General features: G+C 40.4%; 8 protein-coding genes across 34 annotated transcripts in view; all 8 read left to right on the forward strand.

The window, feature by feature from the left end:
* ncor1 (nuclear receptor corepressor 1) overlaps window positions 1-11,948 on the forward strand; it is a 69,573-nt gene extending 57,625 nt beyond the window's left edge. For 7 of the 20 annotated variants that reach the window (XM_058383228.1, XM_058383226.1, XM_058383235.1 and 4 more), the window contains 17 exons: window positions 117-340; window positions 503-812; window positions 941-1,132; window positions 1,671-1,871; window positions 2,513-2,659; window positions 4,858-5,052; window positions 5,192-5,327; window positions 5,520-5,947; window positions 6,117-6,248; window positions 6,401-6,522; window positions 6,612-6,844; window positions 7,349-7,495; window positions 7,849-7,967; window positions 8,190-8,243; window positions 8,460-8,663; window positions 9,301-9,474; window positions 9,581-11,948. In XM_058383228.1, the coding sequence (XP_058239211.1) occupies window positions 117-340; window positions 503-812; window positions 941-1,132; window positions 1,671-1,871; window positions 2,513-2,659; window positions 4,858-5,052; window positions 5,192-5,327; window positions 5,520-5,947; window positions 6,117-6,248; window positions 6,401-6,522; window positions 6,612-6,844; window positions 7,349-7,495; window positions 7,849-7,967; window positions 8,190-8,243; window positions 8,460-8,663; window positions 9,301-9,474; window positions 9,581-9,780 (3,218 nt within the window). In that variant the 3' untranslated portion in view covers window positions 9,781-11,948. The remainder of the gene's footprint in view (window positions 1-116; window positions 341-502; window positions 813-940; window positions 1,133-1,670; window positions 1,872-2,512; window positions 2,660-4,857; window positions 5,053-5,191; window positions 5,328-5,519; window positions 5,948-6,116; window positions 6,249-6,400; window positions 6,523-6,611; window positions 6,845-7,348; window positions 7,496-7,848; window positions 7,968-8,189; window positions 8,244-8,459; window positions 8,664-9,300; window positions 9,475-9,580) is intronic. The other 13 variants (XM_058383236.1, XM_058383237.1, XM_058383241.1 and 10 more) reach the window with 9 other exon arrangements.
* Window positions 11,949-21,647: 9,699 nt separating this feature from the next.
* On the forward strand, window positions 21,648-23,159 carry LOC131348083 (uncharacterized). The gene is made up of 4 exons (XM_058382666.1): window positions 21,648-21,814; window positions 21,941-22,300; window positions 22,410-22,517; window positions 22,624-23,159. The coding sequence occupies exons 1-4, from the start codon at window positions 21,688-21,690 to the stop codon at window positions 22,677-22,679; spliced, it is 651 nt and encodes a 216-aa protein (XP_058238649.1). The 5' UTR covers window positions 21,648-21,687; the 3' UTR covers window positions 22,680-23,159.
* A 2,846-nt stretch (window positions 23,160-26,005) lies between these two features.
* On the forward strand, window positions 26,006-29,949 carry LOC131348082 (uncharacterized). 4 transcript variants are annotated; one of them, XM_058382663.1, is made up of 7 exons: window positions 26,006-27,176; window positions 27,338-27,448; window positions 27,671-28,033; window positions 28,147-28,242; window positions 29,263-29,295; window positions 29,458-29,510; window positions 29,649-29,949. In XM_058382663.1, exons 2-7 carry the CDS (start codon window positions 27,349-27,351, stop codon window positions 29,769-29,771), a joined length of 768 nt encoding a protein of 255 aa, XP_058238646.1. In that variant the 5' UTR covers window positions 26,006-27,176; window positions 27,338-27,348; the 3' UTR covers window positions 29,772-29,949. The 4 variants fall into 4 exon arrangements, with proteins under 4 accessions (XP_058238646.1, XP_058238645.1, XP_058238648.1 ...); XM_058382662.1 differs by having other exon boundaries at window positions 26,007-27,448; XM_058382665.1 differs by having other exon boundaries at window positions 26,012-27,448; window positions 29,458-29,529.
* Window positions 29,950-48,112: 18,163 nt separating this feature from the next.
* LOC131348766 (smoothelin-like) lies at window positions 48,113-58,147 on the forward strand. Of its 3 annotated transcripts, none has more exons than XM_058383954.1 (22): window positions 48,113-48,707; window positions 50,616-50,727; window positions 50,805-50,918; window positions 50,996-51,169; window positions 51,269-51,511; window positions 51,620-51,748; window positions 51,838-52,104; window positions 52,205-52,498; window positions 52,576-52,761; window positions 53,248-53,484; window positions 53,578-53,811; window positions 53,899-54,006; window positions 54,095-54,271; window positions 54,942-55,052; window positions 55,141-55,398; window positions 56,020-56,256; window positions 56,334-56,396; window positions 56,461-56,551; window positions 56,635-56,748; window positions 56,890-57,010; window positions 57,352-57,503; window positions 57,645-58,147. In XM_058383954.1, exons 1-22 carry the CDS (start codon window positions 48,210-48,212, stop codon window positions 57,769-57,771), a joined length of 4,047 nt encoding a protein of 1,348 aa, XP_058239937.1. In that variant the 5' UTR covers window positions 48,113-48,209; the 3' UTR covers window positions 57,772-58,147. The 3 variants fall into 3 exon arrangements, with proteins under 3 accessions (XP_058239937.1, XP_058239939.1, XP_058239938.1); XM_058383956.1 differs by having other exon boundaries at window positions 48,114-48,707; window positions 56,506-56,551; XM_058383955.1 differs by having other exon boundaries at window positions 48,114-48,707; window positions 53,911-54,006.
* A 4,378-nt stretch (window positions 58,148-62,525) lies between these two features.
* On the forward strand, window positions 62,526-65,016 carry sebox (SEBOX homeobox). Its single transcript, XM_058382602.1, has 4 exons — window positions 62,526-62,625; window positions 63,127-63,329; window positions 64,354-64,765; window positions 64,802-65,016. Exons 1-4 carry the CDS (start codon window positions 62,526-62,528, stop codon window positions 65,014-65,016), a joined length of 930 nt encoding a protein of 309 aa, XP_058238585.1.
* A 3,298-nt stretch (window positions 65,017-68,314) lies between these two features.
* Window positions 68,315-82,059, forward strand: poldip2 (polymerase (DNA-directed), delta interacting protein 2). Of its 3 annotated transcripts, none has more exons than XM_058383561.1 (11): window positions 68,315-68,537; window positions 70,152-70,233; window positions 70,791-70,888; window positions 71,597-71,696; window positions 71,857-71,932; window positions 73,170-73,277; window positions 73,621-73,757; window positions 73,994-74,020; window positions 74,124-74,249; window positions 75,264-75,343; window positions 76,990-79,616. In XM_058383561.1, the coding sequence occupies exons 1-11, from the start codon at window positions 68,356-68,358 to the stop codon at window positions 77,117-77,119; spliced, it is 1,146 nt and encodes a 381-aa protein (XP_058239544.1). In that variant the 5' UTR covers window positions 68,315-68,355; the 3' UTR covers window positions 77,120-79,616. The 3 variants fall into 3 exon arrangements, with proteins under 3 accessions (XP_058239544.1, XP_058239546.1, XP_058239545.1); XM_058383563.1 differs by lacking the exon at window positions 76,990-79,616 and adding an exon at window positions 80,153-82,059 and having other exon boundaries at window positions 68,316-68,537; XM_058383562.1 differs by having other exon boundaries at window positions 68,316-68,537; window positions 70,158-70,233.
* A 2,476-nt stretch (window positions 82,060-84,535) lies between these two features.
* Window positions 84,536-116,892, forward strand: LOC131348119 (leucine-rich repeat-containing protein 75A-like). The gene is made up of 4 exons (XM_058382755.1): window positions 84,536-86,076; window positions 89,607-89,735; window positions 94,585-94,697; window positions 107,232-116,892. The coding sequence occupies exons 1-4, from the start codon at window positions 85,846-85,848 to the stop codon at window positions 107,716-107,718; spliced, it is 960 nt and encodes a 319-aa protein (XP_058238738.1). The 5' UTR covers window positions 84,536-85,845; the 3' UTR covers window positions 107,719-116,892.
* A 139-nt stretch (window positions 116,893-117,031) lies between these two features.
* LOC131348121 (adapter molecule crk-like) lies at window positions 117,032-121,446 on the forward strand. The gene is made up of 3 exons (XM_058382756.1): window positions 117,032-117,545; window positions 119,185-119,759; window positions 120,795-121,446. The coding sequence occupies exons 1-3, from the start codon at window positions 117,326-117,328 to the stop codon at window positions 120,927-120,929; spliced, it is 930 nt and encodes a 309-aa protein (XP_058238739.1). The 5' UTR covers window positions 117,032-117,325; the 3' UTR covers window positions 120,930-121,446.
* The last annotated feature ends 5,738 nt before the right edge of the window (window positions 121,447-127,184 follow it).

Here is a 127,184-nt window from a genome sequence, read left to right on the forward strand (position 1 = left end):
ATTTTTTTCATTTAATAACGAAAATTAATGTTTTTATATTATGGTTCCAAGCTTTTATTGATGATCGATGAAGTGTCAGTAAATGGGGATTTTTTTTTTTTTTTAATGCATTTCAGGGACACCCAGAACCGCCGCAGACGCTTTTGACGAGGCCAAGTATGGTAAGCAGATCAAGAGGGAAAGTCCACCGATTCGCTCATTTGAAGGAGGAATCACCAAAGGCAAGCCCTATGAGGGTGTGAACACTATCAAAGAGATGGGACGCTCCATTCACGAGATTCCCCGTAAGGAAGTCCCAGAGAGCCGTAAGACCCCTGTCTTGGAAGGATCCATTACTCAAGTGAGTGTATCATTAGCGGTTGACGGTGCTGTATGTAGCCGCCTTCAGTTTTGCTTTGGTACATTTGTTTGATACCGATTTAAAAAAAAAAAAAAAAAAAAGCTTTATTTTTGTAAAGGCCAGAAAGTGACAGTGGTGCATTGTGTGAATATTTTCTTTCAGGGCATCCCTCTGAAGTATGAGAGCAGCAGCGGCGCCAGCCAGTCTACCATCAAGCACAATGTTAAGTCACTTCTTACCAGCCCGGGCAAGCTGGAAGACTCCAAAGTACAAGAACGTGTGCGACACACATCAGTCGTCAGCTCGACATCAGTGCTGCGCTCCACACACCAGGAGGCCAACAAGGCTCAGCTCAGCCCGGGGATGTACGAGGACCCGAACGCACGCAGGACACCCATCTCCAGAGGATCGCCTCTGCTGCGGGCACAAGACGGTACAACACCTCATACATCTACCTTCAACTTCTTATGGGGTGCACATCACTTATTTCTTTTCCTGAGAGAAAAACATGATTTGATGCCCACACAAGTTATGTTTACGCATGCTTCGTTATAATTAGCCATCTGCTGCATTTCTAAGCGAATTTTCTCCCTTTAATAGGAGGCATAAGTGCAGGAAAGCCTGTGTCCCATGAAAGAAAAAGCACGCTGACTCCAACCCAGAGAGACAGCGTCCCTGCCAAGTCTCCTGTACCTGGAGGCGAGCCGCTGACCTCTCACGGCACATTCGACCCGCATCAGGTGTACCGATCCCACCTGGCACCTCATTTAGACCCAGGTCTTTTCCACCCAGGTAACCCAAGCACAAGTGCCCACGAGGTCACAACTACAGGAGTCTTTGATATTAGAATTACTTTATAGACCATAGGAGATGGATGCAACTTAACAGACTTCATGTTATACTACACTTGTAAACAGTTTGTATGCAAGTGACATTTCCTGTGTCATTGTAAGCAGGAGATGGGACCGTTGTCTTTGTAAACAGGATTAGATTCATCTTGTATGCATGATGAAATTTACCATGCAGTCAGATTAACGTTTGCAGTCTGTGTGTTGCACCTCCCAGTGGGCCATGGAGATAATGCGCCCTCTGATTTTTTTTTTTTTTCCCCCCACTATATAATAATTGCTAAAAAATATAATACATCTTTAAGTAATACTGTTCATGACATTACTTAAAAGGTCAAGTTAAAAATCACCTTTATAGCTTTTTAACCACGACTGCCAACTGAATTAGCATTATACGTAGCTTTTTTTCGCTAATTTAACATCGTCGTTTTATGGAATATTTTCTCTCTCGATATCTGTAAACCTGGCATCCTTCCTCGCAGCTTACATGTTCCAACGGCAGCCGTCTCCCACCGGCTTCCCTAACACCTACCAACTGTACACCATGGAGAACACTCGACAGACAATCCTGAACGACTACATCACCTCGCAGCAAATGCAGGTCATCCCTCGGGCCGAGGTCGCCAGAGGCCTGTCGCCCAGGGAACAGCAGATCGCCATGCCGTACCCTGCTGGAGCCAGAGGTGAGGGGTTGCATGTTTCCCGGGATGAGGGGTTTGTAGTCTGTAGACCTTGTGCTCGTGTGAACTAGTGGCAACCTTTTCCAGACGATCAGAAGCAAATGACCTTAAGGACAGAAAAGGAAAAAAATTATAGAAAAATGAATGAATGTAGGGCTGGGCTGCTCCTTGTATCAGGGCAGATTTGCCATAATGCAAAAAAATAAAAATATTTAAGAATTTTTTGAAGTAAATCCATAATATGCTTATTGTCATGTATTATGTATATGACGTTTTAATTGACATGAAATATGGGTGCAGTTGCTCAAGTGGAGACTCTTAGACTTTTAGATCGCTTGTTGCCTAAACCACTATTCCACACTGCACCATAACTAACCACAAACTAACCAGCAACTTTTGTTTGATTAAAAAATGTAATGTAATGTATTCTGATCAGCTTTCAGCCCTAGCCACTAATATCTAATCTGTAAAACATCATCTAGTATCAGTTTGTAGTACAGTTCATTGTTCATTCCAAATTGAAAGTCTGATCCCTGCTGTACTGTAGAAGCTCGGAGAAGCTTCTGGCTCTCGAGTGCAAAGTGAAGTGTGAGTCCTGGTTGTGGTTGCTTACCCTTTGGTCCCTTTGCTTCTGTCTGCAAAAGGTATAATTGATCTAGCCCAGATGCCTCCCACCATCCTGTTGCCTCACCCTGGGGGGGCAGGTTCCCCTAATCTGGACCGCATCACGTACCTCCCTGGACCTCAGCCCCCTTTTCCTAGGGTTTTCAACCCAGCCTCCATATCTCCAGGTGAGGACCCCATCCCAACTTTCCCAAACCCCGCCCCTTCCTCAGATCCCCCTGCTGTGTATGTAAGCGCCTGACCTCGGTCACCTTCATCTGCTGTTCTCTGCTCTTCCCCCTGACTGCTCCTGCTCACCTGCACCTGTTCCTGAAGCCAGCTTCACACTCCACGTGAAAAATACTGGTCTAGAACCAGCTTGATTACTCACTTCATAATAATAATAATAATAATAATAATCATAATAAGTGACACTAACCTGTATGCATCTCTGCAAGGGTTTTTCCTGTACCAGCTTCTTTGGTTAAGTTAGTGGTGGATAATACACTGATTAAACAGCACAAAACTGGGCGGTAATGATCTCGGTTATGAATCTCTTAGTTTATCGTTCGAGGTCGCGGAACGAGTCGGCTTTATTAGCCTTTAGCGTTATAGCCATCATGTTGGAAGTAACAGCAGTAAGCAAAGAGTTAAATACAAATAATCAAACTTTAATAAAGATATAATCATTTGGCCTAGATGTGCCCTAGATCTCAGTGAAAAAAATGATTAACAGTAGTTTTGTTTTTCGGTGTAATTTTATTCATGGACATTGTCATGATTCTGTGTCATGAAATAGAGCTTCACTATTCCACTTTATAAGCTGAAGCAAGGGGAAAAAATATGGCAGAAACACGTCAGAAACCTGTGAGCTCATTTTAAAATGACACAAAGGCTTACATGTAGTAAGAAACAACAAATCTATCCCTAAACTCATGGTTATTATCCACATAGTATTAAATTAGTACATTTTTAAAAGGTTCAAAACCTATGGAAAACACGTGAGTGGTGATAGTGTTGCCTATTTCATCCAGGACATGCAAGCTACACCAATTAAATTATGATAATTGTATATAAATGGTATAAACTAAGCCTTAAAATTATACATGTGGATCTCTCCGTTGCAAAATAGCCGCATTTGAGGCGAGCCCCGGCGATTTCTACAGAGAGCTCTCTAAAAATGTGTCTGTTGTCTGTATCTTCACCACTAACCAACAGACTAGTGTGAAATCAGTGATCTGGATGGGTGTAAGTTGATCATCAGGGTGCTTGCAGTTTCAGTCTCTGTGGGCTTGCACTACTTTCTCTATGGGAAAATTGTGGTACCGGTGGTCTGAGGGCTGCGGCTTTCTCATCTGGTTTCTGACAATAGGATGATGCTCTTCTGCTGAGGTTTTTCGTCACTGTTTTCTTTCTTTATTTATATGATATTTCTTCGATGTTGAGGTAAGCTCAGCGTGTGCCGTGTTTGAGCTGTTTTTAAAACAAAAAATAAAACCCCAAACATCATAATGCTAATGCTGCTCGCAATGAATTGTAGCCACAGCTTAGCATTCTGCTGATCGCTAGTAGTGTCTGAAATGTAGTGTTTAGCTAGAACCCAACACTTCTAAATATTTATTTAAAACTACCCCTGCACTCAATAAATTATTTATATATATATATATATATATATTTATATATATATATATATATATATATATATATATTTAAAGATCTTTCTGATTATACGGTGCAAATGTCACATTTCTCCATTTAAAGATGGAGACTTTATTAATACTTCTGTATCCAGGGGAGTTTGAGCTCCACAGTGTTGGACACTACAGTCATTTCTTCACAGTATCTGCGTAGTAAGCGTAGCTAGTGTTAACGATGATCACATTAGAAATTGGTAGGTTTTCTATTGGCAGGTTTATAAATAGAGACTCAGATGCTTGACCCTAAGAGTCATGTTTCCAGATCCGTGTATTCATATATGCTGAGCGTAAAGAAAACCTGTTTATAGCATGTATGTTAACTATTCATAGGTATTTGCTATGTAGAAAGTCCAAAGAAAATTCAAAGCCAGTACTCCGGTGTTATCAGTTGCTTTCTAGCTGCTAAATGCCTCCCTCACAAGGGCTCTTGCTTTCATCTTGCATCTCAGCAATGTCTTGTGATCTACTGTGTGCCTTAATCAATGCTATGACATTATCAACTTTCCCCAGCTTGGCTTAACAACAAGGAAACACTATTTTATTTTTCTTCATCTTAATAAAATACTAAAGGACATCAGTGCTTATGTCTCTCTGCCCTATGTTCCTTTGTGTGTGTGTGTGTGTGTGTGTGTGTGTGTGTGTGTGTGTGTGTGGGCACATGTCTTCGTCTGTGTTTTTCTTTCTTACAGGACACCCTGCACATCTCGCAGCCAGTGTGGAGAGGGAGCGAGAGAGGGAACGAGAACGTGAAAGAGAGAGGGAGAGGGATCGTGAACACAGAGAACGGGAGAAAGAGAGGGAGAAGGAGCGAGAGAGGGAGAGGGAACGAGAACGGGAGAGAGAGCGCGAGCGCATGGTAGTAGCTAACGAATACATCCGTGGAGGTGAGCGGAAACAAAACGCCGCACCGTTTATTATTTCTGCTTGATTGGATGAATTACTTCATTCATTCAGTTCATCGGTAGCGTCGTCTAAAAGACTAAAAATTTCATTACACGTTTTGTGTGTGTGTGTGTGTGTCAGCTCCAGAGCAGCCTGGCAGGCCTGGTAGCCGTGGTTTCTTGCGTTCTCCATCCCCTTCGATGAGGTCGCAGGAGAGTGTCGTCCAGCAGAGGCCCAGCATCTTCCAGGGCACAAAGAGTGTCATCACTCCTCTGATGTATGCTCCACATTACATACATACACACATAAACACACAAACACACACACACATACAGTTATACTATCCAGAAGAGAATGGGAAAGAAAACATGCTAATTAGTGTTTTGTAGTATGTCCTCAAACACCTCAATATTTTGATTTATTTGAAGCGTATTAAATTTAAATTCTGTGGTGACCTTTGACCCCCGAGCAGGCAGATTTCCCCTGCTGCTGCCTCTGCGCAGACTTCATCCCGCTACAACACAGCCGCAGACGCGTTGGCCGCGCTGGTAGACGCCGCTGCCTCCGCACCGCAGATAGACGTAGCGAAGGTCAAAGAGGTTAAACACGACGCCATCGGCGTCCGCGACGACGAGGTGAGCCCCTCACGTTCCATGTCACTTCCTCCTGGGAAACCACCACTTCCTGGATATCCAGACGGAGGAGGAGGAGGAGGGGCAACAAGTGGCAAAGATAAACCACCTCCCACTAAGTCTCGCATAGAGGAAGAGCTGCGCACACTCGGCAAGACCACCATCACGGCGGCCAGCTTCATCGACGTCATCATCACTCGTCAGATTGCATCAGAAAAAGACTCGCGCGAGAGGGGCTCTCAGAGCTCAGACTCCTCAGGAAGTTGTAAGTGACCTGTTTATGTTTATTCTTGCGTTTTTTTTTTTTACCATTTTATCTGGTCTCTAAACCATCCTGGCAATATGAGCAAGTGAGCTGTGAAAACTTAAATCTTAGATTAACTTGGTTGATTTACATGTACCAGAGTGTAAGGATTTTAACTCTGTGTGTGTAGTGTCATCGAGCCGTTATGACGGACAGAGCAGTGGAGCCATCGAGGTGATCAGCCCGGCCAGTTCCCCGGCTCAGAGAGAGGAGAAGAACGAACGGTCCTTCTCCTCAGAGAAGAACACTCAGCCATCTACAGGTGAAGCACCCAAGTCACAGAAGATCAAGATCTTTTCTTGAGCAGGATAATGTACAACAGATGCCATATTGTTTAGACAGGTTTGTTTGTGTGTAGACAAAAAACAGGTGGATAAGAAACTTACTTTTCTTTTTTGTTTCTGCCCAACACAGCTACTGTTAGAGGATTCGATATTAGTCGCTTCAGGCAGCAGGTGGAATCAGGACCCACAACAGCCCCACCACCACCACCTACACAAACTCACCGTGTGATGACCCTGGCTGACCACATCTCGGTAACCCAACAGACTCAACCACAGAGTAACAGACATTTGTGCGCACTCTACATTTTTGATAACGAAGTTTTTGTATTTTTGTCATGCAGCATATCATAACCCAGGACTTTGCCAAGAATCAGGACCCTCCTCCTTCCTCTAGCTCGTCCGCCTCCTCTTCCTCCATATCCTCAACATTCCAAAACTCTGGAGCAGCAGGCAGCAGCGTTCGGTCCAAAGTGCCTAACCGCTACAGTCCGGAGAACATCGTAAACCCCGCCCACCATCAGAAGCCAGCCAGCCGAGTGTCCCCCGAGAACGCCTCGGAGAAATCCAGATCCAGGTACTGCATGGTGCCATAGGAAATTCCAGAGAATAGAATGATGTGAGGAATTTACTGACTTCAGGGATTTTAGTAGCGGAGAAGGTAATCATTTGTGCCTCATTCCGTACTGACCAACAGGAACGAGCAGTTTTTGTTGAAATTGTCAACGTTTCCTGAAAATCCTCTTGAGCATCATATAGCATTAAAGACATTGTGGTCAACCCAGACACGAGCATTTCATCTGCAAATCCTGAAAGAGGCAAAGTAGTCTGTTATGTGAATACACTGCTGAGACTCCCGTGTGTGCATAAAGGCTGTAGGTTATGCCTGTTTTTTTTGGAAAATGATTAGAAACCTGATAAAGTGCAAAACATCTTAAAGACTGTAATAGAAATACAGTCACATTTGGCATCCTACTAATAAACATAAACTAAAAAACAAACCCTCAAAACGTAAACAGGTGTTAAAGCAACAGCCGGTTAAAAATCTGTGTGTGTGTGTGTGTGTGTGTGTGTGTCGCAGGCCAGGTAAATCCCCCGAGCGTGCCGGTGGCAGGTCCGTTGAGAGCTATGAGCCCATCTCCCCTCCACAAAACTACTCGGGACTGGAGAAACAAGAGAACAGCCTGCTTCAAAGCCAGAGGCGTGAACAGGAACTTGCAGAGCAAAGGTATACCTGCTTATCAATATAATGATGAGCTATCATTGAGCATCATGAGCTAATGCTGAGACCTGGCTACCTTTGAGGACACATACAGATATCAACGTTGGGTTTGAGCCCTGTGCTGTAAAGGATGTGATTGGAGAAGGATACTACTAGATGTAGCTTAAAGCATAGTGTAAGCCAAGACACTGAGTGATGGACACCCTTTATGTATCAGTGTAATCTCATCCCCCCCCCCCATCAGCCTTGCCTGGCATCCTTAGTGGAAACTTGGACTGTTCCCAAACATTCCCCATACTCCTCTTGATCCAATAACCTGTTTTAACCTGTAACCCTCTTTGCCCTTTCTCCGGTGTCAGAACGGACTCACGCTCCCCGGGCAATGGCAACTATCTGCCTGCTTTCTTCACCAAGCTGGAGAGCACATCCCCCATGGTGATGTCCAAGAAACAGGAGATCTTTCGCAAGTCTGATGTCGGTAAGGGTCTCTCTTCTTCCTTTCTCCACAACCTTCCTTTTCTACAGTTTGGATTCAGAGCAATATAACAGCTCAAGTTTCTCAGTCAGCTAAGACTGAGGGTTTTATGTTCAACACAATATGGCATCTAGACCCCAGATTCCATAGGGTTTTTAGTTACCACAAAGATACTTAAGAAGTTGTTCTGGATAGTGGAGAAAATGTTGTCTCTTTTCTTTCCAGGGAATACACAGCCAGGCACAGAGATCTTTAATTTACCAGCAGTAACAACCTCAAGTAAGTAGCCTAAATCCCGGGCTTTTTTTTTTTTTGTCTGCATTGCTACACCAACTCAAATCATTGCTATCGTCCATGTATTATTTGCTTAGGACACGGTTGTTATTATTACTGGCGTACTTTCACTTATGTGTTTTCTCCCTGGCATGTGAGGAGCTTATTCACCTGAGAATCTTCTATGATAATGAAATGACTCTTTATCCTCACCCTTTTCAGGTAATGTGAACCTTCGGAACCACTCATTCAGCGACCCAGCCAGCAACCTTGGTCTAGAGGATATAATCCGTAAGGCTCTGATGGGGACCGTAGAGGAGAGGTCAGAGGAGCAGAGTCAACAAGCTCAGTCTGTAGCTTCAGCTGTGGGAAACAACTCTGACGGGCGACAGGAGGCCAATCCGTCTCCCAGCGCAGGTAGATATTGTAAGGAAAACAAGCACCCCCACACGCATGCACGCACACCGTTTCATCATTACATGTACACTTCCTGTTCGAAAATATAATCATCTCCATGTTACTTACTCGAGTCCATAATGTGAAATAGTCATTAGCGTGCACACTGCAGGTAAGAGCGCTTTCACATTGAATCTAGTTTTTCATTATTCTTGTTTGTTACTAAAGACATTTTGGAGTCATGTGTTATTCCCCCCCCCCCCCACACACACACACACAGCATGATGAGGTGCATTAAAATATATTGTCTGGTTACGTGAGGCAGATTTCAACCTATATTAAAAATCATAGTGAAACTGAACTTCTGCTTATCATCTGGCGTTAATCCAGGTCATGTCAGAAGTATGATCTATATAGACTACAATAAGCCAAAAACCACATTTAAAACAAACCCCAAAGCATAAATGAACGGGACTAAAGTGAGTTATTATTAAATGTTCTGATTAAGATACATGAGCAGAACTCAGACGAGTAACATTTTGCAGTGTAAATGTATTTCCATTCATGTGGTGTTCTTCAAAATCCTGGCTGCTTTGAGATTTACACAGCACTGTGTACCTGCACATGCTTGTTGCAGTTAGTCATGGGTCTTCTTTTCCCCCCATAGCAGCGAAGCAGAAGCTCCAGAGCAAAGCGAGCAGTAGGAAGTCCAAGTCGCCCAACCCAGGCCAGGCGTACACAGGTGGAGAGCGACCCTCCTCTGTGTCCTCTGTACATTCTGAAGGAGAATATCACAGGCAGGCTCCCAGCTGGGCTTGGGAAGACCGGCCCTCATCCGCAGGTGAGTTCTGAGAGGAACAATACCATTCCAGCCTCCAAAGCTGTGTGTTGCACTGATTCTTGTGAACAGTTTGACACTTAGCAAACTGTGTCTCTGTGCTCTCCAGGTCCAATGCAGTTCCCTTACAACCCTCTGACTATGCGCATGTTGAGCAGCACGCCTCCCACCTCCATGGCCTGCCCTTCTCCCTCCATGCAGTCCCAGCAACAACCAGGAGGAGGAGCCAACGCTCCGACCCGCGCCTGGGAGAGGGAGCCACCGCTGCTCTCGGAGCAGTACGAAACCCTGTCGGACAGCGACGACTGAGCTGGGCCGGGAACCTTGACCCTTTTGTCCTCCCTTCGACCCCCTTCCCCAGCCCCTCGGGTCACTGAGAATCGTGTCCCTGGCGGGGCGGCCCAGCTAACACGCGTCCCACTCAGTGCTAACTTTGAGTAGGGATTGCCTGGGGAGGCACACTCGCTTCTGGTGCTTTTATATTTCCTCTTGTGCTTGTAGAAAGCGTCGCGAGGGAGCCACGGCCTGATCGCTCAGGATAAACCGTGTCCAGAAGCTTTATTTTGCCTGTTTGTGAACGAGCAAAGACGGAAAAAAAACAGAAAAGAGGATGAAGAACTTGAAATATAAAGACTTGCTTCAAACGTGTTTAATTTCTGTAAAGAAATACTTTGTCTTTAAAAAAACAAAAAAAAAAACAAATGTATGTAAATAGAGTAACCTTTTGCAGTGTGAATTTTTATTATTTTTTTTTTTTTTTTCAGACTTCTTGTGTTTTATTATTACTTTTTAAATCAGATCCCTGCTGGTTTAAAGATTATACAGAAAGTTCTTGCTCTCAAAGATGTGAAAAGTGTGGATTTTCTCCCATGGCAGGGCGCAGTGTGAACTTGAACCTGAAGCACCAAGGAGAGGAGAGCATTTCAATCACACAGCCTGCCTTTGTAGCACTGGAGGCACCAGGGTCACCACAGATTTTTTTTTTTTTTGTAAAACAAGCATTCGACCTGTTACATGGGTGCATGATGAGAAAAATAATAATAATTTAAAAAAAAACGTTTTTTCAGCCCTGCAGAAAGATCTCCATTTTGGTTCACGTGAACAAGTTGAGAACACTGGTGTCAGAGCAGAATGTTTTGGGGTTTTTTTTTTTATTATTTTCAGTGAAAGATGAAATATAAGTTGAATGTTTTCTCCCTAAATACATGTTTTGTTTTGTTTTTGTTTTTTTGCCTCTGTGGTGAAACTCGACCACGGTTCTGGTGTCTGCTTCAGAGAGTTGGCTCTGTGTGGTTGCTCGATGTTCTGCTGTTTTATTTCTTCTTCATCTCTCTGCCAGAGGAAAGCTTGTTTCACTTTGGAGAGGTTCTTGGTTTTCTTCTCATGGAGGAGAAATCAAACTGTGATCTTCCTTCTTTTCTTCTTCTTCTTCTTCTTCACATTTTTCTTCTTTAAAATGCTGAAGCGTTACATGCTGATCTGTCTGGCGAGAAAGGTAAAGAAAAAGGAGGGGAAAAAAAGCTTCTGTTTTGTCACACCTCTGCACCACTGTTGCACTTTTTTTTTGTTTTTGTTTTCGCTTACTAACTTTTGACAAGAGTTACTACCTGTAATCTAAGTTATTGGAGCTTCTGCAGAGGTCTGGACTCTTCGGCTTCGCTCACGTTTTTGCAATAATCTTCTCTTATCACGGAAAAAGATCTCCGGTCGCCGTTCTCCGGCTCGGTCGGACGCATCACGTGATCTTCGCGCTAGTCTATGGTACAGTTTAAAAAAAAAAAAAAAAAAAAAAAGGCTGTTAAAGTTGCTGCTTCGTAGTGGTGGCTTTCACTTAGAAATCATCTTGATGTAACAGACAATAAGCTCCATTTCAGTTACCTGCACAAAGTATCGCTGTATTTTCTAAAGGCAAGACCCGAAAAGGTTTCAAATCCCGTAGTGCAATTTTTGTTCGTTTTTCTTTTTCTTTTTCGCTTTGCTCAAGTAACTAAAAACCTGTCTGTTTTTATTTTTATTTTATTTCTTGTTATATTTAATTCGTTTCACTTCTGAGATATGAAAAAAGCCCTAGAGCTTATGTTGAGATTTATTTTTTATTTTTTTTTTTATTATTTTTTTTTTTTTCCATCGTTCTCAACATCATTGTTATTCATCCTTTTTTAATGGGATGCAAAGTGTTTACAATGGCATTGACAGAGGAAAAAAAAAAAAAAAAAAAGGCGGTGAAACTTGAATCTTAAGAAAAAAGAAAGTCAGTCATTGCATCAGTTAGTCTATTTTTTGAGTCCGACACCATGCAGTGGTAACTTTTTGTTTTTTCTTTTGTCCTTTTTGGAATTGAGACTTGAAATAACCCGTGTATCCCATGTTGTTGGAAAGCAATGTTTGTATCGCACAATGTCTCTTAAGTAGCCAATTACAAAATTTTCAGACCAATCAATAAAGTGGATTAGCGCTCCACCTTTTCTGAAAATTTACTTTCGTCTCCCTTCACATTCATTTTCAGAGTTTGTCATCATTGGCATTATATATCTTGAAATCGGACCAGGTCTAAGTTGCCACTAAAACGGCTCTGACTCGACGAGACTCCACTGAAGGCTTCTGAAGGTGTGCTGTGGCATCTGACACCAAGATATTCACAGCAGCATCCTTAAATTCCATCCTCCATAATTCTGATTCGTTTTTCTACCAAATCCCCCCCCCCCAGCTGCTCGATCAGATCGAGATTTGAGGAACATGTGCAAGCACCAGTCTTTGCCATGTTCCTCAAATTCTTCCTGAACAGTGTAGCAGAGAGCATTAGCTTGCTGAAAGAAGTCACTGGCATTAGGAAATTCCTTTGCTATGAACAGTTCTGTAGGATGGTACGTGTCAAAGTAATATCTGCATGAATGACAGGATATTCCTGTTCCCCAGGTAAGCAATGCACATGCAAAAATATACAGCTCTGGGGGGAAAAAAAAGACGAGACCACTGCCCAATCTCCAGATTTGAACCCTATTGAAAACCTCTGGGATGTCATCAAGAGCAAGATCGATGGTCACAAACCATCAAGCAAAGCTGAGCTGTTTGCTTTTTTTGCATTAAGAATGGTATAAAGTTCCCCAACAGCAATGTGAAAGACTGGTGGAGCGCATGGAGCCAAAACGCATGCAAATCAGGGTTATACCACCAAATACTGATCTCTTAATGTTATTCAGCCAAAGCATTAACAATTATTTTGCAGTGGTCTCTTATTTTTTTTTCTCCAGAGCTGTATATATTCATCAGACCACCTTCTTCCATTGCTCCATGGTACATGTATGATGCTTACATTCACGCTGTAGGAGCTTTCAGCTTCACTGTGTTTTGACATCTGTCTGTCCTTACAAGTCGAGTCGAGATGTTTTCATTGTCATTTCAACCACATATAGCTGATGCGGTACATCTAGTGAAATAAAACAACGTTTTCTCCAGGACCATGATGCTACATAAAACAGCACAGAGCTCTAAGGATTGAAAAGTAGGTCATCCTAGCCACATAAAGTGCACAGTGTCCACAACCTCAGTGCAGACAGTGCAATACACTACAGGATATAAAATAGCACTGTAATAGTGTGCCAGTGTGCAAATAAGAGGATGTAAACAACAAGAGGATTCTTGTAAACATATGAAAACATATAGTAGCAGCAGCTGATGCCAGCATTAAATAATCATGTGCAAAAAAAGCATGTAAGCAGTGTTTGAGTGGTGCTGTGAACACAGATGTACAGTGTCTCACAAAAGTGAGTAGACCCCTCACATTTTTGTAAATATTTTATTATATCTTTTCATGTGACAACACTGAAGAAATGACACAATGTAAAGTAGTGAGTGTACAGCCTGTATAACAGTGTAAATTTGCTGTCTAAACACACAGCCATTAATGTCTAAACCGTTGGCAACAAAAGTGAGTATACCCCTAAGTGGAAATGTCAAAATTGGGCCCAATTAGCCATTTACCCTCCCCGGGGTCATGTGACTTGTTAGTGTTACAAGGTCTCAGGTGTGTTAAATTTGGTGTTATTGCGCTCACACTCTCTCATACTGGTCACTGGAAGTTCCACATGGCACCTCATGGGAAAGAACACTCTGAGGATCTGAAAAAAAGAATTGTTGCTCTGCATAAAGATGGCCTAGGCTATAAGAAGATTGTCAAGACCCTGAAACTGAGCTGCAGCACGGTGGGCAAGACCATAGAGCGGTTTTACAGGACAGGTTCCACTCAGAACAGGCCTCGCCATGGTCCACCAAAGAAGTTGAGTGCACGTGCTCAGTGTCATATCCGGAGGTTGTCTTTGGGAAATAGACGTACGAGTGCTGCCAGCATTGCTGCAGAGGTTAAAGCTCGTCAGTGCTCAGACCATACACCACACACTGCATCAAATTGGTCTGCATGGCTGTCATCCCAGAAGGAAGCCTCGACTAAAGATGATGCACAAGAAAGCCCACATACAGTTTGTTCAAGACAAGCAGACTAAGGACATGGATTACTGGAACCATGTCCTGTGGTCCAAGGAGACCAAGATAAACTTATTTGGTTCAGATGGTGTCAAGTGTGTGTGGCGGCAACCAGGTGAGGAGTACAAAGACAAGTGTGTCTTGCCTACAGTCAAGCATGTGAGTGTCATGGTCTGGGCCTGCATGAGTGCTGCCGGCACTGGGGAGCTACAGTTCATTGAGGGAACCATGAATGCCAACATGTACTTTGACATACTGAAGCAGAGCATCATCCCCTCCCTTCGGAGACTGGGCCGCAGGGCAGTATTCCAACATGATAACGACCCCAAACACACCTCCAAGACAACAACTTGCTAAAGAAGCTGAGGGTAAAGGTGATGTACTGGCCAAGCATGTCTCCAGACCTAAACCCTAAGGTGGGGGAGCGCAAGGTCTCTAACATCCACCAGCTCTGTGATGTCATCATGGAGGAGTGGAAGAGGACTCCAGTGGCAACCTGTGAAGCTCTGGTGAACTCCATGCCCAAGAGGGTTAAGGCAGTGCTGAAAAATAATGGTGGCCACACAAAATATTGACTCTTTGGGCCCAATTTGGACATTTCCACTTAGGGGTGTACTCACTTTTGTTGCCAACGGTTTAGACATTAATGGCTGTGTGTCGAGTTATTTTGAGGGGACAGCAAATTGACACTGTTATACAGGCTGTACACTCACTACTTTACATTGTAGCAGAGTGTCATCTCTTCAGTGTTGTCACATGAAAAGATATAATAAAATATTTACAAAAATGCGAGGGGTGTACTCACTTTTGTGAACGTGTGTGTGTGTTTCCAGTTCTGTTCTGTGTGTTAAGGAGTCTGATGGCTTGAGAAAAGAATAGCGATATATGGTCGACAAAAAAAGCTTCTTGGTCCAAATTCTTTGGTTCCTTTTCTGTGACAGCAGGAGGGTGAAGAGTGTGTGTGAGGGTTGTGTGAGGTCATCCACAATGTTGTTCGCTTTGTGGCTGTAGCGTGAGGTGTATATGTCCATGATAGAAGGAAGGGAGCCTACGATTATTTTCTCAGCTGTCCTCACTATCTGCTTTAGGATCTTGTGATGCGAGATGGTGCGATTCCCAAACCAGTCAGTGATGCAACTGCTCACGATGCCCTCAATGGTCCCTCTGTAAAACATGGTCAGAATAGGTGGAAGGAGATGGGCTTTCCTCAGCCTTCGTAGGATATAGAGATGCTGCTGGGCTGCTTACTGATAGAGCTGGTGTTGAGTGACCAGGTGAAGTTCTCAGCCAGATGAACACCAAGGAATTTGGTACTCTTGACATAGAGGAGAAGTCGTTGTACAGTGGAGAATGGGCACTATGTGCTCTCCTAAAGTCAACAACCATCTCTTTTGTTTTGTCTACCTTCAGAGACAGGTTGTTGGCTTTACCACCAGTCTGTTAGCTGTTGCACCTCCTCTCTGTATGCTGACTCGTCGTTCTTGCTGATGAGACCCACCACGGTCGTGTCATTTGCGAACTTAATGATGTGGATGGAGCTATGCATTGCTGCACAGTCGTGAGAGCCCTGAGAGGCCCCAGTGCTCAGTGTGATGGTGCTGGAGATGCTGTTCCCCATCCAGACTGATTGAGAATTTCCTGTCAGAAAGTCCAGGATCCAGTAGCAGAGGGAGGTGTTCAGGCCCAGTAGGCTCACCTTCTCAATCAGGTGCTGAGGGATGATTATGTTGAATTCTGAACTGAAGTCTATACACAGCATTCACACTTAAGTGTCCTTTCTGTCCCGGTTTGTAAGAGCCAGGTGGACGGTCATAGTGATGGCAGCATCCGTGGAGCAGGTGGGATGATAGACAAACTGCAACAGGTCTAGTGAAGGTTGCAGCAGGGTCTTGATGTGCCTCATGACTAACCTCTTGAAGCACTTCATAACGGTGGGTGTCAGTGCAAATAGACGATAGTCATTGAGGCAGGAAACTGTAGTCTTCTTCGGCATGGGGATGATGGAGGTGGTGTTTAGGCAGGTAGAGACAATTACAGTGCTCTGGGAAATGTTGAAGATGTCAGTGAAGTCATCCGTTAGATGTTCTGCACATTTCTTGTGGTTGGGGAGGTACGTGCCAGGGGTGATTGTCTAAATTATATCCAGCATGTTTGCCTCTCTTGAAGGCCCCTATCACCATGTCACCAGTTTACCTGTTGTCCTTCCTTGGACCACATTTGTTATGTATTAACCACTGCATACCAGGACTTCTGCTTTAAGAACTGACTCTACTCCTGTTGCCACACAAATCTCACCACTTGAGAGGTGTCAATGAAATCATCATGGCTATTCATGTCGACTCTCAGTGGTTTTAATCTAATGACTAATCAGTCTAAATGTGGACTACTTGGTCTATGACAGGTGAAGACCTATATTTCCTCCTAACAGGGTTTTTAGACTGATGGTTTCCTTACTCTCTGTCCTAGTGAACCAGTATTGATGTACTCATTGATAGAAACTTCAAAGCACCTCTGTACATCGCTCTGGATAATGGGGTCTGCCATATGCCATAAATGTAAATGTAAATATGGATGTGTGTGGATTTAGAGAAGCGTGAGTGAGCATAGTCATTATCACTTTTGCTCACTGCTTTTTCTAATCTGTAGATAACCTTACCATGAATTAAATGAGAAGTATTTAGTTTCTCTCTTGGTTTAATGTAAAATTTAAGATGAACTGTTACTTTAATAACAAGGTTTTACTATAAATATTATACTATATTATATTATGCTATAAATGGTTATACAACTTAAGTAAACTTTTTCTGACTCATAATGTGTTCCTCTTTATTTACAGGTGAACATCTGTGCAAAGATAAACTTTTAAAACGCTCTAATGTTTCTACTGAGCTCCAGTCTGATGTCCTGCTGCCGTGTGACTTCGATCCGGCTCTCCTCGGATCAGATAAGACTGCAGATATAGCAGTGCAGTGGAGACAGATAAACACAACATCACACGGTTTACTGGAGATCTCTCTACAGGGAGAAGCGATGTTCTGGAATAGTAAAGAACGACGTATCAAGCATTTTCCTAAGCTCTCTGAATCAGGAAACTTCTCCCTCCTCCTTCAGAAAGTGCAGCCGTATGATCTGAGTCTCTACACGTGAGCTGTTTAATGGGACCAGGAGTATTGGGTGTCAGGAGATAGAGCTGGGTTAGTAATTACAATTTTAGACCACACTTCCTTCTGACAGAAATCTGTGATTTACAAATATTTATTTTTCTATGAGACAGATTCTACTTTTCCTCCTTTCTCGCTACAGTTTCCCTGCCTCTGAAATCCATCAGCATAGCAGGAGCAGTAGCAGCAATAGCAGGAGCAGTTCTTCTGTTCTTAGTTCTAATATGTTTATGATTAATGGGACCAGCAGTATTGGGTGTCAGGAGATAGAGCTGGGTTAGTAATTACAATTTTAGACAACACAATTTTCCACACTTCCTTCTGACAGGAATCTGTGATTTACAAATATTTCTTTTTCTTTAAGACTCATATAAAGACAGATTCTGATTTTCCTCCTTTCACGCTAGCAGCAGAAGCAACATCAGGAGTAGCAAGAGCAGAAGCAGCAGCAGTAGCAGGAGCAATTCTTCTCTGTTTATTCCTAATATGTTTATGTGAAATAAGCAATAAACGTGAGTCTTCATATACACACTGTGTATTAATTAATAGTGGGGTTTTTTGCCAAACACAGTGAAGCTTGCTGAAGGTAAAAACTTGTGATTGTTTTGTGTGAAAGCCACAGCCACAGCCTGAGAGCAGGCGTGAAAGCTGTTACACAGAAGTGTGAGTCGATTGTGTTAGTTTGTTCTCATGCACACCTGTGAAGGATGTTGACAATTTTTCAAAGAATTTACCTTGAATTTACGTTTCTTTTAAACAACATATCGCCATCAATGGAGCACAAGAGATGCTTTAGATCAATTTGTTACCTACATTACCCGTAATGCTTTTCAACATCCTGCTGATTAGCTCACTTAGTCCCTCTTTAGTTCCTCTTGCTCTTTTTGTTTTTGAGTAACAGTGTTCTGCAACATCCCTTATGTTGAGATCATTAAAATTCTCTATAATTTTCTCTTATTAAACACTGCTGTAACTGCGCTAGAAACATCCTCCAGTGACTTCAGCGTGAGACACAAAGGTTAACCTGTCACAGGAATAACCTAAATAAATAAAATAGCTGAATATTTTTTTTCCTCTTCCTCCAGGATGTACACCCTACAAATTACAGAGCAGCCATAGTCAGTAAATATCCAAATAATTAATTAATTGATTGAAAGGTCCCTCACTAAATGTTGCTCCTGGGTTCTTGGAAAAGCCAAAACAGACCTGATGAGAGAACATGTGACTGACAAATTGTAGGATCACAGATACAGATACAAATCATGAGTTTGAGCTTTAGAATAAAGATTTTAGTCTTAACTGTGTATTACTGATGTGAGGATTGAGAATTGTGACAATTTCAATCTTATGTCTGATTTATATCTGACGTGTTTAAAATCTGCAATACAAGTGACCTGAAAGATATAAGAACACTCATTGCACCTCACACCACACCACCCAACAATTCCCGGTGTTCTTCTCGGGAGACCCCTTGGTCAGGGGGCAGGTCGATCTGGATTGTGGTTGTGAAAGTCTCTGATTAGGGACAGATCCAGGACATCCCTAGTGTCAACCCAGAATTGCTCCTCATGGCCGTATCCCTCCTAGACTATCAAGTTTTACTGCCTGCCTCTTCTTCTCCTGGAGTTCAAAATTTTGTGGACCAGATATGCTGGGGCGCTTCACTCTTTGGTTTCCACACTCGTTGGTTGTTGCAGAACCAGTCGTCTACTGCTGGGATGTTGTATGGTTCCAAGGAAATAAAGGAGGTTGATTCCTCAGCATGCACTGGAACACAGTCAGCCCTGTGAAAGAGTGGGTGAGGCGAATTCTGTGCTTATTCAGTCTATGTCAGAAACTCACTCCAATAGTGCTGCTGGCAGCTACAGTAAGAGCACAGGTGCCAACCGATCTCCTGATTGAGCCTCTGTGTCTGGCTGTTAGATTGTGAATGGCAAATGGATGTGAGAGTTATATTAATATTGAGGTGATTGCAGAAGGCCCGCCATTCACCCAAGACATGAATTGTACTCCTCTGTCAGAGACAATGTCTTCTGGAAGACCACAATCCGGAACATGTGGTGGAGCAGGGTTATGGTGGTTTCCATTGTGATGGGCAATCCTTTCAGCGGGACCAACCGGTAGGCATTGAAGAAGCAATCTATGATAACCAAAATAATGGTATGACCTTGGGAACCTGGGAACTCTTCACTCTGGATGAGAGCGTCTGCCAAATGCTAGAAATGTAAATGTAAACTTGATAGGTTGGTGATAAAATCTATAGGCAAGTGAGGCCAAGGGTGTTGGGGAGTAGGAAGTGGTTCCAAAAGGCCAGCAGGCAGCTGGGGCACATATCTAGTACGATATGACAAAATTCCTGACATTAGAGGCAAGATTGGGCCAACAGAATGCACAAAACAAGGGCTGTAGTATGCTATGTAGAGTTTAGCTGGAGTTCCATGACATTGGGAGAGGAACACCCCAATGCTGCAATTCGAGGCATCGACCTCCACAATGAATGGAATGTCTGGATTGGGTACTTTAGGATGGGGGCTGTAGTGAATTTCCTTTTAAGGTTATCAGTGGCGGCCTGTGCAGTGTTGCTCCAGACCAGCCTCCTGGGATTCCCCTGTAACATTGATGTGAGTGAAGTGGCTACCATGCTTCAGTTCCTAATGAAACGCCTATAGAAATTAACGAACCCCAGGAATCACCACATTTTGCCACTCAATGTAGCTAAAGGAGCTCCTTATTTGAAGATCACCGTCCCATAGGACCATAGCCCAATCGAGTGCCTTGCCCATTAGCAAAGTCATAACAAAGGCACATTACCTTTGTGTTGAGTTACCCTGTCTCGAAAAGCCTCCAGTTGGTGAGCAGTAGATCTTACATTGGTGCAGAAACCCCTTAGACTTTTCTGCAGAGCCATCAAATTTATCAGGAGACTCCATCTTGGGTGAATGGAGTCGCTGGGGCAGAAGTCTGCGAATGGCAGCAAGATGCTGCTCGTTGGTGCCTCAGTCTTAAGTTGCTGGAAGTAATCCGTTAATTTCTGATGTGCAGCTAACTCTTGAAGCTGTAGCAACACTGCTGGATACTTGAAAGGCGAAGTATTCTGTAAGGAATAGTCGGGAGACAATGATGTAGAATCCATTTGCAGAGTTTAATAGAAAGTCCAAAAGCATACAATCCAAAATACGAGGCAAATTGAGAAAAACACAATCCAAAAAGAGAAAACCAGAAAACAGAACCAGAGTCAAGAACAATGAGGCAGAAATAATAATGAAAAAACTAACAATACTTTGCAAAGAATCTACACAAAATGAACATATTTATTTAGTAAAAACTGGATGTAAGCATGACCCGGAAGTGCAGTTCACACAACCTCTGATCCTCCAACACTGCTTGAATGGTTCCCCCATCTCTCAGGGTACACAGGACTTCTCTGTTCTGGCACAGAGGTGGTAAAATAAACTAGATGTCCAAACAGCTGAGTCACTGTCTGTCTTCAATCAATGGGTAAAGACCTACCTCTTCCTGAGATACTTAAACTAGAGCTTACTTATTTTACATATATAATAAAAAAAGCTATATTTCTTCCCAACAGAGTTTTCAGACGAAAGTTTCCTTAGTCTGTGTCCTAGTAAACTAGTATTGATGGATGAAGACTGGATTCAGAAGAGATTAGTTGCTGGTTACATGGTACTGTACCATGGGTACAAGTGGCAAAGGTACCATTGGACATCAGTGTCCTTATATACATTTCATGCATGTTCCTCTTTTCAACCTTTGCTAGATCCTTTTTTTACCAAATTGTATCGAGGCCTAGCCTTTGTCCAATCACATTTCAGTGTACATAGCACTCGTTGCACACACATTCTTCTCCCTCAAAGTTTTCTATTCTTGTGTTTGCAAGCTTCCAGTTATCTCCAAAAAGAGTCACGGTTCCTCTCCTCACTTTTGCGTTAGATCATGGAGCTCCACTTGGCGAAGCTTGTCTATATCTTTTTCTTCATTTCACTCTGAAGCTTTATTTCATTTTGAACCTCATGAAGCTTCGTGAGTAGGCCTGGTATAGGTTTCTTGTTCTTCTGGTTCTCTTCTTTAATATTCTCTAGTGATAATGGTGTTTATCATACTATATCCTTCTCTACCATAGAATACTGTGAGGCTCTATTCTTTTTGGCCAAAAAAATTTACCCCATTGCTTCCTTACTGGTTTTAGGCTTTTCATTGCCTGTGCACTGATTTTTTTGCAGTCTGTTTGAGGTAGCTGACAGAACTTCCTCAAAATCCCTCACTTCCTGCAGTCAGTCTGAGAGGCTTATAGCATTGTTCAGTGTTTGTTTCTGCTTCTTAAGTTTCTATCAGTTTTTGTTGCTACTTCTTTAGTTTATATCAGTTTTTTTTATTTCCCACAACTGCTTTTTTTTCTGTAGATTACCATGCCATAAATTTAGTCTCTCTCTTTAAGTAATATTTAAGACAAACTGTTGCTTTAATAATAAGTTGGTTTTTTTTTAAAACATGCCATTTTTGTGAGTTTTATGTAATAAATACGTGGGGTGTGTGGTTTGTTGGAATTTTTCAGGAAGTGATGTGTAGATCTCTCTCTCTCACTGGTCTGAGTCAGTCAGGTTTAGATGATCTGCAGCTTCATGATCGTACAATGGCACGTTTCAGGGTGTGGACACTTTATTGTTGTTGTTTGGTGTTTGGAAACGGTGAGTTCAAATGTAAACCTTCATGGTTAATAGATTGCTGTCATTGTGATTTATTATGCTATAAATGGTTATACAACTTAAGTAAACTTTTTCTGACTCTGATAATGTGTTCCTCTTTATTTACAGGTGAACATCTGTGCAAAGATAAACTTTTAAAACGCAGTAACGTTTCTACTGAGCTCCAGTCTGATGTCCTGCTGCCGTGTGACTTCGATCCAGCTCTCCTCGGATCAGATAAGACTGCAGATATAGCAGTGCAGTGGAGACAGATAAACACAACATCACACGGTTTACTGGAGATCTCTCTACAGGGAGAAGCGATGTTCTGGAATAGTAAAGAACGACGTATCAAGCATTTTCCTAAGCTCTCTGAATCAGGAAACTTCTCCGTCCTCCTTCAGAAAGTGCAGCCGTATGATCTGAGTCTCTACACATGTGAGCTGTTTAATGGGACCAGGAGTATTGGGTGTCAGGAGATAGAGCTGGGTTAGTAATTACAATTTTAGACCACACTTCCTTCTGACAGAAATCTGTGATTTACAAATATTTATTTTTCTATGAGACAGATTCTACTTTTCCTCCTTTCTCGCTACAGTTTCCCTGCCTCTGAAATCCATCAGCATAGCAGGAGCAGTAGCAGCAATAGCAGGAGCAGTTCTTCTGTTCTTAGTTCTAATATGTTTTTGGGGAATAAGCAATAAACGTGAGTCTCCATATACACACTGTGTATTATCTCATAGGGTTTCTTTTTGCTAAACACAGTGAAGCTTGCTGAAGGTAAAAACTTGTGATTGTTTTGTGTGTTGCAGGAAAGCCACAGCCACAGCCTGAGAGCAGGCGTGAAAGCTGTTACACAGAAGTGTGAGTCGACTGTGTTTATTCTCATGCACACCTGTGAAGGAAGATGATCAGTTTTCAAAGGACAAATCCAACTAAAATGATATTTATCTTTATAATCAGTATATCGTCATCAATGAAGTACAAGAGCTGTGAGCTGATGCTCCAGTTCAATTGTTTTTAAGTGACATGTTAATCTGTTTTCATCAGTTTCCTACATTACCCATAATGCTGTTCAACATCCTGCTGATTAGCTCACTTAGTCCCTCTTTAGTTCCTCTTGCTCTTTTTGTTTTTATGAGTAACAGTGTTCTGCTATCCCTTATGTTGAGATCATTAAAATTCTCTATAATTTTCTCTTATTAAACACTGTCACAGGAATAACCACAATACAGCATCATCCCACAAATAAGCAGCACAAATCACTAAACACAGCAACATACTAACATTTCAGTGTCCTGTCTACAGTCCCCTCTGCTGTAGCAGTAATCAGACTGCTCAATGAAATGTTAAGCTTCCTAGATTAATAGTAATAAATAAAATAGTTGAATATTTTTTTCCTCTTCCTACAGGATGTACACTCTACAAATTACAGAGCAGCCATAGTTGTGATGGTAAATGTCCAATTAAGTAATATGTGATTGATTGATTGATTGATTGATTTGATTGATTAGTTTGTGTTTATTAATGTATGAATGATATTTAAAGAAAATCTTTCTTTTCTCCTCTTCCCTTCAAAAGGTCCCTCACTAAATGTTGCTCCTGAGTTCTTGGAAAAGCCAAATCAGCCCTGATGAGAGAACATGTGACTGACACAGTGTAGGATCACAGACACAGATACATATCATGAGTTTGAGCTTTAGAATACTGATTTTAGTCTAAACTCTTGTCTTAACTGTGTATTAGTGATGTGAGGTTTCCTAAAACATGCAATAAACAGCATAGGAAAAGGAATTGTGCTGATTTTCAGTTCTAACGTGTGACTTGAATCTGATGCGTGATTTAAATCTGCAATTACAAGTGACCTAAAGGATATAAGAGCACTTATCTCATCTCAGTACATCTGATCCTTTTTACCCCTGAATATTTCAGTGTCCTTTCTACAGTCATGTAGAATCCATTTGCAGAGTTTAATAGAAAATCCAAAAGCATACAGTCCAAAACATGAGGCAAAAAATTATAACTGGAAGCAGGCAGAGATCAAAACCAGAAAAGAAAGTCAGCGGGACAAACAAACCAGAAAAACACAATCCAAAAAGCGAAAAACAGAATAAGGTCGCAGGTTAGGTTGATCTGGGTGGCGGTTGTGAAAGTCTCTGATTAGGGATGGAACCAGGGCGTCTCTGTGGTGAGTTCTGTGTGTATCCCGTCCATGACAGAAACTCACTTCTGTGGTGCTGATCGTAGCTACAGTAAGAGCGTAGGCGCTGACCGATCTCCTGATTGAGGCTTTATGCCTGTCTGTTAAATTGCAGATGGTAACTGGACATTACGTTAGACTTATGTTGATATTAAGGTGATTACAGAAGGCCCACCACACCAGAGACATGAATTGTTCTCCTCTGTCAGAGACAATTGTTCTGGAAGACCATAGACCACACGTGGTGGAACAGGGTAGTGGGGATTTCCATTGCAGTTGGCAATATTTTCAGCTTGACCAACTAGTAGTCTTTGAAGAAGCAATCTGTGATAATCAGAACAGTGGTATAACCTTGGGAACTTGGTAGATTGGTGATAAGGTCTGTGGGCAAGTGGGACCAGGGGCACTGGGGAGTAGGTAGTGGTTCCAAAAGGCCAGAAGGCAGCTGGCTTGGGGTTTGTAATTGGGCACATACTGAGCATGACATGACTAAGTCCAGCCAGAACACACCAGATAAGGGCTGTGGTACACGAATCCCCAGGTGACCGGAGCTGGGAGAGTTGTGATCCCAATCATTCATCCGTTTTCTCAGGGCATGGTAAATGTATTGTCTAGTGGGTGGACAATCTGTGGGAGCTGGTTCTGCTGGTTCTGTCCACTGGATCTCCTCCATCAAATCCCAACAAATGGGGGAAATGATCAGTGTTTGAGGCAAAATGGATTCTGGGATAATGGTGATCCTAATGGGGCCATGGCATAGTGACAGGGCATCAACCTTATTGTTTTTCGCTCCTGGTCAATAAGTTACAGTAAAGTTGAATGCTGTGAAAAATAGGGTCCATCTGGCTTGGCAGCCATTGAGTCTCTCGGCATCCTTAATGTATTCTAAATTCTTATGGTCCATGACCACTTGAAAGGGACCAGTGCCTCCATTCATCGAGTGCTACTTTAATGGACAAGAGTTCCTTATTCCCGAAATCGTAGTTGCTCTCTGCGGGGGTAAGTTGATGTGAGAAGTATGCACAGGGGTACAGCTTAGTTGGGGCTCTGTGACATTGGGAGAGGACCACCCCAATGCCGCAATTCGAGGCATCGACCTCCACGATGAATGGAATGCCTGTATCAGGGTGTTTTAGGAGGTGGACCATGGTGAATGGTCAGCCTCTTTGGCTTCCCCCGTATCAATAATGTGAGTGAAGAGGCTACCATGCTGTAGTTCCTAATGAAACGCCTATAGAAATTACCGAACCCCAAAAATCACTGCAGCTACTTCAGTGTTTGGTCATGGCCAGTCTGTGACAACTCGGTCCATCTCAACACCTAATAATATTTTTCAAGAAACAAGGTCCTGGTCTGATGGAATTTGCATTTTGCAAACAGGCGATGCTGTAGAAGTCTCTTTAAGACAGTTCAGACGTGTCTTATGCATTGTTCATGTTACTGGAGTAGATCAGAATGTCATCTCTCTAAAAGATTACATACTGGTTGATCATTTCACACATGATTCATTTCACAAGATTTTCTTTCTGGAGGTAGCTTGGTGGCCTGGTCTTTGTTAAATTTGTTATCCTGCTGCTGTGTAACGTCGATCCAGCTCTCCTCGGATCAGATAAGACTGCAGATATAGCAGTACTGTGGAGACAGAAAAACACAACAATACACGGTTTACTGGAGATCTCTCTACAGGGAGAAGCAAGGTTCTGGAGTAACAATAAAAACTTCTCCATCCTCCTTCAGAAAGTGCAGCCGTATGATCTGAGTCTCTACTGTTTAATGGGACTTGCAGTATTGGTATCAGGAGGTGGAGCTGGGTTAGTAATTACAATTTTCGACAACACACTATTCCACACAACCTTCTGACAGAACTCTGTAATTTACAAATAATTCTTTTTCTTTAAGACTCATATAAAGACAGATTCTGATTTTCCTCCTTTCACGCTAGCAGCAGAAGCAACATCAGGAGTAGCAAGAGCAGAAGCAGCAGCAGTAGCAGGAGCAATTCTTCTCTGTTTATTCCTAATATGTTTATGTGAAACAAGCAATAAACGTGAGTCTTCATATACACACTGTGTATTATCTTATAGGCGTTTTTTTTTTTGCCAATCACAGTGAAGCTTGCTGAAGGTAAAAACTTGTGATTGTTTTGTGTGAAAGCCACAGCCACAGCCTGAGAGCAGGCGTGAAAGCTGTTACACAGAAGTGTGAGTCGATTGTGTTAGTTTGTTCTCATGCACACCTGTGAAGGATGTTGACAATTTTTCAAAGAATTTACCTTGAATTTACGTTTCTTTTAAACAACATATCGCCATCAATGGAGCACAAGAGATGCTTTAGATCAATTTGTTACCTACATTACCCGTAATGCTTTTCAACATCCTGCTGATTAGCTCACTTAGTCCCTCTTTAGTTCCTCTTGCTCTTTTTGTTTTTGAGTAACAGTGTTCTGCAACATCCCTTATGTTGAGATCATTAAAATTCTCTATAATTTTCTCTTATTAAACACTGCTGTAACTGCGCTAGAAACATCCTCCAGTGACTTCAGCGTGAGACACAAAGGTTAACCTGTCACAGGAATAACCACAATACAGCATCATCCCACAAATAAGCAGCACAAATCACTAAACACAGCAACATACTAACATTTCAGTGTCCTGTCTACAGTCCCCTCTGCTGTAGCAGTAATCAGACTGCTCAATGAAATGTTAAGCTTCCTAGATTAATAGTAATAAATAAAATAGTCGAATATTTTTTTCCTCTTCCTCCAGGATGTACACTCCACAAATTACAGAGCAGCCATAGTCGAGATGATTAATGTCCAATTAATTGATTTGATTGATTAGTTTGTGTGTGAATGATATTTAAAGAAAATCTTTCTTTTTTCCTCTTCTCTTCAAAAGGTCCCTCACTAAATATTGCTCCTGGGTTCATGTGTGATTTCAGTCTGCAATACAAGTGACCTAAATATAAATGCCCTTATCACACCTCACACCACACCACACTATCTCTGGTCCCCCAGGACTGATCAACTGGTGTCACCATCTCTCAGGGTGCAAGGAGGGCAGGCATCGAGACTCTTCTCTGTTCTGGTAGCTGAGCAGTGGATTGAACTTCCCCTAGATGTCCAGATAGCTGTCTCTTCCTCACTTCCAACAACCATCTAAAGACGTAACTCTCAGTTACATCCTTAAACTGCTGCTTTAATATTATTTTTTTTCTTACTCTCACTCGTCAGTGTGTTTTTTTGGCTGTGACTGTGGCACTTGAGCTCTGTGGTTTGTTTTAGATACTACAGGAAGTGACATTTCTCGATCATGTTTTCTCATCAGAAGTGCACTGAATGCTACATTTCTGCAAGCTGCTGCTTAATGGTTGTATGATGGTGCTGCTTTTCAACATATGTCTGTGGATGCTTTGGTGTTGCTGGATGTTTGTCAAAGGTAAGTGATGCTCTGTATGAGGGAAAAAGTATCTATGTAATTCTGCATGAATGCCCCCCCCCACATATTAGCTGTCCCTAGTATTGATTTAGTCATTTTTCATGCAAGAGCTAAATTGTGTCAAAGCCACTGCATTAATAGAAGCAACATTTATATTAAACTCCAGTATTATGTATTGTTGCTGACTTTAATCTTGTACAATGTGTTCCTCTTTATTTACAGGTGAACATCTGTGCAAAGATAAACTTTTAAAACGCTCTAATGTTTCTACTGAGCTCCGGTCTGATGTCCTGCTGCCGTGTGACTTCGATCCGGCTCTCCTCGGATCAGATAAGACTGCAGATATAGCAGTGCAGTGGAGACAGATAAACACAACATCACACGGTTTACTGGAGATCTCTCTACAGGGAGAAGCGATGTTCTGGAATAATAAAAAAGGACGTATCAAGCATTTTCCTAAGCTCTCTGAATCAGGAAACTTCTCCCTCCTCCTTCAGAAAGTGCAGCCGTATGATCTGAGTCTCTACACATGTGAGCTGTTTAATGGGACCAGCAGTATTGGGTGTCAGGAGATAGAGCTGCAAAGTAAAGTATCTTACATACTTCTACATATCTTGGGAGAAATAGACATTAAAATATAATTCCAATTTCCAATACCAGTGCTGGGTTAAATATCCAGTATCTAATCTATATTTTAGATGAGAATCCGCAGTTAATTTGGATCATAGCAGGAGTGTTAGCCGGAGGAACTGTGCTGCTTGCTGTACTCACAACCTGTTTGCTGTGTGCGAAACGTAAGTCTGAATTATTACAAGCACATTTTCATGTTCTCTTAGTCATCTAGTTCTCTCTTCTTCTTCTTCTTCTTCTTCTTCTTCTTCTTCTTCTTCTTCTTCTTCTTCTTCTTTGCTTGTTTAATGGGACCTGCAGTATTGGGTAATTACAACGTTTAAACATATATACATTATTGTTGGCTTTGGAAATACCGTGGTGTACCGCATGTGCTAGTCATTATGAGGTATTTATACCACAGCGCTCTGTTCTGATTGGTCAGTATTTCTCTGACTGGAATCCCAGCTATAATGGTTTATATATTTTCTACGCCGCTTCTCTGACACAGGGTTGCAGGAAAACTGGATTCTATATCAGGGGACTCTGGGCACAAGGCAGGGGACACCCTGGAGAGGTTGCAAACCCATCACAGGACACAGTCACCCACACTAACTTACACATCCGTTCACACGCTACAGAAAATGAATATACGCTTATCAGCCTACAACGCATGTCTTTGGGCCGGGGATGATGCAACACCCAGCCCCAGAGGTGCTAAACACTAGGTCACTGTATCATCTGGTTTATATTATTGTGCTCTTCGTATCGTTTCTATAGTAACAATTTACACAGGGAATTGTATGGCAGGGATGATGATGATCATTCTTTAATGAATAAACATTTGTGATTGTTGGTAAAGGAGAGATAAAAACATTTTCGTTTCCTTATAACAGCTGTATTATCCCATTAGACTCGGATAAAGCTAGATTGACACTCATTTTGTAATCTTCTGCAGGACTCGCTCCAGTTTCCCATCAGCCAATTATCATCATAGGAACAGCAACAGGGGCAACACTTCTGTGTTTTTACTCATAGCATCTGTCTTCTACATATGCAAAAAACGTGGGTCTTGTGTGAAGCATTCTATTAGTTTTCATTGTAATTCTTCTAAACAAGCTTGTTTAAAATAACCAGTACTGATTAGAACTGAACAGTATTGTTAATGCTAAATGTTAGCTAAACATTGAAACTGGATGTTGCAGGAAAGCCCCAGCCGCACCCTGAGAGCGTTCAAGGTAAGTGTTCATCAGAGGTGTGAATTTTTGCTTATCTGTAGGAAGTTGACACTTCCTGTACTGAGTTGCTTAGAGCTCAAATTGAATTCATCTTTACATTACATTGAAATGCAAACTTGAATAATGGTTCTAATACATAAAATGCGTTTTTTCTGTCTCTAGGCAATTGTCCATATGATAACCCAATCTATGACACCTATCATAACACAGTACAGGTCAGCCATGGCAGTGATGGTAAATACCTACACTCCAGACACTTTCTGCTTATTCATAAGCAAATATCAGATTGACTTTTAACACCTCTACCATGTGATGAATCCTAAATAAACTTTTGTGTCGCATTACTCCAGCAGCTCATGTGGAAGAAAACCCCATCTATGAGACTGTTTGGAACAGCAGAGGCAGCATGTGATGAAGGCTCATATCCTCATCAGATGGGAAAAAATGCAGGAGAGTCGTTTATATCTGAAGGCTAATACACAATTTGGTCATTACTGCACTGTTAACGTGTGTAATATGTGGTCTTTGGAATAAATGCAGAATTTATGTAAAAAAAATGAATTGGGTGGAATTCTGTTATGTTACACTATGTATGTGATGTGGGGGGGGGGTTCTTCTGGGAATGAGATGAGAGCAACTAAACAGCATTTTCTGGGTTCAGTGATATTTTATTCCTAAAAAAAATTAAAAAGATTATCCTGTTAAACACCTTTTTGAAATAATAATGATAATAATAATAATAATGATGATGATGATGATGATGATGATGATGATGATGATAAATAATAATAATAATGATAATAATAATAATAATGATGATGATGATGATGATGATGATGATAAATAATAATAATAATAATGATGATGATGATGATGATGATGATGATGATAAATAATAATAATAATGATAATAATAATAATAATGATGATGATGATGATGATGATGATGATGATAAATAATAATAATAATGATAATAATAATAATAATAATGATGATGATGATGATGATGATGATGATGATGATAAATAATAATAATAATAATAATGATGATGATGATGATGATGATGATGAATAATGATGATGATGATGATGATGATGATAAATAATAATAATAATAATAATAATAATAATAATGATGATGATGATGATGATGATGATGATGATGATGATAAATAATAATAATAATAATGATGATGATGATGATGATGATGATGATGAATGATAATAATAATAATAATAATAATAATAATAATAATAATAATAATAATAATAATAAATAATGACTAAACGTGCATTTAGCAGTGATTTAGCCAGTCATGACACGTTGCAATCTCTCCTTTCACCTGATGGTGGCAGCAGATTGCCAACACAGTTAGCGAAATTCCAAGAGCCTTTTTCTCTCTGATTAAACCTATTAATCAATTAACTTATATAGTTAATTATTTAATTAGCTGATTTCTACTCCATTATTCTGTAGTGGACACACAAAATGTTTGGCTATAACATTAAACCCACCTGCCTAATATCGTGTGTTGTGTGGGTCCCTCTTGTGCCACTCTAAAGGGGTGCTGCATTTTCTGGCAAGATTTTACCAGCAGATCCTTTAGTCTTGAGATGACAAAAAATTATTTAACATAATTTCTTGGTTCTCTTTGGGATATTTTAATGTTTTGTTTTTTTTACACACCACATTGGATGTACACCCCTGGACTCCCATCTCAGATAGGTGTCCAGTGGCGGTGAAGCCCTGCAGTAGGTTGTCCTCCTTCGACCCTCAGTATGAGACACACATACAGCATAGCATAATGCACTGACAACTGAGGAAGAGGCATACCCAAACAGCAGTTACATCTCACTTAAAGTTGAATAGGTAATCATTTACAATCATGCTTTTATTAGTAAAAAACCAGCTACACCATTAGGGCCTTGAGCTTGAACTGGTTCTTGTGGAGTTCCTGTGCACTAATCCAAATCAACATTCCTAGTCCCAGTGAATCCCAGTACCCGCCCCAGTAGAGGCTTCCTTGGGATGATTTACTGGAAGATGGTCTGTTGGTCTGTTGGTGAGGAGGTTGCAACAGTGCCATGATACATCAGGAATGGTGTTGTCCAGAAGTCCTTTACATTCCTTTCATACTCTCTCCATGGAGACCGTGCTGTAAGAGTCACCAGGACTGGAGCATGGATCCATTGTAGGTTATTGATTACCGCTTTGGGATTGGGTCTCATCACCACACACAATAGATGCGGTTAGTTGTTGCTTTAGGCAGTCTTGTATCTTTACTGCTGTCAGGAGGTCCGTCACCACATCTTTATTTCTTTTTTGTTAAGGAATCTGAAAAACACTTGCAAACATAAGGAATTTATGCCCCCCCCCCTACATAGGTTTTTAATTGATTGCTGTGGGACCATCTCTTAACAGGTTGTTGGTATTTAGTTCTGTGGCAGAGCAAACTGAATCTCTGTATAGTCTCACCCAGTTAGTGGATCATGGGCCCTCAGGTTGGTAGTTCTTTACCATTACCTCATCAGTAGTTTCAAATTTGTGATTATGAACAAAAGACATCTTGTTTTTCTGACCATGCCAAATCTGTTGAGTGGTTTGGTGATAAATAGAAGGCAAGGAGTTACACAGATTCTTGAGCTCCTTACTCAGTCTGTTTACAGTAGACTGTAACTGATTTAATTCAATTTTGGGGCCTTCAATGTGCATTCTCTGAAATATGTCCTTCTTTGCCACATGAATAAAACAATGGGAGATTATCAGAGTTATAATTGAGTGATCTTTCCTTTCTATCTCTAGTAGCCTGGCCCTCTTTTCTACAGGAAGCCTTGTAGCTTCTATTCCTATAGAGCTTTTTAACACTTACTGCCATTGGTGTCAAGGTCATTGGTTCCTCCCCTCCTTCATCAGTGCATACAGCTCCAGTAGAGCGAATTGGTGCCATGGGTAATTCAACTGTACAGTCAGAGTACTGCCCAAGGTCTGACTGAGAAACTATTTCGCTATCTTCACACAAATCTAGCAGATATCTTATCTGTGTTTTTCTCAGTTGTGCCATTTCTGATCAGAAATTGACTTCGCTTCCTCGAATTCATTGGACAATTTTTCCACAGATGACTTTAGCATGCTGTTATTAATTCTAAGAAGTGCAATCTCATTCTGCATCCTGACCTTTTCATCCTTCCAGATCGTTTCAGTAGCCTGGAAATTATTTTTTAGAAATTAGCCCGTCTTTAAGTCTAGATTAAAGATGCTCATTTTCAGCCTTTAACGCATCTAGAGTCTACCTAGTCACTTTGTATGAGGCAAGAACTGCTTGAAGCACATTGGTAATTTCCCCTTTTTTATTCTTAGGCATTTTGGGATCATTTTCAATCTTGACCATAGCCCTCTCATACGGCTTATCAAGAATGTTCTCTATTCCATCAAACATTCCCTGAGAGCCGTGCTTAGCGATGTACTTAAAAATCAGCTTTTCCATTTTCACAATCTTACTGAATTAATTAGAGCTATACTTCAGTGACTAAACGTTATCTAATTACTTTAAGATACCCAGTAGTCTATTTATTTACAGCTCCAGTACTTTGGATGCAAAATGAATACAACAGCCACAAAATGTCAGGCTTTTAAAATCCAAAGTCTCACTGCTTTAGACACACCCACACTCAGTCGGGCCTCAAGTCCAACTACCAGTGGTGGGCCGGTGCAAGGTCTTCTCTGCTGGCCTAAACAGCAGTGATCTGAATCACTGACTTGCATTTTAAAATATATATATATATATATATATATATATATATATAGTGTATATTTATGATGAGTATTTATCCAATCATATTTCAGCCAGTGGCTGACATCATGTGTTGCCAGGGTGAAAATAATCTGCCTTCAGAATTAATAGTGCAGGCGCCCGTAGCTTAAAATAACTAGCAATGAAATTGTTACATTCACCAATCAGATTTCGAGTTGGCGTCAATGGGGTCATCTAGCAGGCATACGATTAAGTCAGCAATTTCCTGTGCTTTGATTGGATAATTGGAGTAGTAAGAGGCAACTAAATAAAATATATATATTTTAATAAATATAATATATATATTTTAACTCACAATGGCAAGAAGAAATCGATTTGGTCGGAGACATCCTTACAAATGCATTATCAAGGCGGACTGTAATAAAATGGACTATTCCTTGTGAGGTGTGAAATACTGTAGCCTAATTTCTTTTTTACTTTGCAATTTAATGGTTGATTAGTATCTATTGCCGTGGCGTCATATTGATGCTATAGAGGTGGATTAATTCAGGAAGGACAGCGGTGAAGGCCTAGGTGTGAAATACACACTACACAGTAACACCCACCGCTCACAAACAACAACACTCACAAACAGTTTAAAATGTTATATATTTAAAACAGTCTACTTAGCCGTAGTACTTCGGGCTTAAAGCTTCAGTTTAAAACGCTGTCACAGTACGTTGGACAAAACCACGCTAGCTCAGGTTATTGTTTTAAACTTCACAGAGCCGCGGTGCATCGGGCTCACTAGAGTTTCAGTTACTTTAGAAACCATCTAGTTATAATTCAGCCACCACACTGCGTCAGGCTGATTCACTTAATTTAGAATCTTGACAGAATTATAACAACCACACAACAAGTTTCAGGTACTTTAAACACTTTAAAACTTAACACCATCACAGTACGTTGAATTAGAGTTTTTGTTTTAAAGTTCACAGAGCCTCGGTGCATCAGGCCCTTTTCACACTCACCAGTTTCAGTTTCTAGTTATAATTCGGCCACCACACTGCACCAGGCTGATTCACTAGCTTTAGAATCTTGACAGGATTCTAACAACCACAAAACAAGTTTCAGTTATTTAGAAACCTGTACAATTTGCTTCAGTTACTTTAGAAACAACGATTCCAGTACAACCCTGGCACCCCAGTGAGTCGGGTTGATTCAGTTCCATTAGAATCTCGAACAGAAATGTACAGAATACAGTTACATTTACATTTCTGGCATTTGGCAGACGCTCTTATCCAGAGCGACGTACAAAAGTGCTTCAGGTCTCCATCAATGAATATATTAACACTGGTTACAGACTTAGTATACCATTAGCCTAAAATTAAGTTTTAAGTATATAACAATACATGAAAAACAGGAAAAAATAAGAGCTAAAGTGCTAAGTGCTAAGAGTTTAAGTGCTTCAGGAAGAAGTAGGTCTTCAGACGTCATTTGAAGACGGTCAGTGCCTCAGCTGTACGGACATCGAGGGGAAGTTCATTTCACCACCTCGGTGCCAGAACAGAGAAGAGTCTAGATGTATACCTACCCTTTACCCTGAGAGAGGGTGGGACCAGTCGAGCAGTGCTAGTGGACCTGAGGGATCAAGGAGTAATAAGATCTTTGAGGTAATGGTGCTGGTCCATTCTTGGCTTTGTAGGCTGAATAGGCTTAAGAACTCCTCCTGCTTCTGCTCAATAACTAATTTCTATTCTGCCCTTAACTTTTCTAGATTTTTAGGAACAAAATACATAAAGTACTTTGTGTTCATCGGAGTCAAAAAGAATGCAGGACAAATCCTGTTTAAATGTTTTATACAGTGTTTCCTGTGTGTAATTTAAGTAAGTTTCACTTTAAATGTAGATTATTGTAAGAACTGAGTATCACCCAGACATGGTAATCATGGTCACCTACACCCTTTGTTCAGTGATGGTCCTTGATGTCTTGCTGCCGCTCCCATACTAATAATTGATTGGATTAAGTGTTCTAAATGTTTGGTAAGGCTGCTTTAAGCCAATGTAAAAAATACCATACAGGTAAACTGAATTGAATTAAACATATTTCTATATGATATGTAAGCCTTTTTGGGAATGAGCTCTTTCAGGTGTGTACTGTGGAGTGGAATCTGGGTTGAGGCAGTCTGTAGTTTCTTACAGGCAGTTACTCTAAGAGAGCTGGACAGGGCCGTGCGGTATCTGCTCCTGTGCAAAGAGGAACGAATGAGCACTGCCAGAGCCTTACAAAATGACCTCCAGCAGGCCACTGGCGTGAATGTCCCTGAACAAACAATCAGAAACAGACTTCATGAGGGTGGCCTGAGGGCCCAGTATCCTCTAGTGGGCCCTGTGCTCACTGCCCGGCACTGTGGAGCTCGATTAGCATTTGCTATTGAACAACAGAATAGGCAGGTCTGCCACTGGTCCCCTGTGGTTTTCACAGATGAGATGATGAGGCATATACATGGACCCTACGCTGGTGCAGTGGGTCCTGGGTTCCTCCTGGTGCACGACAAGGCCCGGCCTCATGTGGCGAGAGTATGCAGGCAGTTCTTAGAGGATGAAGGAATTGATACCTTCGAATGGCTCGCCTGTCCTAAATCCAATAGAAAACCTCTGGTCTATTCGATGCCGCCGGGTTGCACCTCAGACTGTCCAGGAACTCAGTGATGCCCTGGTCCAGATCTGGGACACCATCCGTCATCTCATTAGGAGCGTACAAGCACAAGGGGGCCAAACAAACTACTGAGTACCATTCTGAGTTGCTGTAATGAAATTTCAGCAAAATGGACTATGCTGCTGCATCATTTTTTCTTGATTTTCTGGTGTCTTGGAATTCAGCCATCTTTAGGTTGATAATTCTCATTTCTGTCAAACGATATGGCATCCTTTCATTCCTAACACATTACCCAGTCCATATCACTATAGATATCCAGCACGATATTTTTTCCCATTGAGATCTGATGTGTTTTCAAAGTGTTCCTGTAATTTTTTTGAGCAGTATATATACACCGATCAGACATAACCTCGTACAATAACACTGATGATCTCCTCATCATGGCACCTGTTAGTGGGTGGGATATATTAGGCAGCAAGTCAACATTTTGTCCTCAAAGCTGATGTGTTAGAAGCCGGAAAAATGGGCAAGCGTAAGGATTTGAGCGAGTTTGACGAAGGGCCAAAAGGCAATAACGAGCTCACATACACCATTTATTTATCCCTCGTATGTATTATATTATAAAGTGGCTTCAATAAATAAATAAATAATAAATAATAAATAAATAATTATAAATGGGTGTTACAGCAGTGTATCATTCAATACAGTTCAACAACTTTTCCTCTAGAAAATAAGAGAGATTAATATATACCTCACTCTCATTGTTGCTAGGCTATTAATTGATCTTTTAAAGGCATTTTTTTTAATGCAGTACAAATACAAGAGACAAACAATGAAAGCTAATAATGCAAACTTGTACAAAGGAAAAAGAAAAAACAAACAACAAAACCCACATTGCGTGAAGACTAACACAAGTTTTTTTTCCATTGCGAGGCTGGAAGGCATTGCAATTGTGGTGTAAACCAACTTCATGCAGAAGGTGCGATCAGGTTATAAGTGTGACGGTTTGTGCAGTCTTTGATCATGTGTATGCTTTTCTTCGATTGTACTGCCTCCTTAAAATGTGTATAAGATATAAGATTTAACATTTGCAAATAAAATAAATTGTTTTACATTACACATAACAAAATTGTGTTTGCTTAATATGTGAAACATGTTTACGTACATAATGAAACATGAGACAATGGTTAAAATTATTTATGGAAGTAAAACTGAAATCTATAATCATTTCTATCAGATATATTCATTTTGCATTATTAATCTCTATAGTGTGGAAGTATGGGTAAGGCTTAAAAATAGATGACAAAGCGGCCTATGGGTAATTTCAGGAAGTGAGAGCCAAAGAACCGTACAGTATCATGTAGCATCTGTGTTAGTGTGGAAGTAACAGATGCAAAATGAAATTGAAGTGGTTCGTCTTCTGGGCTGTGGGGATTCTCCTAATTCTACCAAACTTTCTTGGTAAGTGTATGATACAATCTGCCTTATAATGAATTAAATAATATTAGATTATGTGATTTATTGGCTCAGGTTTATATTCAGCACTTGATGTGATAGAAATATGAAAACTGTAAATAGGGTTTTGTAGTATTGCTCTTATTTTTTGGGTTAAAGTGAAATCCTAACACTTTACTTTTTATATACAGGTGAACATCTGTGCAAAGATAAACTTTTAAAACGCTCTAATGTTTCTACTGAGCTCCAGTCTGATGTCCTGCTGCCGTGTGACTTCGATCCGGCTCTCCTCGGATCAAATAAGACTGCAGATATAGCAGTGCAGTGGAGACAGATAAACACAACATCACACGGTTTACTGGAGATCTCTCTACAGGGAGAAGCGATGTTCTGGAATAATAAAGAACGACGTATCAAGCATTTTCCTAAGCTCTCTGAATCAGGAAACTTCTCCCTCCTCCTTCAGAAAGTGCAGCCGTATGATCTGAGTCTCTACACATGTGAGCTGTTTAATGGAACCAGCAGTATTGGGTGTCAGGAGATAGAGCTGCAAAGTAAAGTATCTTACATACTTCTACATATCTTGGGAGAAATAGACATTAAAATATAATTCCAATTTCCAATACCAGTGCTGGGTTAAATATCCAGTATCTAATCTATATTTTAGATGAGAAACCACAGTTAATTTGGATCATAGCAGGAGTGTTAGCCGGAGGAACTGTGCTGCTTGCTGTACTCACAACCTGTTTGCTGTGTGCGAAACGTAAGTCTGAATTATTATAAGCACATTTTCATGTTCTCTTAGTCATCTAGTTCTCTCTTCTTCTTCTTCTTCTTCTTCTTCTAATTTTGCTTATTCATGGAATTTTGATCTTCATTGTAAAACAGAGGCAGACGCTTTCAGATTGAGTGTTAAAAGATATGTTTTAAAAAAACTTGTGGTTTGAACACTGAGAGCAAAAGCAAGTCCTGTATCTATAGTCTGTTATAAAAAAAAAAAAATCCACTTTGTAGGTGCTCTAAAATATTTCCTGTTATATCCTGGCATTATCGTGTTATACAGATCATCTTTCGGGTTTGATTTTTGTCTCCTTGAGTCTCAGTGTCCAGGTTCTGAATTAAAACTCCTTTTGCATGCTCTTTGATTTGACATTGCAGGCCAACGACATGTCATTATCGTCGAGACTCATGACAGTAAGTGGATGTGTGGTTAATACATTAGATAGACACTGTATATTTATATATCATATATATCTGCATTTTGAGCCTTTGGCACACATAGGAATGTTATCATGTTGTTTTATGTCTCTCTAGAAAACAGTGTAAGCCAAGTGATACTGTCAGACAGAGGAAGTAAGTCTGTGTTTTTTAATAAAGCAGTGTTAGCTAAAACTCAGATGCACACCTTTGATAATAAGTGTCAATTAAACCACAGTAATAAATGTGCATTTAAAATGCTATGAGAAGTGCTGACGTTTCTTATAGAATTAGTTCTTCCATTTTAAGGTATTTCCCCTTTGTACATCTGAAACCGACTGGATTTTTATTGTACGTAATTCTTGTGAGCATTGTCTACTTGCTTGCTGTTTCCTTTTTGAGAAATTCATGTTAGACCATGTTAGAATTCAGTCAGTAATGGCTCAACCTTAGGGCTTGGTATTAACCATTTTCAATAATTAACATTTTTCAATAATTATTAATCTTTAGTAACTGAATAATTCAAGAGGTAAAGGCTCTGGGTTGTTGATCAGAAGATCGGGGTTCAAGGACCTTGAGCAAGGCTTTCAACCCTCCTGGTCCAGGGGTGCTGCATCATGACTGACCCTGTGCTTCGACCACAAGGATGGGCTATGCGAAGAAAGAATTGCAAAACACTCATTTTAAGAAGAAGACTTTTGTCACGTATACATTCCAGCACAGTGAAATACTTTTTTCTCGTATATCGCGGCTTAGGGAGTGGTCAGAGAATACAATAAAACCATAATACAGCATTCCTGGAGCAGAGAGGGTGTTCAGGGTCCCAGCAGTGGCAGTACTGGGGTCTGAACCCAAAGCTTCTGATCAACAACCCAAACCCTTAATCACTATTTTGTTAATTGTGTTGAAATGCAGTTTTAGACACCTAATAGTTTAGTTATCTGACAATTGTTTTAATTTATTATTTGACAGATGTTTTATTAGATTTAAGTGCCACTGGGTCCTTATTGTACCTAGTGGTGAAAAATAGGAATTACAACAAAAACGAATACACCGATCAGCCATAACATTATGACCACTGAGTGGCGAAGTGAATAACACTGATTATCTCCTCATCATGGCACCTGTTAGTGGGTGGGATATATTAGGCAGCAAGTGAACAAAGTTGATGTGTTAGAAGCAGGAAAAACGGGCAAACATAAGGAGTTTGACGAAGGGCCAAATTGTGATGGCTAGATGACCGGATCAGAGCATCTCCAAATCTGCAGCTCTTGTGGGGTGTTCCCGGTCTGCAGTGGTCAGTATCTATCAAAAGTATTTTTTTAAGTCCTGTAAGTATCCTTTAAGTGCTGTAAGTTTCAAGGTGGCACCCATGGAGACCCCACCTCGCAACTTACAGGACTTAAAGGATCTGCTGCTAACATCTTGGTACCAGATACCACAGCACACCTTCAGGGATCTAGTGGAGTCTATGCCTCAATGGGTCAGGGCTGACCAGGGGGACCAACACAATATTAGACAGGTGGTCATAATGTTATGCTTGATCATTGTAGAAGCCCACTGGGGCAGGATTCCTGCTGCTCCATGCTCAGTGACAAAGGAGCAGCAGGAATCCTGCTGAACAAAGGGTTGAGTACCTGTTAAAAAAAAGTCTTCTCTTCACATATTTCTTTCTAAATAGATCAATCACTTGAGAATCCAATATATGACACTCCCTGTTGGACAGAATCAAATTACTGTGAGGAGAGAAAAGAGGAAGGTAAGAGCATTTAAAAATCTAAAGACGCAGTGTATGTAATCATAGTGAGACTTTAATCTAATGATTGTTTTCTTTCAATGTTTCTTTTTAAGGGATTTCATCTGATACTCCAGTGTATGCTACGGTCAGGAAAGGAAAAAAGGTTAATCAAACTTAAAGCAAGCCATACTCATAGGGTGAGGCTTTATAGGGAAGCAGCTTTTGATAAAAACAGAAATGTGTATGTGTACCGAAACCGACGATTCTTATCACTGAGACATTGTGATAAAAATGCGTTGCTTAAATCTTAATCATTTCACTGTGGGATTACTGATCAAGATTACTTTATCGAGATTATTCTAGTATCATGACGTATATTTGTGCTTTGTCTCTACCTCCGACATCACTGCTTCTGCTGTTTAGGTGTGAAATATGATGCTGACATTAGCTTTTACTTAAAGATTAATCCCTAGATTTCATCCTCATTGGGATTCTATTGTTTTAGGTTTCCACACACAAAGGAAGCTGTTTTTCTCCTACCTAAAATGAAAAGACTCTTTCTTGATTTCATTTAATATTTTTTATTTTATGGCCTGACCCTCTTAGTCATCTTATTAGGTTGTAAGGCATTAGGTTGTTTTACCGCAAGTTGCTATGCTACCGTTCCTTCCTGCCTTCTAAGCTTTTTTTCTCTGTCTTTCACATGCTGGTGTGTGTCACATTCGTGTGAGAAAGTTTACAGAAGATAACAAAGTAGTATTTCCTCCTGCCCACACACACACACACACACACATACACACACACACTTAGCACCATTTATTTAATTTATCTATTTCCTTTCCTACATATATTTATCTTTCATCAAGTTTTAAATTCATGCTCTAAGATAGGATACCACTCAAGCCGTCTGACATCAAATGTAGTGAAAGCGACTTTGCAGTGATTCTGAAAGTGATTTCTCGATGCTATGTGGCGTTATGATTGTGTAGTGACTTTAAAAACACACCTACCTGTCACCTACTGATGTAAGCTCACTTCCTGTGCCTCAGCGCTAGAGTCATGTTCCCCCGTACTCTCTGAAAGAACACTGTGGCATGACTGGATCGTCAGAGAACGCCTTCATATAAAAAAAGGGCTTTATGGCATGAAAGCTGAAACATGGAAAAGAAATGATACATAATCTGAAACCGGTCACCCACTTGGCTGTTTCCTGTTTTGTTCCTGTTTGTTGGAGATGTTTTTCAAGTAATTTTAAGTTTACTCTCTCTCTATCTTCCTCTCACTCTCTCTCTCTCTATGACTGGATACATTATCAATACTTTATACATGAACCTGGTGGTAGCTGACCATCCAATCCACTGTTCATATCTTGATGTGAATATTTCTGAACCTAAGATGGCGGTTTTCAGTCTTTTTAATCACAAGGCTTCCTTTTCTTTCATTTTTTTTGTTGTTGACATTTGTACAGTCCGTTTATTAGGACCAAGAACACATCAATGTCTCCTCTGTTTGGTTATTTATTGGCTTTTAAATAAAAGTGACTTTCTGAAGGACTGAACATACTTTTATCGTCCACCTTCTCGTTCATTTACTTATTTCAATTGATTGGAGAATCAGGCATCGTGGTATGGTTGCTCAGAGTACCGTTAGAGGAAGCCTACAGTAACTCAAATAAGCACTCTTTACAACTGTGCTGAGCTGAAAAGCATCTCAGAATGCACAACAGGTTACACTCCTATCAGACAAGAAGAGGGATCTCAGGCTATAGTGGTCACAGTGTTTCTAAAACTTGGCTAGAAAACCAGGGAACATCAACAATGATATGATATGATATGATATGATATGATATGATATGATATGATATGATATGATATGATATGATATGATATGATATGATATGATATGATATGATATAGTGGTTAGCACTGTTGCCTCACAGCAAGAAGGTCCTGGGTTCGAATCCCAGGATCGAACTGGCTGGGGCCTTTCTGTGTGGAGTTTGCATGTTCTCCCCGTGCCTGCGTGGGTTTACTCCGGGTACTCCGGTTTCCTCCCACAGTCTAAAAACATGTACATTAGGTTGATTGGTAATTCTAAATTGGCCATAGGAGTGAGTGCGTGAGTGTTTGTCTATATGTGACCCTGCGATGGACTGGCGACCTGTCCAGGGTGTACCCCTGCCTTTTGCTCTATGTGCGCTGGGATAGGCTCCAGCAGACCCCCGTGACCCTAGGACCCCTAGGAATAAGCGGGTATAGACAATGAATGAATGATATGATATGGAATACACTGATCAGGCATAACATTATGTCCAATGAACTGGTGAAGTGAATAACACTGATTATCTCTTTATCACCGAAAGCGCTAACAATCGGCACATGAGCATCAGAACTGGATCACGGAGCAATGGAAGAAGGTGGCCTGGTCTGGTCATGTGGATGGCCGGGTACGTGTGCGACGCTTACCAGGGGACACACATGGCACCAGGATGCACTATGAGCAGAAGGCTGTTCTGAATGCTCTGAATGTTCTGCTGGGAAACCTTGGGTCCTGTCATCCATGTGGATGTTACTTCGACATGTACCACCTACCTAAGCATTGCTGCAGACCATGTACACCCTTTCATGAAAACGGTATTCCCTGATGGCTGTGGTCTCTTTCAGCAGGATAATGTGCCGTCCCACAAAGCAAAAATGGTTCAGGAATGGTTTGATGAGCTCAACAACGAGTCTGAGGTGTTGACTTGTCCTCCAAATTCCCTAGATCTCAATCCAATCGAGCATCTGTGGGATTTGCTGGACAAACATAGTAATCTATACAAAATGGCCCACAGTATTACTATTAGTGATAGCAATAGTATAGCACTTTAAAAACATTTTTGATTACGTAAATATTCACCCCTCTTGCTATGAAACCCCTAAATTGGTTCTTTGGGTTTGAGCCATCAGCTAGGACAGGACCCGAGTGTACAGAAGTAAAAAACGGAAAGTAAAACAAACATGAATGTTCATCGACGCTATTAGCATTGTGGCTGTGTAACCACGTGTCTTTTCCGGGGTTTTTTTTACTTCTCTGTACACTCATGTCCTGCTTCCGTCTATCACTAAGTGGTTTAAACACCTTCATAGGCCCAGTACAAGTTATCATAAGTAAACAACTGATTTTGAATAGATTAGATTAGATTAGATTAGATTAGATTAGATTAGATTAGATTAGATTAGATTAGATTAGATTAGATTAGATTAGATTAGATTAGATTAGATCCTTTATTTTTTTATCAGTGTTACAAGCCTTTATCTTGCTACCTTTCTTTACTCATATATTCCTAAACCACACGTGACTGAAAGCATGACATCATGTCCGAGCTACATTCATCAGTTAACCGGTCAGCCGAAAGTTTTAATAATGATGCTTATATTTAGATGTTTAGGAACCGTCATGTTGCAGTGATTGGATCTCTCAGAGGTATGGAATATGAATACGAAAAGTTAAAACAATAAACTATTTGTGCAAAGTGATAACTGATCACATTTCTTCACACCTACCCTGCACGCAGGTTGTTAAGGAAGTGGTTGTGGTGAAAACACCCCTTTAGTCCATCTGAACACTGAGAAGTGCACCAAAAACTCTACAACACCACAAGTGAGTATCAGTGACAGTAAGAGATATGTTCTCTGAGATAAACCATCGGATATTGTGCCTGTTAATATGGCACCTTTCATCCATCAGTGGTAAGTTACTTACTTAATACATGTTGGTGTAACATATGCTCGTTATCTCCTTGTATTATTATATAAATTTCTACGTGCCGTACTTTTACGCTATTCACTCATTCGTTCCCTTTGTTTTCAGGTAAGCTTGCATGTGTAAGCCTTAAAAAGGAAAAGCGAGTAATTCAATTTAACGTAGAGTCGATAAAAGTTTAAAGAAAACACAAAAGACATTAAAGACATTGCCTGGGTGAAACTGAAACCGGGTTAATGTGCCGAGGTGCAAATGCAAAAGAGGATTAATTCTTTAAAATCTTAAAAAAGTTAAGGTTGCTGAATTGTTTTTCACCTATTCCAAAAAATGCCCTCTGCCGTATAACTGTAGGGTTTTGTATTCTAGCTCTATCTGAGTGAGAATTCTCCATACAATATTACTTAAGTATAATTTTATATCGTAATACTTAACTTTTTATTTACAGGTGAACATCTGTGCAAAGATAAACTTTTAAAACGCTCTAATGTTTCTACTGAGCTCCAGTCTGATGTCCTGCTGCCGTGTGACTTCGATCCGGCTCTCCTCGGATCGGATAAGACTGCAGATATAGCAGTGCAGTGGAGACAGATAAACACAACATCACACGGTTTACTGGAGATCTCTCTACAGGGAGAAGCGATGTTCTGGAATAATAAAAAAGGACGTATCAAGCATTTTCCTAAGCTCTCTGAATCAGGAAACTTCTCCCTCCTCCTTCAGAAAGTGCAGCCGTATGATCTGAGTCTCTACACATGTGAGCTGTTTAATGGAACCAGCAGTATTGGGTGTCAGGAGATAGAGCTGCAAAGTAAAGTATCTTACATACTTCTACATATCTTGGGAGAAATAGACATTAAAATATAATTCCAATTTCCAATACCAGTGCTGGGTTAAATATCCAGTATCTAATCTATATTTTAGATGAGAAACCGCAGTTAATTTGGATCGTATGATTTTTTGGGTCAAATGATCCAACAAAGTAAAGTATCTTACATACTTCTACATATCTTCAAGGAATGTATATTAATGTATATTTACATTTCCAGACTCGATTATGTACATGAGTGGATGGAAGTTAGTGATTTTTGATGAACATGCATTTCTATTCATATTCCTGTTTGTATTTTTTTATTTATTTTTAGCAGGAACGAATATTCTGAAAGAGAACTGGGCCTTTATAGCAGGAGGAGGAGCAGTTGCTTTTATCTTTCTTTTGGTTGTAGCATGTTTGATAAAACGTGCTTGTTCCAGTGAGTGAACTTTATAAAATCATATATTGAACTTTTCTACTGAATGCTGAACTTCTTAATACAACCTTTTTGTTCATTCCAGATTCGTCAAATAACCACATCTATGCAAACTCAAGATTTGATAAAAGTAAGAAGTTTTTCGAGTACATGAAGCGATGTGAAAGCGATCTTCTTTTACAAAGATGAAACCTTATAAAGAACCAGACGGAAGGAAGGAAACTCAACCTCATCTAGTAAACACCACATAGTGTGATTATACACCGATCAGGCATAACATTATGAGCAGTGAGAGGTGAAGTGAATAACACTGATTATCTCCTCATCATGGCACCTGTTAGTGGGTGGGATATATTAGGCAGCAAGTGAACATTTTGTCCTCAAAGTTGATGTTAGAAGCAGGAAAAATGGGCAAGAGTATGGATTTGAGCGAGTTTGATGAAGGACCAAATTGTGATGGCTAGACGACTGGATCAGAGCATCTCCAAAACTGCAGCTCTTGTGGGGTGTTCCCGGTCTGCAGTGGTCAGTATCTATCAAAAGTGGTCCAAGGAAGGAACAGTGGAGAACCGGTGACAGGGTCATGGGTGGCCAAGGTTTATTAATGACCCGTGTGATCCGATCCAACAGACGAACTACTGTTGCTCAAATTGCTGAAGAAGTTAATGCTGGTTCTGATAGAAAGGTGTCAGAATACACAGTGCATGACGGGTCAGGGCATCTTTGGCAGCAAAAAGGGGACCAAACCAATATTAGACAGGTGGTCATAATGTTATGCCTGATCAGTGAAAATCATTTCCCTTCATTTACTGTGTACTTTATGCAAAAAAAAAAAACCTCTTCATGGTTTCTAAATGGTACCACCCACAGTAATGTCATGTCTGATGTGAGCCATCCTCACTCTTAGCAGGGCCTCTTAAAAATGTCTGCAATCAGAGGAAAGCTTCCAGTTAAGAGTTAAGCCCATTTCAAAGACTTACTGTTGATTGAAGTCACATTTGATTAATATTGTCTCATTTATAGTACCTAAATATGATGTTATTTAAATATGAGGCACAAATGTGTGCTTTCACAGTGTTTATCAGATCATTAGTGCTTCTATTTCTCAATTTTCCACTCAAGGCATTTCATATAACCAATTAGATTCAAGTTGACATTATTTATACTCGGTTTTAACTGAAGATTTTTCATAGTTTATCATAACCTGGATTGTCATGGACATGCATTTGAAGGACTGATATAACGGTGGAATAATCTGATGTTGGATTGATAAAACTTGAGTGTAAAATCTAACAAATCAACATGAAATACAACAGTGTGAAAGGCTAATGTCACAAATTTGCTCCGTTTTCCTTTAGGAAAGGACAAGCAGCTCAGTGAAGACAAACACAGCAGTCCTCAGCGGAGTGAGTATCGTAAGTGAAAGAAAAAATAACCCGATTATGTAATTTTTAGTGATGATAGATGTCATTTATCCTCTGAGCATGGCCGTGGCAACCATTTACTTGCTTTTTTCTTTATATTAAAGGAGCTAAAGCTAAAAATGAGGTTTATGCCAACATGCCTCAAAACCACAGAAACATCTACGCCAACAGCCACATGCAAGCTGAAGACGTTTACGTCAACAAGCCACGCTGAAAGCTAACCATTGTGTTCGGTGCTCCGAATGTGGCCGCAACATTGCTCTCTTTTTGCAGAAATGATTGTATAATTCCATAATGGAACACTATATGGCCAAAATTATCTGGACACCTGATCTGATTTGCCAGAAACTCAATTGTCTAGAATGTATTTGTATGCTGTAGAATTACAGTTTTTTACTAGAGTTAAGTACGTGTGCACAGAAACCGTGTGCACAAACGCGAGCTCCATGAAAACATGATCTCCCAAGGATGGAGTAGTGTCTTGCACGGAGCCCTGACTCAACCCCACCTTCGAGATGAACTGGAACATCGACTGCACCACAGGCCTCCTCACCTGACATCAGTGCCTGATCTCACTAATGCTCTTGTACCTGAATGAACTCAAATCCTCACAGCTATGCTCCAACTTCGAGTGGAAAGCCTTCCCGGAAGAGTGGAGGTTATTATAACAGCAAACGGGGACTACATCTGGAGTGGGATGTTCAACAAGCACAAACTGGCTGTGATGGTCAGGTGTCCACAAAACTTTGCCCATATTGTGTATATACATACTTTATTAAGACATCCTAAGAGCACATGAGGACCATTATTTCCTTCATCAGTAATAACTATATAAACCAATGTGGAATAGATAGATAGATAGACTTTAGATAGATAGATACTTTATTCATCCCAATGGGAAAGTCACAGTTTGATATTGCAGCCACTAAATCAGTATATTAATAATATGCTACAATATAATACGCTAATGTATAATATGCTACGTTTAATATATTCCAACCAGTGTCTACAATCACATTAAATAAACTGAAATCTCTGATATCATTTCTTTAAAGCTGTATTTATCTTCAAATCTTGAAGTATCCTTTCCAATCAGGTAAATAAGAGTTCAGTACTCTTTACGCCATCACACTATAACCATGCACCTGCTGCAGACTCAGTACCCTTTAACCTCTGACCCAAGAATTACGGCTCTGTCCACATGTGGTAAACTCGCTTGACTGAGATGAGCTGATGAAGTAAAACACGATAGGAGCTGATGCTCTTCTGGAAAAGAATTTTTATTTAATTGTAGTGTCTTGGATTTTATTTTACATCATATAAGAACTGCCAAAATGTAGGCACATTAGAATACATGTGAAGACTGAAGATTAGTCTCCATTTATTTTGGACTTATCATTATTGCAAGTTACACTGAGATACTATGTTCGATATTAATGTGTTTCTTCTCACCCTGCTTGCCTCGTCTAATCCTGTCCTGATGAAACATTAAGGCTAGCGACAGGCTGCCAGACAGCAAATACGTTCTAAAATTAGACCCCTTACATGAGGAACCAAATTCTCCATCTCTATTACCCCCCCCCCACTCCTTTCACTGTCAAATGACCTGGGGGCCAAGAAGCCTGATCTTAGCACTCTCTGCTCACATACCCGCTGGCGGGTCAAGGAGAAACACAAACAACCGTCTACACACACACAGTTCCTTGGGTTTGCGCTGTGATGGAATCGAATAAAGGAAACGGTCCAGGTGAGAATGACACTGCCGTGCTGGCACAGTTTGAGCGAGCTCTTCGCCTTGTTGTACGTGAGATCCACATCGACGTCGCTACCTTCAAGAGAAACGTCGAGCAGCGCCTGGATGAGGCCTGTAAAGGCTCCAAACCCCTAGAGAACATGGTTTCGAGGCTCCAGGAGGAAAACCAGCAGCTGAAGGAGAAGCTGGAAGCTCTTTCTAAACTGGTAGACACCCTACCTTGGTTAGCGAGCACGTCAAGTTCCCAGGGCAAGAGTGATCTCCATGATGTCCAGGTTCAAGCCCAGATCCAAGATGAGAGATGTAGTCCTGGAACTGCAGCTTCCATGGAGGAAGAAGAACCGGCTGGAGCATACTTACTCGGTGGATCTGTGTGTGTGGATTCAGAATCTACTTCCTCCGGGAGTTCCCCTACTGCATCTGTGACCAGCACCATTAACATGGATGCAAGTTATGAGGCTAATGTAAGCTACTTATTTATGCACCGCTTGCTTTCCTTGCTCTCTGGCAGTGATGTCTGCAGACCGTGATTTTAATATTGGACTTATTTTATTCCTTTATAAGCAAAGGTGATGCAAAACAGAGTAACTATTACTAGTTTTTCCTTTAACAGCACATCATAGAGTGTTTTATTCAATTGAACGTTCCTGTTATCACTTATGTTATAGCAGCTATAAACGCAACAATCCCTCAACAATCTCTCTTTTTCCTCTCTCTTGCAATCAGTACAAGTGAAGTTGGTCACATCAAGTAGCAAGTGGTTTAGGTGCCATGTGCTTATCACTCAGTTCACAGACCTCCCTCTCCCCTTCTCTCTCTCTCTTTCTTTAGGTGGCCCTAAAAAGCCTCGTGTATTTTTAGCAATGGCTGATTGATGTCTTGTTCCACCAAGAATCAGCACACTCCATAGCACACTCTGATAAGTTACAGCGTCTGTTGAAATCATCTTTATAATTAACAGGATAGATCATTAAACGCTCTTAATTTTGATTGATAAATATTAGTGGTCAGCATTCTAATGCACATCCAAGATACACTTCATATTGTCGTTACAATTGACCAGGTTGCTGTCTTAGAAATGCAGGGATTGATATTAAACATAAGAGGAAGTGAGTAGCTATTATAACTTCTGTTGGTACCCAAATAGAAGAAGTGTGTCATTGAGGTTTACTACCTCTTAATAGAACCTTAAAGCCTAAGGTCATAAGGCAAGGTTATGCATGTTTAATTTTTTTTGCCTTTATAGATACATTTCCTCTCTGACAAGATATTGTCACACATGTAGAATCAGTGTTCACATTCCCACAAACAGATGTGGAATGTAAACACCGTATAACTTACAAGCCTGACCACACACCCACACACACCTGTGAAATCTGCGAAGGGGATTTCACTGAGCTCATCACCCTCAGAGACTGGTGTATTCTTATACTATTTCCTCTTCAACAGCATTGCATCAGGCTTAGATTTAATCTGTGTAGACTTTCATATGTTCTCTCTATGGCATCTACTAAATTACCCCTAAGTTTGATGAAGTGTGTGAATGTGAAAGTGTGCACAGTGACTTACAATAGACAGGTGTCTGTGCGCTCAATACAAAACCAATACAAAACAGTTGCTAAAGATAAATGAATGAATAAATGACATCCTTGAATAGAGGTGCAACAGAAAAGTGTTTGCCTTTTGTCAGGAGCTGTCTTGGAGTTCAAATGTCATCAGGATCAGGAGCCCAGTGAGAAACATTGACCATTATTACCATTCTCTCCAGGTGGGAGGAGCATATTCTCGCTTCCCTGTTAATCATCACAGAGAAACTAGCTATCTGTGAGATTGTGTGTATGAAAGAGGATCCATCCAAGTGTGTTACCCAGCCCTCTGATGCAGAAAAGATGCAGTAGCTGTTCAATAATAGGGGTTTATTGGCTGATGGGAAATAGGGGAGGTGACCATATTGGGGAGAACATGGGGGTAGCAATAATTGGACAGAAATACATCTACTCAAGCGAAAAGGACATGGAATATCTAGCTGTTTGGAGCTAATATTCTCATCAACGCAACACCATTTTAAAAGACCGTGTTTTTTTTTTTTTAGCAATTGGTTTCTTCGATTGCACAAAGTGATTCTTGATTCGATAATTTAGTGGGGGAAGTCATTTGACACCTCTTAACTTGGTTTGTGTAATGTGAAAAGCCTAGCAATTAAAATAGCAGCTGAAAACCAGAGTTGTATTCTGGTCAACCTGTAATTCTGTCCCTCTCCACTAGGGGCATTTTACAAGACAGCAGTAGATATATTTCTCTGGCTCTGAAAACTCAAATGTTTTGTCCCACACACAAAAGGGTATTGTACATGTAATCATATTGATTGATAGGTGATAAGCAGAGAAGAGAAGGAGGTAGGAGAAGAAGAAGAAGAAGAAGAAGAAGAAGAAGAAGACCTGTTAACTTCAGCTGGACTGGAGAATAAACTTGAAAAAGCACCAGGTAACAGACAGTCAGACTGAATTGATTGCTTGAGCAATAGTCTATAGCTCAATATCTAATCATAAATTCTCTTTAAGAACAAGAAGAAGAAGTAGAAGCACTGGTCAATAAACAACATGAACTCTCTGACTCTCAATCTCCTCAAATACATCCTAGCACAGACCCTAGACCTGCATCCCCTTTAGGAAGTGGTGAGTGAAACATTACTATCAGTCACTCTTATGCCTTTTTCATGATTTTTAATTAAGTCTCTTCTGCTTCATTGAAGAATACTCTGGATTCTCTGAATATTCTGGATACTCAGTGTCACAGGACGTGATGTCATCACTATCCAGTCAACATGTGACCATGTCTGTGGCCATGACTACAAGGCAAAGTCCACTGACAACGACGAGCAGAGCAAGAGAACTGACAGTTCAGAAGTCCAAATCACAGCTGACCGGTGAGACAAAACCCAGTCATCTACAAACAAACTACAGATAACATCATTGGACCAAATGCCAATTGATATAACAAGATGCTTTTCTTATTCTTATTTTAGAGACCCAAGAAATGAAGACCTCAAACAATAGACAAACCAAGTCCATGGTTTTAATGGAAGCATCCCAGAAATCTGGAAGCGCTGAAGGTTGTCAGTTATGCCCTACGTCCCCACAGCCTTGGAGGACACAACGTAATCCACGCTCCATTCTGACCAAACTCATACCACCACCGGCACTATTTAGCCATTCAAATATTGAAATCTCCAAACCAGAGCCAAACACAGAGTCCCACCATGAATCTGGTAGGTACAAAAAAGCACCTCAATCATAATTACTGTAACTATTTATTTTCCCATATAGACATACTGACCATTCTTTTGGTAATCCTTTATTTCGATTTCAACCCACAGAAGAGGGTCAGGAACTCAGGACACCAGACAACTATAACTCTACAACTCACCCACCATTTCATCAGTTGCCCCCTGAAAGGGTCCCACCATTGACAGTTCAAGAAAGGGCTTCCTTTGAGAAAGATGAGGGTAATTTCTATGATCATCTGTCTCTTTATCTCTTCTGCTTTTCCAACATTGTCCTCACATCTCACCCTGTAAACCTTTCTCTGAATCAGAAATTACTTTGGAGATACGGGAAGTGACATCAATGAGCAGCATTGGCAATCTGGAAGCCACAGGAAAGCCAAATCTAATGGCTGATACAGACACTGGCCTGATGACTCCCCAGAATGGTCAGTTAACCCAGCAAAATGCAGATCTGTCTTTCAGCAAAACAGTTCTAGATACAGCTACAGCTAGAAAGAACCCTCAAGTGACTCCTTTGGCTGTATCAAATAATGTCAATGTCACAAGGAAATCCTCAGAGTCTACTTTTAGAACTGGTACGTTTTTGTATGTGGTAGACTTAAATATATATTGATATCTATGATAACCAATGATTCAGAAACCACAATTACTTTATATTTCTTTTCTCATCATCAGAGCGTTTGCTGTCATCACAAGTGCTCCGGTCAACGGCCAACCTTAAGTCAAGCTTGGGATCTAGTACAGAACACCAGCAACCAGTCAGCATTATGAACATACCTCTAAGCCCTAAATCTCTCAGATCAACCAACCAAATTCCAACTCCATTTAAACTACCATGTACAACCGAATCGCCATTTAAAGCTTCAACTGTTGGCAAAACTTCAGAACCCAGTGCATCTGTATACAACCACCATGTGGCCCCATTTTCTGTGACGTCTCCGAGATCTGCAGAGCCTTCCCTCAGAGATGGTGATTAAGATACTTTTCCTTCTTTCTTCCCTTACTTTTTAGCTCTCTTAATATTTGGTTTCTGCTTCTTCAACTAGATCATTCTCAAGTAACCGGTTCGAGTCAAGGTGCAGAACTGCTTAGTACACCAACACCACTCAAACCTATGACTTGTGCAACTGTTCCTGTGAGCCCCAAACCTCTGAGATCAACTAACCAAAGCTCTACACCATTCAAATCTCCATCTACACCAAGTCTGGTAATCAGATCACAGCATAGAATTGGTAAGAATGGTCTATCATAGTTTTTCTCTGGATATAAGTCAAGTTATACCATACCATATTGCTGATTAGATTGGTCAGGTAATTAACAGTTGTTATTGTATAATCATTGATATGGTGACACCTTCTGTAAGAAGATGTTTATTTAACATTTCTGGAAGGAGTCTTCAGTGTCAGTGTACAGTAACAGTAGGTCTTCTGCCAAAGGAAGCTCCATTTTTGTCTTATTAATTTCAAACAGAAACAACAATTATAAAAGCTGTTACAACCTAATTGCTAGAGAACTTGTTTTGCAATCGGTCAACAACATAAAGTGGAACCGTAACCCAGAAAATGTCTTGTTCAGTGATAAACTATTAAAAGGAAGAGGACACTTCATGACATGCTCTTACTGAAGCACACATAACTTTGCATCACACTTTCCTGACCCCAGCATGCCTAATGTCTTGTATTCCTTGCTTGATATCACAGCTGTGCTTTATTTCATAGTCCAGGCAGAAAAAATGTCATCTACCAGCAGCCTTGGTCAGGAACAATCGGCTGTCGTGGAATCTCAACTTCTTTTCCAATATGCAACATCAAATTTAAATGTTCTTATGACCCCAACCTCTAAGACCAAACCAACCAGGTTTAACCTAGATGAGCATTCTTCCACCAACCCTAACCCCACTCCATCTCCTACTGTCATGAAGAAGCCAGTTTTAGCTGTACCTTCACCAGTGTCTGGTAAGCTGTTGTAACGATAAAATTAAATAAAATACGGCAATCTTTATCTTGATCATAATGCAGTTATAATGACTGATTATTTCTCTTGCCCAGACAAAGTAAGTTCACCTGACAGTAATGAAGATCAAGAAACTTCCAGCAAAGTGACTCCTCACTCTCCTGTGTCCTCATTCACACAAAGCCCACGGCCTTGCAAAAGACTGACAAACCACAACCTTGTACAACATCAAGATACCAGCCTTATAAGTTCCCACGCTGTTCATCTAAACTCTGCTGAGACGTCTAGTGTAAGCTCAGAGCTCAGCCAAACCCAGTATTCAGTTCAGTGTGAGTACAAGTCTTGCTTTCATTGTTTTCTGCCTGTTCTTGGAAATATGTTTGCCAAAATAGTTTTAGATCCTTTTGTCCAATCAGATGCTCTTTCAGTGCAACAGGAAATGAAGCCAACAGAGGACAGTTTCTCCCCTCCTCAGCTATCCGTTGGTTCTCTGAGCAGACGTGCCGATTCACCATCCGGAAGCGGTAAATTAGATCAATGTTTTTTACTTCAATTACTCTAGATAAAAAGCAGGTGACTTCACTGGAAATCTTATTCTTGTTCTTCATTCAGAGTACTCTGGCTACTCGTCAGTGTATTCATCTGTGTCTCAGGAAGTGAGGTCATCAGTAAACGGTCAGCATGCGACTTCTGTTCAGCCTATCGCAAGCTCTATAACTTGCATGAGCCCCAGACGTCACAGAAGACCAGTCCATCACAACACAGAGAAGATTACATTATCACAGACAGGTACTGATTAACTACATCATCTGCATACAAATCTTCCAGGAAACATATAACATATATGTATCACATCAGTGTTTCTTTGGAAAATCACTTTTCTTGGTAAATGCATCTCCTCATAAAATTTCTTATACACCGATCAGGCATAACATTATGACTGGTGAAGTGAAAAACAGTGATTGTCTCCTCATCATGGCACCTGTGAGGATTAAGGATTTGAGCGAGTTTGACGAAGGGCCAAATTGTGATGGCTAGACGACTGGATCAGAACATCTCCAAAACTGCAGCTCTTGTGGGGTGTTCCCGGTCTGCAGTGGTCAGTTTCTATCAAAAGTGGCCCAAGGAAGAAACAGTGGTGAACCGGCGACAGGGTCATGGGCGGCCAAGGCTCATTGATGCAAGTGCAGAGCAAAGGCTGGCCCGTGTGATCCGATCCAACAGACGAGCTACTGTTGCTCAAATTGCTGAAGAAGTTAATGCTGGTTCTGATAGAAAGGGGTCAGAATACACAGTGCATGACGGCTCAGGGCATCTTTGGCAGCAAAAGGGGGACCAACACAATATTAGACAGATGGTCATAATGTTATGCCTAGTCGGTGTATATCCCATATACTTTAAATAATATAGGCTTGAATGGTTATCTAGAGACTTATATTTTTCCCTGTTATCCAATCAGAGGCCTCTACAGTATCACGAGAAGGGAGGTCACGTATGTCTCGTGTCTTCTCACAGCCTCAGCTGACCATAAGTTCTCTAACTAGACGAGCAGATTCACCTCCTGATAGTGGTGAGTTCTGCATTCTTCTCTTTTTGTGTAAAGAAGTTCCCAATTCATCGTGGTTTCATTTTCTTTGTTTCATCCCTTTTTTGCTCAGAGTATTCGGGATACTCCTCGGTTTATTCCTCAGTGTCAGAGGAAGTGCGATCAGTTGTAGACTCCTCCACGACCGCTGCAAAACCCCAAGCACCTGTCACTTCTATGATTCGTATGAGCCCTAAACCTGTCAGGAGATCAGCTAATCCCAGCTCTTCTCTTCCTAACCCCTCCCCTCCACTAAAGGCAAAAGTGTTTGGCCAATCAACACCGAGTACTAAATCATATCCACCAATGATTGAGCCTTCCAATAAGACTGGTAAGTTGGTGTTTCTGTTTTTACTTATTTCAGTATTGTTTATTGCCTTTTTTCTTTACCTCATCAGGGTAGACGTTGTTTCAGTAGTGGGGGTGGAGAAAGCTGGGGGCCTGTCTGTGTTTTTCCATTCAGACTAGTAGGAGGCCCAGAAAACTACAGACTGCTTTAATTTCAATATAGAATGAAAGAAGAGGGTATGAAAAGCTTCGATGGGAAAATAATGAGCGATGTTGAGGTGGGATGTGAGAAACCACTCAGCATTATTTTCCAATAACAGCATTTCCAGACACGTTTATTCCTAGTATACCATAGAATCAAGCACCCAATTCTCATCACATCTCATCTGTTTCCATCCCGTGTTGCTATCTGCGTGTAGCAGTTTCATGAGCATGCCAATCAAGATCAATCTCAGGCATCACCCTGCATGCTTTAGACAAAAGTTATCTCTTCATCTTCTGCTTACAAAGCAATGCAGAACAACAGTGTTGACATTTGACATTGTCATGTATGATTACATGACAGATTACACAAAAAGAGATGTCAGTTATGTCATTTAACCTCTGTTTCTTATTATTATATAAGATCTAAAGTTTTATATATATATTTTTTTTATCTAATTAGGGATGTCACAGGATGTGAAATCATCTCTAAGCAATCAATATCCAGCCATCTCATCACCACGGCTGTCTGGTACACGCAACAACCAAATTCCGCAGAGCCCCAAGTCCATCAGCAGGTCTAGCAACATTTCGCAGCCAAACACTACGCCACATTTTAACCCTTTGCTTTTCAGCCAATCTGCGACTGACTCAGCCGTTTCTAAACCATCGACCATCATGGACTCTCCTAGCAGACCTGGTGAGTTATGTCCACCACAATATGTATTGATTCAAATACCCAATCCAACCTTCTGTGATGTTATTGCTTAATTCTAGTGTCAGCAGTCAAGCCGTGGACCTCTAGCCAGAAGATAAATACAAGTTCGCCTGGAGATCAAGGTTAATTAAAGCACCTGAATTGTCTTATTTGTTAATTAAAGCACCTGAATTGTCTTTTTTTTAGATCAGTGTGAATCTTATATGCAGCGATGCTCTTTCCTTTCCCCAGACAAGACGTTTTCTAAGCCAGCTGATTCTAAACCGGTCAATGAGAAGTAAGCGTGCATTTATTAAACTCTGAGGCGCATATCCAGTGTGACAGCTTTCACTCATTACCTGGTTTTGTTTTTGTCTGCAGCTTCAAGAAGTCGGACATTGTGAATGGTAAAGAGGTCACAGGGTCACAGACACTGCCGAGAAACTTCCAGAGCAAGCAGGCCTTGTTTCAGAGAATGAATTCTGAACCTAGCAGGTTAACACTGACCGTTTTGACATTCCTTACAGAAAATTCACATTTCTTAATGTTTTATCACATGAGATTTCAATTCTTAATGAATTCATTATTATTAGAATTATTCATTGGAGAAAAATCACACAGTGTGCGTCTCCTCAGAGATAAGAACGTGGAGTCGAGACCCAAACTGAGACGATCTCAGAGCTTCAATACGTCCAGCGCCAGTGGAATTAAGCAGCTCCTGCTGGACTGGTGCCGCTCCAAAACCATCGGCTATCAGGTCTGTATGTGAAAATAAAGGTTGTATGTGTATGCTTGTGGTAATGTGGCTCTCATTACAACAGTTTTTATCCCCTTTGGTTTATTAGCAAAATAATTTATACTGTTTTTTCTACGAAACAGTAAATTCCATGATTGTGATCAAGTTATGACCGATTGCATAAAACATTACAGTGAGGCTGTCTTTCAGGATTCTGTTCAAATGTGTGCCTCCTCATTTAGTCTTTTGTCTTCAGTAAGTGCTTTTTCCTGGTCAGGATCATAGATGGATGGATGAACGCTGTGAGCAAGGTGAGAATATCTTCATTTCTCTCTCTCTCTCTCTCTCTCTCTCTCTCTCAGCACATAGATATCCATAATTTCTCCTCCAGCTGGTCTGATGGAATGGCCTTCTGTGCTTTGGTGCACTCCTTCTTCCCTAATGAGTTTGATTACAATGAGCTGAATCCTGCGCACCATAAACACAACCTCGATCTAGCCTTCACCACCGCTGAGTAAGTGTGTGTGTGTGTGTGTGTGTGTGAGAGAGAGTGTGTGTGTGAGAGAGAGAGAGAGAGAGTGTGTGTGTGTGTGTGTGTGTGAGATAGTGTCTGCACTAAACAGTCACAATTCTGAGCACTTTTCTTGTCTCTCAGGGAAAAGGCAGACTGCATCCGGCTGATCGAGGTAGACGACATGATGGCAATGGGCGCCAATCCTGACCCCATGTGCGTCTTTACATATGTGCAGTCCCTTTACAACCACCTCAAGAGATTTGAGTGATCGTAACATTTTTCTCCATTCTCCTTAAGGGTCACAGGCTGGTTTTGTTTCCGTTTATACCATTTTGGAAATATTTTGTTCCATTATGTACCAAACAGGTTTGGTAGAGAACAGAACATATACAGTATCACAGTAAGTGTTTTATTCCTCAGCAATCTGCAAACAATTACATATTTTCATTTACTAAAGAACGACTGTTTAATTGTTTCACAATCAGAATGCTTTATTGATCCCTCAGGGAAATTGTTAAGTATCTTATGGAAAGAATCAAATTCCTGTTGTCGCTTAGCTATAAACTGCAAATTCTCTCATTTCTCTCTCTTGCATAAAGCATAAAGTCCTAAAGAGAAGTGCACAAAGTCATAAAGAGACTATTCCCATAAATGGTAAAGCAACATCTCTATATGTAAACATTACATACATTTTTCATTATTTTTTGCATTTGATAATGCAGATCACCCACCATACAACAAGTCTCTATGTGAGCTGTTCCTGTAGAAACGATAACATGTTGGAACTAGAGAATTAATGAATGAAATTAAAGTCAGTATTTCAGAAGAATTCTTGACAAACCCGCTGTGGTATAAAAACGGATAGTCCGTGAATGCTTGTCTGTGGAATAGTAAATAAGGGTACATTAATAGAGATGATGTTGAATGTATATTTTAGGATTATTTATCTTGTTGTATCCTGCCAGCATGGAGCAGCATAGTGAGGCACAGATGATGTTAAACAGCTGGACTGATTAAATAATGTTTATTAAAAATTTCCCAAATAAGTATAATTTAGCCAAAAAAAAAAGGTTTGTCTGATTTGTTACATACTTTTCCACATTATGTATATTTGGACAAAACAGTATTAATTATTTAATTCCACAACAGCATTTTTATCTTTAAAAACATCTTCATGCCACCTATGCTGTTTTATGTTAACACTCTTTTACACGAAGGTTTTCCCTGCATAGAATTGTGAGAATGTGATAAAGAGGGAGCCCCTGACATGAAAAAGACAAGAGAAGTGTGTGTGTGTGTATTGGAAGAGAGAGGTTCATCACATTGTGGGGAAGAGGGAAATTATCAGTGGCTTTTTGAAGAAAGCCGTCCTGTGTGGAAGGACGTGTGTTAAGTGTTGCACCTGAGGACGTTGCAGCGATTTCCTTTTGTCTTTGTTCTGAGGATAAGACTGAGGCAAGTCCTTTAGAGGACTGCAATTGAATAATATAGATGAGACAGGCGAGTTAGACTAGATGTCTTAACTGTAACCACTATAGGATATAGTGAAAATAGAACATATTTAATAAAGGGGGGGGGGGTAAATATGTGTTTTATGTCTTAATAAGCAGTGCATCCTGGAAATGCCGACATAATCCATATAAGGAAAATACATGTGTGTTTATTTTCTCCCAACAGCTGGAACTTTATCTGCCTGAACGAAAAATTATACAACTATGGTTTCATGTATGTTACAAATAAACATATTGTACGCAAGTTAAAAGTTTTGTGAATGATTACATATAAAAAAAAAAAAAAACACCTAATGGGAAATGGATAGAAATATTTTCAGCCGTTGTAAAATGATCATTTTCAGTCACGTAACTAATGACATGATTAACTCATGGTCTAATGAAGTACCTTTATACTATTTTTCCATGTTTACTATATATGCATGCAATATATATATAGACCAATTATATGAACAAATAATTTACTTTCATGAAACCACCACAACAATAGGGAAAATTTCTGTTTATTTATACGTGTATTACATTTCTACATGTTAAATAGCCCTACATGAAACGTTTCATTACTGACAATGTCGTTATTTTGAGATCTTTAGTCCTGTTTTTCTATTTCACGAATCATGCACCAGGCATCAAGTTGAGACTGTATCACTAAGATCAGAAATATATAACACAGCAAAAGGAAATCACACAAGCAGGAGGTTTTGGAGTTCATTGAGTGATAGAACTTTGAACAAGGTATGGAGCCAAAGATGTGCTTATAGGGGATTTATTTATGTATAACATGCTAACAGTACTGGCATTTGTACCTTTTATCTAGTATATAGTGGTAAGTTTTGTATTTATTAAATAAACTCTGCTGGCTAAGGCCATGCCAACATTTGTTGCTGAATTTGAAAGCATTATCCTACTGTACAGGGGAAAAAAACATGAATATCTCAATTTTATTATCAAAAAACCAGGTAATGTGTATTAACCTCTAAACAGCAAACTGTATAAACAGTGCTTAAAACAGTGCTTTATTATTTACAGATCATTTATTTATAGATTGTCTTTTTGTGTGTTTGATCACAGCCAACATCTGCACCACTATCTATCCAATCAGATCTCTGTATTGTGCGGTCTGTAAACGTTTATATGTTTATCTAAAGCTAATGCTTGTACATACAGTATAACTCATTTCAAAGTAAAGGAGCTCTGTCTTGTTTGCTGTTGATCTGATGTCACTTGATGAAGTTTTTGCCAATTGTGGGGCATTTTAATGAAGTCAGATGATGAAGAGTCACGCATGAACTAATACAGACACAGATACAAATGTCTGAAGCCATAAACACGATTATTGTTGTGTCACAGCTTCTAATCTTTGACTGTACATGACTGCAGAAAGGACATTGTTCATAATCAGACTCTCCTGTGTTTATAATCATTTATAATCACACTCTCCGGTGTCACCCGAATGAGGATGAGGTTCCCTTTTGAGCCTGATTTCTTCCTCATGCCATCTAAGGGAGTTTTTCCTTACCACAGTCGCCTCAGGCTTGCTCACCAGGGATGATTTTATCTAGGACTTTTTGCACGATGTTTTTTGTTTCTGTAAAGCTGAAAATGTTCATTGTTAAAAGCGCTATACAAATACCATTGAACTGAACTGAATTGAATTGAATAATCCATAAATCCTACAAAGTTGAATTTTATTGTCTTGCTTGCTTCAAGTCTGAGATGCTGTGTCTGTTTAGGTCTTCTCCTGTGATTGTCACTAATGATGCCGTTAATGGGTCGTTCGTGCGCGAGCCTCCGGAATCCGCCTTGTCGGTGTTGTGTGTATTGGAGGCGCGCGAGTCCTCACCCGCCTTTAATTATGCTAATGAGGGGCACGAGGGGCATCGAAAAGGAGATAAAGTGTAGCACTGTACATTTCTCCGATCTTTCCCATGATCTTATCCTTTAAAAACGATCAAAAACAAGATTTGTACACCCTTAAGTCACGAGGCAAATGCGCAAAAACGCAAGCATCACCAAATAAAAAATGCGCGCGAGGGGGAAAAAATGATGAAATTATTACAGAGTAGCTTGAAGAAATCTGAGCTCATGGCGGTGAAGTTCAGGAACACAGATTATTGAAGTAATCTTACTGTTTATTCCAGCACACTATTGTCTGCAGGTCTTAATCCTCCCAAAGTCATATCATCATCTTTCATCATGCTCATAGCTTAGATAATATTTCAGACCTTTAATATTAGAATAACAGACCGGATCAGATTTAGACAGGATACCTATCGCGCATAAACATGGGCTGATTTTCCATATTTACACTTTTATAAGATTGCTTGAAGGAGTGTGTGCGCCACAATTTCATCTAAAATCATGTTTCCAGTATGTCAGATGTCAGGAAAATAATCTATCAGTGTTGATTCCAGTTCCTGGACACAAATGAACACCATTAGTGTGAATTAAACCCAGGTGTTTATCCAGCATTGGGGGATTTGTGTAGACTGGATCAGATATCCCTTGCTTCATTCAAAAGATAAAATGTTTAAGCTGTAAACATTTAGGCTTGTACGCCTTTGATATTATGAAGAAATGCGTCCAGGTGAAAATGTGTGGTCATTTGCATAAGAAAAGGCCAATGATGACATAACTTCTGTAGGCAGGACATCCATCAGACATCAATGGAGACCTTCCAAATCACATACACCCTACAAAGGAAACTTTAAAATAATTCACCCCAATGATATTTTCTAAGAAAATAATCAGTCTCACTGGAGGTATTATTTTGTGGGCTAAATACAGGCTGATGTTTTTTAAGGAGCTCTGCTTAATAGCATCTGTTTTCTTATTTGACAGCATTCAAGCAATGTTCTAGTAGCAAATGGTTTGCCTCTGAGGTAAGAATAGGTCTACTAAGATTACTAGATTGAGTTTTGATGCTTTGAGAGTTTTCCAGTTAATTTTCCGTCTAGATCTATCTATCTATCTATCTATCTATCTATCTATCTATCTATCTATCTATCTATCTATCTATCTATCTATCTATGTCAATTTTGCTTTTTCAGTTTTCATGTGATCCATTGGTATCACAAATAATTAAATAAATAAATAAATAAAATAAAAAAATACAAATAGATAGCACGATTCACATAAATAAAGGACAATAATCTCTCTCTCTCTCTCTCTCTCTCTCTCTCTCTCTCTCTCTCTCTCTCTCTAAAGGATCAAATAAAAGTAATCAGAATTTTAATTACCCTGTTCGGTCTAGACATTGCTCCCAAAGCCATTTTGTCCGGATTAAGTTGGGAGATCAAAGACACTAAATCGTTGTCTGTTAGGTCAGACAGACACACACCACTGGACACACAAAGTAACACTTCATAGAATGGGGGAGAGGGACAGGGGTGTGAAAGGTAGCGATATAAAGGTGGATGTTGTGAAGTTCAGATACATTCCAAGTCAGGACGTGGACGCGTTTGGGTGTTGGGGATAATCTCAGCGTGCTGCGCGTAAAGTGACCAGAGTTATGGCTTTATTTTTGGAACAGACTTGTGATTATGTTCATAAAATGAACGAAGACAGAGAAATGGACTTTATCTTCAACAAAAGCGAAGCCCGCTTTACAGGTGAGCAATGAGAGACTGAGGTATTTAATTTGGACTGATTACAGAGAATGTTTTAAGAATTTATTCTGGCATCACAAAATTTAGATGATTCAGGCCTAGATTTATTCATATGACAGATTTAACAGAGATAAAAATGTTTAAAAAAAAATTGATTTGCGGAGTTACAAAAAAAGAAGAAGAAAAAAAATACGACGCAATTTATTACTGAATTTAATTAAATGATTTAAAAAAATAATTAAATTAGAGTTAAGATAAAATAATGATAAAAAAAACACTCGTTTAAAAGCATAAATAAAGACTGTACATTTTATATTTCTAAACAGAGGTCTGTTGCTTTTATTTATTTATTTATTTATTTATTTTAAATACATATATTAAAAGAAGATCAATCCCTGTGCGTTTTTCTGTGCACAATTCCAGCGCAGCGCATCTACAATTTATATTTCGTTTTATTCGATGATTTTATATTTAAAATTAAATTCCTCATGGCTTTATTTTTAGATGTTGTAAACCATCACGCACTCTCTTCTCCGGAGGCAGATCGCACCGCGCAACCGGAAGCACAGAGGAAACGGAAAAGGACGATTTTCAGCCGCGCGCAATTGTCGGAGCTGGAGCGCGCTTTTGTGATCACTCCATACCCCGACATCACACTGCGGGAGAGACTCGCAGCTCTCACCCTACTGCCGGAGAGCAAAATCCAGGTAATGAGCGCTCATAACCATTCACAATGCGGTCTTTAACTGTTATTAAAGTATTGATTTAATTTGGTGGTTTTTTAAAGGTTCCCATGCTAATATATTTTTATTTATTTATTCATTTATTTATTTATTTCCTCATTAAATTGTCATTAAAATAGGGCCAAACAAGTCATTGCGTAAGGGTAAGTCCATACAATATATTTGCATGGGAACCTAATATAAAAAATAAATATATAATGTAATGTAATGTAATGTAATATTATATTATATTATATTATATTATATTATATTATATTATATTATATTATATTATATTATATTATATTATATTATATTATATTATATTATATTATATAATAAATGAATAATATAAAATATGTTAGCATGGGAACATTTTGTATAAAGTAAATAAATAAATAAATAAATAAATACATTTTCTTAATTTTTGGGTTATGACTTTTTTACTTTTTCGTTTTCGAAATTTTTCGTTTCACATGCGATTTTCTTTAGCAGTATAGAAGCACATTTCTTTTACTTTTTCCCCAAATTTGATGACATTATTACTCACAAGCAGTGTGTGCAATTTTTTGGAAATGTTTTACCGCGCGCCCTTGTATTTCATAATTTTATTTAATAAGATATAAAAACTGTCATTTTAGATTAATATTGTATAATAATTCTGTTTTTTATTACTTGCTTTTAAAAATCGTTTTGAAATAATGCGAAATAATGCAAATAATCTACAACAATCTTTTCACCAAACATTAATAAGCCATTATGAATATATTAAATATGTCTAATCATGTTATGGTATATTTAGAATATAATAATTTATAATTGCTCCGTTATTGGTTTTGGCTTATTCGCTTATAACGGTAAATGACAAAGTAAAACGTTAACATTATGGGAATCAACATTTTCTTTTGTCATCATGATCAGATCGCTTACTATTTGAGTAAAGCAGCCTTTGCTTTCATATTTTAAGATTTTTAGAATTATCTTTTTTAATTACTTTTTCCCTTCCTAGGTGTGGTTTCAGAACCGACGTGCTCGGAGCATCAAGAGTGGCAGACTGACCAGACCCATGAAGAAAAGTCCAGCCGCGTCTGGTTATAACTCAGAAATCGCCGTCCCTCATCCAGGTCCCACTCTCCCAGTTTCTTCTGCTGTAGGTCAAAGGAACAGACCTGAAGTTTACCAACCGTCTAACACAAATGACCAACAACAGATTTCTGACCTGGACTGGGTGAGGCAAGCATTATGCCCTTGGTCTCAGAATCTGCCCCAGCCTACCCCCCCAGTCCCGTCCATATCCCCTGACCTCCCAGGAGCACTCCAGTGGGCAAACCAGGCTTCAAAACCACCTGGAAGTCACTCTGTCTCAACAGATCAGATGGCAAGGTCAATCCATTCCTTACCCCAGCACCAGTGGAGTGAGTGTGCTGACATTGGCACCCATACAGATTCATCTGGAGGCTTCTCGGCGAAACCACAGTGTCACATTAATCAGAGCGGGTATTCGTCTGTTCCCATGGACCAGGTAGTTCCTTCACATGCTACACAAAGCTGCTGGCAGGGAAGCATGCACAGACAGGGACAAGCCGTAATGCACTACCCTCAGACTTCTCTAGGAGACATCTCTGATCTGATCTACAATGCTGCTGTAGTCACCAACCTGGCTGATTTCTGACTACGACTGCTCTCTGTCTTTTATGAACTGAAAATAATTCACCTAACCTTTTCAGCTCAATCCTACAGGGTTTACATAGTTTTTATTATGATTCGTAACATGGACCATTCCCTAAGCTCTGTGCTAGCTTCTATAACATCAATACCAACCTTATTCAATATGCTTAAGTTGAATGAACAATATTTTGGAAACACTATTCATTATACCCTATTATTGAAAATAGCCAATGAGTATCTGCTTCTGTCACACCACTTACACAGACTCTTCTGAGATCTTACATGTTATAACATTATTATTATTATTATTATTATTATTATTATTATTATTATTATTATTATTATTATTATTATTATTATTACTGAATATTTGTGATTTAATATTTATGATCAAATGTGTTGTGTATTTCTATTGTTTTTGTGACCCATCAAAACAATAAACAGTATATGCTGCATGTAATCTGGCTTTTGTTTTTCTTTTTCATACAACTGTACATGAAGACAAATCTATCTTGGTTTTCTAATATTCAAATGATTAGACAGAAGATCCAAATATTTCTCTGGATTTAGTGATTGGTTAAATTTGTTCTTTACTAACCTTACTAATTGAAATGAATGCATCATGCAATTTATCCATTTATAGTCACATTTGTTTCTGAATGTCCACAAAACAAGTTACTTCTTGTTATCATTTTGGTTATAATAGTGATAAGCTCCCTCCATTCTGAAGCCTTTCCCTCCCAGAAAAGTGTTGAAAAGCCTGAAGTTGGAGATCTGTTCAAAGCACTAATATTGGAGACTCCTAAAAATCTCCTAACAGAAAGTGTCACCATATCAACAGATACATAGATAGATTATATACATATACATAGATACATAGAATAGGAATAATATCCCAGGAACCAATGGGAATATGTTAAGCAGTCTTGGTGATCTAAATATGTTCAGCAAAATTGGCAAAAACATTATACAAAGCACTATACTTCAATGCCATCATACCTCCGGTATGGCTATATATAAAATCTCAAACAGGTTATATATAGGGTGTCTGAAAAGTCAGGAACCAACAGGAATATGTCCAGCAAAATTGGCAAAAACACGGTACTTTAATATGGCTAAACACGTAGCACATATAATCTAAATAATAAACACAAATTTAAGTAGTTTCACAGTTATAGGTTCCTGACTTTCTGACCAAGTATCATGTTAGTAGTGCTATGTTGCATCACTAAGGATAATGATCTAAATGTAGTTCACACCTTGATATAAAGTTTTAATATATAAAGGCTAATACATATCAGGAAAAGGAGATTTCCTACATTGTTTAAATAAAATCCCAAAGGCCAGGAATGATCTCAAATATTTGTAACTCCTAACAAATGAACAATAAAATATTGTAAGCATTTTCTATACAGATATCTCATCCATGCATATTTTTTTTTTACTAATTATAATGTATCAGAATGATGTTATGGTGTGTATGATGATAGGTGGTGGTCAGCAGGGGTAGATCCAGGATGCTGGATCTGCTGTCGAGCCCCCCCTGAGGTGTCATGAGCTTAAATCGATAAAACACCAAGGAAGGGGGGTGCCCATCTGATGACCGGCTGTAATTTCCAACCCTTGTACAGTTGAGAGAAATAGCCAAAGCTCGATCTGGTGCTTGAAAGGAAGAGAGAAACGAGGGGAAGAAGCGATTCCACTGGCCCACAGTTGGTGCAGGGCCGAGTACCTGTAAAGGTTGGCCAGTTGCGATGGTTCCATCGTATTTTGCATATACATATGGCTATTGTACACTATAAATGTTTCACAACATCCATGTGTGTGTTTGTATTAATTCTACCACATGTTGTGTAACTGCTGTTATTATTAATTATTATTCTGTTATTTGGCTTAGGACATTTTTAATATTTGCAATGGTCTCTGTTGACAAATGTATTATTGTGTTGTTTGTTTTTTTGAGTCCTTCATAGCTTAAGCCATAAGCTTTTTTTTTGTCTACTAAATTATTTTCCTTCTTGGAAATACAATAAATGGATGCTTCAAACAAACTATACCCAAAATAAAAATATATGTTAAAAAAAAACAATTACTATGTCCTATGAGCTTATCAGGAGCTTAGGCTACATGTGGATTTAAGGATCTGGATGGTTTATTAAAGTTGTGGTTATTCCAGAGGAGATATGAAAACAGACCTCACAGGTTGCCCGATCTTCTGGACACTGATCAGTGTGTATCATAATAATCTCGACAGTGAAATAATCTTCAAATAAAATAAAATAAAATCCCCTAATCCGGGTGTCAAATCTACACTCGGACATACCTTTGTGTGAGTTTGACTGCGTGTGTTCCAGATGCATCGACTACATCCTTTAATCTTGGGTATCTGATGGATATGTGCTTATTGTGTTGCAAGCTGGACAGGAAAATAATACTTATAGCCAGGCTGAGCAGCACAGGTTCCTAAACTGAAATCCATGACAGAGGTCTATAGGATGACCATGAGTATTATTTTCGGTGCACTTTTGTTTTTAACAAATTGAGTGCATATCCCTTCAATATATGCTTTCATGTTAACATTATACCTGCAACATTAAGCTATTTCTTTTTATCTAATATATGTAAAAGGAAATAAACAAACCAAGCCATAATAAAGCTATAAATAATATTTGAGTACACAGTATAATCCCCCCCCAGTTACTTTTAATTAATTACATTAATATTGTGCAATGTACTCAAGAAAAGCTAGTCTCTGTTATAAGTTATAGATGGCAAAAAAAATTCTAAATAATATAATATAATATAATATAATATAATATAATATAATATAATATAATATAATATAATATAATATAATATAATATAATAGAGCTGGGTCTAATACAACTCTTGTGCTCATATAAAAGGTATAATTAATTTATTTAATTTATTTAATTTATTTAAAATTAATCGGAATTAAATGAATTAAAGGATATGTGATTATAATTATAATTAAGAATCATACATACACGACTTTTTAGGATGACCTGAGATCAGCTTATCAGCATCTCTTACCACGTCATTGCCTGCAATTCGCCTGTCTGTTGCTGATCCCAGATCAGTGTGAAGGGGACTCATGGACACATACGGTAAATTAACCCGTTTAAATAGCCTCACTAGATCGATGCATCTTTAGGCTGACCTGAGATCAGCTCATTACTCACCACTGTTATCAGCAGTGCCTAATTATTAGGCACTACTGATAATTCTCCTTTCTGGCCCTGATCTCAGATCAGATTTCTATTTGAGTTGCGGGTCCTTTCGTGAGAGTCGTGCGTTCTGGACTGGCTGCGCTAAAATAAAGATGGCGGCGTGTGTGTTACGAAGCTGGGGAATATTGTCTACTGTTAATAAGTTTAGCAATAAAAACACACTTCGAGCATTCGCTGTGAAGCTCGACAGCAGACACGAAGTGACCAGACGCCGCTTGCAGTGTTCCACATGTGGTCTCCTGAATGTACAGCAGAAACGGTTCATGTCGTCCCGGTAAGAAGTTGCTCCGTCTTTAGCTTAGCATGCTAGTCGGCATTATCCAAGCCAGCCACCTTCCATGCTAAAGAGTACGTATTACGTTAAGCAGTGCAGCTCTGAGTATACTACTTTGGCATACTATATAGTACGTTAGTACGCGCCTAATATTGCACGTAGCCGTGTTATACAACTATATAGATCTAGAATGATAGCTAGCTTGCTAAACACTCTTCAATGGACTAATTCTTCTTAATAATACTTCTAGTTTGCTTTGTAACTTCGGCTTAGTTGATGAAATACAAAGCACGTTGTTATTTGACATGTGGCTATGCTAAGCTAGCACAACTGCCATGCTAAGCAAGCAGTGCATGGTTGTGTAACAGTGTGGCTAAATGCGCCAGCTAAGGTCAGCTTGCCGTTATGTTAGACATGCAGTCCTCTAAGATCGGGTGCATGATGGAGTATGGCAAAGAAATATATATATATATAAATATATATATATATATATATATATATATATATATATATATATATATATATAATAACTTTAGATAGCTGTGCATCCAAGGCTTTGTGTGTGTGTGTGTGTGTGTGAGTGAGTGAGTGAGAGAGAGAGAGATTATATTGTCCTTAATTTATGTGTATCATTTGCACTATTGTGCTCTACTATGTTTTTATGTTATTTATTTATGTCATTTTTGATGCCAAGAATCACATGAAAACTGAAAAACCAAAACTGACAGGTAGATAGATACACTATATTTCCAAAAGTTTTGGGACACCCCTCCAAATCATTGAATTTATGGGTTGGGCTCAGCCCCTTAGTTCCAGTACAAGGAACCCTTAATGCTTTTAATACCTGATTTGGAGGGGTGTCCCAAAACTTTTGCCAATATAGTGTAGATTGACAGATTCAGAAAGAGAGCGCGTGCCTGATCACATTCTTAATACTTTCTTGTAGAAATCTATCCTAGGATGCAAAGTAATCCTCGTTTATTTCTCCAGGGAAGATTATTTTATTATTATAGTGATTCAGTGAGGATCCTGTTACTCTGATTGTCTTACTTACTTACACATCTAAATATTTAAATTGATCAAACCCAGAACAGTGCATGTAAATCCAAATGTATTTGCCTAGAGCTTCAGCAATAGACATCGTCACTGCTCGACAATTTGACGTAAATACACATCAGCATATTTCACCCTAAAGAAATCAGCCTAGGGTTGCCAATTTAAAATAAATTGTTCTCATATACATAAGCAAATTCAGTGGTCAGTTCACTACACATCATTGAGATATGATTTGTATAAATTCTTAGAGAGCAAAAGCAAAGGTCTGCAGTAGGTCTTGTAATAATACAGTGTTGGAGCGTGTACTCGCAGATTATCCTTAATCCTTATATTAGGACTGAAGTGTGTTGTTTTGAATCAGATTATTGTTATGACACTGCAGGGTGTTTTGTCTGAGGTGATCCTGAGCTTTTGCGTTTGTTATTAAGTCTCATTTATGTCAATTCTTTGTTTGTTTGTGTTTGAGACATATTCTGTGGATTGCCCTTGTATGTGTGTATCACTCATATTTGCTAACATGTCTTTGCTTTTGTGTTGTCTCTTGTACATTTTGGTCAGTAACAGGGCAGAAGGGAAGGTGCTAGAGACAGTGGGAGTGTTTGAAGTGCCAAAACAGCATGGCAAATATGAAACAGGACAGGTAAGGGTTTATACACACACACACACGTTGTTTAATAAGCCTCCTGGTGGTCTAGCGGCAGGATCCTGTGCTCTCATTGCCGTGGCCTGGGTTCGATTCCTGGGCAGGGAGCTAACCCAGCCGCTGAAGAGTTAACTCTCAGTGGCTGTCCCAAGCCCGGATAAAATGAAAGGGTTGCATCCGGAAGGGCATCCGGCCCCAAATCTCAACATGCGGACTAAAGGACCCCAAACAGGGAGCAGCCGAAAGTAGAACAACAACAACATTGTATGTTGTTTAATATATAATACATGTTCACATTGCCATCCTGCTCCCAAGGCTTTGGGAGTCAAAACTCCCAAAAGGAGTCCAAGTGCTGACTCCAAAGCTTGGGAGTCGATTCCACACATGGAAATGCTTCTCTTTGTGCAAACACAGCAAGCAAAATTAATTTAGCATCCAAGGTACAGTTAATGTAAGTGCTAGAGTTCAGTGCACTTAAAGAAAGAAATAAGTGGTTAAAATAAATAATTTGTTAGTTACAGTTTTAATGAAAGCTGTGTGTGTGTGTGTTACAGTTGTTCCTGCACAGTGTGTTTGGCTACAGAGGCATCGTCCTGTTCCCCTGGCATGCTCGACTTTACGATCGTGACGTCACGCCTCCAGCATCTGACAGGTGACCAGCGTTCCTACTTGTCCCACATCCTCCCTGTACTCCCAGGAGAATGTCTCCGGAGCGCGTCTTATTGCGTACTTGTATGGATAATTAACCACCAGTATAAATCATCATTTAATCTCGCACAGCAAAGAGCTTCAGAACCATCACTACACCTTATCAAGTGGAAATGGCTTGAATATAGGTTGTATTTTCTTTTCGAAGGTTACAGGAAACTAAATATAAGATTATTAAACTGATTTCAGGATATTTTACCCATTTCAAGCTTGAAATAGTCACGTTCTATTGGCGGAGCATTTTTCTTTCATTTTTGACATTTATTTCTAAATTATTTGCCTATAGAAAAGCTTGAAATGAGTGCAAATGTCTAGACATTGGTTTAATAATCTTAATTAATAATAATTTGTTTTATTGTAATCTTAAACAAAGAAAATACTAAAGAAAATCTAGCTATATATGACAATATTTAAGATATTTTTACTTGTAAAGATGGCAAGTGTAAAGCTAAAAAAAGAGTGACAAAAGAATTAGTAGACCATTGTGTTCACTTTAATTTTTCTCTCCGCCAAGGCCCAAAAGGCATCAGGAACAATGTATACGTTCACTTTAAGCACGAATTTCCAAGCTGATATTTATATTTCCTTGAATCATAAAAGAAAAGACATGTCTCATTTTCACTGTGTACCTGAAAGTGTTGTTTTGTTACAGTAAGCCAGAGACTCCGGGAGCCCATGGGTCAAAGGAGGTGAAGGGAAAAACACACACATACTATCAAGTCCTCATTGACACTAGAGACTGTCCACACATAGTAAGTGCCCTCATCATGCAGTATACGCTACCTTAAATTACTGCCACACGCTTACGGTTTGAGTCATACACTTTCAGACATGTTCTAAAGGACAGTTTCACTTCCACACGAATGCTCTTATGCTCATGGTGATTTTAATGGAATGCCTCTCTGTTTACAGTCACAGAGATCACAGACAGAAGCAGTCACGTTTCTAGCCAATCATGACGACAGCAGGGCTCTATATGCTATTCCAGGTGAGAATATCAGCATTCCATGTGCAGCCTAATAAAGCACTTGATAACAGCGGGTCCTTGGTCAGAGCATGTAATACATACGACGTTTACTGTGATGTTTACTTTCCATTATTCCCGGCATTACACAAAGTATGTCATAGGGTTGTGTTTTAATCCTACCACTTTAGGAACAGTCGCTGTGAACGGTCATTCGGTCAATAACAGGTTGTCATATTACCAAGAAATCAAAAAAGCTCATATTCTTCTGTCCTGAAGACTTTCCCAGAAGCGACACTAAAGAATCCTTTCGTAAATGTTAAATAAATGATTGACCATATCAAAGATTACATGTTTTATAATCTTTTCCAGTGTCCAAAAGTATTTATTATTTACTATTAGTTGTAGATCCTGTGGCTGATACCCTGTAAATGACTTGTTACTATAGAAACAATAATATATTAGAACAAGCACATTAACATTTGAATTACCGCAGTACTACTGTCAATATAATAATAATAATAATAATAATAATAATAATAATAATAAAAAATTCGAAACAAATAATGAGTCAACATCTTCTGACCAATCAGATCCAAGAATTAAAAAGCTGTATATTTGTAGACGATGTATTTCACACCTAGGCCTTCACCAAAATGATTTCTTCTCCTCTGTCAGCCACTGTGAGTTAAAATATATATATTTTATTTAGTTTGTGCGGTTTGCTGCGTCTGACTACTCCAATTATCCAATCAAAGGACGGGAAATTGCTGACGTAATCGTATGCCTGCTAGATGGCCCCAGTGACGCCAACTCGAAATCTGATTGGTTAATGTAACGATTTCATTGCCACTTATTTTAAGCTACAGGCGCCTGCGCTATTGATTCTGAAGGCCTTAAGGCAGATTTCTTTCACCCTGGCAATACATGATGTCAGCCACTGGCTGAAATATGATTGGATAAATACTCTTATCATAAATATACACTCCTGGAAGCAGCACAACCAAGAGAAAAGCTATGAAATGTAGAGAATAGACTGTTGGGAATAATTTAATACACATTCATGGAAAAATATTTTAAAATGCAAGTCAGTGATTCAGATCACTGCTGTTTAGGCCAGCAGAGAAGGCCTTGCTGGCCCTGACGGCCCACCGCTGGTACATACAGCGCTATATATCCCCGTTTCTGTGAGCAGCATGTCTCTGTCATGTAAGCCTTTTGTCTAATCTCAGTCTGTTGTGTTGTAATTCTGTGTGTTTAGGTTTAGACTACGTGAGCCATGAGGATATTCTGCCATATAATTCTACAGATCAGGTGCCCATTCAGCATGAGCTATTTGAGAGGTTCCTCATGTTCAACACATCTAAAGGTATCCAACATGGCATTAGAGGATTTTTTTAAGAGTCTGTTTCCAGAGTCTAATTTTTGACCCTTAGAGCCACTTGAATGTTGAGCAAGGAATTTCTTAAGTCATTTTCCAGGAAGTGAGTAATTTCTGACATTTGCCAGTTTTGCCATATCTTTAAAGTAAGTCATTGTAATGTCTAGTGAGGTTTTGTTGATGTACTCTTATTATGTTTTGTTAATATATTATCACTAACGTCTGTCTAAATGTATAGTAATTAATCAAATACTTAAAATGTTAGACTCCATTTTTCCGTAAACCTCGTTGTCTAACATCCCTCTGCAATTTTGTGTTTTTGTTCCATCAGTGCCTCCGTTTGTAGCAAGAGACACGCTGCGTGCATGGCAGGAGAAGAACCATCCATGGCTGGAGCTGTCCGACGTCCACAGAGAGACGACAGAGAATATCAGAGTGACCGTCATCCCTTTCTATATGGGCATGAGGGTAAGACTATGTACACTTTATTAAAAAAAAAAAAAAAAGTGGGCAGTACAGTGATCATAGCTGATTTTGTTAAAACAGTGACAGATCAGTGTGAGAGGTCTGAATTGTAAGAAAATTAGCCACATTTCCATCAGCACCGTGTACAATCATCTAAATGTTTTTTTTAAAAATTGATATCACTTCATGCTTAAGAGTGAATGTTTCTTGCTATTGCTAATTCTTTTTTGTTCTGACAGGAAGCACAGAATTCACATGTTTACTGGGTAAGTCATAAACTGAGATGATCTAAAGCTACACCAAATTCACCCAAGAACTCAGTCCTTGTATGTTTTGCGGTCGTGTTTATTGTTTTTCTTTGTGAACCAGTGGCGCTACTGCATCCGTCTAGAGAACTTGGGCAACGAGGTGGTGCAGCTGAGGGAACGGCACTGGAGGATCTTCAGCCTGTCAGGAACGCTGGAGACGGTCAGAGGCAGAGGAGTGGTGGGACGTGTGAGTATCTGAAATGGAAAAACAGAAAGAACTTGTAGGTAATGAAGAGAGATGGGATAGGAGATGGGAATAGAGGTCATATTCTCTCTCACCGGTCAATCACAGGGACACTAGTCAGTCATTGGTTTCTATGAGATAATGTATAGTGCAATGCAGCATGAGCAGCAGTTAGAGAAGGTGCCATTGGCTGGCTTGAAATGTCTGGAAAAGAAGCACATATCATTCTTCATTTATTAGCTGTCATAAGATCTGAGCCCAGACCAAATTAGGGAGGAAAGGAGGAAAAGAACTTGCCAGAAAGAACTACAGAAAAGTATAACTATATATTCATCACTATCTAATCCAGGAAAAAGCGTACTGTGTGTAAGTGCAATGGTGTCAACATCGCAATTTATCGTCAGTTTAACAGTGGTTAACTGTTCTTACATGTGAGGTGTGAGAAGGGAGAGTGTTGGTTTGTGGTCAATGCTGGCTATTGCTGGTTACAAAAATGCTTCAGAAAGTTCATGGTGTTGCGATGTTTGTTTGGAAACCACCAACCATCTCTAACTGACCCTAAATTAGCTTAATGTCGCATTACAAATAAGGGTTAGTCAGGAAATTAGTGACTGTATTGTTTGGGGTTAATAATAACTTGTGTGGTATGAAGGCTGTCTGTCAGTTTCATAAGGGGGGGAAAAAAGTGAATCATTTCAGTGTTTCGCTTCTTACAGAAGCCCTCAAAAATGATCGTAGTGTTTCTTGAACTTTTACCCAGTAACTATTTCCCTGGCAGGATGACACAGGAATGTAAAACACAGCTACGCTCTCACTGAGCTGCCAGGTTATTATATAACACGCTCTCAGAGAACTCTGTGTCTGCTGCTTTAACTTTGTTTATCTTGGAAGTGTGGTGTTATTATCTTATTATTTTCTTTTTTGACGAAGCATTATGTTGTTAGAAACTGATACGGCTGCAATGAATACATAAATCAAGGTCATACGTTTGTGTGTGTGTGTGTGTGTGTGTGATAGGAGCCTGTATTGTCCAAAGAACAGCCAGCGTTCCAGTACAGCAGTCACGTCTCGCTACAGGCCCCCAGCGGACACATGTGGTGAGTGTTCCAATTCACCTGCAAAAGTCATCCTCATGTATTTTTAGCATGCATGATGATTTTTGTGGGCTTAGTGGTGAAGGATGTCAAAACTTGTCTGTAAAAGGTTGGTGTGGGTGCAGGTTTTCATTCCTATCAAGCAGGAGCCACACCTGATTCCAGCTGTTTAATCAACTGATCTTGAGGTGTGGCTCCTGCTCGGTTGGAATGAAAACTTGCACCCACACAGGCTTATATGTGGTAATGAAAACACTTTTAGTGCTTTTAAGTCACCCACTTGAGGTTTGGATTCAAATTGAGATGCGACACAGATACAGATAGTGGGTAATAGAGTTTAACCACCACTTTTTTGTAATTAAATGTGTGACAACAAGGCGGAATTTATTTCTCTCAAGTAGTTCTAGAATTTCTGAATGTGTTTTTGTTCTTAAAGTCAAGGTTTATACCATATAACAAAAAAATACAGTAATCCCCCGCTATATCGCGGTCCCGGTATATCACAGATCTTTATTTGGAACATAGCTAATTTATGTTTTGCAGATTTCGCAAACCTTATAGTGCATTGTTTTTATGTTAAAATAAGGTAATTTATTGAGGAAAAAAAAATATAATTATTAATTACAGGATATAAACATTAATTAAAGTAAAGTAAAATGTTAATAATATATCAAATACTGTACAGCGTAGCGTTGTTCAGGCTGGAGCAACGAGTCTGGCCAATCAGAATGCCCCTTTCATTTAATCACGGTTTTGATTGGCTGCTGAGAAAGGGATGCAGAATTCTCCAGCATCGCAGTTTTTCGCGTGCCACTGTCTCGAGTGCTTCGTTTTGCTCTGTGTACGCCGTATTTTTGCATTTTTTTCTGCAAGCCCTATATTAATGTCGCCTAAACGTTCTGCACCTTCTGGCAAGGAAAATGCATACATACCGTACTCACTATAAATGTGATATTTCTACGAATTTACCCAAAATTCATCTCGCTATACGCTTGCAAATGTTTTCTGTGTGTGTTTAAAGAGGGTGGGAGGGTCATTTATGGCTTAAAACATTAAAAATTGCAAAACTCCATCAGCTTCAGCATTAGGGCAGATTTATTGGATCAGTCTGTGCTCAGAGTTGTACATAAGTAAGTTTAAGAGCTCGTATTTTCATTCGGATTCTCGTTTTTAGTCATGTAGCTTTGATTTGTCTGATGGTTGATGTGAAGAGGCGGTCTGAGAAAAGTGTGGGAGTTCCTTCAGCTGCCATTTTCACACACATCACATTTTGTCAGCATGACGGTGTGAATTCAGCAGTCTGAGGAGTTCTGCTTACACTGAACCTTTTCTGCTTTTTATGGTGTGTGTCTTTGGGTATCAAGGTGTGTGTGAATGGATGGGTTTGGACATTTTATTTATTTATTTATTTATTTATTTATTTATTTATTTATTTATTTATATATATATATCAATATCATATTTAAAATGTATACACCGCTTGTAGTTGGAGGATTGGTGATATTTCTGACTGTTATAGTAGATCTCCAAGGTCCGAGTTTGCTAGAGAATGTGTATCTGCTGATCATGTTTAGAAATGAGCCGAGACACCAGGGGCCGAGGCGCTGGGTCTCTGACGTTGCGTCCTCTTGTGTCTCTGCCCCATCTAGGGGCTCCTACCGGTTCGAGAGGCCCAACGGCACATTCTTCGATGTGCGCATCCCTCCCTTCTCTCTCGAAAGCAAGAAGGACGAAATGCCCAACGGCTTCCTGCCCGGCCCTTTCTCCTCACTGGCTTAAGAGCTCAGAGCCTTGCCTCGCTGCGCCCGTCCCAACCGCTGCCAAGCTCAGCCTGTCCTCCTGTCCTGCAACTTCAGCAACACGTCCCCTGTCCCACTATTTTAACTGTGCTGAACTTCAGCCTGTTATTGCTCCTGTGTGCACTAATCCATTCATTAATAATAATAATAATAATACCAATAGTCATAACAAATTAAATACGCTGCTTTTTTTTCCCTTAATATAGATTAAACTGTAATTTGGATGAAAAAGTGCAATAAAATAAATTAACTCACAGATATCAAATAGTGACATTTACTATTTTTAGCAGTTCTCGCTCTTCCCACCTCGCTCTAGCTCTCGTACATGTAGATGCGAAAAAAACAGACTAGGAAAGGTCAGAAAAATAACCCAAACTCTGTTCATACCTATAAATGAAATGCTCATCAGAGCTCTTTTTCAGTTTCCTCCCGCGATCGTCACCAGCTAACGTGGATTTCATGCTTATAAAGCACTTAGCTTATGAAGCTTATGAAGTCACCATATAAAGCATGCACAGCTGGATGAGGAACTGGAAAATCTGCCTTAGCAAATTTTTACTTGTATTTCTTGCATGTGATCAGATATTAGTGTAATTCATGTATTTTATTTTGCTTTAAGAATCTAGATCTGAACTGATGTTCTAGACTGCAGTGGGTTTTGAATGTTAACTAAACACTAACTGCATCTTCATCATCATCATCATCATCAAAGAGTCTGTAAACTTCAGACTGCTAACTCTCCACTATTAATCACTTGCACAGTCTCTCTCTCTCTCTCTCTCTCTCTCTCTCTCTCTCTCTCTGTCTGTCCTCCTCACAGTCTCTCTCTCTTTCTCTCTGTCCTCCTCACAGTCTCTCTGTCCTCCTCACAGTCTCTCTCTGTCCTCCTCACAGTCTCTCTCTTCCTCTCTCACAGTCTCTCTCTGTCCTCCTTACAGTCTCTCTCTCTCTCTCTCTCTCTCTCTGTTCTCCTCACAGTCTCTCTCTCTCTTCCTCTCTCACAGTCTCTCTGTCCTCCTTACAGTCTCTCTCTCTCTCTCCTCACAGTGTCTCTCTCTCTCTCTCTATCTGTCTGTCCACCTTACAGTCTCTCTCTCTCTCTCTCTCTCACTCACTTTGCATCTTCTATGTCAGCACTAATGAGCTTTTTTGTTGTTGAATGTTAAACACTAAGCAGAAAGTCCCAAACACGTTAAAGGCTTTAAAACACTTTAGTGGTGTGAGGTAGATTTTTTGTTTCTCAGAATAACCCAGCAATGCAGAATTCAACTCTCACACGTTCCAGTGAGTGTAATATACGATTTCCTTTGAATTAATCTTAATACAGTTTAATCATCTCACCCTCAGGTTACGTGAAACTCTCACCTTCTCACTTCATTTATCTCTTTGCTGGTTTTAACATCGTGCTCTGAAACTAATTTGGAGAAAAACTTAATAAAACAGTGTCCATGCGTTTCATTCACCTCTTAACAACTCGTTAACTTAGAGTCAATTAATGCACTCAGATTTGGGGAAATGTCATCTTATGTATAAATGACAAGAGTTTTATTTTCCAGGTAGACATGAATTGTGTGGCTGAATGTCGGCCAACAGCTAAGAAAGAAGTTATTTATTTATCACCATTCTAAATACCATTGTAAATAATTGCATCAATGTGAACAAAATATTTTTGTATCACAATACAGGAACTTTAAATGTCAACGGACACACTGCAATCAAATGGTCACGTATAAGCTACAGGAAGCAGAATATCTGAATTGCTGGACATTTGTTCTTGTAACCAGCCACTGTTTTAGCTTTATATCTTCATCTTTAACTCCGGTCAGTATATCCGCTGCTTCTCCACTACTACAGCTGCATATATACGCTGTGACAGGAGCAGCGAGATGTACACACCGCTTTAAGGCGGACAATCACGTTTTGTTTTTGATGAACCGAATCATCGCGTCGCTTTTGTATGCGTGTGAGAATCCGTTCAGTTTACTCCGCAGATCCTTCTGTGTGGTTTCTACTGTGAAGCTTGTTGTGTTATTGTGTTTGGGTTTATGAAAATGTGTTAGAGTCAAAAGTAATTGTACATCAGTGCAGTGAATTTATAACGATGATTTGTAAATCTGATTTTACAGATCTGCGGTGTTCAGGTTTACCATTTTTATAATTTAAGGCGAGTAATCCAAGCAAATGGGGCGTGGCCAAGTGGATGGCTACGAAGCACTTAGGGGGTGGGGCTAAAACATGACACTAGAGCTCAGCACATGTAATTTTGTGCGACTCCTATATGTTAAACTGTGCCTACAGACTATTTGCAATCGGAGGTTTATGAAATCGACTATAGATTGCCACTGAATTGATGTACGATTACTTTTGAAAGGAAGGTTGGTTCGGTTTCTTTTACTAAAGTGACCAGCTTTAAACCCGAAAGCCCCAAATGTAACTTCCATGTTTTGAAACTAATAAAAAGGGGAATTTGTATCGACTATAGTGAAGTTGCGTGCTCTGATGTATTCCCAAGCACAGACACACACACATCCATATATATATATATATATATATAAGGACTCCACATGTGGACAGAGTCCGTCTTGCATCCTTTATACAAGGTAAAAATAACACAATTTTTGTTCCTGGGTAGTGAATGACATTTTCCAATTACTCTTGATGGAAAATGATAAAAATAAAAAAGCCATTAAGAAGTTTGGGTTTGGGCTTTTAAGAGAACGAAAACCTCAAAACTAACCCAAACTTTCATGGGCTTTTTCTCTTTATTTGGGTTACAAAGAATGGGGAAATAACACTTATTTTCCAGGAACAAGAAAAAAGTAAAAATTTGTTACATAATCAAACTAATGTTATTTTTTTTCCCATTTATGTTTCATTCGATTTCATATCCCTGACTCCACAGAGTCATGTTGGACCTATTTATTTAATACAAAAGCAAAAGTGGGTTTTATCGCTGTTGGTGTGTGTTTATATAAAGCACGTTGGTTTCTAAGTGTCTTTATTGTTCACACAGGGGGACGTTCCGGATCGAGCGGACCGACGGCTCACACTTCGACGTGCGCATCCCTCCGTTCTCCCTGGAAAGCAACAAAGATGATAAGTCTCCTCCTGCTGGATACAACTGGTAGAGCGGCCGAACGAACCGCCGCCTCGCGTTTAAACCCAAACTCGGAGGATAAAAACCTGAACGAAGGATCATCTAGCAATCCGAATCCTTCATGTAAACCTGGACTTCTGTTGAGATTCATGGGTTACACCTTCACCCGTTTAATACTGTATCCATCGGCTGTACTCTGTAGATATTATACGATAGCAAAGTCGCGTCAAAGTGACAGGTATATGTTTGTTTTGTTTTTTTTTGGTGAAACCCCATGCACTAATTAGAGCAGTCCCAGGCTTTTGATGAACGTTTAATGTGAAGGCTGGATCATTTGCATTTCCTTTTTTTCAATACATCATTTCAACTCTTGTAATAGCGCATGCTTTATTTTATTTCATCCAGTTTACTGAACTTTTTCTTCTTTCCTAGTTTAGTTTATCGTATGTATTTCTCTCTCTTCTCCTTCAGCTCCATCACACATCACAGCTATGGAGATTTGCACGCTTGTGTGTTTATGGGGCATGAGTGTGTCTGATGCTTAGAGGATAAAAGAGAAGCTGTGAATCAGGTAGGAAATGGTTGATGGTTGCGGGATCGTGTCGAATCACACCAGTGCGAGAAAAGCATCTCCATCGAGTCCAGAGTCTGTGCCGTTTCCCTGAGCTTCCTGTTTAAGTGCCTGATGAATGTGAAGGCGGAGGAGAGGAGAGGAGAAGAGAAGAGTGACGTGTTAGTAGAAGGGTTAGAGTAGGGGGGAAAAAACCCAGATGAACCAGCTATAAAGAACACGCCGTGTTGCTGAGCGCTCAAGCTTTATTTGTGTATGGTTGGTGTGTTGGAGCAGGGACATCAGGACACAGTGTTCTACTGGACTAGATGCTTGACATCCACTGGTGTGAACTAGCATGGCTGTATGATTATCACTTATTTTTATTTTCTGTCTTTTTTGGGTTTTTTTTTCTTGAACCAGCTCTATTGTGAAAAGTCTGAGGAAATACAGTCTGGACCTGCAGACGGTGTTGTTTAGCAGGATTAGTTTAGCTTGGTTGGTTTTGGATTGAGATATTTAGGATAAATGATGAGTTTTTCCTGCTCCGTTTCTGCACAATTGAGTAATAGAAATGAGCTGATATGCCAAACATGGTGTTTGAGAGAGAGAGAGAGAGAGAGAGAGAGAGGCCATCTAAAGGAAAAACTCACCAATGAGATTACATCACACAATTGGGATTTCTCACAGGAAACAACAAAGATTCCACACCAGCCAATAAATCAGTACCAGAATCATTTAACACATCACAGGAAGTGCGTTTTCCTTTTTGAACAGATGAGCGGTGAGAGAGATGTCTAATGACTAAATCTAAATTGTTTACAGTCTCCAGTACAGTGTTGGTTATTGTTGTTGGGGTAAATTCTGAGCAGACTTCACGGCATCACTGTTCCCTCACTGGGTTATTAGAGAATTTCACATGCCGTGTATTTGTGATATTCTTTCTTAAATTTCTGTCTTCCCCAGGAACGTAAGCGGACAAGTGTTCGAGGTCTCTTGAACCTTTTTATTTTTTGTGTGTGTCTATGCCCATGTAAAATGTTATGCTTTGATATCTTGTCTGCACATAATAACGCTGTTCTTGCGTAAGGGAAAAATTTTACCTATGCATTTTTTTTTTTTTTTTTTTTTTTTTCTCCCCTGAGTATTTCTTCGCAACGATGGGAATGAAATTCAAGCTCCAATTTGACTTCCTGTTTCATTTTGTTCTTTTATGAAGGATGGAAGTAAAAAAAAAAAATTGTTTAAGATAATAAAGATCAGGTTAACGACAGTGAAGAAGCTTCAGTCATTTACTTCAGTCTTCTTGTTTATACGTATTGGTTTAGCTGTATGTCTTGTATCCAGCAGCAAGTAATACATTGAGTGAAATATTAATAGCAAGAAATGTTACTCTACCAGTTCTAATTAAATAATACACCGATCAGGCATAACATTATGAGCACTGACAGGTGACGTGAATAATTATCTCCTCATCATGGCACCTGTTAGTGTGTGGGATATATTAGAGACAGCAAGTGAACATTTTGTCCTCAAAGTTGATGTGTTACAAGCAGGAAAAATGGGCAAGCAGTGAGTTTGACAGGGGGTCCAGATTGTGATGTCTAGATGACTGGATCTCCAAAACTGCAGCTCTTGTGGGGTGTTCCCCGTCTGCAGTGGTCAGTATCTATCAAAAGTGGTCCAAAGAAGGAACGGTGGTGAACCGGTGACAGGGTCATAGGCGGCATTGATGCACGTGGGGAGAGAAAGCTGACCCGTGTGATCCGATCCAACAGACGAGCTACTGTTGCTCAAACTGCTGAAGAAGTTAATGCTGGTTTTGATAGAAAGGGGTCAGAATACACAGTGCAGGACGGGTCAGGGCTGTTTTGGCAGCAAAAGGGGGACCAACACAATATTAGGCAGGTGGTCATAATTTTATGGCAGATCAGTGTATATGAAAACAGTGGGATCTTAAGTTGACATGCCAAACCACACCTATCGGTCATTTAGTAATGATGTTTGTGTAAACCAGACCAGGCTAAAAAAATTCCATTGGCTTTATAAAAAATCATTTTACAGCTCATTTGCATATAATGACGCCCAAAAAACTCCAAGAAAGGTCAAAGCCGGAGGGCTGAAAACATGAAATGAACATTATAAGAAGAAGCAGACATGGAAGATATTTCATCAACAAGCAGAAAAAGCAAACTAATTGACTAAATCCATTCTTAAAAAATACATTCGTCCACCTTTTCGTGTGTGTGTGTGTGTGTATATATATATATATATATATATATATATATATATATATATATATATATATATATATATATATTATATATAATGTAGTTTGCTGCTTTATATCTCCTGTCTCAGGTTGACATTTTCCAGTCTTCCCAAAACCTATAACACAAGTACATCAGCTTTGTCCACTACTGTGGTAGAAGCAAGATCCTTACTGTTTTACCCACAGGTTTCTCACAGATGGTCAGAGATTTAGACGAACACAACTACACAGATGCCCCAGGACCCTGCACATTAATCTGGTTTAAATGAATACACACTTGGTCAACAGGTGGAGACAAACTACAAAAAAAAAATCTTCACATCCAAGTTCTTCCCCATAAAAGCCTCTGTATTTCTTCTGCAAAATAGAATAAATGTTAAACATTAAGCTTCTTGTCTTAGGTTTTTCATTCTGTCCATTTTTAAAGAGAATCAAAAAGAAGAGCTTCATCAAATCAGCTTCAAAACCATTTACACCAGGACTGTGATGAGAGTGACCTAGAAATTGTGTTCTCCAATGCTGTGGATTTGAGTAGATGTGTGTTTACGTGTATGAAGTTTCTGAACTGTTCTGACTTAAGGACAGGGAGGAGGTCCTGTATGACCATCATAAATAGAAGAACAGAAGTCCAGCTTCAAGGAAGAGGTGCAAAGTTCACAAGGTTTACTCCAGGAAATGAATACACCCAGTTTAGAGCAAACATTCATCTCACATACACACACACACACACACACACTTAATTCAATTCAGTCGTTTTCATGGCAGCTTGGAAGTCACAGAGCTGTATTGGGTAGCTGTAACGCTGCCCAGGCCTGACACCAAGAATTTAGGGTTTGAATATAGTAGATGTCGTAAAAATGAAGTATAGTACACAAAGTTGCCAGAGATGCAGGCTGCTCTGGAGAAGGGTTCTTCATCAGCTTGGGCTGGAAGAGGTGAAAGCAGTCGAAATTAGAAAATGGTGGATAACAAAATAGTCCTCTAAACTGGACAAAGGTTCAGAGTGTAGTAGATGAGCTTAGACCTCCTCACTTCCTTTGCTGGTGTGTGTGTGTGTGAAAAAAATCCCATTTGAAAAATGAATCAGATGCAAGAATCAAATCAATTAATAACGAGCATGAATCATGTAAAATGATCACGTGCAACAATGAATCAAGTGTAAGAATCATATGCAATTAAATAAATCATTTGGAAGAATCACATGGGGAAATAATTGATCAGATGTCAAAATCACGTCATTTTTTTGTAGCATGCCAAATTCCAACTACATGCACTACAGGTGAAAAGCCCACGTCTGAAAAATGTGAAATGTCCAAACGCACGTGCACAATTACAACGCGTTCAAGTTCTTGTTCAAGGGAAAACAGCGTCTTGCCAGATTATTATGCATGCACATAGTCAGTCAGTACTTTTTTTTTTCCTTTTGGCAGGAATCTTGCAGCTCGGTGTGAGGGGGTTAAATGAGATGATGGCTCATGTTGACAGGGAGAGAGTTACCGAGAAAGCGCGAGACACAGAACACCAGCTGCGCGCGCTCTTGGTGTTAACCGTGTATCAGATGTAAACAGCGCAGGCAAACTACTCGTTTTTTAGTTCATTTTTTGGAGAACGGGGACGTGCTTTGTTTTGTTTTGTTTTTTTTGTCCATCGGGAATGATTTTTCCTTTTCTTTTTCTTTTTGGAAGTAAAAGTTGCTAAAGGTTGACGGTGCGTTTATTTCAGAGGATCTGCCGGTGGCGCGTGCGTATCAGGTGTTATATATCACGTTGCATGTCATGGATTTCTCTCAGCTGTCAGCTGCCTCAGCTTGAAGTCTGTCTCAAGACGTCTTTCTTCTCATGAACTGACTTGTTTCATGGAATTAATTGACACAATGAAATGAATTGACGTTTGGACTCGTTGTTGTTGTTTTTTTTTTTGCTACTGTGTTCTTCCATGTGAAGGGTTTGGCTCTTATCAAACAATATTCATCACAGTGGAAATGGAGATCATCGAACCGTGACATTTGAATGGAATTGGAGCCATTTGTTTATTACATGAGAAAGTAATGGAATACTCGCTTGATACACCTGAACAAACCGTGCTCAATCAACTGAACATTCATTTTTTTTAAAGCGAGTCCGGCGAATCGGTTCATTTTACATGACTCCTTCGAGTGAGTAGATTCTTCTGTAGCTATTATTTTGAGCGAACAGCGCGAGTCATTCGTATTAAACGACTCTTTCAAGTGAGTACAGCGACTCGACTGTTTTGAAAACGACTGTGAGAGTGAGTAGAGTGAATCGATTCTTTATAAACCACTGTTTTGATTGGGTAGAGCGAATCGATTCTTTTGAAAACTATTCTAAGTGGGTGGAGCGAATCGATTCTTTTTGATCTATGCCTATTACGTGTGTGGCGCGAATCGAGTCTACGGCTATTTTGAATGAGTAGAGCGAATCGATTCTTTTGAAACGACTCTTTTAAGCGGATAGATCTCATCAATTTGCAAGGATTATCCGAGACATTGTATTAGTTTGCCTTTATACTTTCATGACTTAATGTAATTTAGTAATTCAGGCCATCATAAAATGCCGTCACATAGATGTGAATCAGCTGGGTTTTAAAATTGCCCACTTTGCCTGCCCCCAGCCTATTTCTAGATGGCCCCTCTAAGCATTTCATTCAGCACAAATCAATCAATACTAGTTTGTATCAAGAATAGATTACGTTGATGGTCAGAACGAATCAATTCAGCACAAGGAGTCGTGATGCGTATAGCTACACCTGAGAATTCAGCACTGCAGGATGGGGGCTAGGCAGTCCAAAGGCCCCGAGGCTGCTTCTGGACCATTTCTGGGGGTTTGGAGACGAGCTCAGGGCTCTGTCCTGCTCCGGTCATCCTCAAACGAGCGCCCAGAGAATCCAGGGGTGCCTGCTCCATACCGCCGTCGCATTGGCATGATTCAGGACGTGATGCTGAAGGCGAAGGAGGGGAGACAGGACGAGGCCAGTGAGCTGCTGAAAAGTCTGAGACAGGTAAAATAATCAATAAACAGTTTACTAAGCATACCAAGCAGACAGAATGTAGTAAAGAATCTTTGGTGGTGCAATGCAATTTTTATTCTGATGTATGAGGCTTCTGCATGTGTGAGCCACTTTCTGTTCTTGCTCTTTCTTTTCTATTCTAAACTGATATCTACCAAATTCAGATTTCTAGAAAGAAGCAAAATGATCTGGCAATAGAATAAGAACATTTTAAAGCATGAAATGAGTAAACTCTGATTATGAACACAGACAGAAAATGCCTTTGTGAATAAGGGTCATAAGAGTAATACGTAGTTCAGTACTGCATAATAACAGTTGTGGCCTCAATGTGTCTGAATAACATCATGAAGGTTTTTCCTATGAGGACTGGACAAATATTAAATCCATTGGTTAGCTCACGTGGCAGCATAACACACTCATAGGCTTTTCACACTGCTCTTAACCCCAGGTTATCGTCGTTCTAAACACTTTTAATGAATTAATATATGAATTAATATATTATAACCTGGGTAGCATGGTGGCTTAGTGGTTAGCACTGTTGCCTCACTGCAAGAAGGTCCTGGGTTTGAATCCCGGGTTCTAACAGGTAGGGGCCTTTCTGTGTGGAGTTTGTATGTACTTCCACAGTCCAAAATCATGTACATTAGGTTGACTGGTAATTGTAAATTGCCCATAGGAGTGTATGTGTGGCCCTGTGATGGACTGGTGACCCTGTCCAGGGTGTACCCCTACCTTTTGCCCAATGTGCTCTGGGATAGGCCCCAGCAGATCCCCGTGACCCTAATTAGGAATAAAGCGGGCATAGAAAATGGATGGATATGATAACCCTCCGGAGCATGGTTAGCACCGCATCTGTGGTGTTAACCCCGCAATGCTGCGCTAAGTTTGTTCAGTGTGAAGCGGAGCGGTGTTTGCTTGTTGCTGCTGGACGCTTGGCAACAGACAGCCAATCAGAAATTGAGCAGCATGCAATTGCAGAAATTGAGCAGTCTGCAAATATGCAAATAAGAACGTTAACCCCGGGGTTTAGGAAGCTACAGTGTGAAACGTGTGTTAATGAATACCCAGGATTAACAATTATGAGCAGTGTGAAACCTGATTACAGATAACCCAGGATTCTGTTTATCCGGGGTTTAGGATGACCCAGGGTTAACATTTTCAAGTATGAAAAGCCCTTTTGGAAGAGAGTGCTATCTGCCCTCTTCTGCATACGCAAGCTCACAGATGCGTGTGATTGGCTAGTGCTGCTGTGCTGGACAGGAAAGAGAATGCAAAAAAAAATACACCCACTTTCGTTGCCTCGGCTCCCAGCATTATGGGACTGTACTCAAATTTTGGACCCGGTTACATATCCTTGCTCACACACACAGTGGATGTTGTGTGTAGAGATTAGGTTAAACAAAAAGCCCTGGTGTGAGTTCCTTTAAGCTGATTGAAATGTACTGGTATACTGGATTCTCTCCCAATCTCTTCCAGTTAAAGCTCCAATCTCAAACTGGAAAAAAAGAAGAAAATTCTCAGTCTCCAGTTCCTTTTGCTGTTCATCTGACCCCTCTCTCTCTCTCTCTCTCTCTCTCTCTCTCTCTTTCTGTCGCTTTCAGAAACAGTATACAGCTGAGAAAAGGGAGAGGACTTATCAGTTCATAAATATTTAATATGTCCATACATTCATTAGTGTGCACGGGTATTGCCGAAGACCACCTGCCTCTACATGTCCTCTCTCTCTCTCTCTCTCTCTCTCTCTCTCTCTCTCTGATTTACTTTAGATGGTTATTTCATCATGACATGGGCAGTCAGCAGATCTATTCGAATGTATTTCTGTCTCATCAGCACATGCTAGCCTTTCAATCAAATGCATTAGTCCTTCCCAGACGCTCACCTTATTTGTTTAGTCCTCGATAAAGCAAATCACGCCAAGACATATCTCCATTTTCTTGGCTAGGGCATTGGTTTGAGTGCTTATGGCTAAACATCATATGGAAAATCTTGTTTTCTGTGCCATTTTAATGCTAATAACAACGTCCGGGTGATGCTGGAAGACCTCACGTCTCTGATTCACTCTTACGCTGTGTCTCTAGGGTCATTAAACTCTGGATTCATCACACTTAAAGCACCTGTGGTCTCCATCTTTCTCTCTCTCTCTCTCTCTCTCTCTCTCTCTCTCACTCGCATATGCACACACCCACACGTTTGCCGCCATACCTTTCATTTCTGCAATGCAAATCAATATAGAACCCACATACAACACTGTCTCTCTGAACATCTCATGCAGTTCTCCCAGAACAAAAAGTTCACTTCTTCTTCCCCACAGGCAAATGGAGGCGTCAAGGAACAACGGTGCTGCATCAATAATGTAAACAATTTGACCTTAATACAGAAAAATACCAAAGTAAGGGTTTGAAAACCCACAGGAAGTTAACTGCTTCATCCGGGTCAGGGTTGTGCTGGAGCTGGAGTCTATCCTGGGAACACTAGGGGAGAGAGACGGGAATAAGTAGTGGTGGATTGTCCTTAGGGCTATTTTAAAAACTTATATTTATATATTCTTATTATAATAATAGTAATACTCTTATAATAAAATAAAATGACTTAATTAGAGCGACCAACGGCTTAAAAACTGTTGCTTTTGAACAGATATAAATTGAATTTCCATTGATTTCTTCACCTTTTTAGATGTTACGTAATCATGAGGCAGTGTGATCCGATCCAACAGATGACCTACTGTTGCTCAGATTGCTGAAGAAGTTAATAGAAAGATGTCAGAATACACAGTGCATGATGGGTCAGGGCAGTTTTGGCAGCAAAAACGGGGACCAGCACAATATTAGGCAGGTGGTCATAATGTTATGCCTGATCGGTGTAAAATTCAATTCAATTTTATTTGTACAGCACTTTTAACAATGGACGTTGTTACAAAGCAGCTATACAGAATTATATATATATATATATATATATATATATATATGTATATATAAATTCAAGGTATAAATCCCTTTTTTATCCCAATATGAGGAAGAAACCTTGAGAGGAAACCCATCCTCATCTGGGTGACACCGCAGAGTGTGATTATAAATCATTTCCCATGTAAATGTGTTTTAGCATCAAGTCTGTTTTATTTGATGATCATCTGTGGAGACTTGAGTGCAAATCTGTTTTTTAATTGCAGTCCAAAGCCATCTGATGGTTTCTAAGTGGTACCATCCACAGCAATCTCATGTATCTCTAGACTGTTTATACAGGGCCATCATCATCATCATCATCATCATCAGTTTTAAAAGTACTCGCTGAATGCCAAGATATTGCTTTATAACAAATAATCTGAATTAAATCTAATATATTTCTGCAAACAGAGTACAGTGCACAGTGTGTTTAGTTTTTGTGGAAAGTGAGATCTGGAGGTTGGGAGACACGCCGAGAACCACCTTCATATGTTTTTATGAAACGCACTACATGTTTTACTGTATATACTTTTATATATAGGCAGGTAAATGGTGTGTGTGTGTGTGTGTGTGTTTGTGTAGGATTTAGGTATGGAGTCAACGTCTCTGGATGATGTGTTGTACCGGTATGCCAGCTTTCGCAATATGGTGGACCCCATCACCCATGACCTTATCATCAGCCTCGCTCGCTATGTGCAGTGTCCAAAAACGGTAGGATCAAACACACACATGTACACACACACATGTACACACACACACACACACACATGTACACACACACACATGTACACACACACGTATACACACACACACCCACACATACACATGTACACACACCCACACATACACATGTACACACACACATGTACACACACACACACATGTACACATACACATGTACACACACATACACACACGTACACACACACATGTATACACACACACACATGTACACATACACATGTACACACACATACACACACATGTACACACACACATGTATACACACACACACCCACACATACACATGTACACACACCCACACATACACATGTACACACACACATGTACACACACACACACATGTACACATACACATGTACACACACACACACACACACACATGTACACACACACACGTATACACACCCACACATACACATGTACACACACACATGTACACACACACACACATGTACACACACACACACACCCACACATACACATGTACACACACACACACACATACACATGTACACACACACACATATACACATACACACACACATACACATGTACACACACACACACATATACACACATGTACACACACACACATATACACACATGTACACACACATGTACACACACACACACACACACACACAGTCTCTCTCTCAATCTCTCTCTCTTTGCTTTTTATGTCCTTCCTCCCTTCCTTCCTTCATTTTTTCTTTCCATTGTTGATTCCTTCCTCCTTTAGTCTCTCCTTCTTTCTTCAGTTTTCCTTCCCTTTCTTCTTTGTTCTTTTCTTCTTGAATCCTTCATTCATCCTTCTATTTGTTACTCGTTTCTCCTTCCTTAGGGAAATATGTAGGAAGGAAGGAAGGAAGGAAGGAAGGAAGGAAGGACGGAATACATAAAGGAATTAAATGAGCAAATTAATGAATTATAGAATAAATGAGTGAAAGGAAGGAACAAATTGAAAGGATAGAAGGATAGAATGAATTAATAAATGAATGGAAAGAAGGAAGGAAGGACAGTAAATATACAAAAGATGATGGAAGGAAGGAAGGAAGGAAGGAAGGAAGATGGGGGAAGGAAGAAATTGTTTAGACATGGATCACAGGCTGAAGGATGTAATCAAGAACTTGAGGAAACCTCTTTCTTTCTTTCTTTCTTTCTTTCTTTCTTTCTTTCTTTCTCTCTCTCTCTCTCTCTCTCTCTTTCTCACCTTCTTTTCTTCTTTCCCTTTCTTTCTCCTTTGTTCAGGAATAAAAGAAACAATCATACCTGTAGAGGAAACTTCCAGTACAGTTCTATATTTAGACGACTTTAGAGAAAGTGTGTGTGTGTGTGTGTGTGTGTGAGAGAGAGAGAGAGAGAGAGAGACCCAGTGTTACTGCAGTGAAGAGTTTCCTCATTACTGCTCTAGTCTCAGGTTATTATAGAGGGAACACAGTGATGGAGCTGCAGTGATATAAGGCACCATCTCTCCAGCCTTATAGACAAACACTGTCTCTTTTACTCACCTATATATAGCATCTTCAGCATCAGCAAGGGGAAAACACACACACACACACACACACACGCACACACACACACACAAATGTTTCAAAACACAGGGTTGTTTGAGAGGCTTGCTTTGGTCATTTGCTTTGGTTGGTTATCCTTATTAATGTGTGTGCTTCTCCATGGGCACACACACACACACACACATACACACACACGCACACACACACGCACGCACACACACACACACACACACACACACACACACATTCTGCATAGGTTGTGAAGTTAATAGACAAGCTGCAGGTCTTTCCATATTCATATTCATTTTATGAGCATTATTCATCATTTGTGTGTGTGTGTGTGTTTGTGTGTGTGTGTGTGTGTGTGTGTTCTTAATCAGCGTTTTTGATGTTGCCCAGTGCCTGAGCTCTTTTGTATCCTGTCAGTGTGTTTGTGGCGTTTGGCTGAGCTCCTGAATGGGGACACAGGAAGGGAAGAGAGGATGAAAGAGAAATTCTCTAGTGAGGTATTAGCATAGAGCCTGTTGAGCTTAAACACACACACACACACCATCAGCAAGACCCCCATTGCAGCAAAATGAGTCACTCATCATAGTTCTGCATGGCTAGACTTCTACTGTTTTTGTTAGAGTTAATGAACCAGACACACAAACACACACACACACACACACACACACTTACAGAAGGATGGAAAGATGTTGGATGCAGAGACAGAGTAATGGAGATGAGGAGGTAATTTGAGACTCATAATTTGTCACAGCGTGTGGGTGTGTTTGTGTGTTTCTGTGCATGTGTGTGTCTGTGTGTGCACACTAGATGTGCGTGTGTGTGTATGTGTGTGTGTGTGTGTGTGTGTACGCACACTGTAAGTGCAAATGTGCGTGAAAAGTAAAGAGATTAGAAGAATTGACAAAGTGAACAATGAGAAATGGGAAACATGATCATGATGAAACCACAGTACTGTAAAGCTGTAAACACACACACACACACTCTCACACACACACACTCACACACACAGACACACACACACACACACACACACACACACACACATAGGCATTATATGTAGCTATATTTCCCACTAGAACTTTCAGTAGAAAATCTGCGCTCCAGCATTTTGTTGTGTTGTCGTCTCCATTTTCAAGACTTGGCCCGATCTCAGACATGCAGGAGAAGATCACTGAAGATCAGAAAAAGCTATCCTTCACTTGACTCATGCCATCATTTGGAAGAAAATCAGGGCTGTGTCTCATATCACAAACAGTACTTCCAGTCTAAACAGTACAGTCGTACCTCGGTCCTCGACCACCCCTGTGTATTCGATTGAATTTTTGAGTCAAAGGGGCCAGTTGAGGTGGCTTGGGCATCTGTTTCAGATGCCTCCTGGACATCTCTCCCAGGGGAGGTGTTCCGGGCATGCCCCACCGGGAAGAGACCCAGGACACGCTGGAGGGACTATGTCTCTCGGCTGACTTGGGAACGCCTTGGAATTCCCCCGGAAGAGTTGGAGGAAGTGGCTAGGGAGAGAGAAGTCTGGGCATCCCTGCTTAGACTGCTGCCCCTGCAACCCGGCTACAGATAAGCGGGAGACGATGATGATGATGATGATGATGTGTTGTGAGATCAGCCATCGAGTTGAAACAGATTAATTCGTTTTACATTATTTCCTATGGGGAAAAATAATTCAGTTTTCGAACACCGAGGTATGTTGACTCAAGTACAGTGCAGTGAGTAATGTATCCTAACCAGTTCCATCAGTACTACAGTAGTTTTCAGTAGTACAGTAGTTTTCTCAGACATTACATCATTATAGTGTCTGGTCAGACAGGGGTTAAGGCTCTGAGCTGTTGATCAGAAGGTCAGGGTTCAAGCTGCCACTGCTGGGCCCCTGAGCAAGTCCCCGAACCCTCTCTTCTCCAGGAGCGCTGCATCATGGCTGACCCTGTGCTCTGACCCCAACCTGTAAAGCTGTGATATGTGAATAAAGAGTCACACTGTGGTGTAATGTATATATGACAACAATAATAATTCTTCTGAGTTAATATTCAGAACAAGCATCAGAATTTGTTTTTCGCACCATTCCAGGGTTTTATATATACTGAAAGGATAGAAGCATGGATAGACAGAAGGATAAAAGGATGGATTGAAAGGAATGAGTTAATAGATGAGTGGAAGAAGGAAGGAAGGAAGGAAGGAAATGTTTAGACATGGTGGATCACAGGCTGAAGGATGTAGAATCAAGAACTCGAGGAAACTTGTGTGTGTGTGTGTGTGTGTGCGTGTGTGTGCATGTGTGCATGTGTGTGTGTGTGTGTGTGTGTGTGAGAGAGAGACCCAGTGTTATTGCAGTTAAGAGTTTCCTGATTACTGCTCTAGTCTCAGGTTATTACAGAGAGCATTTGAATGGGGTAAAGTGTGATCCCAGTAACACTTGATGGTATACTGGTATGTTTAATGGTATACTGGTATGTTTAATGGTATACTGGTATGTTTAATGGTAGGCTGGTTTGAATATTTCAGGGAATTTCTGTCAAAACTCCTGCGTTGTTCTGCACTGTATCACCTTGTATACTTTATATAGTACTGTGTAGCATACCTAGTTCTGTGTCTCCTGTAGTTCTGTCTTTTATGTAGCACCATGGTCCTGGAGAAACCTTACTGTATATTGCACCTGCTGTATCATGGTAGAAATGACAATACAAGCTCCTTTACTCGACTAGAGTTCTTAAGCTTGCGTCTGCTGAACAGATTTATGCTCCTCTTTCAAATTGGACATCCTTTATCTTGTGAACGCTAACGAGACCTTCCTAGGAATCCACCTCCAGATTCTTGGCGGACCATGTCCTCCTTGATGAACGCGATGAACAGTTTTACAGACAGCAGGACAATGATCCAAGGTCATATCTGGAACTCTGGAACATGACTACATTTGTGACGCCCCACAGTGAGAGGCAATCCATACAGCCTGTGATTGGGCAGACAGGCACCCCATGGCTCCCTGGACCACAGAGAGCTCCTGCTGGGCAGCTCCGCGTGTGTGTGTGTGTGAGTGGGTGGGTGTGTGGGTGGATGGATGAGGGGTGGCAGGGGTGACAGTAGAAGAGTCCGGGCTAAAGTGAGTAGAGAGAGAGAGGATGTGAGAGAACAAGTGCATTTACTGCCAAAGAGACTCAGGAGGTTGAACAGATCAATAACCAACCACACAGTGGATAAATAGCTGATTATTTTTAACACATCACACTTGTCTTCTCTCTCTCTCTCTCTCTCTCTCTCTCTCTCACACTCTCCCTCTCTTTCTCTAACAGGAGGGTGAGTCTCTGAGTGCCATGGAGAAGGTATGCCGCCAACTGACGTACCACCTGAGTCCTCATCCACGTTGGAGACGACAGGGTCTCCTGAAGGGAAAACCCCAGGCGAGGTGAGCTCCTCACTGACAAGATCCCTAGACTTAGACTTAGATCCATAGACAAAATAATTACCCCTACCTACAAACTAATAACAACACCAATCAATATGGCACCGATGCATTGAGCTTTTTTGGAGGTTGGAGGAAAGCCAGAGAATCCAGAAAAAAACCATAAGGATATGAGGAGATCAAACCCAAAAGTAGGATCTAACTGGAGAGGCTGGAACTATGAAATACCCACTTAACACCCATCCCATTGTAGTTAGTATATATATATATATATATATATATATATATATATATATATATATATATATATATATATATATATACACACTGATCAGGCATAACATTATGAGCACTGCCAGGTGAAGTGAAGAACACTGATGATCTCCTCATCATGGCACCTGTTAGTGGGTGGGATATATTAGGCAGCAAGTAAACATTTTGTCCTCAAAGTTGATGTTAGAAGCAGGAAAAATGGGCAAGCGTAAGGATTTGAGCGAGTTTGATGAAGGGCCAAATTGTGATGGCTAGACCACTGGATCAGAGCGTCTCCAAAACTGCAGCTCTTGTGGGGTGTTCCCGGTCTGTAGTGGTCAGTATCTATCAAAAGTGGTCCAAAGAAGGAACAGTGGTGAACCGGCGACAGGGTCATGGGACAGCCAAGGCTCATTGATGCACGTGGGGAGTGAAGGCTGGCCCGTGTGATCCGATCCAACAGACGAGCTACTGTTGCTCGAATTGCTGAAGAAGTTAATGCTGGTTCTGATAGAAAGGGGTCAGAATACACAGTGCATGACGGGTCAGGGCTGTTTTGCAAAAAGGCGACCAACACCAATATTAGGCAGGTGGTTATAATGTTATGCCTGATCGGTGTGTGTGTGTGTGTGTTTGGTGCCCTGAAAAGGACTGGCTGTATTCCTGACTCACACTATGGATATGGTCCAGTCTGCCACTCTGCAAAAAAAGTGACATCTTAGCAGGTGATGCTCTCGAATCTGGTCAAATTTATCTACCTTTTTCATATTATTAGATTACTACAAAGCAAAAGAGTATTAAATCTGTTTCTAGACATATTTTAATAGACTATTTTTAAGTGATACATTTTTTTTTACTTCTTTCTGGAAATTAATGCTAATATAAAATTAGCTTAATATGAGCTTAGAATAATCTCAGAATAAAACAATAAATATTTAAAACTTAAAAACAGTTGCCTACAACTACGTTTAATTATGTTATATTCGGTTCATTGTAATCTTCTAATAAGAAACAGTAGATCATTTTGACTAGAGTCAAGATATTTTAACTTGCTCAGATTGCACTATGATCAGGAGAAAGAGCTGACTAAAGATCAATCCATGAATCAACCAAATGAATCCATGATACAAACCCCGTTATGTAAGCGCTGGTGTTACTCCCCAGATCCCTCGTCTCCCTCACGATTAAGATCACGTAGCGTGATTAAACAACACAGCGTGACAAGCTGTGTCATTTTCCCACCTACTCTATGTGTCTGATGAGAGGAAAAGCTGCTCAGGTTTTATGCACAGGAATCACTTTTGCACTAGGTGAAACGATTCACTATGATTCACAAGAAACGTTTTTTTTTGTGGCAAAAAAGTCAAAGGATTTATAGAGCAGATCTAAAGGTGACACTCTCACTGAGAACTTTTACAAGGAGGAATGCTTGTAATGCATTACTGAATCTGAATCACTGAATCAACTCATTCATCATTTAGACATATTACTTTTCAGTCAGACTGATTCACTGTCTGCCCAAAGATTCAAAAACCTAATGGATATACAGACAGACAGACAGACAGACAGACAGACAGACAGATAGATAGATAGATAGATAGATAGATAGATAGATAGACAGACAGATAGACAGGCAGACAGATAGATAGATATGTCTGCAATTCTTGTCCTATTTATTAACGTATTCATTCATCATTTTTCTGCTTGTTCCCACGTATAAGAATGTCTTATTACTTTTATTGATTTAACTGACCTATATTTGGTGTGTGTGTGTATGTGTGCGTGTGTGCGTGTGCGTGTGTGTGTGTGTGTGTGTGTGTGTGTGTGTGTGTGTGTGTGTGTGTGGAGACCAGATATCCCACAGAGAGACAGAGCAAGAGAGAGAGGGGGAAACTATAAACAGTTTTATATTTTTTTGTTATTAAAAAATTTATGTTGTAATCTTCTGTGTGTGTGTCTGTTAATATCTTTGGAGAGACCAAATGTCCCCACAAGGACAAGAATAGCTGACACTTTTTATGTGTGGGATCATTTGCCGTTTCCTTTCCTTTCCTTTCCTTTCCTTTCCTTTCCTTTCCTTTCCTTTCTTTCCTTTCTTTCCTTTTTTCCTTTCCTTTCCTTTCCTTTCCTTTCTTTCCTTTTTTCCTTTCTTCCTTTCCTTTCCTTTCCTTTCCTTCCCTTTTTTTCCTTTCCTTTCCTTTCCTTTCCTTTCCTTTCCTTTCCTTTCCTTTCCTTTCCTTTCCTTTCCACTCCACTAGCCAAAACTTTAAAGTTAGCATTAGATTTTGGTGTAGCATATCATTGTGTGTGTGTGTGTGTGTGTGTGTGTGTGTGTGTGTGTGTGGTGGTTCCCCTAAGCTTAGCTTGACCCATGGGATTTGGACCTCTCTGGAACATTCTTCCCATTCTCAAAGATTTCAGACACACACACACACACACTTTTACATTAAATATGAAACATTAAGACATTAAGAAATGTTTCGGTATTCTTCTTCGTCGAATCAGATACGTACAGGTTGCTGAATTTGCTTTATTCAGTTTCTCAATGGATTTTTTAAAAATGTTTTTTATTTAAAGGTTAATATGGTACATAAACGCAATGTACAGATCAATAATTAGTCTTACTGCAGCCTTGCATACAGCTTATTCCTTTATTTGGGGCAATAGTTGTATCTTGACTTCCTTTTTTCCAAGTTCTACTCATATGGTTTAAATGGAACTACAAGCTTTCGATATCGGAAAGACACACACTGCGACATGCACGGGATGTGAGTAGTTGAATTATTACGTTGCTAGGCAACTGGGAAACATGGCCGCCGAGTATAAGCTAGCCCAGTGATTTTGTTATTAATACTTTTATATAAGGCGCAGCGACCGAAGACGGCATTAGTGACGGAGGAGAGGACAAGAGCTAAAATTGCTAAAACAGCAAAACATCGAAGTGTTCCATCAACAAAAAGACGACTTTTAATAGAGCGAGTACTAGTGTACTAGTTTAATAGAGTAGTACTAGTGATGTCGAATCTGGAAAACAGTGAACACATGACTAAATATGAATTCTGAATAACTTTCCTGGTAGAACTGTAGCAGGAAAGAACGTGTGTGTGTGTGTGTGTAAATAAGTTGCTCAAAGGATGATCGTGATCAGAAGGAAGAGATTTAATGACTGTTATACCTACAAATGAAAAATGACTGCACAATTAAACAGATCTTAATCAAGATCATGATTTCTGGCTCCGGCTGTTAATTACACAGAACTGATATCGTCACGATCTGGTAACGTGCGTTAATTGGTGAACATTAGATACCGGTGTTTACGGACTGCTGCATTTATTTAAGGATTATATTTTAATTTTCTCTCTAATTTGATTCATTTTTTTGCATTTTAACGCACGATTAGAGGGATTAAAGTGTCTTATTGTGATTTAAAGATGATCAGATGTTTGTTTCTGTGTCCTAATGGATGATAGATGGAACAGTGGAGCAGATAAATCTTGGATTTTTTTTCCGAAGGAATTCGTTTCCAGTAAGAATGTGGAAAACACCGCAACTAAATATAGTAGTAGTAGACGGCATGGAAAAACAGCACCCCGGTGTCAGTGTCCATGTGAAAGCGTCCCTAACCTAAACAGACACTTATAAAACAGCACAGTGACTCCTCGCTCTCGGAAACCACTAGTGTCAAGAGCCGAGCAGTGAAAAACCAATTAGGCTGAGTACCAGTGACAATTACGGACCGTAATCCCATTTCCTGTGAGAAAGTGGTCCATTTCATCGTGTGCCGGTTTTCCTGTCACATGGCCTCGGATCTCTGGGCAAGGGAGAGCCCCGTTAGCACAGTGACCCTGCTCGTTAGAGGGCAGTTAGAACAGAGAGTGAGAGAAAGAAAGAAAGAGAGTGAGAAATAGAGAGAGAAAGAGAGAGAGAGAGAGATGGATCTGTGGGTGGGGGAAGCAGAGAAAGAGCGAAAGAAAGACAGGAGCCCGGAGAAGAGACAGATTGCAAGAAATAACGAAAGTAAGATTGCTAGTTAGAGAGACAGCGAGACACAAGAGAAAGTGAAATGAGAGGAGAAGAAGCGCGAGGGTTCTGGAGATCGAGGAGCGATAGACTGAGCCAATGAGGAGGAGCAGGAATGCCCTTGGGTGCCATTTGTAGGGTCGTTCTGAATCGAAGTGATAAAAAAGTGAATCACCGAAGGGACCAACTGATGGACAATTCACTTCCCAGATTCTATGCGCTGTTATTAAAATGCCCACGGCAAGCTTATTTCTAGACGCACATTAAGTTCGAGTATGAAGCCATATTTTACATCGTGTAAGAGTAAATTAGAGCTGAAAGCAGCGGAAGGGTCATATTGCGTAATCGAAAGTTCGCTCAATGGTACTCTGAGGTAACGTTGCGTAGCTTGTGCCTTCTGTTTGTTTCGCCCTTGAAAATAAACGTAAAAAAGCGCTTGCACGGGGGATATTTTGCTGCTTAAACCGGATATATTTTACAATTTTCAGTTGCTTTCGTAGATAACATGGTTAAGATCGAGTTAAGATCGATGCGAGAAGATGGCCGACGACAAAGTTCGGGCAGTGTAGGGAATGTTTTTTCTTTTTAAAGAAAAGGCTTGGCTTGCTGTTCTGAAGAAAGCAATCTTTCCAAGTGCTACTCACACGGTTCAATGGAAGTGCTAATTTCGATATGGGAAATTGAACAAAACACAATAAAATATGCTTGGGATTTGAGTAGTTAAATTGTTCTGTCGCTAGGCAACTGGGAACGATGGTAAGCATTAGCAAGCTTCATTAGATTCAAATACAGCTAGATATAAATCTCAGAGTGTGATCGCTGATACGAGCCTGATCTAAGAGCCACCAGAAGGAGGAAGGTATAGGATTAGCGTGAGAGGCTACAAATACAACAGCAATACAAATGCAGTCTAGCTTCAATCATTTGCATTGTATAAGGCTAACAAGCTTAAGACTAGCAGAAATGATGATCATTATCACATCCCTTTGTAATTGATTCTGAAGTCAAGAACCCTAGGTAGGGCACTTAGAAGGATAAAACACCCTCAGCCACCATGTGTAGTATTCTTGAAATAACATAATAAGCAGAAATAATTCTTTCTTTCAAAGTGGTCACTTTTCTATGCTTTCACTTTTTTTGGGGGGGGGCTAAATGAATGAAAAATCGCCAAGGCAACAGGTGGACAGGTGGATAATATAGCTGAGACATATTATATTTAGTGAAGCCAATATTAGCATTTGCTACATGAGGCACAACCCAAATCTTTTTTAACGTTCAAAATCAGACCGAACAAACAGAAATCAGATGCAAGTCGCTCCTAAGCATCCTTCAGCTCCTAAGCGTCCATTTGTTTCATATTAAATTGAAACACTTGTTCATTTCGGCGATTGTGCGTCCAAAAAACTCCACCAGCTGCAGCTTTGGAAACTGACATCTGAGTGCGTTCCAAATGGCTGTTAATTTCCACCCCTACAGAGTGAACCCTTCAGACGGAGTAGGGCACTTCACAATGGACCCCAGCGTAACACGTCCATCAGCATTTGACTCGCAATTGGGTTGAAGCCCGTCGTCTTTAACGACGTATCGAAGAAACCAAAGAGAGAGAGAGAGTCAGGAATTTTCTAGAACACGGATACAACGGTGCTTCCTGTGTGGAAGTCAATGTTACTGTGGCTTTGATTGTTTAATAATAATAATAATAATAATAATAATAATAATAATAATAATAATAAAAACAATGCTTATTTATTTCTATAACCTCACATTATTCCAGTAAATGAAATCGTAATATGAAGGAAATAAATTCATTTTAGAGATGTTACAAATAAGGAATAAACAATTCAGGGAAATAACGAATGAGTTGTTTTCAATAACAACATATCCCATAATGATCGATCCTTCGTATACATTTCAATTTATGCGATGAGATTTTTAATCCATTAACAAAGAGACATTGTATGTTTCAATCGTTTATAGTTATGTTTAATGTCATGGTATGTTAGCTAGCTCCTGCTATTACTTATATATTACTTAACAGCTAGGTGGAAAGATCACCATGGCAACAATTAAGCGTGTTTTGTGATATCTTTGTGTTGTGCGTTTACCAAAGACGTCCTTGTTACTATAGGAACGATAACAGATTGCTAGGCTAGAAAAGAAAAGAAGGCACGGTCAGCTAAGTAAAACAAATCGGCTAAGAGAAGTGTCCATCTCTTAATCGTCTGTTTCATTCAATGCAGTTAACTAAAGATATACTATATGCTCCATGGTGGAAAATAAGTACGTTGAAGCTACAGCCGCTAGGTAGAAATAAAAATGAATCAAGACAAACCACAAGATCAGTGAAGGCTCTTGTTAAACGACAGAAAAGATGGAATACAGTTTGAAGGATTATAAGCAACACTACCATCTTTGTTTGTACGTACAGCTAAGCTAAAGATAAACATGTTCCAATGTGATACATTGGTGGTTAGCACGTTTGCCTCACCCCTCCAGGGTTGGGGGTTCAATTCCTGACTCAGCCGTGTATGTATGGAGTTCTCTGGTGGTTACCTCCAGGTTCTCTGGTTTCTTCCCACCAGTCCAAAGCCATGCACTGGCATCTCTAAATTGTGTGAGTGTGTTTATGATTGTGCCCTGTGATTGACTGGTATTCTGTCCAGCATGTACCCTGCCTTGTGCCCTGAGTCTCCTGGTCTCGCCTCAGCTCAAAGGGATGAGCCTTCCTGAGATTTGACGGAACCCACAGAAAACTTTGGGTACTAGGCGTATACATGAGGCTCCTTTTCATTACTGTACTGTTATAGTAAATTCTTTGGACATATCCTGATGCGCACCAACAAAGCATGCAAAATAGAAATTGGTAGTTTATTCTGTCTCACAATTGGGGCCACGAGTGAAAAATCAACCGTCGTTGTCCGGTACACAGGCCGTTCCATGTTTTGCTTCTCTTTTGAGTTTTGCTTCTATTTTTTATTTTTTTGACAAACCAGCTACCATTTAAACCCTCTCTGGACAAGGTATAGAATCGACTGAATTGCAGCCCTATTGTTCCTACAATCCCTTCCCTGTTAATTACGGTTGAATTCCTGTGGAGAAGTGGGTGTGTGAAAATCACATCAAGCGACCGGCAGCAGCAAAGAGAGACAGAGAGAGCTGGTAAAATAAAATAGTGAAAGAGAAAGACTCAGTGAGTGAGTGTGTGAGGAATATACACATTTAACAGAAGAAAATGGCAGGGCCTGGTATGTTTGGGTTGTGATGTAGGACGTGACAGGTCGTTTGCTTTATTTCTGTCTGTCATGAATGAATCATGAAGATCTTCGGTCTGGTTCAAATGGCACAGTAACGGTCTTATTTCTTGTCTGATTCACTTTTCAATTTATCAGACACACATACACACACACACACACACACTCACATCCCATCCCTCAGTGAGTCACAGTGAGTTAGTCGCTCTCCAACAGCATACTGATAACTTCTCTCTCTAATGGCTGTGATGGCAGAGCCTATAGATCTGAGCGCCACAGCTCAAAGCTGTCCATTATTGGAAAAGCCTCGCTAATTGTGTTAGTATTGACCAGTGGGCTGACAACTTGCCCTTTCAACAATGGCTATTCACTTGCTTCAGTTGTGGTCCTGTGCATGTCTGTGGGTCTTTTTGTGGATGTGTTTGTGAGTGTGTGTGTGTGTGCCAGTTTTGACTTTAGTTGAATAGAGTCTGGAATCGAAAGGTGTCTTTTAACTGCACATTTGATAACAAACAACTAATTCAAACAGTACACAACAGAGCTCTGGGTTCTGATTTATTTTCCACCAAGCTGAAAGACGACTGATTTACTCCATCGTCATTCTGCACACTGCACTGTACACTGTATGTGTTATACTGTTACTACATGTCACTCACCTGTAACACATCACTTTACTGTTACTACATGTCACTCACCTGTAACACATCACTTTACTGTTACTACATGTCACTCACCTGTAACACATCACTTTACTGTTACTACATGTCACTCACCTGTAACACATCACTTTACTGTTACTACATGTCACTCACCTGTAACACATCACTTTACTGTTACTACATGTAACTCACCTGTAACACATCACTTTACTGTTACTACATGTCACTCACCTGTAACACATCACTTTACTGTTACTACATGTCACTCACCTGTAACACATCACTTTACTGTTACTACATGTCACTCACCTGTAACACATCACTTTACTGTTACTACATGTAACTCACCTGTAACACATCACTTTACTGTTACTACATGTCACTCACCTGTAACACATCACTTTACTGTTACTACATGTAACTCACCTGTAACACATCACTTTACTGTTACTACATGTAACTCACCTGTAACACATCACTTTACTGTTACTACATGTAACTCACCTGTAACACATCACTTTACTGTTACTACATGTCACTCACCTGTAACACATCACTTTACTGTTACTACATGTCACTCACCTGTAACACATCACTTTACTGTTACTACATGTCACTCACCTGTAACACATCACTTTACTGTTACTACATGTCACTCACCTGTAACACATCACTTTACTATTACTACATGTAACTCACCTGTAACACATCACTTTACTGTTACTACATGTAACTCACCTGTAACACATCACTTTACTGTTACTACATGTCACTCACCTGTAACACATCACTTTACTGTTACTACATGTCACTCACCTGTAACACATCACTTTACTGTTACTACATGTCACTCACCTGTAACACATCACTTTACTGTTACTACATGTAACTCACCTGTAACACATCACTTTACTGTTACTACATGTCACTCACCTGTAACACATCACTGTACTGTTACTACATGTCACTCACCTGTAACACATCACTTTACTGTTACTACATGTCACTCACCTGTAACACATCACTTTACTGTTACTACATGTCACTCACCTGTAACACATCACTTTACTGTTACTACATGTAACTCACCTGTAACACATCACTTTACTGTTACTACATGTCACTCACCTGTAACACATCACTTTACTGTTACTACATGTCACTCACCTGTAACACATCACTTTATTGTTACTACATGTAACTCACCTGTAACACATCACTTTACTGTTACTACATGTCACTCACCTGTAACACATCACTTTACTGTTACTACATGTCACTCACCTGTAACACATCACTTTACTGTTACTACATGTAACTCACCTGTAACACATCACTTTACTGTTACTACATGTCACTCACCTGTAACACATCACTTTACTGTTACTACATGTCACTCACCTGTAACACATCACTTTACTGTTACTACATGTCACTCACCTGTAACACATCACTTTACTGTTACTACATGTCACTCACCTGTAACACATCACTTTACTGTTACTACATGTCACTCACCTGTAACACATCACTTTACTGTTACTACATGTCACTCACCTGTAACACATCACTTTACTGTTACTACATGTAACTCACCTGTAACACATCACTTTACTGTTACTACATGTAACTCACCTGTATGTGTAATACATCACTTTACTGTTACTACATGTAACTCACCTGTAACACATCACTTTACTGTTACTACATGTAACTCACCTGTAACACATCACTTTACTGTTACTACATGTCACTCACCTGTAACACATCACTTTACTGTTACTACATGTAACTCACCTGTAACACATCACTTTACTGTTACTACATGTAACTCACCTGTAACACATCACTTTACTGTTACTACATGTAACTCACCTGTAACACATCACTTTACTGTTACTACATGTAACTCACCTGTATGTGTAATACATCACTTTACTGTTACTACATGTCACTCACCTGTAACACATCACTTTACTGTTACTACATACTGTAACATAATTGCACATCATGCTAGGACATGTAACATATTCTACCTCATATTCTATATATATCTATAGGAGAAATGGTCTTCAGTCTTGAATGGTCAACATCTTGTTCTAGACTGCATCTTTAAAGATTATTACTTGTCCCACTGTGCGAGATGATTCCAGTATAAGCTTTGTAAAATTCTATACCAGACTCTTCATTAAGTCAGTTTATATGCTGAAGATTCTTTATGATGGATGTGTGATTAAAGAAAATGGCTGTATTCTGCCTAAGTCATCAATCCACACAAAAATATGGGGTTATAAAGAAAAAGGCATTCTTCAAATTCTTCAACATGACTAGTTTTGCTTATGACATCAATACACTCGATCTGGGCATGTGCGGAAAAAATGGGGTAAACAAAGTCATTCTTCAACGTGAGCTCAAGGTAAAAAAAAAGGACATTTTGTCTGTGTTGTGTTGTCAACAAATTATTATATACTATAGATTCTGAGAAATTACATTTAAATATATGAGAATTTAAACAGTGCAACCTGCCCCACCTCAGTACTACTACATTACTCTCTACTTATTGCTACACTCTCTCTCTCTCTCTCTGTCTCTCTCTCGCTCTCTCTCTCTCTCTGTCTCTCTCTATGTCTGTCTGTCTGTCTCTCTCCCTCTCTCTCTCTCTTTGCCTGTCTGTCTGTCTGTCTCTCTCTCTCTGTATCCTGTATCTCTCTCTCTCTCTCTCTCTCTGTCTGTCTGTCTGTCTATCTCCCTTTGTATCATGTATCTCTATCTCTCTGTATCTCTCTCTCTCTGTCTCTGCCTGTATCTCTCTGTATCCTGTATGTCTCTCTCTGTCTCTCTCTCTGCCTGTATCTCTCTGTATCCTGTATCTCTGTCTCTCTCTCTGTCTCTTTCTCTGTCTGCATCTCCCTGTATTCTCTCTCTCTCTGTCTCTCTCTGTCTCTCTCTCTCACTCTCTCTCTCCATAAATCTTTCCATCACTCGTCCAATCTGTCCTGTTAATACATGCAGTTTAGAAGAGGACAGAAATCAAACAGAACAGTGCTTCCTGATCATGACTCATCAGATAGAAGCACGCTCTTTGTTGTTTACACTCAGAGGAACAGACTATTTGTGCAGGCGTGTGTGTTTCCCTTGGGGTAGGCCTGCACTTTCATTTGGGTGTGTGTGCGCGCATGTGTGTGTGTGTGTGTGTGTGCGCATGTGTCTGTCTGTGTGTTGGGTTGGGGAAAAGGAGCGGAGTTTGTGCTTGTGTTAGTCTCTATGGGTTCCAACATGTACGTGTATGAGGGCAGAGGTTTAGGTGTGTAGGAAAGAGAAAGAGAAAGAGAAAAAGTGTGTGTGTGTGTGTGTGTGTGTGTGTGCATGCCCACTCTTGTACGTGAAGTAAGTGAAGAGAAAGGTGTGTGTGTGTGTGTGTTATATTAACTGGTTATATTATTATGTGTGGGAAGCTGTCAGTTAAGTTAATATTTGATTTTTGAATATTCTTCAAGCTCCTGCTTTCTCTCTCTCTGTCTCTCTCTCTCTCTCTCTCTCTCTCTCTCTCTCTCTCTCTCTCTCTGTCTCTCTCTCTCTCTCTGTCTCTCTCTCTCTCTCTCTCTCTCTGTCTCTCTCTCTCTCTCTCGGTCGGTCTCACACACACACACATTTGAATTGCCCTGTATATTAAACTTATACATCATTTTTAAATAAAGAGTCTGTCTTCTACACCAGCCCACAACGTACATCCTTTTTCCTCCTTCTGTCCGTTTTATGCTTTTCTCTCCTATACTCCTTGCTTGTATAATGTTCTTACTTTCACCTCTATACATCTTTTTCACAGTCTCTTTTAGTTCAACTTTATTGTTTAAATCGAAATGTCAGAAGAGTACAATATACAGTACAGAATATTTCTCATGACATACAGTGAGTTAGAAAAAACGTTTACATGTCCACATTCTGTACAGAATAAAGTCTTCATTTTGTTTGTATTACAATGTTGAACGCTCATCATTACATAGAATTAAGCAATAATTTTGGTTTTCTGTGATATGTTCTTTATGTTTAGCGTTATTTTAAATCCAAACCCTTCAAACATTTCCTAATTCTCCCTTCAGTAATAACAACCTACAAGTACACTTGAAATGAAGCAGGAGTACTCTCTGGATGTTTAATCACCAGACATCTCACACACACTTATTCATACCTAGGGGCAATTCAGAGTACCCAGATACCTACCAACATATTTTTTAGGGGGATGGTAGGAAAGCATTTCCTCTTAAAGGACAAAGGTTTTCGGGCCACAAACTAAAATGATAACTGAAATGTAAAAGAAAGTTCCACTCTAATGCAAACTTCTCTCTCTCTCTCAGTCTGAAGGCGGTTCTCTCCGTGTCTCCGGATGGCACCGTGGATTTATCCGGACTCCCTCTTTCGCGCCGTGACGCAGAACGCCTGGTACTCCACCTTCAGCGTAACTCTGCCCGTGTTCGTTGCGTCGAGCTGGGTTTCACCGAGCTCACAGACGATACGCTGCTGACGCTGCTGCCCACCTTATCCTCTCTGCCTGCTCTGGAGAGTCTAGCCCTCAACGGCAACCGGCTGACCCGAGGAGTCCTGCGCCAGCTCACCGACGCTCTCAAGGAAACGCGAAGCTTCCCTGCTCTGGCGTGGGTCGACCTCGGTAACAACGTGGACATCTTTTCTTTGCCACAGGCTTTTCTACTGAGCCTGCGGAAGCGTTGTCCGAAACAGGGTAACTTACCCACCATACAAGAGCACCCAGAACAGGGGGGCGGGGCAGGGGGCGGGGCAAATGGGACTGCAGGATTGGAGGAGGTAGGAGAAGATCCAGACTGATTTTCCTGGTGTTAGGGGATGACGGTGGTGGGTGGGAGTGGAACCATCAAGCTATGAGGATTTCATCCCACTGCAGGTGTTTATGGGCGGAGTCATATTATTAATGGACTTTCTTTTAGGACAAGTCTCGTTTGGGCACAGATGGAGGAATTTACACATGACTTGTATCCTTACTTGTAGCCTTCATCAAATTTCCCACGTCAGTGCACTCCCTGGGCTCACACGACCCTGGACCGCATTCGTGGTTGTCCTGCAGTGGACAATAGGACAGGTCTGGGATTTTTGTAAGATATGTATTGAGCTCAGTATCTTCTAGATGTGCCTGTTGATTGAAGACTATAATGGATTGCCTACTGGGGCACACTGTGAGAGGCTGATTTTCGTAATCAGATTTGGCATTCTTCTGAATCGGGCCAGCTGCGTTGGACATGCAGTGTACTTGGGGTAGCAATTAGATCTGGCAAAACTCATCATTTTTTTGGATGCATTTTTTCCTGATCCTTTCCTGAGTGATTCTTCAATAATGTACAAACTTTCATCATAAACTCTTTCACATGTATATATTCTTTATATAACGTCCAAATGGTTCATTTTACACCTCTTGGGCATAAACACGTGCCATCTTTGTATTCTTCCACACTGGATTTATTCAGTTATACCAAATCCCAAACGGCTTCTAGTTCACCATACACTCACCAGCCACTTTAAAAAGGAAAACCGGATCATTTGTGCAATTATCCAATCACTCAGACAGTTGTGTAGCAGCAGCACAGAACATAAAATCATGCAGATACAGGTCAAGAGCTTCAGTTAATGATCACATCAATCATCAGAGTGAGGAAAAATGTGATGTCAGTGACGTGCCATGGTTCTGGTTGCCAGATGAGCTGGTTTGAGTTTTTCAGGAACAGATGATCTCCTGGGAGTTTGACAGACAGAAGCTTTGAGCTTACAGGAAGGCAAATAATCACTCTTTACAACCATGGTGAGCAGAAAAGCGTCTCATAAAATCGTCCATAAAAGCATTAGAGGAATTCCATTTTGGAATCACTGGTAGTAAAATGCTATTGCAAGCTACATGAGGAAGAAAAGATCATAACCTGGGATGTGCTGCATTGTTCTTTAATCTCATGCATCAAGTTAATACACCTTCACAGAGAATTTAACGCTGGAGCATAATGTGTAGTCTTTTCAAGCTAAACCACATCACAACTGGCTAATTCCCAGTGAGGGTACTGGGATTACACAGTGGCTTAGTGGTTACCATCTTTGCTTCGCCCATCCAGGGTTGGAGTTTTGATTCCTTCAGAGGTTGCATGTTTTTCCTAAGTTTCCTCCAGGTACTCTGGTTTCATTCCGCATTGTAGGCAGACTGGTATGTCTAAATTGTCTGGAATGTGTGTGTGAGAGTGTGTGTGTGTGTGTGTGTGTGAGAGAGAGAGAGAGAGAGAGAGAGAGAGAGTGTGCCATGTAATGGGTTGGTACCCTGTCCAGGGTCTCCCCCATCTTGTCACTTGAGTTACCTGGGATAGATTCCAGGCTTCCTGTAACCCTGAGTAGGATAAGTGCTACAGTAGATAGATGGATGGATGGATGGATGGATGGATGAATGGTTGGATGGATGGATGAATGAATGAATGGATTGATGGATGGAGGATGGATGGATGGATGGATGGATGGATGGATGGATAGATAGATAGATAGATAGATAGATAGATAGATAGATAGATAGATAGATAGATAAATAAATAAATAAATAAATAAATAAATGGATGGATGGATGGATGGATGGATGGAGGATTAATGCGCTGCCAATCATTCACTAACCAGCCAAATGTTCTGCAAGAAAAAAGATAACATTAATTCAGGCTTCAGTCTGTATTCCTATTATAGTATTATATTCACTCACTTTGACCTCTGTTGGGTTTGTTTACTTTCACTCTCTCTCTCTGTCTCTCTCTCTCTCTCTCTCTCTCTCTTAATTAAGCAATAATTTTGGTTTCTGTGATATGTTCTTTTTAAAAAATCAGCGTTATTTTAAAACCAAACCCTTCAAATATTTCCTAATTCTCCTTTCAGTAATAACAACCTACAAGTACACTTGGAATGAAGCAGGAGTACTCTCTGGATGTTTAATCAGACATCTCACACACACTTATTCATACCTAGGGGCAATTTAGAGTACCCAGATACCTACCAACATATTTTTGGTGGGAAATGGTAGGAAAATTTTTATTTTTCCTCTTAAAAGTAAACTAGAAAAGTGTCAACTAAAATGATGACTGCAATGTAAAGGAAGCAGATTGTTCATAACGTTCTGCTCTAATGCAAACTTGCTTCTCTCTCTCTCTCTCTCTCTCTCTCTCTCACCTGATTAGCCATTTCTCCTCAACATTATACCACATATCTGGGTTGTGATCGAATCGGAGCTGACGTATTATGACATACGAGTACTTTTTCGCCAATATCCACCCCGACACACTCTTGACCCAGCACTGACTGTGAATTACTAGTGCAGGACTGTCAGGGTGACTCACAGCAGCTCGGAAGCATCATATTATACAGTAGCTACTGACAGAATAATGATGGTTTTTAGCTTTCATTAGGAAATGCTGAAGCTGTAATAATAAAAAAAAAAGAAAGTCATGAATGACATTTTTCAGACCCTTTTTCCAACATTAAGTGACAGAATGGATGAGAACGATTAAAGAAATATATTTTGATAGACTTACATTTAAGCTACATTTTACTTAAAAAAAGGGGGGGGGGTATTTTTAAGTGGGGATTTCACCTACTTATATGTGAATATTATGAAACTTTGAATAGTTTTTCAGCCATGGAAAAGAATGTATTACGCAGATTTATCTCACAGTTACGAATGAACAAAACCAAGCATATGCAGCAACGAAGGAAATAACAAACCCAGAGTATTTGTTTCTAAAGAACTGGCCATCTTTGGAGTATGTTTCAGATTTTTAAAAAACATTGTGGTGTTGGTGTGGTTTGGTTAGGGGTGTGAGGGAGAGATTAGTGAGCGTGAAGCATCACGTCGCACTCGAACTCAAAACTGTGATATTATCTCACCATTACAGGCTTGCACAAGATTAAATAAAGTTGCAGTTGTGTTATATCAGCTCGCAGTGGCAAGTCATAAGTGCATGATAAATCTATGGAATATTTTCCATATGTGAAAATATATGAGGTGCAGAAGTTCACTGCATAGAGCCTCCTGGTGGTCCAGCAGAAGGATCCCGTGCTCTCATTGCCGTGGCCTGGGTTCGATTCCTGGGCAGGGAGCTACCCTAGCCACTGAAGAGTTAACTTTCAGTGCCGGTCCCAAGCCTAGATAAAATGGGAGGGCATAAAACCTGTGGCAAATCGAAACATGATCCGCTGTGGTGACCCCAAACAGGAAGCAGCTGAAAGAACAACAACAACAACATAAAATGCACAGCACTTTTGTTAAGAGGTGTGTCTCATAACCGGGAGACTCACATGAGATTAAAGTGAGGTTTTTACTTTCATGATTCTCAGATATGAAGCTCGGACAAATCAAAGACCAATGCTGCGTTATTCATTTCCACATCCTCAGTAACTGCCTGTTCAGGGTTGCTGTTTTAATTCCAGCTATACAGCTATAGGAACAAAGATTATAATGACTCAAGCAGGGTTAGGGGGTGAAACCCAACACATCCTGCCCACATCACTAGCTGAAACTGATGATGAACTGGTGTGGTTGAGGAACTGTTAAAGCCAGAACTCACACCCCATGCTGACACTGCTCACACTTCTACCTCTCCTCCTTTTCCCCCCCCAGTGTTTATGATACCGTATAGATATACAGGGATATATTGCAGCATTCCAGTGTGTCACCAAAGAACAAGGATCATGATCAAAAAAATATTACATACAGAAAATATTACAACACTTTCGTTGATTTCATTGATTTGTGAACACTAAGCTTCATTTAAAGATGTTTATACATATTTACATATATTTTAAAGATGCTAGTTGTGCAGTCCCAATTCTGGTTATTGGGTCTTCTACTATCCTGTTGAGCTCCTGGCTGGCTCGCCACTATAATATCTGATTACTAGAATGAATTGAAGACTTGTTTTCGGACTCTTATACGTAACGGACACACCGAACACAACCAGTAGCCGGCAGGACTGGTTTTCGTTTTCGTATCCAGTGCGATCGATTCCCACAGTATTAACACAAACCAGTTACGATGTGAAATCTCAGTATAATTATAGTATTAAACTTAGGTGATTAGGTAACTCATGCATGATAGCAATGTGCAGTGGTTATTATGTGTCTGTTGGAAAACACCAGGTTTGAATCTCATCTCAGGTGTTGAAGCTCTGGGGTTTCATTTTATTCATGGCTTTGAAAACACACACAAATAACATGTCGGCTGTACGTGCTAATTGTGTTAACGTTACTCAATTCAAATCACGTCGAACCGTGATTTCATTGATTTATGAACTCTAGGCTTTATTTAAAGATGGTTATACATCTTTAAATATATTTAAAAGATGCTAGTTGTGCAGTCCCAATTCTGGTTATTGGGTCTTTTACTAGCCTGCCAAGCTCCTGGCTGGCTCGCCACTAAAATATCTGATTACTAGAATGAATTGAAGACTTGATTTCGGACTGTTATACGCAACGGACACACCGAACACAACACGTCGCGGGCAGGACTGGTTTTCATTTCGTGTCCAGTGCCATCGATTCCCACAGTATTAACACAAACCAGTTACGATGTGAAATCTCACCAGGACGTTGGGACTACAGGATAATTATAGTATTTAACTTAGGTAATTAGGTAACTCACGTGTTAATTGTGTTAACGTTAGCGACGTTTGAATTACATAAATTCGACCAGCCTTTTTATGTTTTTTTTTATGTTATGTTTCTTGAACTTGACCACCACAAAGGCTCCGGGTTTGAAGTGTCACGCTTGTTTAACTGTTCTATAGCTCAGACTTGACCACACACACACACACACACACACACATTACTCAGCTTTAATGGGTATTGGCTTCTACTCCTACATTGTTGTCCCGAAGACTTCGACTGCAGGGTCTGAAGTAATCTCCTGAGAGTTTCCACCATTACCCAGCACAAAGTCATTATAAATGATGTCATCAATTATTCATTCACTTTCTGCAGCAGCTGCTAATTGGGTTGTTACTTCTAGCAGAGTGTGTGTGGGATGAAGACTCGTCTTCTGACTCTCGCATGCGAAAGAAACGCGACACGTAGCAGGCAGGACCGCTTGTGGTATCGTCTGTGAGAATGATGTACAGTACAGGAGGAGAGGAGTTCGTTCCATCCAGCCAATCAAGTATTCGGCAAATCCGTTCCTCTTTCTTCGTCGTTCTTATCTTTGTGATTTGTGTTTGTTTGATTCAGAGTGAAAACGGATAAGCTGCAAGACAAAGCTGTGGAATGTTTGGAATGTTCTGGATGAAAGACTCTTTAAAGATTAAATTTGATTTATAATAAACATCCGTACAGCCTAATTATTTGGTATTATCAAAAAATCCCTCTTTTCTCTTTATCGCTCGCTCACTCTCTCTCTCTCCTCCATCATTCTCTTTCTCCCCCTCAGTCTCTCTCATTCCCTTTCTCCCTCTCTCTCTCTCGCTCTCTCCTCCCCCTCTCACTTTCCTCTCTCTCTCCCTTTCTCCACCTTCTCTCCCTCTCGTCCTCTCTTTCTTTCTCATCTCTCTCTTCTTCTTTCTTTTCCCCCCTCATCTCAACCTTCTGATTCATTCCATTTTCTCTCTTTGTTTTCTGACTTTCTATTTTTTTCTCTCTCTCTGCTTTCCTCATCCTCTGTCTTTCCTTTATTGCTCTTACTATCCTCTCTCTGTCTCTCTCTCTCTCATGCTCTTTCCTCTTCCTCCATCCCTTCCACCCCTCTAATTCTCTCTCCCTCTCTCTTTCACCCACTTGTCATCTCTCTCTCTCTCTCTCTCTCTCTCTCTTCTGCCTCTATCCCTCCCTCCCTTCCTTCTAAACTTTCTCTCCTTCTCTCTTTCACTTGCCGCTTACCCACTTGCCATCTCTCTCTCTCTCTCTCTCTCTCTCTCTCTCTCCCCTTCTCTTCTTTCTCTAACTTTCTCTCTCCCTGTCTTTCCCCGACTTGCCATCTCTTTCTCATGCTCTCTCCTCTTCCTCCATCCCTCCCTCCCCTCTAACTCTCACGCTCCCTCTCTCTTTCACCAACTTGCCATCTCTCTCCCCCTCTCTCGCCCCTGCTTTCTTTCTCCCACTTGCCATCTCACTCTCATGCTCTCTTTCTCTCTCTCTCTCTCTCTCTCTCTCTCTCTCCTTCTCTTCTTTCTCTATCCCTCCCTCCCCTCTAACTCTCTCTCTCCCTGTCTTTCCCAGACTTGCCATCTCTCTCTCATGCTCTTTCTTTTCCCTCCTTCTCTCCCTCCCCTCTAACTCTCACTCTCCCTCTCTCTTCCACCAACTTGCCATCTCTCTCCCCCTCTCTCGCCCCTGCTTTCTTTCTCCCACTTGCCATCTCACTCTCATGCTCTCTCCTCTTCCTCCATCCCTACCTCCCTTCTTAACTCTCTCTTTCACTTGCCATCTCTCTCTCTCTCTCACTCACACACACACTAACCAGCGTGTCTTTTTTTCTCTCTCTTCCTCTTGATGTTAAAAAAAAAGTAGCTTGTCATCTTCCTAAGAAACCACAAAGGTCTTCTGTCCAGCGGATTTTTCTCATGTCTGAAAAGTTGAAGGCTTAAAGGGAACAGCTTTACTTCTGCCTGCTACACTGACTCCTTCCAATAATATTAAATAAGCACGACTTTAATCTGTTTTATGATTTTCAGCACATTCAAGCCACAAACTTGATTGTTTTGTTAGCTTTTTAACTAGCGGTTTCATCCAAGAACGGGTGAGATGTTGAGTTAAATCCACAAACACATTATTTACACTATAAACATGACTGTAACTGCAGTCTTTTTAAATGAACGTATAATACGGTATGTAGTGATGCTGAACTAATCAATTCACGGTGAAGTCGGTCACTTGTTAGTGTGTGTTTTGGGGTGTTTAGGGCCTCGTTTTCATCATTCTTGTATCCATGCTGAGATTTTAGTGACAGACTGTGAAGAAGGCCTGGAGGGAATGAGCTGCTGGCATGCATGGCAGAATATCTATAGTTAGTGATGAGTGTGTGAAGCACTGAGGCACTCCCCATCAGTCTCCCGATCCCCAGACAGACTCGCTAATGAAGCACCATGTGAGAGAGAAGGGGAAAAAAATTTTTTTTACAGCCCTCTTCGACTTAATCAGAGCCTCCAGAGTCCATATGAAAGGATTTTTCAAAAGCAACTTTTACATCACGATCATGTCCATCATGAGTGCTAGTGGGTGAAAATAAGGTGATTTTATTTGCAGAGATAATCGTGAAGGAATGACTGAAGATTTTAGAAAGATCTCAAGGACCTCAGGCTTGGTCTTGGATCCGGATCCAGCCTTAGCCATCCTGACCAGGATAAAGCAGTCAATGAAGATGAATGAATGAATGTTTTTCTGTGACATGAAGAGATGCTGTGATGTGAAAACACACACACACACACCATGACACACTGATCCCAGATCAGTTGTTAATACCATCTGGAATATTCAGCATGCGCTCTGACCCCAACCTCCAAGGATGGGATATGCGAAGAAAGGATTTCACTGTGCTGTAATGTATATGTGATAAATAAAGGCTATTTCTATAAAAGAAAACAAAAAACAAATTGAGACCTGAGCAGATAACAACAATGCATAAAGTATTATGACCAATTTGATGGTATATAAACCATACCTATAGGGCCAAAAGTTTGTGCACACCTCACCACCCATATGTAGATCTTTTTCAACAAACTTTGGAAGCACACATTAGTACAGGATACCTTTGTATGCTGTAGCATTGCCCCTGCCCCTTTGCACAAAGCGAGCTCCGAGAAGACATGCTCTGCCAAGGATGGTGCAGAGTGTCCAGCACAAAGCCCTGACCTCCATCTCAATGAACACCATTGAGTTGAAGTGGACCACCGACTGAACCCCAGACCTTCTAACCCAACATCAGTGCCTGACATCACTAATCCCTACAGCCACAAAATCAATTCAATTTTATCAGTATAGCACTTTTAACAATGGACGTTTTCTCAAAGCAGCTTTACAGAACATAAGAAACATAGTACAAAAGTCCTAGATTAATGTTAGACAAAATCATACCTAGTGAGCGAGCCTGAGGCAACTGTGGCAAGGAAAAAACTCCCTTAGATGCTATGAGAGGAACCAGACTCAAAAGGGAACCTCATCGTCATTTGGGTGACCCCATCAAGTGTGATTATAAGATATTATAAACACGGGAGAGTTATTATGAACAATGTCCTTTCTACAGTCACAGCTGGAGCAGTGCGATGCACATACAGTATATGTAGAATGTTAATGTGTGTATTAATTAGGAGGTCGTTGTCATCCTCCAAGTCGCATCAAATCTAGAGATCTAGAGAAAGGATTTCCCAGAAATCATTCCCTAAAGGTGGATTAAATCTGGAATGAGATGTTCAGCAAGCACATACAAATCTTATGGTCATATACACCATAAACTAAAACAGTACACCATGGTATGTAACTTCTTGTAGGTTCCAGCCACAGTTTTATTGTAAAAGACTACCACCTTTTGACCTGGTGTTAGAACTGCACCCTAGCATAGCAGGGCTTCTCATACCAGAGCCTCAGTCCAGAATAATTCCCAGATGAATCATGTGACAGATTTAACATATGAACATATTCATACTATTCAAACACATTATTTAGTGAAGCCATTACAGGATTTTATTCCCAAACTTTACATTTATAGAACTACATGTCGAGTAAAAAAGTTTGTTTATGAGCTCCTTTCCTAGCTTTATTACCATTTGAGTTTTATAAAAAAAAAACAACCTATGAGAAAAACACAAGCAACTCTGATATTACCGATCCAATCCAAGTTCAACTAATTAGGCTGACCACAATAAACGTCATAACAAAATAATAACTAGGTTATAACGAATATGACAACGTTTGTTAGTGATCTACGATTATCGATTATAGAAAAATAAAATACTCTTCCTGCTTATCGCACACCAAGAAGAACAATTGAATAATAATTAATATTATATTAAAAGTGACTGGGACCTTATATGTATGGCCGATGGTTCTGACTGCGTTCTTAGTTTCACACAGACACTACGACGTCACATCCTGTCTGTGAGGTCAAACGCTTTCTCAACGTCCGCCATTTCACTTAGAGGGTTGGATGTGTTGACCGAAACTGGTTATATATTTTTTTTTTTTTTACAAAGAAGTTGGTTTAAAGAAGAAAAAACTACTGTGCAAGTTATTTGCTGATGCTTTCTGAGCAAAACCTTTTTTAAAAAAAAGTGGTTGAGTGAAGCGGCCCGATGCTGTTTTGTGTTTTCCGAGCAGGAGCTTTCTGTGGGAGCCAAAGTTTTTGTATGAGTTGAGTCCGGATCACGGACAGGAGTGAGGGCGAAGCGAGGCCTGGATTAAAAACCCTTGGGTAGGACTGAATTCAGCCATGGCTGGCCATTTTGACGCCGAGGATCGTGATAGCTGGTATTGGGGACCCATGGACCGTAAAGACGCTGTATTGTTGCTGCAGGGTCAGAGACACGGGACGTTCTTGGTCAGAGACTCGACCACCAGCAAAGGGGACTATGTGCTCTCCGTGTCGGAAAACTCCAGAGTCTCGCATTATATCATCAACAGCGCTAGCAACAACCGACAGTCTGGAACAGGTAAGACTCTCATCACTGTATTCATTTTCCGACTTAATATAATCTCGAGTTCTAGCTAGCTAACTTTTTTTTTTCCTGCGTTGAGTCGATAGCTAGCAAGTGGGCTGGGAAGTGAATCCTCCAAAAAAATAATCGATTCTTCAATTCCAGGCATTGGGAATGGAGAGTCGACTCATTGGCGCGTGCACGCTGTTTGAAAGACGCCACACAAATAGTATAAAATTTATATAAGTTAAGCAAAACTTTTAGACTGTAAGGTTTATGCAAACAAAGGGAAAAAAAGGTACTTTCCCTCCATAACCTGACAGGCGTGTATTGCCCTAGATTGTTAGGTTTGAATGGTTGTTAGGATTGAATATCTGAACTGCACTAATCACAAAATGCGCAGATTTGCTTATTTTTTTTAATACGTCTAAAAACTTTTAAATGAAATCTGTCTAATATATCTTGTTTATTTTTTTTTAAGTTAGCAATGCCCTTTCTTTGTGTTTTTTTTAAAAAAAAAATTGAAAATCGACTCCATTGTTGAATTGACTCGTGGAATCGACTCGAATCACCTGGAATCGGATGTGGAGTCAATTTCAGAACGACTCCCAGGTCTTTTTTTTTTTTTTTTTTTTTAAGGCAAAACTTCTTCACTTTACTGGACAGTTTGTCGTCTTTTATTAAAGACTTCTAAATATTAAACAATATATAAAACTAGCCATTAATTAGAGAATTGAATACTACTGTCTGTCTCGTTGAGTCTAGTCTAGTTCATCATCATTCATTTAAAGCCCCATGTACAATTTTTTTTTATATCATTTAAGGAAATTAGTGCTAGTTTATTTAGCAAAATAATCTCCTTTTAGTGTTACAAGTCTCTATATGTGGCTGCTTTAATATTTTCAATACATAGGACTGAATTCTGTATGGATTTGTGCCTTTGGTTAAAAAAAAACCCTGCATCAGCATTAGCTCCCTGAACCAGACACGGCTCCACAGAAGGGTGTGGCCGATTAGTTTATACAAGCCATTTTTTATTAAAACACACTCTTGAAAGTTTCCAAACCATGGAAAAGGAGCATGGTGTATCGTCTAAAGCGGCTAGAACTAGTTCAGACTCACACATTTTTGTCAGTAATGACTCACTGTCCGTATACATGTGAGAATCAGAGCAGGAAGTCTTAGTTGTCTTGCACTGGCGTTAAGTCGGAGCTTGCAGATCTCATCGTGGATGGGCGGAGAAGTGGAATTTCCAGGCGGAAGTGTGAGGTGCTGAGTGCTGTGCCAAGGATGAATGGTTTGGGTGACACAGAGTCAGGGTGACTGTTAAGCTAGGTGTGTGTGTGTGTACATCTTTATCTCATGCATAACAGTGAGCTCAACAACCATGGACTGTTTGTTTAGATCGAGGCTGTCTTGTGCCTGTGTATATATTTGAATATAGTACTTTTATTTCTGGATGAATCAACGCTTTCAATTTCTTTTGATTCTTGATGAATAACAATGCTTGGATGCAAGTTTAGAACCTTTTCCCATCCTTTTTGTTACCTTTAAATCTAGCCCCAAAAATAAGTCTACCTCCCATTTTTTTGTCATGAACCAGTTTATAATTCACGTTCTAACGTTCTCCCTCCCTTATCGGCATGATAAACAGGTGTGGCTCAATCTCGATTCCGGATCGGCGACCAGGAATTCGACACACTCCCCGGCCTGCTGGAGTTCTACAAAATCCACTACCTAGACACCACGACGCTCATCGAACCCGTCACGGCACGTTCCAAGCACGCCAGCCTGAGCGGGCCGGTGTCCACCGGTGCCCCGGCGAGGCAGGACGAGCCTGAGTACGTGCGCGCGCTCTTTGACTTCCCAGGCAATGACGACGAGGACCTGCCGTTTCGCAAAGGCGACATACTGCGTGTGATCGAGAAGACTGAGGAGCAATGGTGGAGCGCTCAGAATGCAGAGGGACGCAAAGGCTTGATCCCCGTGCCCTATGTAGAGAAATTCAGACCTGCCTCGCCGACTTCTGTAGGAGGGGGTCCAGTAGGGCAGGTGGTGTCTGCTGTCGGTTCGCTGGATGACAATGGAGCTTTGGTTCCTGGCAAGCTGGACTACGCCCACCCTGTGGTCAACACGCCACTGCCCAATCTCCAGAACGGGCCTGTGATCGCCAGGGTCGTCCAGAGGAGGGTGCCCAATGCATATGACAAGACTGCTCTCGCACTTGAGGTATGCCTACTGCCTTCACCTTTATTTCAAGGTATATGCTGTTTTTCCCCCATGTTTCCAGCATGGATGCGTAGAGGATTTGTCTGTAGTATAAATGATCAGACAGTGTCTTTGCCTTTTATTTATACATATATTAAATATAGTTTCTCAAGGGCTCTTGGTTGCTGTTGTAGAAACGACATTATTTACATTTACATTAGTTACTCTCCAGTGTCTCCCAAATGAGGATGAGGTTCCCTTCTGAATCTGGTTCCTCTCAAGGTTTCTTCTTCATATGATCTCAGGGAGTGTTTCCTTGCCACAGTCGCCTCAGGCTTGCTCATTAGGGATAAATTAGGGATAAAATAGCTAACTTTCCCTCTATGTTTCTATTCTTCTGTAAAGCTGCTTTGACACCATTGTTAAAAGGGCTATACAAATGAATTGAATATAGTCATCTTTGCGAAGGTCTTTTCCTTAAAATCCCTTACACTGGGCTTCAGTTATCAGGTTGGATATGAACTGGTTTATTTCCGAATTGTTCATTTATGCAAGAAACTCAGCCATTTCAGACAAAAATGCTCCTGAGTGTGTGTAAATTCATGCGTAATTAACGAACGTAACCCTTATTCAAATCGTATAAATTTGCTGTCATGTTTATATTCTTTATTTGTTTGTTACACACACTAATTTGATTATTTTTAAAACAATCATTTCAGTTTAATGGCTTTTAATTAAATAAAAAAAATAACAGCGCACCATCTAAAAGAATGGTAAAATGACGGGGTGTGAAAGGAGCGTGTGTTGGTCTGTGTAGATTGTAGCTACAAGCTGTAGTGGTACAAAAGGCAGAACTGACAACGAGAGCCTGTACATGTTTTTGCTGCTGCTGATTTTCAAAGTCTGACCGTTTAGTGACCGATCTGATCTGTCTCAACCTAAAATGAGTAGTGTATGTGGCTATAATTTTAGTATTCACCTTCTACTATTATGTTCACGTGGACTCCATTAAGCAGCTGTGAAACTGTGTGTGTGTGTGTGTGTGTGTGTTTGCAGGTTGGCGACATTGTGACGGTAACAAAGATCAACGTGAATGGCCAGTGGGAAGGCGAGTGCAAGGGCAAGAAAGGCCACTTCCCCTTCACACATATCCGTCTGGTCGACCCGCAACAGCCTATGGACGAAAGCTGAGACACACACAAACACACACACTGCTACAGTTCTCTACACCCACCCTGTTTTTATTCTTTATTTTTTTTGTTGTTTTTCCCCACCCTCCTTCTCTAAGATTCAAAATCTAAAAACCCGACCTGGCCACATCAGTACTGGACGATCCCCACACTGCAAACACTCATCAATATCAAGCTTCACTTAACACACTGTCATTAAACAATAGAGTGTGTATACACATCTGCGCTACACAAAGTCACAGGTGGGTACAGATTAGTCGTAACAGTGCCTGGTGAACGAGTTCATGTGCAGTAGGAATGCTTGGACGAAGAGCTCGACTGCTACAGTCCTTTCCCATCTGAAATACAAAGCCTCGGTTCGACTGCCAACGCCTAGAGCGACGTCCTGGTGTGGTGCCAACTCTATCAGTCACCTCCTGTACTGAGATACGGAAACTATGATGATGAGTGAAAAATATGTACATGTGCCATTACATGATCGATTTCTTCCTATTTTCATGACCTACTTTTGATTTTTGTCTTCAAGAATTTTTGTCACGTTAGTATTTTACCATTTTTCTTTTTTCATTCCTGACTCGATGCATTTCCACAGGATTCTTTCGGGATATCTGTTTGCTAATAAGAACTTGTTTCAAAGGGAAGAATGGAATTCCTCAGGAGATGTTGGGACTTCACATTCCAAGATGTTTTTGATGAACTCGTGATACTTATTTACTTCTTTTTTTTTTTTTACACACACCCATCTCTCCTGTTTCTGCCCTTTTCTAATTAACTTTAGTACCAAAGGCAGACAATGTAGAAAACTTCATTTGCACACACATGTTCATGAAACGATAGTGTTAACTTCATCCACTCCCATCCACTCTCACAGAATTTCTGGCCACGCCCATCCACTCCCACAGAATTCCTGACCACGCCCATCCAGCCTTGCATAATTTCTGACCACGCCCATCCACTGCCACATAACTTATGACCACGCCCATCCGCTGCCACGTAATTTCTGACCACGCCCATCCGCTGCCACGTAATTTATGACCACGCCCATCCGCTGCCACGTAATTTCTGACCACGCCCATCCGCTGCCACGTAATTTCTGACCACGCCCATCCGCTGCCACGTAATTTCTGACCACGCCCATCCGCTGCCACGTAATTTCTGACCACGCCCATCCGCTGCCACGTAATTTCTGACCACGCCCATCCGCTGCCACGTAATTTCTGACCACGCCCATCCGCTCTCACGTAATTTCTGACCACGCCCATCCGCTCTCACGTAATTTCTGACCACGCCCATCCACTGCCACATGACTTCTGTCCACGCCCCTCTACTCCCACATGACGTCTGACCACACCCATCCACTGCCACATAACTTCTGAGCATGCCCATCCACTGCCATATCTTCTGTCCACTCACACATAACTTCTCACCACTCCTGTCCACTCACACATAAACTATGACCACTCCTTTTCCACTCACACACAACCTCTGATCTCACCCATACATTCCTGTGTAAACTCTGACCATGCCAGTTCACTCCTTCAGAAACTGACCATGCCAGTTCACTTTCACAGATGCTCTGATCACGCCTGCCATTTGCCACAAAAACTGACCACGCCCATATGTTTCCTCATGCCTGCTCTTTTACCCAGGAATTCACTGCACTCGACACTCATTTGCCATTTGCTGACAACTGATAACACTCAACTGCTCCATGGTGTCTCCGCGCTGTCATCCAAGCAGGCCACACCCAGCTTCTTCCTTAGAAGCCTCACAAAAACTGACCACGCTCCCTTCCTCCTTTCGGCCTGCCTAATCTCATGCACCCAGACTAAACTTTACTGTGTTCATCCAGTTCCACAAAAACTGACCATGCCCACCTACTTCAGCGGAAACCCTGAATCTCTTTCTGACCCTTTGTGTGTTCATGCCATTGAATTTCCTAGTATTTCCTCTTCACACTAAATGCTGGAATGCTTCTAGGACATAAAATCAGATCTACAGACAAACTCGACTAATCTACAACTTTGAGTCTCCTCTCCCTGCACAAGTGAGAACACTTTTAATAGCTCGACTAGCTCTACATTACATTCGAGGTTCACAATTTCACACATGGCCGCCATTGTCTTCTTTATTTATTTATTTTTTGTTTGAGTCACCGCTGTGAGCAGTAACATTAATTCTGCCTCATTAGGGAGCTTTGTGTGGGATACAGAGGATGTGCGCGTCTAAAGAAAGGCAGTACAGATAGACACAGACAGGTGGAGCATGTGGGTGGCATCGACTGTCTAGTAAGTTGAGTAAGTGACACGAAAAGAGCAGCAAACACACACTCACGCACAGATCCGAACACACTCACGCACAGATCCGAACACACACACTCACGCACAGATCCGAACACACACACTCACACACAGATCCGAACACACACACTCACGCACAGATCCGAACACACACACTCACGCACAGATCCGAACACACACACTCGCGCACAGATCCGAACACACACACTCACGCACAGATCCGAACACACACACTCACGCACAGATCCGAACACACACACTCACACACAGATCCGAACACACACACTCACACACAGATCCGAACACACACACTCACGCACAGATCCGAACACACACACTCACGCACAGATCCGAACACACACACTCACGCACAGATCCGAACACACACTCACACTCACGCACAGATCCGAACACACACTCACACTCGCGCACAGATCCGAACACACACTCACACTCGCGCACAGATCCGAACACACACACTCGCGCACAGATCCGAACACACACACTCACGCACAGATCCGAACACACACACTCACGCACAGATCCGAACACACTCACGCACAGATCCGAACACACACACTCACGCACAGATCCGAACACACACACTCACGCACAGATCCGAACACACACTCACGCACAGATCCGAACACACACACTCACGCACAGATCCGAACACACACACTCACGCACAGATCCGAACACACACACTCACGCACAGATCCGAACACACACACTCACGCACAGATCCGAACACACACACTCACGCACAGATCCGAACACACACACTCACGCACAGATCCGAACACACACACTCACGCACAGATCCGAACACACACTCACACACACACTCGAACAGATCACAACACACACACTCAGTTCATCAGCGTTTGTTTTTACCCAGGAGTTGGGTTTGGATTCCATGCCGCTGATCAGGAACGGTTCATTAAGTGCTCAGGAGTAAAACCTGCAACTATAAGCTATAATTATCGGGCCTCCAGTTGTTCAGGGCGTTTAAATATTACAATAGAAAGTATTCTTGGAAGCCAGCGGTTAGAATCACACCATTAAGTATTTTATATACCAAAATCTGTATCGTATCTAATCGGGTTTTGAACTGAAATTGAATTTTGTGGTATGAAAAAGAGCAAGATACTGAATTTGTAAAGTCCATATTAATTCACATGCCGGTAACGTGCAGGAAAACACACACACACACACACACAGTGCCATATTGCAGTACAGTAAGCTGCAGTACAACATACATATTTCAATTTCTGCCTTTAAATTCCATCCTGTGATTGGATTGGAGGTGATTGGATCACTTCCAGTCTTGAAGCATCCCAAAACAGTTGTGAAAAGATTTCCTGGTCCATCGCGTGTCCTCTAATCAGGCTATTTACCTGTCAGTATTTGCCAGTGCTTCAGCAGTGTATGTGACTCTATATAATATCATGTGCTCTTGTCATTCAGGACACTACCAGAGGTCTAACACCTGCCAGGCTGCGCCTCATGACAGCTTTTGCAGCTGCGCGGTTGCACATGCGAAATACAGGACATGACTAATATCTGTCAAATGAGACGACCCGATACCGACTCGTGACTCACCGACTTTCCCCTCGATACGTCCTGATCGAGTCAAGTCCCGTTTAGACATCATGCTAGCATGGCTGTAAATGTACTCGTAGTTTGTCTCGATGAAATAAGACCTGGACCTGTACTAATTGCTTGCCGTCGTAATGCAAGCGATCACTTTATATATTTAGCGATGCAGTTACTTTGCACTTCTTGCACAATCGTAAGGGGAAGTGGGTGACGAGGCTTTAAACACAGTACTGAAACCAGGGTTTGGATGACAGTATACTGCCATCATGGCTGTTAGGAGCGTCAGTAACTCTGTAGTTACTCGCTGTAACAAGTCATCTGACATTTTTTATGCTTAGGTGCTTCTTTTTGTAAGTTTAGTGTGTGTGTGTAAATATTTAAAAAATGTATGTATAAACTTCAAGTGTTCGCTGATTGTGTTGTGTTGATGCTTCGTCAGACAAACGTCAGCAGACTTCAGTTCCTTGTGAAAAAGCATCATGGTACATAATATTTACTGCCAAGGTTTTTGAGTCACAGCAGCATTTTAGACCACTCTATTAACATTACAATGACCAAGTCTTTTTATTTTTTAATGAACATTATCTTTTTTTCTTTTTCTTACTCCATATTTTGAGGTGGAAGCATAATGACGCTTTGAACTCTTTATACCACTGTGTCCGTTATTTTTTTTTATTTTTATTTCAATGTCCTTTGTTTAAAAAGAAATCACTTTGCTTTCACTCGTGCTGACGAACAGAGTCGATACCGTACTGAGAGAAAAGAGACCGGCGTAACCCGTCTTCACCACTCTGTTTATGTTTAAAGAGACTCTGAGATGCGCAGCTACACAAATGTGTATTTGCATGCTTTGGGGTTGTTTTCATGTGTATGTAGTAAAGGTTACACGGTTTCTAGAGAAACTGGACGTTTAGGATAGAGGTCCAGTGTTTTTGTAGCTTTTATTGCATGTAAACACACTCCAGTATGTATGCATAAGTGTATATACACCGATCAGGCATAACATTATAACCACTGAGAGGTGCCGTGAACAACACTGATGATCTCCTCATCATGGCATCTGTTATTAGGCAGTAAGTGAACATTTTGTCCTCAAAGTTGATGTGTTAGAAGCAGGACAAATGGGCGAGCGTAAGTTTGACGAAGGGCCAAACTGTGATGGCTAGACGACTGGATCAGAGCATCTCCAAAACTGCAGCTCTTGTGGGGTGTTCCCGGTCTGCAGTGGTCAGCATCTATCAAAAGTGGTCCAAAGAACGGTGGTGAACCGGCGACAGGGTCATGGGCGGCACGTGGTGAGCGAAGGCTGGCCCGTGTGATCCGATCCAACAGACGAGCTACTGTTGATCAGATTGCTGAAGAAGTTAATGCTGGTTCTGATAGAAAGGGGTCAGAATACACAGTGCAGGACGGGTCAGGGCTGTTCTGGCAGCAAAAGCGGGACCAACACAGGCGGGTGGTCATAATGTTATGCCTGATTGGTGTATACACACTTTTTTTTTTTTTTTTAAATAGCATAGGAAAGAGGTTCTCCATCAAGTCTCAGACTCTGTGCCTAAATACTAATGATTTGGTTAAAGAAGATAAAATTATCTTGAAATGATCATGTTTACAGTCATTTAAAAAAAAAGAAGCAAGTATTTCATCCATATGCATACTTTTCTTTCCAAAGTGGTTGATCCTTCAGTGTGATCACAAAGCATTTAGTTCAGGAGGTCTGTTATTCACACAAGGTCAGTATGGATAATTTGTTCACCACATTGACTTTGTGGTATTTATGCACCTTACCTCCTTAATCCACCCCAGTGTGTGTTTTATTTTAAATTTTATACCTGAAATGCTTTATTTCCATTTCCCTTGCATGGAAGAGGAGTGGAAGTTGTTTGTCGACTTAAAGTGCCACTTGTATTAAAGTTAGCATTTGAAGTCTAGATTTTCATATTATGGGCCATGTAATGTGTTACTATATTTAGTAAATAAAACGTATTACCAAAGCTGCTTTTTGTTGTGTTCTCTTGTGAATTTGAAGAGATTAGTAGTTATTATCTAGTTATAACTACGTTTTTGATTGATCTAAAGGTGTTGATTAATTCTCTACATCAGCATCTGGCCGTTCTTCAGATCTCAGGTTTATATCAATGCACTCATACGTTAGGATCATTTCTGTAGCTATCTATCTATCTGATAGACAGACAGACAGACAGACAGACAGATAGATACTTATATATTTAGATAGATAGACAGACAGACAGATAGATACTTATATATTTAGATAGATAGACAGACAGACAGATAGATACTTAGATAGATAGACAGATAGACAGACAGATAGATAGATAGATAGATAGATAGAT

This window comes from Hemibagrus wyckioides, linkage group LG28 (genome assembly GCF_019097595.1).
Source record: "Hemibagrus wyckioides isolate EC202008001 linkage group LG28, SWU_Hwy_1.0, whole genome shotgun sequence".
NCBI classification, from domain to species: Eukaryota; Metazoa; Chordata; class Actinopteri; order Siluriformes; family Bagridae; genus Hemibagrus; species Hemibagrus wyckioides.

What these genes read in the sequence shown, in the direction of transcription:
- LOC131348083 (XM_058382666.1), top strand. Translation starts at nt 21,688, where the DNA reads ATGTGTAGATCTCTCTCTCTCACTGGTCTGAGTCAGTCAGGTTTAGAT. An exon ending in TTGTTTGGTGTTTGGAAACG is followed by an intron (nt 21,815 to 21,940) that starts GTGAGTTCAAAT and finishes CTTTATTTACAG; the next exon opens with GTGAACATCTGTGCAAAGAT. An exon ending in GTGTCAGGAGATAGAGCTGG is followed by an intron (nt 22,301 to 22,409) that starts GTTAGTAATTAC and finishes TTCTCGCTACAG; the next exon opens with TTTCCCTGCCTCTGAAATCC.
- LOC131348082 (XM_058382663.1), top strand. Translation starts at nt 27,349, where the DNA reads ATGCTACATTTCTGCAAGCTGCTGCTTAATGGTTGTATGATGGTGCTG. An exon ending in GCACCCTGAGAGCGTTCAAG is followed by an intron (nt 29,296 to 29,457) that starts GTAAGTGTTCAT and finishes TTCTGTCTCTAG; the next exon opens with GCAATTGTCCATATGATAAC. An exon ending in CCTATCATAACACAGTACAG is followed by an intron (nt 29,511 to 29,648) that starts GTCAGCCATGGC and finishes TTACTCCAGCAG; the next exon opens with CTCATGTGGAAGAAAACCCC.
- LOC131348766 (XM_058383954.1), top strand. Translation starts at nt 48,210, where the DNA reads ATGGAATCGAATAAAGGAAACGGTCCAGGTGAGAATGACACTGCCGTG. An exon ending in TAAACTTGAAAAAGCACCAG is followed by an intron (nt 50,728 to 50,804) that starts GTAACAGACAGT and finishes ATTCTCTTTAAG; the next exon opens with AACAAGAAGAAGAAGTAGAA. An exon ending in CTAGCCTTCACCACCGCTGA is followed by an intron (nt 57,504 to 57,644) that starts GTAAGTGTGTGT and finishes CTTGTCTCTCAG; the next exon opens with GGAAAAGGCAGACTGCATCC.
- sebox (XM_058382602.1), top strand. Translation starts at nt 62,526, where the DNA reads ATGGCTTTATTTTTGGAACAGACTTGTGATTATGTTCATAAAATGAAC. An exon ending in AAGCGAAGCCCGCTTTACAG is followed by an intron (nt 62,626 to 63,126) that starts GTGAGCAATGAG and finishes CTTTATTTTTAG; the next exon opens with ATGTTGTAAACCATCACGCA. An exon ending in TGCCGGAGAGCAAAATCCAG is followed by an intron (nt 63,330 to 64,353) that starts GTAATGAGCGCT and finishes TTCCCTTCCTAG; the next exon opens with GTGTGGTTTCAGAACCGACG.
- poldip2 (XM_058383561.1), top strand. Translation starts at nt 68,356, where the DNA reads ATGGCGGCGTGTGTGTTACGAAGCTGGGGAATATTGTCTACTGTTAAT. An exon ending in AAACGGTTCATGTCGTCCCG is followed by an intron (nt 68,538 to 70,151) that starts GTAAGAAGTTGC and finishes CATTTTGGTCAG; the next exon opens with TAACAGGGCAGAAGGGAAGG. An exon ending in CTTTCTATATGGGCATGAGG is followed by an intron (nt 73,758 to 73,993) that starts GTAAGACTATGT and finishes TTGTTCTGACAG; the next exon opens with GAAGCACAGAATTCACATGT.
- LOC131348119 (XM_058382755.1), top strand. Translation starts at nt 85,846, where the DNA reads ATGGGGGCTAGGCAGTCCAAAGGCCCCGAGGCTGCTTCTGGACCATTT. An exon ending in TGCTGAAAAGTCTGAGACAG is followed by an intron (nt 86,077 to 89,606) that starts GTAAAATAATCA and finishes GTGTTTGTGTAG; the next exon opens with GATTTAGGTATGGAGTCAAC. An exon ending in ATGTGCAGTGTCCAAAAACG is followed by an intron (nt 89,736 to 94,584) that starts GTAGGATCAAAC and finishes TTTCTCTAACAG; the next exon opens with GAGGGTGAGTCTCTGAGTGC.
- LOC131348121 (XM_058382756.1), top strand. Translation starts at nt 117,326, where the DNA reads ATGGCTGGCCATTTTGACGCCGAGGATCGTGATAGCTGGTATTGGGGA. An exon ending in CAACCGACAGTCTGGAACAG is followed by an intron (nt 117,546 to 119,184) that starts GTAAGACTCTCA and finishes CATGATAAACAG; the next exon opens with GTGTGGCTCAATCTCGATTC. An exon ending in AGACTGCTCTCGCACTTGAG is followed by an intron (nt 119,760 to 120,794) that starts GTATGCCTACTG and finishes GTGTGTTTGCAG; the next exon opens with GTTGGCGACATTGTGACGGT.